Source organism: Centroberyx gerrardi, chromosome 7, assembly GCF_048128805.1.
Source record: "Centroberyx gerrardi isolate f3 chromosome 7, fCenGer3.hap1.cur.20231027, whole genome shotgun sequence".
NCBI lineage: Eukaryota > Metazoa > Chordata > Actinopteri > Beryciformes > Berycidae > Centroberyx > Centroberyx gerrardi.
The window spans coordinates 12086067-12228402 of record NC_136003.1 but is presented as its reverse complement, the minus strand read 5'-3'; the positions used below and the strand labels follow the sequence as shown (position 1 = coordinate 12228402).

The following is a 142336-nucleotide window of genomic DNA, read 5'->3' as shown; positions in this document are numbered from 1 at the left end:
AAGTTTGAGCCCCGAGGAAGAAAAAAAAAAAATCGGAACGTTAACAGTTGGACCAAATGTTGACGGTAAAGATGTCAGACAGGACCAGCGCTGACATTAATCACCTTAAAGGAGATGATGATGCGTACAGTCCGGCCTTTCCAATTGGTCGCGGACTGAAAGGGATTTTACCCAGGAGCTCTCAGCTGTCTGGGGAGAAAGTCACAAATCAAACCAAGCCAGGCTGTTCAAACTGATCAGTACCGTGAAACACTCCGTTTCATCCGTGCACTCCTCCCACACACTCTCTTTGACATGCATGGACACACAGGCACCCACTCACGCACAAGCATACACACACATATACACACACAAAGGCGTGGAAAATCTCTGGTTTGAGCCTCCTGTCCCCTCTCTGCTTGGCAGAAAAAGCCTCAATCACACGATACCGAAATCCCTCACACGCTGCACCAGCTATGGGATCTACATCTTTTCCACTGCATTCTTTCTTTTGTAGGCCTGCAGCTTTATGAAAAGCCAAAAGGTCTTTTTTCTGTCTTTTTAAGCCCCTTTATTTACGAGGGGAGTCATGTGAGCGAAACCAAAAGGGAAGTAAAACAGACTACAAGTTCAAATAAACCAGAGCTGTTTGAAGCCGGAGTGGCTATAAATCACCTATGTCAATGCAAAATATTTTCTCTCAGTGTTGCAACCACACTCCAGTGACATGTAATTGATGTTTCAATCCCAGCGGTCTATTTAAAGGTCCATGCCCTGTCTTTCCTCAGTGTTGAAGGACATGTTGTTAAAATTGTATGATTTCAACCAATGAGGTTTGCATGAGTGTGCGTGTGTGTGTGTGTGTGTGTGTGTGTGTGTGTGTGTGTGTACACGAACACACATCCCTGCAGGTCCAAATGCCTAAATTAGTGAATCAACAGCATGTAAGAGAAATTTTATTTATGTAGCACATTTCCTACACAGCGAAACTCAATGTGCTTCACATAAAAGCAAACCTTAAACAGGAAGGAAAACAGTACAAATTGTACAAATACATATATACATTCACACATTGGAAGAAGGAAGAGAAAAAAATGTGTGTATATATAAAATATGTGTACATTTGCACCAGCTCAGTCTGTGTCAATGCAACACAAACTCTATTCTTGTCTCTAATGTGTTTGTTTACTGTACAAGCCTGTGTTGTTCAGGATGTATGTACTGTATGTGTTGGTGTGTGTGTGTGTGTGTGTGTGTGTGTGTGACCACATGTATGTACATGTGTCTTTGCCTCTATGTGTGAGTGAGGCAGCTGTGATTAGAGGGTGGCACTGTAGTGTTTCCCTTGGGCCAGTTCGCCCTGTTATTTTCCCCTGTCAGCCCGTGCTCACAATGAGGAGGGCGGGTGCGTGACCTCCCTCCCACGCAAAAACCACAGGAGAGGGAGGCGCCCGATTCACACACACACCCCCATGCAAGTGTCCGTGGAGGGGCCGCCGAGTTCGCAGGCCCCCTCAGGCCTCGGCGACCCCCCAGCAGAACTCCACATTTCTCATAAAACGGAGCTTATCAAAGTCCTCCACTCTCTCCTGGCTGGGAAACACAGCTGACATCCCTCCTAGCTGTGACGCGGACAGTTAACATGCTCTCCTCACTGTCCTCCATCTGGACGCATGGAAGTCGTCAACAGCGATGAACCGATGACACCGAAGCGGGGTCGTTTGTGGACTTAGGCTAGCTTCCCATAAACTTTCAAAACTGGAGGAGATGAATGAAAAGCCTGAAGAAAGGCCCATGTTGAAACAAGCAACATGTCCAGTTGAGGGCTTTCTTTGGCAATATCCGTCCTCTCTTCCTCTGACTCCCACCTTTCCATACCCTCTACTCTCCCTCTGTTCCTCTCTTTCTGTCTCCGTCTCTGACTCTCTTCTTCTCCTTCTCTCTCTCTCTCTCTGTTTCCCACCCACATCCAAGCCCCTCTTCCAGAGCCGCCCGAGCACCACAACAACATTCAGAAACCCTGAAAGGAAGGCACCGCCGCAAAACAAACAGCCCGGGGTCCTGTTTAGCCGGGGCACCCTGCGAGGGGTGGGAAACAGTGCCTCTGAAGGGAGAAGAAAAAATTAAAAATAAAATAACCATTGACACACACACACACACTGGATTCCGTTGTGCTGAAAGTTTGAGGTTCGGGATCATTAAGTTTTAGGAGAGTTAAAACAATACTGGATGTGGAGGAGAGACTGCGCTCAATAGCAGCACAATGACTGGCAAACAACTCTGTGGTCCTGCTGTCCGCTGCTGGCGGTCTGATGCTTCCAGCAGAACGTATGGTTCTGACTACCGAGGTTCCCGGGTTTCCAAGTCTTCCTCAGTTCAAGACGCTGTAGCGAGCCTTCTGGTAGGCAGGAACCGGCGACCGCAGAGTCGGGACTGTTGAAATACCAGATTGACTTGGGACGAAACAAAACAATGCATCTGGCAGTGAACGTGGGGGAACTGAATGTGCTGACCAGGACAGTCCTGTTTGTCCTTCAGATGATGGAGTATTTCCCACTGATAGTATTAAAGTAAACCTGCATGCTCATCGTTTTAATATCAGACAGCTTGTTAATTTTAGTGATTTTAATTTTATTCTAATTTATCCAATTAGTCCCATTGAGATCAAGAGACACCTAGCCAAGACAGCAGAAGCACATTTAGTTAAATTCCATTACTGTAGATTATCATTCTCATCTCACAGATAAACTATTGTACTTAACATGGCAGATCAATTAAGAAAAAAAATCCTATTTAGAGTGACATGCTAAAAAGACAGTACAAAAGAGCTGGATCACCATAGTGAGTAACACTTAGACTCTCCCATATAGGGGATTTGCATTGTCCTCAGTGAAGCAGTGTTTATCTCCATGGGAGCCAACCTGCACTTCAAAGATCCAGGTCAGGGTCCCAGGGGTCCCATTTAGCCCAGAGGGACTGGCTCCCCCCCTGCAGAAAGGTGCATTACCATAATGTAGGAGTTTTCACCTTTAGGCATGATAGCATCGCCACAGGACCCTAACCTGTCTTAACTGCACCATGATCCTAATTGAGGTCGCATACTTACAGTACAGAGGAGGATTCTTTACATGTGCTTGACTGGTTGTGTAATGATGTTCTAGCCTTCTGTTCAGTAAGATAGACAGTATATATATATGATGATCTCGCAATATATAGAGAGTTTAATTCCAATTAGATATACAACATTTGGAAAAAATGACACCTACTCTTGAAATGATTGCTGTCATGAAAGTAGAGCATTATAGGTTACTATTAAAGTTATGAGTCATCTTAAGAGCTTTGCTTACAAACTGCTTTTGTTTATGAGGCCAGAATCATGTGTGTTTTTGAAATATTGATGTTAGGGTAGCACATAGCAGAAATTAGTATTTGCATTATTTCGTGATTTCTCTTTTATTTTTGTTTCTAAAATGCTAGATATGGATTTTTGGAAAAGATTTGCTACCTTGTTGCCAATGTTCCCTCTAGTTTGCGTCTTCATTCTTCAGTGTCATAGAAGAGTCTGCAGGTTTTCATTTCAACCAAACAATGCAGAAGCTGATTGCACTGATTAGTTCCTCCTCTCTGGTTGAAAGTGTGCTTATCAGTGAAATCAGCTGCTGTAGTGTTTGGTGAAATGAAAACCTGCAGACTCTTCCATGACACAAGACTGGACAGCAATGGCTTAGAGGAAGCAGCGGTACGAAGGTAGCAAAATGTTTCCAAAAAACATATTTACCATTTTTGAAGTAAACCCTTCATAAGTTAAAAAAAAAACAAAGACTAAATGAGGTGAAACTCTGTTAGTTCAGTAGGTCGGAGCCTGTTCGCCCTCATTCTTTCTCTCTCTTTCTCTCTCTCTCTCTCTCTCTCACACACACACACAGACACACACACACACACACACGCACACATATATACCACATAGGCACAAGCAGGCGCTCACATATGCACATAAAGAGAAAGAAAAGAAACAAAGGGAGAATTACATGCAACCATCAGACAAAACCACAGAGCATCCTGTATACCAATGCCACGCTTTCTGTCCTCTGTCAGCCAGATGTGTGGCAGACTGCTGTGTGATTGATTCTGAGTCTGTCATCTGGGTCAAACCTCACATCAAGCTGCTCTTACCGCAGTTTCTCAAGCTGCAAACTATCTTAGAATAAAAATGTTATTAGACAGCTCAAAACAGCCTAATTAAACTATTCTAACATCATACAAGTCTTTGCTGATTTGTTATTGTGTATGATGCTACTTTCAAATACCTCCCAGTATTTTTTACCCTGTGTTTTATGAACCAGATTCGGGTACCCGTTGTTCTTCCGACACTCGCCAGGACCCAGGAAGCCAGACTGCTGCAGCTCTGCCTGTCTGATCTCACTTATCAGTTATCAGTCAGGCTCCGGTCAGCTCCGCTTCCCTGACCCAGGCACATGGGCTGAGATTATAACGCTGCCACGAGGAGGGATGTCTTATGTCATGACGCACACTGCCTCCTACATGCATCAGGTCTGAATGTGGTTTGTTGGGATGCTGGAGGTATCTAACAGGAGACACAGGGCTTGTTAACTTAGCAGAGATGATGGGAATCCAGGCAAAAGAGCGAGGGGAAAGTGTTTCTTCACTCCAGCCTAGAGAGCACAGACCTCTATGATTACTCAATGTTGAGATGTTATTCATACTGTGCTTTTCTCAAAGGTTGCATGCCCTTTGAACCAAAGCGATGTTCTGCTGCTCGTTTCCAACGTGCAGATACATCATTGTTTTCCCCGCAGACAGACAGAGGCCCCGCTAATCTCCGAGGCTTTGACTGAGCAGCGCCATTAATCAAGCGCAGTTTATTTAAGAATGTAATCCTTGTATTTACCAAGCTGAGAGTGCGAGGCAGTTTAAACTGTCATGTTATACACCCTGTGGTTAACTATGACATAAGACAGAAAGTGATAGCGAGGAGGGAGAGGACCTGTTCCCAAGAAGAGAACAAACCTTGTTTGGGGTTTTCTAACTAATCTTATCAGGAATCGCACGGTCTGTTTAGTATCCCCTGTAGGTAAAGCAGATAACAATATTATCTAAGGGATTATTATCTTGGGGATTAATGCCCTGCATGTTCATGCCTGTCGGTTATATCCTAATGTGTGTGTGCATGTGAATGTGTAATTGTGTTCACACACATGTAGTACATGTGCTGTATATATGACGTGTTTGTCAAATTTTCGATGACTCCTGTCAAAACCTCATCATTTTTTTTAATAAGAGTGTACCATACATTAAAAAAAAGAAAACTAATAGTTGCAGTCTGTTCTTGGGAGTTGCTCTTATAATGCCACTAGAATTTTGAATATGAAGAGTGTGTTGTTTGGGACAATAAAAGCCATCTTTGAAGGCATATTTTGCTGGCATGCCACTCTGTAAAATACTCTTATGTGTATGTTTCCACATTTGCACACCATCCACGTCATGTGAAAACTTTGTATCTCCAAAATGTCAACTTCTCTGGAATGAAGTAAAACGGCTTGACCACCATGCGTTTTAAATGCAATGGGTTTTCAGCGGTTTCATCATTATGAGGTTTTCATGACAACAGTGATATGTGGCATTTCTCAGCATTTCTCCAGCAGCTGCCAGTCAATCAGCTGCCATCCAGAACAGTGACCTAGTTGTGACAGTGACCGAAGCCTCTTGGGGTGCTGCTGACACACTGCTGCCTGTGGTGAGCTCTGGGTGTCAGGGCTAGCTGGGTGGAGATGGCTGTGGTCGCTTGTCACTACAGCTGCAGGGCATGGTGTGTCTGTCTGGGCGTGTGGGTGTTGCATGTCTTTACCTATGACGATCACATGTCGTCACGAGGATAAAACGATGGGGAAATCCTCCAACATGAGGACACCTTGCCAGTCCTCATTTATTCGACGGGCTAGTTTAGAATTAGGACTTTAAGGTTAAATTAGAATTAGATTAGGTTTAGATTTGGTTAAGGGTTAAAGTTAGGATTAGGTGTTAGGAAATAATGAAGGTTCTCAAAAGTATAGTAATACAAACGTGTGTGCGTGCATGCGTATGTGTGTGTGTAATAATGACGGAGGTGGGGGGGGGAGTTGTTGAGTCCTTCCTTTAAGACTCAACCATCAGGAATGTGAGTGAATGCCGGCACCTAAACCACAGCAATAAAAATCATGCAACAAAACACATGTACCGGTAATCAGGTTGATAAGCAAACCCACATGTTTACACATGCTATGATGGGAAAAACTCAAACTCTTGTTCCTATCAGATTATGTTACAGAGAGTTTGACATAATTTGAAGTTACCTAATGCGTTTTTAATCTGTGTCTCCAGACAAGGTTCATATGTCAATAAAAATTAAGTTTGATGATTGATGGTGGGGTTTTTTTTTTTGTGGACAATAGTGGCTGGTCAATAACAGCAGTGATGAGGGATTCCTCAGGGCTCAGTCTCTGGAGGTGAACAAGGACATGCGTTTTTTTTTTATTTTCTCCAGTAACAGCTGTAGCATAGCAGCCCGACAGACTGACTGCTCACTGCTGATGAGAAAAAGAGAGAGAGAAAGACAGAGAGAACGAGAGACAGTATATACAGAGTGAAAGAAAAAGTAGCGGTCTCTGGTCCCGTCTCCACAGTGCTGAAGAGTATTTTCCCCAGACCTGGCCCTGCGCCTATCCAAACACCCCCGTCCATGCCTTCCCCTGACCCCGCAACCCTTCCTCTGCCCCCCCAGACGTCACACAAGGCCACAGCTGCATCCCAAAGGCAAGGAAAAGGAGTGTGTAAAGGGCAGAGGTGGAGGGGGGAGGGTGACGAGGGCACGTATTCCCCTTTTAGACACTTGGAAGGACCTTCAAGTCCACTTGTAACAGGCCAAGAAAAGACTTTTTCAAGAGCTGCCTCCGAGTGAAATGTTTCTGCCGCTCACCCTACGGCCTTTTTTCTTCGGGGAGGGAGGAGGGGGAACATGAGGGTTGGATCGAGTTTATATCTACAGCTGGGAGGTCGGCTTTCCTCTGGGACAATGTGAGGATATGAGTGTTTGATGACAAGATACGATAAGGGACTCTGTGTGTGTGTGTGTGTGTGTGTGTGTGTGGAGGTGGGGGGTAATGGGTGCAAGGCAACAGACTTTTTTTAACTCCCTTTTTCTGTTCTTTTCCACAGCCTTTCTATTTTACTTGAGTTGCAAAAGTGTGACAAAGATGACTAGCATTCTTCTGCCTCCTATCAGAACAGCCATATCTATGCAGTGGTCACTTAGTAGCGTTATGGTGTGTGTGTGTGTGTGTGTGTGTGTGTGTGTGTGTGTGTGTGTGTGCCTGTATCGTCTGGTGTATGCCAGGGAAAGACAAAGGAGACTAGAGCCATGTTCACATCCTATTATTTTACACTACCTCTGCCGCTATGAATAAAACCATAGACAGATAGTCATGTAATAATGCTTCTATTATCTATTGTAATCATGTTTAACTGTTTGTTGTATTTATGTCTGGTGTTTGTCATGTGATACCTTGTGCTGATGCCAAGGATCAACTTGGAAGTAATTCTCTCTCATGCCATTTTTACTTTGTGCTTAACCAAATAATCAATCAATCAATATGATCGCAAATAATCAAGAAAGTTTTACAGTGTGAATCTTTACAGACACACAAAGTAAATGCATCATCTGATAGGCTAACAAGCAAGTAAACAACCAAAGATCATTTTAGACATAAAGGGAAGCTTGTCAGCCCTTTGCAGGTAGAGAACTAGGCTGATTAAGAGATATGGGCATTACCATCAACAGTGGGAGATAACATGACACAGTGACCACCAGATTAGTCGTGATGACCCAAAAGACTAGTACACATCATCCACCCAAGGCCAGCCAGGCTGTGCTGCAGCAGGCCATACGGTACCTCAGTGGTTTAAAACATAGGTGTATCACAGTCAGGTATACTTCCAGATGGATATAACACTGGAACAGGGGGTGAGATGTAAGGACAAGGTGGGGGGAAAGAATGAAAATGCCAAAAGATGGTCAGCTGATCTCTGAAGATCTCTGAAGCCATCGTCCCGCTGGTTAGTAAGCCACAGTGATTGGTGCGCAGATCAATGGAGTGATCGATGGTGATGGTGAAACCTTTTTGGGTTGACGGACCTGCATGTCATGTAAACCTAAGGGGCTGGACTTGGCCTCCTGCATGTCACCATCCATCAAATGCTTGCTGAAAGAGAGAAGAGAGCGAGAGAGAGGGTGATCATTTAGTCCTTACTATCAATTATAGATTCACACATTCTGCAAAGAACACAATTTAGCAAATGCTTTTTTTTTTTTTTTTTGTAATTGAGCTCCTAGAGCTACAAAGTTTCCAAATCGAACTGTTTGATCAAGTCCACCTAAACAAGGTCACCTGTTTATTTGCATTGTTAATACATGATAGCATTAAATTTTGTATCACTTATTCAAAACAAGACATCTGAGGCCGTGCCATAGGTGAACAGGCAGTGATTTTGAGAAAATGCCAGCATTACATCTATTTTCAGAGCTGCATCTTCTTCAGAATCTACCATATAGTCTGTAGATCCTTGGCAAGGGCAATATTAGGGCTTACTGGGTATAACAGGGAAACTCTGCCACACTCAGTTATTGTACTAAACGTTTTTTTCTTTCAGGTAGAAATTACACTGGCCCTCATCAAATATCACAGGAAGCTGATATTTACAACAGCTATTTTATTGATCTACTTGTTTTATTATTATTGAGGTTTTTACAAAATTTTACAACATACAGTACTAGTAAAAATCTAATCTCCAACCTATCAGGAGTTCAGTGGCACTACACTGTTCTAGTGAGTGTGTTTATAGCACCCAACCAGTTTGCATGCTCAATACGCAGTAACATCCATTTAGAATGATTTATATGGTTCCTATATTTTATTCAAAATAATACCTCAATAGGAGCCATGTAATGATTGGGTATTAACATTGCTGATGATCTAATTCAATGAATTTGATAAAGATTCCCAAAACAGGAGAACTACAGTATTTTGAAGGTTTTAGTAGATGGGTTGTCTGGTCAGAGACTGTCATTAGGTCCTACTGACTGCATGGTTGTAATCGCATCTCAGGCTATATACTGTCAGATACTCTTTTTTGGGGGTGGGAAGGACAAGTGGTGACACAACTACAGGACATACAGCTGAAAGAGAAGTAATGAATGATTTAGTCTTCTGTCAAGGTCACATTTTTTGTTTCTCTCTCACATTCAGAATAATTTCCCTGTTCCTGCTGATAAGCATGTTGTGACTATTAGGACCAAGCCTGTCAGGCTATTTGAAATGTGACTTTGTAAATTGTAGGTCTCCGTGCTGGACAGCATCATAAACATGACGAATAACCAGTCAAACCCAGTTTCCCAGTCGCACATGTCTTGTGTTGTTTCACCATAAACTGAAAATAAACTTGCATACCGATTGTTTATGAGTGTTTTAAGGACTTTCCTTGCTCCTGGGCCGACCTCGGGCCGCAGATTTACAAACTGTTTACACTGACTGGCTATGTGGCTTCTTCACGTATACTCAAACTCTATGGGTCACAGTATTGAATAGTTCTCACGGCCTGGAAATTCTGTGCGTTGCTACCACAGCCTTAATACAATATGTCAATTCCCCCAGAGATCTCAACAGATGCTGCGCTGTGTATCTACCTGCTCGATTTCCTGCACAATCAGAGGAAATGCTCATCAGTGATCAGTGGGGCCATGTGTTTCCTGACACCAGTTTCACTGATGAGCAAACACACATCCTTCTGTGGGTATTTTATCTGCTCCCAGAGCCACATCAAGGCTTCGGCCTGTCCTTCCCCAAACAATAGGCTCAGGAATCCCGCTCTCTGTTCCACAATAAATCAGGTAGTAATTTAGATAGCTGTATCTCACTGTCTAGACACACACGGCAAGTCAATGGTATCACTTGTTGAAACAATGCAGTGTTAATTGCTATTGGAGTGTCTCAGAGTACAACAACAAACATTTGGCAGACTGGGGAATTTTAACATTGTTCAGGGAGATTTGGAGGTTAAAACTCTGATTGGCAGTGTTTGCTCTCCTAGACGCATGAGATCTGAAAAATGCTTTGTAGAATGTAAACTATTTACGTGTTGTAGCTAAAAGAACATGAGTATACCATGAGTAAGAACGAGAGAGAGAGAGAGAGAGAGAGAGAGAATGAGAGAGAGAAACCACCATACAACTGTGAGTGCGTCCATCCTGGTTAAGGGGATTTTAGGGGTCGATGTGACTATCAGCAGTGAAATCTACAGGGCCAAGAGACTCAGAGACTCCCAGCACACCCACTCCATTCCAGCGCTTCACAGACGGGACTAAATTGGTAAATAATGACTTCCTCTGAAAAATGCATTGCAAGTAGTATGACCATTTCCTTTCATTTTCTTGCTTATCTCTCGCCCGGCCTTGTAAGAATCCCTCTGAACAAATGTCTTAAATCTATCTAAAAATCCCCCAGTTGAGCAGTTTTTTTTGGTAATAATTGGTTGCACACTTTGGACTTCCTAACCAGCAGAGATGTGAAGCAGAGGAGAAGGAAGCAGGAAAAGGAGGAGTGGGTGGAGAAGGTTAAAATTGGGGCCCTCGGTGAAGGCTGGTTATATTTTGGCTGTGTGCTGCAGGGTGGGTAATTCTAGGGTCCACCGCTTTGCTGTCATCTTTTGCAAAGTGAGAACCTAAATGTGGTTAACCAGCCTTTATCGTCTGCTCCTGCCCTTGACACAATGGAATCAACAGGTCACGAGAGGAAAAAGAGAAAAAAGTCATGTCTTTATGTTAAGAAATTGTTAATTTGAGTCTGATCTGTGTATAATACACTCCTCAAAAGCATCAATGAAAATGGGGAAAGGACATCTAAATGGTTGTGCTGGATGAGTGATATTGAAAGCATTCACGTCAGCACCAACAGCTGCGAACAACGCTAATTTGAAGCGTACTCTTCATGTGCAAGAATAGAAAAACCACATAAGCTGAGAGGATGCGCTTACAAGAATAGCATTTGCATGCGGGGTGAAAACAATGTGAGCTACTAGTTAGCACTTACAGTAACAGCCGCTCAAATGAAATGTTAGTATCCCTGACATTAGTTTCATGCTGCTCTTGTCTACAAAGTGTATCCTCAAAAAGTAAACAACACACTCAGGTGCTCATTATTCATCCGCGTGCTAAAAATAGTTGTCACTCTTGGAGTACGGCCAAATTTCCCCCTGTGATGCAACGTGTTGTCCAGATGTTGGTAGTCCTTCAAAAACAGTACAAACAGTTTGTGAAGTCATGGGAAAAAAACAGACACACCCACCTCAGAGGAGAGCAAAGTGATGGCAGAGTGATGCTATTAATGTCTCCGTCCCCACAGGAGTGGGGCAGGCAGGGCCAGGAAAGTCTCACTTCAGCCTCCACACTGGAATTCTCCCACACAATGAAAACATACCAGAGTGCAGCAATGAAAAAGGCAAAAAAAACATGGGAATATGCAGGGATGTAGTGGAGAGAAAACCCAGCTAAATTCACTTTACCCACCTTTTTATTATTCATGGCATTTCTCTGCTTTATTAGAAAACCCTGACAAAGGTTATTGCAGCCGAAACCTGTTGGTTTTAATATTAAAGCTTTGTCAAAATAGCTGGATTCTTTTCATTCTTTTGGTTCTTTTTGATTCATGCACCTTGGTGGAGCTGCAAGGTTTTTTTTTACCCTTTGTGCGTGTCTGCTTTATCAGGCAGTTCACAGTGAAGAGAGACAGGAGAGATGGGAGAGGGAGGGAGATGACATGTGACAAAGAACCCAGGACGCCTCTATCCACTGTTTATTGGTGGAATACAGTTTACCTGCCTTTTTAAGCTAACATAAATCTTCATGAGGTAAATTCAGTATATAACATAGGAATTAGTATTAGACTAATGCAAGATATCGAGGGCTTGGAGCCAAAGGGGCGTAAGTGTGTTATAGTAGATTTTACAGGAGAGCCAAAACAAATTTTGATCAAACTTGGATCAGCTGCCGTTACCACATACTAAGCACAATATTTTAACTTTTTGCGTTATCAGATTGAGCATTACTATAAAAACAATACAGCTACAGTTTAAGTTGAATTATATTTGTTAACTTTTTTTAAAATGGCAAAAGAGTGAAATACACCTTTTTGGCACAAACATTGTCCCAATACAGCCATGCAGAATATGGGCGTATGTAAGTAAACAATTGTAAAACACATTCATTTTAATACAAATCTAGCAATTACACTTCAATCAATACTGAAATATAAAACAAGATCAGAATGAATATCTTTATCTTAAATCTATCTATCTATATCTATTTATTTCTCACTGAGACCTTTCAATTGATATATAATACTCATATTCGCCCAAAATCGCACTTGCCCTCGATATATGGGGATATGGCCTCTTAAGGAAAAAAGTACAAATTCATGCTGTTACCCACTTTTTCGCTTATTACTATATCACTAATAATAAGTGGTTATAACTTGTTATAATATGTGGTTACTGTATAAATGAGAGGACATTTATGGAGATCTCTATCTAGTTTCTCCTGGGCATTGATATAATCCAGCACCTGCTAAAGCTAAGTGGCCATGCCTTGAATAGGCTTTTTATGACAACCTGAAATACCCTGGAGGAGGGTTCAGTCCTCTCAACCTGTTTCTGTCTGTAATGACAGAGGTCTTTCTGGACTTGGACCCCTCTGCCTTGTGTCAGTCCTTACAACTGTCAAATGAAAACAGTAGAAAGACAGTAATAAAAGTAGTAAAATGTAGATTTCAATATTTAATTCATTTTCATAATGGACAGAACATTGTTGGCCCTCTGGTCCTCATCAGTGTCTGTGAATGATGATCCACTTCTGTCCTAAATAGGAAATCTGTAATGTAGATTACAAGTCAATCAATTTACATTACGTTGTGTCACACATACATTAGATACATCACAACTATATTTTTCCTTGTTTGGGTGAAATCCCATAATTTTACTAGACCTAAAATCTAATACATTCTATTTCAGATATAATTAGATTACACACAACACCCGATCAGCCATGTAGAGGCAGTTTCAGAGACAAAACAGCTCAATTAAGAACAGGCAGCACATTTGCTGGCATCTGTGGGAAACGACCTTTCATGTGAAGAAGCCCAAACATTATGGGTAAAAAGGAAACACATCAAATGGGAGGAATAACAGGAAATTTTGACCTGATAACAGTGAGTGTTTGTTAACCCCAAAACATTAAGATTCACAGGCCAGAAGAGATATGCATCCTTACACTCTGGTCATATTATGTGCTGATTTTGGCTAATCTCACACAGCAATACAGGGAGCCGGTGGGAAAGGTATTTGTTTTACAGAGGAATTTCCATACACTTTAAACATCGACTTACAGTTCATAGGGTTCATCTGAAAGAAGTGGCACACACTGATTAGTTAACAAACAGAGGTATTAAAGGGAGAATGTCAAGGCTATTACCATGAGCAAATGGTGAGTAGAGATCTGAATACAAAGACTGCAGATCAATGTGTTGTTGAAGAAGTCCATGTAGGCTTTACAGAAATGAAAACGCTCCATTTGACCTTCCCTGCATAGAAATCATCAGACATATTTTCCTGTTTCACAAGAAAACATGTTTCCATATGTATACATATTTGACGATTTGTTTAGAAATACACCAGAATGTAAACTGCATTATCTGAAAGTGTTACTTTCTATTTCCTTTCCAGATAAAAGGTTGCAAACAGAGGGCATTCACACATTTTTAAGCACAAGTGAGAACACAAGCGCGGGCTGCAGAGTGCATTAAATGTGTCTTGTTTCTTGTATCATGTGCAAAGTCAAACACCTGCTCCACCCAGAAACCCTCAGGCTCTATCACACCAATGTGGTTGAGTCATTATTGAGCCCCTGGCCTCCACAATCTGCAACAAGTGCTCATACGCATTGATTCTTACACTTTTTGGTGACACATTATTTAAGCACATTACAGTAGTGTAAGAGCACATACTGTATATATGAGTGGCCCTGGTGGGAACTTAACTGGGAAGACAAGAACAGAATAGAATGAGTCGATCTGTGTGCATGGACAGGCAACACATGGTGGTGCAACAGCAACAACAAGCAGGGCTTCACAGGCTTTATTTCAAATGGAATGGGGAAGTGATACAGAGTGTATTAATCAAGAAATCTGCAATGTAATTAATTTCCTAATTTCTCTTGTAGGTCATGCTATTCTTTAATCTTCATCATCTCACCAAAGCTGACAGAGGGCACCTTAACCTTACCACATGCAGCGAGAGGATACAAGGCGAAGGAGATCTGTGGTTTGTGGGAAACCAGAGCTCTACCATAGTAAGCAGGGTCATCTTCAGCCACGGCCCGGCCTGCACACAGCTCAGCCAGCCGGCCACATAAAGCCACGGGCTGCTGCTTAGTGTAAATATTTCACCCTTCATCGAAATACTCTCCCTTTTTTACTGCCACAAAGACCAGCTGGGAGTCTGCAAAAACAAATCCCGTCTTTGTCTTCTGTCAGTGGCCTGGTGTGCATCGCACTGCATCAGCCCTTTCATTTCACAGGTGTGCCCGCCATTAGCCATTTAAGTCCAATATTGTCACTGTGCCATTGTCTGTGCTCACTGCACCGGCAATGACACCAGTTTGTGACTCAGTGTGGCAATTAATGGAGTCTGTCTGGGACTGAATTGTATGTGTATGCATGCGAGTCTGCGTGCGTGTGTGTGTGTGTGTGTGTGTGTGTGTGTGTGGTGGGGGGTCATTAAAGTTCCAAAGAGTGAGTCAGAGACTTTGTCCTTCTTCCCTCTCTTTGTTGTCCCTCTCTCGCTGTCTCAGCTATTGAATGTGAGGAGCACACCAATCATGTCTGACTACAAAGGAATGAATAATAAAGGAAAAAATGATTAGTGAACTGACTAAGAATTAATAGTTGTCTAAAAAAGAGGCAATAGAGAGGGAGAAATAACATATTGACAATAAACATGCTGCAATACAAAAAATACAAAAAGCAATATTTACTGATTTTTGTATTTTCTCAGAACTGGGGTGTTACTGTGTTAGTTTCATTGTCAGTGAGGGTTTCAAAAGACTGGGAAAAGGTGAGAAAAGTCTGAAATGTGACAAGGAATCAAAAATGTTTTCATAGCGACAACCTTTGTGTTGTGTGCTTCTCTGTTGTCTGTGTTTCCTTCCAGTTACTGCCATACACAGAGAGGCTAAGTGCAGAGCCACAAATAACAAAACCCGGCCACCCTCACACTCTCTGCCACAGTTTCCTGAGGAAATGCCCTGGTCACAGCGTGCACCCCTGCCCCCCACCATTTCTAAACATTTTCTCAGGTTTGACACCAGAGGGTTGATTGCTTCTTTGTAGCATCCTTCTCCAAACGGGTTCATGGGTTTGTATAGTTGGTTTTGCTCCAGGAGAGACTTTAAATGTTCCTACTGGTGCATCCAGCTGCCACAGCTCCCTACACTCATCACATATCCATGTCCTGCCTAGAGCAGCAAGTAAGGATAACTCTAACCTCAAATAGTCACTTTCTTTATCTATCCTAACTCAAAACAGAAAAAAAAGTAATGTTTTTCCTTCTGTTGTGTGATCCTTCCCCCATTTGAGGTGATCTGTAGTCAGCTAGCAATCCAACAACATGAAGGAGTCGCCAGAAATATAGACAGAAAATGTATGCCATCCCAACCACTAAATTAAGCTGAATTTTTTGCTACCTCGCCAGCAAACATTTATCAGCTGAAAAAATGCAAGAATGAGCATATAAGTAATATTTACAAAAAAACTATATAAACAGAAGTCAGAGACAGTCGTCCTCAACCTGGCCTTCCTTCAGCATAGTGAGAAAGACTGACCCTCCTTGGCGGAGTGTGTCAAACATTCTCTTATTTATCCCAATTTACTCATTCACACACATATCAACATGAAACATCTAATCAACATGCATATCATACACTTTCACTGACTCCATTCACAAGCCGTAGTGTACAATATTAATTACCAAGCTGCTCATTTGTTACCATATAATATACACTTTATATTACAGGGAACTAGAGAGATGAAGTCTGATGTAATATTGTAGGCTGTAAGTTAGCATCTCCGCCATTTGGTGAAAATATGAATGGGATTTGCAAGAAAGGTTAAAAATAGGTTAAAAATAATCAAAATGAACAAAGGTGATGCTGGTGGATGTCTTTTAACCTCTGGAACAAAACATACTATATCTCATGGATATCTGTTCAAAACAGCCCTTACTTGTGGCATTTTTCAAAAAGCCCATTCATATTTTCCATAAGGATTTTGGACTACACATAAAACAGCAGATATGCTTATCTATGGCATACAAAATGGCGCAAAATGGCAACTTCTGCTTACAGCCTCTATCTAATAGTTTCTAGCAACATGGGGTGTAGTTAAGTGGGTCAGATATTTACAGAGCTGGATAGAGAAGAAGAGTTCACTGGAGAACCAAGTCTAAGTGGGACAAACATCTTTGGGAGAACCATGACCAACAATGACCTTTTATGTATTTTTCATTGCTTTTGTTCACAGACAATTTTCAGAGATCCTTTCTCTAAGAAGTCCACTGACACGAAACCACCCATTGTCCTCCTTGATAAGTGTACAATGAAGAAAATAATTCACATATAGCTTTTCCTACCATACAATAAAGAGATAAACCACCTGAAGAACATTATGAGCAACTCTGAATGTTCTCCAGGAGAAGCTGCATGCTCTCCAGCCACTCCTCTTTCTCCTGCCGACCAGAAACTCCAATCCTAACAACACGCACATGTCAGCAGGGATACTGAGGTGGTTTGGAAGCGGGGGCATCTCATTAAAACCGCTGGTATCTAAACAGAACGAACCCCAGCTCCCCGTCCTTCATCCGCGGCTCAATCATCTCCTTCGCAAGCTTTCCAATAAAACCTTGTATTTAAACAAACCCATCCCAACTAATCTTTAAACATCATTCAAGTTGAACACCGCGATGATCTGTTTATAGTGATTACGGGCGGCGTATGTCTAGAGCTGCTGAGGGAATCATGCATAAACATGTGACTCACTACAGAGAGGGGGAGAGGACAGTGGGAAAGGGGATTGGGGATAATTGGCTTGAATTGATACAAGACCGGAATAGCAGAATGGTTTCCAAAAGAGATCAGACCAAAGAACACGGAATCTCAGCGGGCAATCATGATAATAGTAACAGCAACCATGTGTTCAAATAAATAACTGTCTCCAACAATGACACAGCTCTCTACTCAATTTAGACAGCTCATCAAAAATAAACAGTGTAGCGGGATGCGACCGTACAGAGAGACTTCATTTCCACGGAATATCAACAAAGAGCGTAAGACAATATGATTGCTCGGAGCTGTAACCCTTCGTGTTAAAGCGGCCAGATGAGGTAGGATTTGGAGAGTTTCTGTTCTCTGGGAACACTTTGGTTTCAGCCCTTCCTGGGCCGAGGTAGGTAGCTGTAAGGTTTCTCATGCGAGGCTACAGTTACCCAGCCCGAGGGCCAGACATTAGGCTCGGAAAGAATATACTCCTTGTTAAGTTTTACAGTGGAATACCTCACATAACTTCACAGCCCCACTATAACACAGCTAGCACTCAGTCAGCGGGGCGTTGGTTGTCCCCCTGGCCGCCATGTGTCGGGCTCCGTCACCATTAAAACGACCCCAAGTGACAAAACGTGCTATCATTGACAGCAACTGGGGCCGCACAACTGTTTCACATCTTTGATGCAGGTCTTCTTCCAACACGTATACACTTGACATGATCCATGATGGAAGACAGACAGACCGCTCAGATCCCCACAACATGACAGTCTGAGGAAGTAAGTGGACCTGGTTAGTGTAGAAGAGGAACAAGTCTAACTGCTGTGGGGGGGGGGCATGGGGAGCCAAGAGTCAAGAGTACAGATGTAGGCCTGTTACTGCAGCTAATTCACACTGGAGTATGAATCAAGCGTACAGACTCCAGACAAGTATAATAATTCAGCTTTCACATTGTGACACATGGTGAAGTGAGTGGGCATGTGTGTGTTTTTGGACGTATGTACGTGTGTGTGTGCGTGTGTGTGCAATTGTGCACACCCACGCATGCTTATGTGTATATGTGTATGTGTGAGAGCGTGCCAGACTGAGCCGGCTGTAATAGGTTCCAGAGGGTGGACATGTGTCAGCCAATAAAAACACAAGAACCTACAAAATGTTGGGCAGTTCACTTCCTGTAGCAATGGGTTTATCAACGCTGCGAGTGCCAGAGACAGATGACCTGTTGGCTGTATGCTCCAGGTTATTGTATAATAATAATAGTTTCACACCTACTTTCTTGCTCCAGACACAGGAAAAGACATAGGAAGGGGAGAGTTGTTCAACAAAGTGCAGCAGATAAAACCATCCAGAATCCAGAATTAGAGATAAATGAACTGATACTTCACACGCTTCAAAGTGAAGTGTCGAAGCACATAGAAACTTTACACTGTAAATCCAACCAAGTGCTTCCCAAAGGGCCAATGTTCCCTTTCTTTCCTTTTTTTTTTTTCAAAGAGACATTCATGAAACCAGAGAGGGAATAACAATACTTTTGGTTTCAGTTAAGTACAGGATCAGTAAAACATGCCCAGCCTGGCCTCTGTGATGGTCTGGGTGAGCCAAACAGCCTGCTGGTTTCCCCTGCAACGGGCCCACACCACACTCACAGAGCTCGCTCATAATTAAGGGTTTCTGCTCCGCTTTTTTGGGAACCGCTATGGAACAATATACAGATTATATTTATTCCAAAATATACTTCACATATAGGAGGGGAATGGGCAAGGGGAGGAAGTCAGACTTACAGTGACATCTGGGTTTTTGCTGTTTCCTGCGTTAATTCATACTAGTATAGTTGTTTGTTGTCATTATTTTACAGCGCTTCACGGGAGATCATGTTCATGTTCAGCAAATTAAAATTATTTGCTGAGTTTGATTCATTACTCTGATGGTTTGGCAAGAGGATTGTCATACAGCGATATCTATTTTGTTTATCTGCCTGCAATGTATCAGACTGGATGTGGAACGAGGCTCCTTGTAATCCCATCATACATTATAAATGATTATTTGAATAGCTTTCACCACAGCCTCAGGCAAGTGGCGCCAAGTAAACTAACATATACTGCAATGGAAAAGCCAAATATACTCCAGCATCCTGGCTGGCAATCTTGTTTATTTACTTGACGTGGAGCGCCTAGGAATCCCATCATGCATTATAAAATGGCCACAAGAATAGGTTTCACCACAGTATCAGGCAAACGGAGCCAAGTATAATAGTCCTGTATAATATAAATCAACAAACTAATGTAAGCAACAATCCTTTTCTCTGATAGAGTAGTCTGAGCCAGTAGCCAGTAGCTGCTCCATTGATTCTCACTCCCAGCCAAGCGGTGAAGATTGAGGATGCTGGATTCTTTCTTAGGATTCATTTAATCCTCATAAACACACCAAATGATATAATATAGACAGAGGAAAAGAAAGAAAATATGAATTATCTAAAGATGTTGTTAGGTTTGAACTAGGCTTGAAAAGAGCAGTATTAACAGTGTCAGTCAAAGTCAAAATGTATGTGTGCTTGGCAGAAAGAGAGTGAGAGAGTGAGGAAAAGTGTGAGCAGTCAGTCCAGGACAGGCCCAACACGGCCTCGCTTTTCATTCTATCAGCCTCCTCGCATTTCTCTCCATGTAGCCTTCCTGATAGGAAGTCAGCCTCTCCAGTCTGCTTAACAGGCAATCATGTCTAATTTAGAGTCCTATTTTCATTGGAGGTAAAACGTTTATACAGTGCTGGTGAATAGAGATGTGTGTGGTGATTGGCCAGTGGGAGTGGATGTTGAAAGGTGCAGCTATTGAATACAGACAATGGAGTGCTGTAAGAGGGTATTTTTAACCGTCACGCTAAGTACCCTGAAATCGCTTTTACATCACCTGCTATACCAGTGATAGCCTCGATTTATAGGCCTTCTGTTGTGTTGCTGTGGCTAATACCTGTTTCATTTCCTGCATACATATTAGACCGGCAATTGTGTTACTAATCTGCCCCTACCTGTCGGCTGCATGGCTTCCTCGAGATACAGCCATGTAGAATTTAATTCATGACCGCGATTCACTAACACACAGGTGGAAGCAGTCGTAACTCTCTCCTGGGAAAAGCACCAAGTGAAAACATACCAAGCTAATGATGGTTCTAATTAACACCAGAACTCACTACAGGGAAGTAAGGAACAAGCTCAGTATGATAATCCCTTGTTTGATCTGAACTTGTATCTGGGGAAATCTGAAACCCAGACAGGGACGAGCGAGTATCAGTTCCTAAGAAGGATGTTACATTTTCCCACCGTCGTCATCATGAAAAGGAGCCGTTTATCATTTCATTCTGGATTCCCCCCGCCCCCGTACAACGCTCCTTTCCCCCCGCGTGGAAGCGAACGCAGCTTTTCCAAGAATCTGACCCCCGACAGAGAGTGTTGGTGGGCCGCTGGTGTTTCTGTAATTGAAAAAGTTTGAATAAATCTCACGCAAGGCCTTTGCTAATTCTCATGACTCACCCCCACCGACCCGTCACACATCCCCCACACCCACCCTCTTCCCCCCTTCTCCAATGTGGGAACGCTCTTTTGCTCTTTCTTCCACCCTGTCCTCCAAGATGAACTCATCCCAAACCGCTGCCCTACGAACAAAACAACCTTTCATAAAACTCCCCGTTCAGATCTCACCCAGAACTCAACAGCTAATCTGGAAAAAAATACATATGTATTATAGCATGAGCAAACCAGTGACTACTGCATAGGGGCAAATGAATTGTAAATGAGAGTCTGTCTGTGTGGATGGACACCTTGCATCTCCCAAATGTCAGTTTTTCAGCACGAAGCAAAAAAGAAACTTGTTTTCAGATTGACCGCTCTGCATTTTTTAGTTAATCCAGTGGCTTTTGAAAGGGATTTTTAAGCCCAGGGAGTTGTAGAATTTTCTCAACCCACAGAGGAGCATGTAATCCTTCAATTAAAGTCAAAAACATGAAAATCACCAAAATTGGAGTTATGAGGTTTTCACACGACAACAGCGATATGAAAGCGAAGATGAAGGGCAGATATTAGACGTGTTTCAGGCCGACCTCACACAGAAACACTATTAGGAAAGAATGCCTCTCTATCGGGCCTGACCTCGTCCGCCTCGAGGGCTTATCAAAGAATGTAGGACGGGGAGAGGGTGAAGGGTGCAGGGTTAAATGTTAAAACGTGAGAATGTGGAGAGCGAGGGAGGAAAATGCCTGAAGAATGATCTGCAACATGAAATGAAACAATGTCTCCATGGTGTGTAGAAGAAAAGGAGCCATAACAGACGTCACCGACACACTGCTATCTGTCATTAGTGCTGTTCTGAAGTTTGGTTTATAGTTGTAGATGATTTATTTGCACATATATGTGATAAAATGCTGAAAGAAGAGCAAAAAATTACAAATTTGTGAATTTGAGAGAAAAAAAAACCTTTCCAGTGGCTTACAAAAACATCTCACTTCAAAAGACACAAAGACAAGTCAGTATGACCTGCAAATGAACGTGATTAAAGCAGCTACATGACAACACAACTCAAACAGGAGAATCAAGGTTTTTGCTCTAATGAGGTAGAACACTTGGAGTCAACAATGCTGACTGAGCCATCTTTCTTTAATAGTAAATATAGACTTGATTTCCTCTCTTCACAGGCCAAGAAAATGGTGGTCAACCGAAAACGCAATTATACACAGATTGTGGGCTTCAGCTTGAGTGACGGCATTATGATTTTGATAAACACAGCTGTAAGCGTGCTAAGGCCAAGTCATGAATAAGCAGAAAAGAGCTAAACAAGCCTTTATCTGCTGTGTGTAAAAATGCATGTCACTGGCTGGAGCCGGAGCCGCAGCAGAATGACTTGCCAGCTTGAGAGTGAGAATTTGTGGAGGTTGAGATAGGAAATGAGGATGTTTGTGTTTACATATAGACAAACTGAAATTCACATATGCAGAGTTTATGTATAATCCAAATTGTCCCGAATGGCAGCCTCTTCCTGTGTTTATTTGTACCAGAAAATCCCCACTGACTTCAGCAACTTCAACCAACAAAGCTTTTTCCGCCTCCTGTCCCCTAAAAAAAAAACACAAAAAAAAAAAGAATCAAAAAAAGAAAAATCGACTAGGGAAAAGATTAAAAAACAACTTTGTTTGAGTCAGTGAAATACATGAATGCATTCTACTCCAATTTCCATTTTACTGTGCAAAGACTTTCTATAAAGACTGTCTGGCTTAAACACAAAGGGAAAACTTCAAGAGTGTTTTTCCTTGTAAAAACATGAGGTCTGGATCACAGCGCAACAACACTGTTTGACAGTCAGCTCTGGTGAAAGAATTTACGCATTCCAAAGAGCCGCTACATAAAGCACAGTCTATGCAAATGTCACTTCGTACAACAATTGGTGGCCATTTTTACAGATTTGCATGATAGAGGAAAAAGCATAAGAATGAGAAGCAGAAGAAATGGTTAAGAAGACAGTGCTGGCAGTGTTTGGGTACATGTGTGTGTGAGTGTGTGTATGAGTGTGCTGGGGTGGGGGGGTTTATAGGGGCAGATGCAATCTGATCTAAATTCTAATGCTTTGATTGGGGGACATTAAGTCCTAACAGTGGTTAAGAAAAGAAGAGACATCACGGGGCAAACAGCAGCCAGAGTGCAGCTGGAGACATCTGGGAGGAGAGTCAGGTACTGGACAGAACGGCAGTAATGGAAAGGAAATAAATCCAAGATTTACATATGTTCTTCCTATTTCCTCTTATTAGGAACTTATACTGAGGTCACTGGCCAGCACAGCTGCAGCTGAAACAGTGTGGCAGAAAAGCTGGACTTTGACAAAAGTAGACTATTTCTAGGATTCCCGTAAAACTCTGGCAGGCAACTTGTTGGTCACTACAGTAGTGGACACTGCAGTCCAGATTTAAGTTTCTGTTTCTGTTTCTTTCTCCTCTGTTATGGGTTTCCACTGTAGCTTCGCTCTGATCAGTGACACACCCCTCTCTCGCTCTATCTCTCTCTCTCTATCACACACACACACACACACACACATAGGAGGAGTAGAAAATGCATGACCTCAGTTTACCCTTCAACATCAACAAGACACCTAACTCAACACTTTCCACATGAGAACAGACTTCTGAGACTTGTAAATGATTACTCTTCAGATCTGATGTAAGGCGTTGGTTAACACCTCCTACATTCTTTATAATCGTAGAGAATTATATATATATATATATATATATCTGAGCCATCTGAGCCTGTGGTCTGGGCATACTGTAAGCCAAATCATTTCATATATATATATATATATACATGAAATGATTTGGCTTACAGTATGCCCAGACCACAGGCTCAGATGCTGGGTTCAAAAGAGTGTTTTCTCAAGAAAACACTAACAACCTTCTGTGTAAAACAGTAAGTGTGAATGCATTTCATTGTCTTCCTGAGAAGTCATTAACAAGAGAGGCTGTGTGTTTTTAACTGTTAGCAAGAGGTGAGAATGTCAATTTGAGGTGCGATTTTGCATCAAAAGGACTAACACTGATACCCTAGAGCAGAGAAATGCAACAGGTTTTGCAATATGATGCAAGGCATTTACATGAAATGTTACAAGAGTGTGAATTGAACCTAAATTTAATCAGGTTAAATATTTTCAACAGCAACAAAATAGGGGGAAAAGATATGTGACCTGCCACCAAAAACAACACGTCAGTCAGTCAGTTTAGGAGCGTTTACCCAAACATCTCATCAGTCACTGACAAAGAGCAGCCAGACAGGCAACATGTAGCGAGTAAAGGAAGCAACACTGTCGTCCACACAAACAGCGGTAAATCCAAAGCAGGCTATCACGATGAGGGCAGTCCCAACTGACTTCCTTTCTGCAAGTGCATTAACGTCAGAGGGATAAATCACCCCGAGGCGGGACAGGAGTGCCGGACAGAACGTACTGACTGCAGAAAGCCCCCAGGTAGTGAGACGAGCGGGCGGGACAGGATGGTCACTCAGTGCTAAAGTCTCCGTGTGGCCCGGGGGAACAAGTGGTGACTGAGCAGATCCCTACTGTGGGAACAAAAACAGACCGAGTAGGGAGTCCTGCTGTCACGTCTTTGTGTGCTAACTAATCAGAGGCAGCACACTGAGGCCTCGTCACGGTGTCACTGTGGGGGGTTAACTGCCACTTGGCTGACAGGGGCTGGTGAGGAGGATCGCAACCTGACAGTCACTGGGTGGGCCTCCGGGGCGAGGGGGACAACTGAGACAGGCAGGACTAGATGAGTCAGGGACTTAGTTATAGACTCCTCTAGAAGCAGGCAGCCCTTAATGGGGTCGAAGAGAGAAACATTGGGATCCCAGAAAAGCAGGTGTGGTGAGGAGAACCGTGCCAGCTCAACAGTTGAAGTTAAATTAAGAACAATTCTGTTGATGTAGGGAGAGAGAGAAGAACTATTTATAGTCTAACATTTGGGCCTACAGGCCACAGAGGCTGGGACAACTGGGGGAAAGCAGTCTCTGGAATACAATGACGTGGCTGCATTATGATTCGTAAACAGCATTTGGAAAATTTTCCATTAGTAGCCTACCCCCGGTGTGGAAATGAGTAACTTGCAGATTATGTCCCATAAGTGTTCCACGTCATCCTGGACGGCGCAGTCCCTCCATGTGTCAATTCCGACCAGTGACTTCATCAGTGTTTCTCAAGGATATCCCTCTCCTCTCTAGGCACAATGAGGCAGCTTCCTGTTTAGAGAAGGTCCAGTCCAGTCCACCACACACCTGCCTTCGGCTTGCATAATTTCCCCGTTTTCTGTGGCCAAACGTCATATCAGTGCTTTTTGATAATCCTCATCTTCAAATACCTAGAGGGTTGTTGTGACAATGGGACAATGATCACTGAATAGTGAAATGGGTTGAGAGCGGATATTCCTATTGTAGCAATGAGGAAAACTGAATAAAAGGGAAATGCAGTCATGTGATTTCTTGGAATATTATGCAGCTGGACCCAAACCCTTGTTTTTCCAACACTTTCTTTTTTGTCTTGCCCTAACCCACAACTCTGGGACCAGGCAAAACTATTAAAAATGAATTGTAAAATGACAAAATTGCTACAATCTGGAGATAAATTTAACAGTTGAAGACACTAGTTGAACTAGAAATGCTAACTTTCTCATCTCATGGTGGCAGGTAAAGATATCATGAGATTGAGAGTAAATTAATAGTAATTAACAGTAACTGGTAACAGTTATGCTGTGACCTGGAGTGCATAGTTCAGGTCGAGGAACCATATGGGGTTAAAATGTCTGTGATATAGCTAGCTTGGTGACAGACCCATATTAATCATATTCAAGACCGTGCTTTGGTATTGGCTCACTGGTTGGGCAGCTGTCGATCATGGGTTCAAGTCTAGACTAGAGATCACCACCGGAGAAGGCTCTAGTCCCTGCTAGCATAAATAAAACTTGTAGATACCAATTTCCCAAAATAATGATTTTCCTATTTTCCCACCATAAATTAAGTTGTTTTTGTTGTTTTATTTTCAAGACTTGAAAATATTTCTGTTTTTCAAATTAATTTTATGAGTGTGATTTTATTTTATTTTTTACTAGCAGTTAGACCATGGGGAGAGACAGAGAGAGAGAGAGAGAGAGAGAGAGAGAGAGAGAGAGAGAGAGACAAACAGAGGGAGAGAGTGAGAGAGAGAGAGATTGTAATATTAATGTGTTTATTTTACTATAAATACTATAAATGCTCTTACTAAATAAGACTTTGTTTTATTTAGTAATGTATTCACTATTTTGTTGTTAGATGAATTGGATCTTTTTAATTTATTGTTCTTAGACGCTTTGGCAATATTGTTCTTATGACATTCATGCAAATAAAACATGTTGACTTGAATTGAATTGACTTGGGGGGAGAGAGAGAGAGAGAGAGAGAGAGAGAGAGAGAGAGAGAGAGAGAGAGAGAGAGAGAGAGAGAGAGAGAGTTTCTCAGGCAAACTGACAAACCTGAAGAGCAACTCGCGGTAATGATCTACTCCTGTAATTACACATCAAAAACATATCAAATACAAAAGCGCTGAGAAAAAAAAAAAAAGGCACTAGGCAACATCCTCTTAAGTGCACCACGCAGTCCTACCTGAGCGTTAACTGATAAAGCCAATCTAATTTATAATAACTTTTCCTCTCTGTAATAATCACAAACAGAAACACGGAATCTGTCATCGAGAATGCCAAGCCGCCTGAGGGCAAATCAAAAGACTCGAGAGGTCAGGGAGGGAGGGAGGAAAAATCGTTGAAGGGCAAACATTAAGACCAACCCACTTCATGTTCAGTCCTGCCCCAGTCTATTCCCACATCACACTCAAATGTCACTTTGGTGATCGACAGAGCGTGTGTCCGTTTCTGGCCGTGGGATAGCTGCTGCTGCTGCTTCTTCAAACTTTCACGGGATATTTCCAAGTTTTTACAGGTGCGTGTGCTGGTCCCTTTCGAAAAAAAACAAACCACTATATTATTCCTATAACATTCCTATAGGGGCTTATAGTGCGTCTGTGGTGCTCAGTAGTGCGTTTATACTGTACTTTATGGTGTGTTTTTTTGTTGTTTTTTTTTAAACTCCTATAGTATGTCTGTGATATCGCTATAGGTAGGCCTACTAATAGTTTTGTTGTGATATTTATATAGTAGCCTATACTTCTAAAATACATGATCTAATTACTATAGTTCTTTTTCGTAAATGGTTATTTAATATTTCTCTGCGCATTTCTCAAAACGTTTTGTGCACTAACATTAATTGTCCATTGACTGAAACTTGAAAAGTATGAAATGTAGGCTAATTAATCAGTAAGCTTACAGTGTAGAAACAACAAAATAGATTCATCAAATGCCTTACCTTGGCTGAATGTGGAGGAATTGTGGAGAAATGTGCGTTCAAAAGCATAAATGAACAGCAAAGATATAGGGTGTGTATAAATGCTACAAGACCTCTAGGTCATTTCTATTGTGTTTCTATTCGTGTCTCATCCAGAAATTGGCCTACACTGACAGACAGTGATTAAAGGAAACTTGCATTTAAAAGCAGTAGCCTAAGTCATTAACTTTGATCATGACTTCAATGTTGTTTTCATGGGGTTTTTTTTCTGCCATCAGAGGCCCAAGCAAAGTTTTCAGAATCTTTGATCTATTCATCATCACTTTGGTGGCAAATGATCATTTCCACATTGGAGGCTATTTCCCCCTCACTGTGTCATAGTACAGAATTTATTCTCATATGTTGATGAGCTGTCACTGTCTATTTACACATTTTGAGAGGGTTTCTAAAAATTAATTTATTCTCTGTTGCCCGATTTTAATAATTATTGTTCTTATTTTGTATCTACTGTAGCCAAATACTAACTTTCCTTTCTCCTTGTTATGCAGGCTGGCTCTCATAGCCTCCTAGTGGACAGTCCAGGCATTGAAAAACAGTGATTTCTCAAACCAGAGATTCTCAAACCATCAACGAAACAGGATCTCACCAGCTTTCATCTGAGGACAGAAGACAAGAAATCCTACACAAAAGAATAAAAGGAAAAGAAACTCATTGTTTTTCCCACGGAATATACTTCACCACTTCTGCCTTTTGTCTCTGATTCCAAAGAAGGCAGAAATAATGCACTACCTAAGGACTATATGACAGCCTATCAGTGGACCTAATTTCACAAACACATCAGAGAAGGTGAAGAGAAGACAGCATCCAGCTCTTACAAATAACAAAAATGGCAACAAAGGCTTCCCATGCTGCCTATGCTGCCGTGGCTCCATCTGTGGTCCCCATCATCCCCTCCGCAGGCTACCTGCAAAGGATGTTTCGTGAATACCAGAGCAACGCAGTCATCATGGAGCACTACAACTTCACAGGCAAACTGCAGGAGAACAGGTACAGGGACGGACTCAAACCAGAGGCCATCGCCTTCCTGCTGGTCTGCCTGCTCATTGTGCTAGAGAACGCTGTGGTGTTACTGGCTATCTGGAAGAATAAGAAATTCCATCTGCCCATGTACTATTTATTGGGCAACTTGACTCTCTCTGACCTGCTTGCAGGTTTCACCTACATGGTGAATATTGTAACGTCTGGGGCCAACACACTCAAGATGACCCCAGTGCTGTGGTTCCTGAGGGAAGGGGGCGTGTTCATCATGCTGGCCGCCTCTGTCATCAGCTTGCTGGCCATTGCCATCGAGCGTCACGTTACCATGGTGAGGATGAAGCCGTACCAGGGGGCCAAGCAAGGACGGATGTTTGCTCTGATTGGAGCTAGCTGGGTGCTGTCTGTGCTCCTGGGGGTCCTGCCTGTCCTGGGTTGGAACTGTATGGGACAGCTGGAGCAGTGCTCCACCGTCCTCCCGCTCTACGCCAAGAGTTACATCCTCTTCTGCATTACCGTCTTCAGTGCCATCCTACTGTCCATCGTAGTGCTCTATGTTCGCATCTTCCGTATTGTCAAGTCCAACACCCAGCGCCTCGGTTCAGGTCCACAGCGCAAAGGCCCTAGCCGCAAGTCCCAGAAGTACATGGCCCTGCTGAAGACGGTCACCATAGTGCTGGGAGTCTTCATTGCATGTTGGCTGCCCCTCTTCATCCTCCTGCTGCTGGACTTCTGCTGTCCAGCCAAAAGCTGCCAAGTGCTCTTCAAGGCAGACTATTTCTTGGGCATCGCCATGTTCAACTCCCTTCTCAACCCTATCATCTACACCCTGACCAGCAAGGACATGAGGAGGGCCATCCTCAGACTGCTCTGCCAATACTGCCTCCTGACTAAAGATGGACAAGTGAAGAAGATCGGGATGCCCTTCCTGGAGTGCAGCACTAGTAAGGCTGACGCAGCCTCTCACAGACTGGAGGGCCTAGAGACTACAGTTTCCTCCGGAAACTTCACACCCTCTACTATCAAAGCCATCTACCCCAGGATGTCGAAGACATGACTCGGTTGCTCAGTTTAACTCAGTAATGAGAGCAAGTATTCGGACTAAGAGTCGGAGCACCGATGCTCCCAGGTTGCTTCTCTCTAGAGTTGTGTGGCATAATCATGCACTGTAGCTGAGAAAACTACGCCAGGAATGTCCCACTGATGTTGTGCTGCACTCTGCCACGATTTTGGCATTATCCTCATGAAACATGTAAGCTTGGAGTATCTAACAGTCAGATATCCAAATCAGGAAGAAACCTTTTTCTGCCCATCCCTAGCTGTTTGAAATTTTCCATACCTATTTTCAATAAAATGGTAATCATAAAAAAAGGAAATTTCCATACTTTATTAGTAGTATAGAAGTTGTTTACTGTTCATACTGTGAAAAATTTGTCTTTCATGGACAATCAAAAAATGTGCAACATGGCTCAACCAGGCTTGATGTAAAGTCGTTATCAGAGGACTTCCCTTCTGGAAAACCGCCATTTTATTTCATCAGTGTTGGCTTTTGTACACAGAAACATATCACAAAACTTTCACATAAATGCAGCCATTATGCTGTACATTTGATAGACTGTGGCCAAAGACCAAACACGAGACTCATCCTTATCTCCTCTCCTTCTGTAGCACATAATAACATGTTGTTACAAACATGGAGCATCCACACCCAAAACCTCCTGCCAAAACCATGTAATTTCTGTCATCTGAACTTTGGGCAGCAGGAATTGGGTAGAAGTCCCCTCGACCAAGATCAGAGGCTCAGTGGCCTGGAGACGCACAGAAGACGTCATATGGAGGCTTGTGCTGGTTGGTTTGCACAGCTTTGGAGGTCCCTTCAACATATGTAGCAACAGATGATGAATGATTGAGAGCAATAAAGCTGACAGCTGAGGCTTGTTGACGCCTTCCTGGTTTACTGGACTAGAATATGGCAATCATATGTCGACAATTCGCTGTAGCTTGTGGACAAAAACAAGAGCCTTCAGAAAGTTCAGCTCTTGTGCCATGAAGTGATGTTTATGTATTTTTCCTGTGAACGGTGGCAGATGTAATCTTGTCGCACACAATAGAAATCTGTCAAAACCCGGACTGCAGAATGTGTGGGTTTCAATGTACTGCAGAACAATTTCATTATGATAACAGTTGAAAAAAAGGACACGTCGTTTGTTATCATATTGTACATAAATGTAAAGAAAAATGTTCTATTTGTCATATTGCTCCATAGTATACTATGTAAATAAAATGACTATAGTCTCTCTGAGCTTATCAGAGCTGCATTTTGTATAATAAAAACTTAAGTTATGATGCCAGTGTTACATGTGCATTCAAAGAATGAATAAACATATGTGAAAAATATTGACATTAATGTTTTGTATGATATTCTGTATTTGTGGGAATGAAACATCACCTCAGTAGTAGTTTTCTTTCTCAGTATAGTTTTTAACCATTAATATCTGAAAGAACTACTGTTCCAAATCTCTCACTGGAAGCCGTCCCTCCCATTCATTGCTGTTAAATAAAATCTGACCTCATTGCTATTACACACACAAATTATGACAGACTACAGGAAAGTACGAGACAAAGAAATAAAAAACAATATTTTCTTTTAAGAATTTGTTTCATTCCAAAATGAAACAAAAATGTGACTCCTATTATAAATGATTGCTGACATTAAAAAAAAAATAAACTACAGATTATTACTGACATTATGAGCTACCAGGCACCCTTTGCTAACAAAATACGAACCTTTTATAGGATAATCTGTCTTTATTTAATGTAATATCAAGTAGCCTAACTTATTTTCCCAAAATCGATACACAGCATTTTAGCCTGATATTGTAGATATAAATGCCATGCATGCGTATTTGATATTGTATGCTATTCAAACATGAGTCTTCTCAACAAGACAGACTGATGAAAGGGGAAACAAAGACTAACAGCTCAACCTTTGCTTAACTCAAAACTCTACCTCCATGCAAACCACTTGCTAACCACTTGATATGGCATGTGCCTGTGGCCAAGAAAGACAGATGAAACTGCAGAAATGAGCAACAATCTAGTTAATGCCCTGCTTACCGTAAGGAAACCACATTATCATGAGTGGTTCTGCAAGCGATGATACATGCGAATATGAAACCTTCCAGCACCCCGTGTTATCCTGCCCACTCGTAACCACACGCGCTGCACTGGCAGATCATCATGAAGACTACTTTCCAAAGAAGGACGTTTCAGTTCTCATACACGGGTTTGTCAGGCCCATGGCTGTGGGTAAATATCATTAAGCTAAGAGATACTTAAGTCACGCAATGCAGAAATGCTTCAATGACACTATACTACTATGATATGAGTCAGTACTTCTTTTTCATCATTGAGATATTTGGCTGCAATTTTATGCTTATTCATCACTATAATGTCCATCATTTCCCTTTAGTGTATTTTGGCAAAACAGTGAGATGAGTTCAATGAATTGTCAAAGTGCTTATGGTACATTTTCAGGTATGAATTGCCTATGGCAGTGATGCATCAGCACAAAATGGCTTCTGAATATCTTAACGATGGAAATCAATGGCAAGAAACAGTCTGAAGCGTTCATTGTCACCACTCTTGAGAGCCAAGCGTGTGTTGACTAAACTATAGCTCACTCCATAAACAACTCTTTCTGCATTGTCTCATCTCAGGGTTTGTGCATATCCAAGGAACCGATGTATTCATTTGCATTTCCAAACCTGCCACGGCGTATAACTGGCTTTGCAGCGACATCTAGTGGCGGACATCTCACACTGCCTAGCCTATCACAAATAAAGCATCTACAAAGTGAAATACTTCTGATGAATCCACGCAGCTGGAATACATGAATATTACCAAAACAACCACCAGACACAATGCTGTGAGATATTTAATTACTTTTTATAAAAACAATAAAAACACTGTATAGAACAACCCTAACCCAACACAAAAAATTTACATGACAAACAAAACATGTACACCACAAACACGTTCTCGACATCTATCTCCACATCCGGCACCATCCTTCATCTACCACTCGGTGCTGACAAAGCCCCACAGCTGGTCGCTGACATCAGTCCGAGATCGCACAGCGGTGTCGATGTTGATGGGAGTGGCTAGATCTGCACCATAGTGCACTGCAAGAGGAAAACCAGAGACAAACCAAACATTAACACCTTGTGGCAACATATAAACACTTCAGCTGTCACAAAAAAATACCCGTTATGATAGTGACAAAATACTGATTAAAGGCCAGTACCTCCTTTCAAAATGTGTGGCTCTGTGTCATGTTCCCACTTGATTTTGGTTACTTTGTAGTACAGCTGAGCAACGTATCTGTTAGGGAAGAAAAACAACTAATCAGGAAATACACCACAAGTGTATTTACCACCCAGACCATACAAAATGCAGCACCACCCATCTGAGAGCAGTGTTCATGATTTGTTCCACATATTGTAATGCACAATCATTTCTCACTGCAATAAAATGAGTCTAGTCCAAAGAAAAGCAATGGGTATTCAATATTATTATAATATTTTTTGGCATGTATTGTTAAACAGCTGTACATTCAGAAAGGGAAAATTAGCTACAAGGTAAAACAAAAAAAAGTCATTTTTCACTTCATTTTGTCTTTAAAGACAAACAACAACACCAGCTAGCTGGTTCCTGGGACAAAATGATGGAGAAAGTAATCCTAACTGAACATCTGTGTGACTCACATTGCTGAAGGGATGACCTCTGTGGTGTCTTCATCCACCTCCTGCTGCAGGGTCTGAAGCTCATGTTCAGTGTTTCTCAGACTCTCAAACTCCCTCTGCAGGAACCTGGAGGAGGGTTAAGGCTGCCAACAAAGATTTCTACCCTCTTGGTAGTGGTGGTGGTTTTCATTGGTACATAATTGACAAAGAGCAATACAGAAATTCTCTCACAACATTTTTTAGTGCCATGGTGGAAGACCTTCTGTCTCCTGGTGTGGGGTAAATGTTTAATCCACCAGGGAGGAATATGGGTTATGGGTTACAGTGAAGGGAGAAATAGAAGACGTTTTCTGTTTTGTTAGTTTATATGCTCCCAATCACATAACTGAGCAATTAGAGGTTTTCAGGCAGTGTATTGTCATTTGAGGGGCTGAAACTGCACAGTTCAAGTTCACTTATTTACATAGCCCTTCATCACAAGTATGTCTCAAAGGAGAAAGAGCCTACCTAGATCTAAATGATCAACAATCAACCATAGAACAGAATGATGTAACATAAACAAGGAAGCAAAACAAAGCACAACACACACAAATATAGCAAGCCTACCTATCCTACATATCCTAACCTACCCAGCACCACCAGCCTTAGACTCTCGATGCATGCAAAGAAAACCTTATTAGGAAACAATGGAAGAAACCTTGGGTGAACGTGCAATAGGTGCACAGTACACTTCACTTCAGACAGGACAAATGAGGAGCCTCACCCTGTCCTCTACCTGCCTGTCTAGGTTGCTCACATGGTCAGATTTAATAGATGCATGAAGGGTTAAGCATCCGGCTGTTCGGCACTACACCTGGGTTAGGATGTCAGGTGAAAGGGTTTGTGCAGCAAGGCCAGAAAGGATTAATTTTTTCGTTCATCTACTATACCATGTTGGTTTTACTTTATTTATGCTTCTCTCCTTACAAGGTCAATAATAATAATTAATATTAAGTTCTTATACGAAATGGTATTTGGTGAAAATTTGAATGTTTTTGTGAGTACTGGAAGATCAGAAACACAAACGCGCATGCACACATTCACGCACACACACACACCAGGGAGGCTGTGTGTGAAATGTCCTTTATTCCTCTGTTCAATCTACTCAAACAATGATGGGCTTGATGTTTTTTCTCAGTTGTGAGTATATATCAGAGAAGGGTTATTATTGACAATTCGATAAGCGAGCTCAGTATCTTTGTTCAGGAACTAAGGCAGACACAGGTGTCGGCACAGAAAGTTCATGCACTGTGTCATAGGCGCAATAAATCATGGTTGTTGTAGTTCACTAGTACGCTTTCAGTGCTTGACAGCATCTTTCCTTTTTCTATACTACATAAAGGAGAAAGGCCAAGTATGAACATCAGCTTACCACCCAAAATTAATCTAAAACAAAAATTGAACTGCACAGCTGTTGAGTGGGCCACCCAAATATAAATCATCATATGGGACACCCTGCATGCACAGAATATGTATAAAAGATACTGTAATTCAGAGTCAGTGATCTGGCTCCTGGCTGTGTACTGCCTCAGCTGCTCCTCCAGGTTCTCCAGCTCCCTCTCCCCTTGGTTCTTCTGCTCCTCCATGTCCAGCAAGCTCTGGCCCACACTTTCCTCCGTCTGAGCCACATCTGTGGAGGAAGGAGAGAGAGAGATGACAAGGGGGTAAGAGACCAGGAGAACCTTAATGCAAAAGATTATAGTGACCAGGTGTGGGTCCACATGTCCAATTCAGAATCACTGTTATTCACCAAGTGCAAATGGAGCATAGGAAATGTGCTGGTGCTGACACTTTACAACCACACAGGTTTGACACACTAGGTGCAATAAATAACATGACCTCATACATAGTGCAGACGTGACGCACTGTATAACACCAATTCACAACAAAGCCAAAGAAAAGTCCAATGTAGCAGCAACGGCATAGTTGGTAAAAGCTCTGAGGGGCGTAGTGAGTGTCTGGTAGTGTGATAGTCAGTGTATAGGATCACAATTCAGAGTAGGTTGAACTTAATAGGATCAATTTGAGAATGCTAAATCATGTTCACTACTCGGACGTAGTATTTTTTATAAAGCATTGAGGGTAGGGACAGGGACATATAATAACAAAAGGAAAGAAAACAATAGACAAATACTGAATCACTTACCTTGTAAAATCTGTGTCACAATCTTCTTGGTTTCTACATGTCGATCAAAAAAGGCCTGCTGCTCATCTCTCACGAGCTTCAGCTGATTCTCAACTTTGCTGCTGTTGATGAAGTGGACCAGCGCCTCCATCGTCTCCTCCAGGTCTTGAAAATTAGGAGCTTGAGACATTGTGGTGACACTGGCAGCTACAGAAGCACACAATATGGCAAATTAAGATCAAGATACTGTATTTTTATCCATGTAGTTACTGAGTGGTCATTGCTATGCCTCACATATTGACAACAATGAACAGCCACAAAGTCAGCGAAGTCCCTCTCTCGCAGTTTAATACAATGGTTTTACCCATTCTTCTGGTTTTACCCATTCTGACATATGCTGCTGCTGTCTGGGGTTACAGAAGCTACTCTTGTGTTAATGCTGTCTTTAACCGAGCATGCAGATTTTATTTAGGAGTTGGTAAATACACCCCAACTGCTGCCATACAGGGTGATATGGGTTGGAAAACTCTATGGCAACGCCAGTGGTCATGTATTTTTAAGAATTGGCAGAGGCTTTGTAGCATGCCTGATAGTCGACTCTGTAAACGTGTGTTTCTGTGGGCTTCCCAATTGACTAAGGTAAAAAATTATATGTACACTGTGAGAACTTTTTTTAGCTCCTTGCATATGTCCCACCTTGCCCGCACAGATAGAGTCTATTCAAGAAATGACTTAAAGAATTTTGACATTGCAGTGTCAGAGAGTGATGAACAGAAATGGTTTCAGTTAATAAATAAACCTGAGGGTAACAAACTGCGCACTTATTGCCTATTTAAAAGTGCTTTTGATACAGAGCCATACGCACAAAGTATCTTATCAAGGCAGCACAGAAGCGCCTTTGCTAAATTCAGATGTGGAGTTGCACCTTTAGCTATAGAAACTGGTAGGTACACAAACACCCAGCCGATAGACGGTTCTGTCCCCTGTGTAATAATGCTTCTACTGAATCAGAAGCCCATGTACTCTTACACTGTGAGCTCTATACAGACATTCGTTCTGAATTATTTTTTCAACTTTCAAACCAAAATTTTAATGAGTACGATGATTTAAATAAATTGTGTAGTTTTAGCTGGTAAATATTGTATCAACTAATGTGCCTAAGCTTGCCACCTCATTCTCAACAGAAGACGTTCATTCATGAGTGTCTAAATTTTATAGTATTAAGATTGTTTTATATCCTTTGTTTGTGTAATATGACCTTTAGTTTTCTCTCGTGTGTGTGTGTATGTATGTATATGTGTATCAATGTATCTGTACGAATGTATGTACTTATGTGTGTGTATATTTGTGTGTATGTATGTGTATATATATATATATATACATATATATGTATGTATATATATATATATATATATATATATATATATATATATATATATATATATGTATGTATGTATGTATGTATGTATGTATATATATATATATATATATATATATATATATATTCTAGTATCTTTTTTTTATGTGTATTGTTTTTAGCCTGTGTCTCGTAACTCTTGATGAGTGGTCCTCAACTTTCTTTCTTTTTTTGGGTTACTGTGTTTGTTGCTTTGTTTGACTTGTTTGTTGAGGAGTGACACATTAATAAAATTATATCTATCTACAATAGCATTCAAACAATATCATTCAATTTGACAATCAAAGCAAGTTAGGCAACACGTTGTTATAGCCAGTGAACTAATGTTAACACTGAACCAGCTCAGTTATCCACATAAAACTACCGCTGTGCTTCGTTATCCTGTTTATAAACACGCAGTGACACGGCTAGCGTTAGCTTCGTGGCTAGCTACACTAAGTTATAACATAAATCCTGAAAACCTTCACAGAACTCAAGTTATATGCAATGTATCCAGCATCCAGTGGCGACTGTTTATGGAAGAATAAACCTAAATGTCATTCAAAATCAGGCAAAATACAACATACCAGAGGACTAAATCGACGAACTATTCTTTTCCGTGATTCAAAATTTGACCCAGAGCGCGCCTCAACGTCACATCCGGTGACGTTCATCATTCAAAAACACCACCTGCGCCAAGGAGGTTATGTTTTCGGTGCCGTTTGTTAGTTTGTCTGTTACCAGGATTACGGAAAAACTACTGGCCCGATTTTCATGAAACTTCGTGTAAGGGTGTAGCATGGGCCAAGAAAGAACCCATTAAATTTTGGAGCGGATCCGGATCCGACTCACGAACAAGCAATAATAGCACGAACCTTGGCGGAGCTCTGCGCTCTCTGAGTGCCCTTCTAGTTTCGATTGTGAAATTTAAAAAAAACCCTATGGTTTAAAATATGATAATTAGTGGGCCAACTGAAAACGATAATCCACAAGATTTCCTCGATTATTCTTTAATTATTAACTTTTTCTCCAAACCTTTGGACTATAGCTGGAATAAAAAAATGTTAATGTTCAAATTTGAAATGTGGAGGTACATAAGGGGACATGCAGATGTATTACACTTTAATATGCTCTATACTTTATAAGATATTAAAATTGTATTCTATTTTGATCGTAGAAATTAATGGCACAGTGAGAATAGATATCTGGAGGTCCAACAGATCAACTCCAATAAATTCAACTCATTTTGAAGCAAGCCATTCCAACTGCTTTCAGTGAGCCCACACAACTCCCTCAGGAGATGTACTTTCCTGGTTTATTTCTTGGCTTATACCATGCCTCTCTGGCAAGGAAAGATGGCACTGAACATGCTTTCAGATGTGGGTTAAACATCAATTAAGTGAGAGTACTTTGTGTTAACAGAAAAGACCTGAGGAAATGAGTCCAGGGCACCATGTTCCTAAAGTATGAAGCAATATTAGCCTATCACTGACAGTAAATTTAGTCAAGAATAGAACGTCTAAAAATACACAGAAAACAATATCTCAGGTGTCCACACAGCGTCACTATTCCTCAACTGTTCTGTTTTGTGGACTGGCAACAAAATGAAAACCAGTTAGGTTCATTTGAAACATGAAATCAAATTACAACCAAACTAAAAAATGTTTATTGTTGTGGATAATTTGTGAAATTCAAGTGTATGCAAGAAGAATGCAGCAATACAACGATTTTAAAAGTTTTCACAGGAGACCGGGTATTTGAAAGAGAATTTTCGATTTTCAGCATTATTGAACACTGGTGAAATAGGTTGATTCATATTTTCAACAAATAGGCTTAATACCCAGTGGACCCCATAATCTGTGGCCTATAGAGGAGAAATTAATGTTATATCAATCACTAAATGAGTGTGAGCATATGAACAATTGTAGGCACCCATTCAGAATTTATGGATGTAGCTATGCCACTGTCCAAAAATGTTTGTTTCTTAATTTCTGTTAAAATCTCTGTGGTTTCAAAGAGCCAACGCTGGATCATACAACAGTGGAAAAGTGAAACATTGAAAGTGAAAAGTTATTTTCAAGGTCTATATGCACAGAAAGTAATGAGCGGCTCAGTGCCACTGTCCATCACTCCTTGTTCTTCTGCTTTTCTTTCTTCTCCTGCACTTTTCGTTTCTGTCTGCCAAGCTGTCTGAAGTACAGTCTCTTGGGGTTCAGTCCGTAGGCCTTAAGTCTCTGTCTGCTGAACTCCCGGCCACCCATTTTCACCCTGACGGGTCCTGATATGAGGCGTCCGCCTGGCTGCTTGTGTTTCTTCTTGGGCCATTTTGGCCTTTCAGTCCTGCTCTTGACCTCCTCAGCTTTATCTGCCGTCTCCTCAGCAGCAATAACCGTTTGAGTTTCCTCTTCCAGTTTCATCTTCTTTTTCTTGGGTATCAGGAACGCTTCCTCTTCTTCTGCACTGCCCCCTGCCTCTCTAAGCTCTTGGGCTGGTGTTTCTTCTGTGGAGTCCATACTGGAGGCCGCCTCACCCTCTTCTGCTCCTCTGCCTTGGTTCTCAGCATCCTTCAGACGATCTCTTCTCTTCTTCCCCACCTTGTTCTTGGCCTCCGCCGCCTCTTTGTCCTCCCTGTAGTACAAAATTCATTGAATAATTAACCATAGTGTTGCTACAGTAATGTAGGATTTAATAAGAGGGGTATGTCTGATCAGTATGTGCCTTGGCCAATACTCACTCAGAATATACAGAGCTTAGAACTTCTCTCTTCTTGTTTTCATTCTGTGCCTTGATTTTATAGTTCTTCAAATCACTCATCTCTTCCTTGTCAGACCTGAGAGAACAAGAGAGAATGATGAAAGTGTAATCACTTACCGCAGACAACAGAACAGGTATATATCTATATAATTACAGAGTAACTATTTTTACATGAGGGACAGAATCAGTACCTGAACATGCAGGTCTTCTTCAGAGAGCACCATCGGTTCAGTTCCTTCTCATCAGCATTTAGAATCTTAGGAGAGAAATAATGTCTACCATTAGATCAAACCACATAAAACATGTCTTTCTGCAACAGTTTCAGCACGTTCTTGAACATCCAGGTGGGATTTAACATCTGTTCTGAATATTTAACCAAAATGATCAACAATTAATCACTATGTATACTGAACACAGCACAGCCAATTAATCAATGCATTTTGCATTTGCTGCTGCTTTATCTCATCGCTCCCTGTCTGCTCAGAGAGAAGATTAATTTGAGATCATTCACTGGTCAGAGCCGTCCCCGGAGGGCAGCAATACCAGCTCAGACACATCAAGGCTCATCAGTGCAGGACTTGGGAATTGCAGCATTTTAACCAACAATCAACTAGGCCTAAAATGTCCAGTCTTCTAATTCGTTTTAGCCATTTACTGAAGTATGCTGGACTTGGACATCAAGTCAGCGGATGTGCCACGCTACGCACACCAGCATTCCCACCTCATCAGTGGTCAGGCCGAAGTCGTTGGCCAGGACCTGCCTGTAGCGGAACCTGCAAGGGAGGTCGTCGATGACGTCCTCAAAGTCCAGCTTGTAGTACTCATCCAAGTACTGCTCAAAGCTTTTCTCCTCTGAAATGCAAACAACCTTCAGTTATATAAATGCATAATCAATGTCAAATCATGTTTCTCCCAAATCTGTCACCTTCAACACAAATTATGCTGAATACATAATATAGTTACATCTCACTAACCTACTATACAAGTTCAATATTCTGACCTTACAGTCATTCAAACAGCAAATGGGAAGTGCTCTTGGGAATGGGAAAAGCTCTCCTATAGCTCTGACAAACTTGAATGAATGACGAGAGGTTTATAGACACTTACGAGGATCAAACACAGGCTTGTTCTGGGTGATGACCTCAGCAAAGTGAGACTTCTTTCTCTTCTTTCCCATTTGTGGGATATCTTCCTTCTTCATCTTCTTCCTCTCCTTTTTCTTCTTCTTCTTGGAGGCAGTCTGCTGGCTGGGGTCATAGTCTGCATCCATCTATTTCAATAGAATGAAATCTGGTAACCAACTTTCTCTTTACCCCCACCAACATAACAAAGGAGGTTGTCCAGCCTGTTATAGCAACATATAGGTGACCACCTCTGAATAAACCAGGATGAAATTATGTTTTTTGTAAAAGTGAGTCGACTCACAATGAAGTTTGCGTCATCACAGTTGGGCTCCTGGCCCTCATACTCCTCTCCATCATATTCTTCTTCCTCACCACCATACTCCTCCTCTCCTCCCTCTCCTGTCCATTTGTCCCAGTTCCAATGCTCTGTTAAACACACAAGAAGCCAGAAGTCACATCTTGTTAGAGTGCATGATACACTGACATGATGATTAATATAATTGAGCGTAGTGCTAGTTACATGCTTGTCAGCCATGAGCAAATTGGCAAATAAAAAAACTAAGCATTTTCTAAAATGAGTGTCATGGACATAGACAACACCTCTAATCTTTTACTGAGACAGCAAAGGGTTTGGAGTACAAATATGTTAAATGTCATTAGTTTACAGTTTTGCAAAAATAACCAGGTGAAACTATGTTTGACCATTGACCATACCTACAGTATCTATTGAAGAAACTGAAAACAAAGACAACATCATTACCATAATCAAGTGCTTGCTTCATCAGATAATCAACCAAATGTTCTACAATCAATAGGATATATAAAATCCAAAACGATTGGCCCATCTCAACTACAACTACTGCGAGGAATGAGAACACAAGCATCTAATCCAATCCAAGTTTCTCTACGTAACACTACCCATGATTCCTTGCAAACATCAAGTATATGGAATTAAGGACTCTTTATTTTTCAGGAATTCATGCAAATAAAATGGCAACATTGTACAATTACATTGTTTTACTTATACATTACCATCTTAACACACCATGAAACTGATTCATCTAGAGAAAGAGAGGTATATAAAGCTTGCACAGCCTTTACTAAATTGAACTATGGGTTTCTATGTCACTGATTAGTATACAACTGATTGAGTATATAATTGTCAAGTAGTCAATCAGTGCCATCTGCAGGCCAGTAGGGATTACCACCATAGGATCAAACATGGGAGTAATAAACAGGGCGATCAGATGGCCTCTAAATATTACAGATGTGCAGTTCAACACTGACTCAATCAAAATCTATAGTCAAAATCTATAGTCACTGACCAGATATGTAACATGCAGATAAACAGGAGCTTACCCTCAAGTTCATCATCGTCGTCAAACTGAGGCTTCTCTCCTTCATCTCCTCCATAGTAATCATCTCCAAAGAATTTCTGCAAATAGGAAAATGACAACAAAAATGCTGAAAAACCAAAACCCACTCATCTTGTGGCTGTATCTCATTATTTGGATCTGTGTGTGTGTGTGTGTGTGTGTGTGTGTGTGTGTGTGTGTGTGTGTGTATATATATATATAAACCAATGCACCTGCATGAGCTGCTCATGTTGCTGCGGGTCAAAATCTCCCTCCAGGTCAGCCTGACTGAAGGCGAGCTGCTCGTTGCCAGTCAGCTCCTGAAGCCTCTTTAGCTTCTCCATGATCTCATTCCGCTTCAGGTTCTTCAGCTGCTTCAGTTGCTCTTGCTTCTGCTCTTTCTCCTGAAATGGTTAGCAGAAAGTGAGCAGAGGAAGAAGAGAGAGAAGAGATAGGGTTATGTTAGCTAAGGCATATGAATATCTGACACTGAAAAGTTGAGGTAGAGTGGTAAAAGTGGGGGGGTTTAAGGGCATCGCTAGATGAAAACAGATTTTCAAGGGACACACAGACCTTTTGCTTCCTCTCCTTCACTTCCTCCCTTTTTCGTTTTCTCCGTTCATCTTTTGAGCGGACAGAGGTGGCAATGTTGCGGGGATAGGTCTTGATCTGCTGAGCATCCGGCTCTTCAAAGCGGAAGTTGTAGCTTCTCTCAAAGTCCTCCTGGCGCTCCAAGAAAGATTCGCCTTCCTCTTCCGAATCCTCCACATCATCCTGGACCACTTCGTCATAGGTGGGGATCCTTGAAACATCGGCGGTCAGGAACAATTAGTGTACAGTCAAGCTGCATATCTCTATATGGCTGCATATGAATGGTCTACATTACTATCACTTCACAGCTCTCACTGACAGACAATATAAAAACTGGTCAAAATCCAGACAGGTAGGCAACTTACCGGTCGTCATCGTCATCGTCTTCCTCCAGGTAGCCCTTGTTAAGGACGAAGTCCCTAAGGAAACGCTCCTTCTCGTCCAACTGTGGGTCATTCCAGTAGTCCCTCAGGTACTTCTGCCTCAACACAAACATGTCCCATTAGTAGGATGTCATTGGGTAAAAAAAAAGGCCCCATTTTCAGACCCTTTTTTTACACTCTCCCCAATCTCTTCTTTCTTTCTCACCCAATAACACACTCACCATGTCCTGCACCTCCTCCGGACCCTCTAGCTCCGCCTGGCCTTTCAGCCACTCCACATAATCCTCCTCTTCTTTATCCTATAGACAGATGTAGATTACACAGTGACAAGTGTGTCTGTAGTAAAGCAACTGCTTTTACACAATCTCCATTTGAAGATGATGAGCCATTTGTTAAAAGCTTTAATGTAGTCCATTGACTCTGACCTTCTCTTCTTGTGTTTTGGTCCTCCTGGTCAGCAGCCGGGACTCTCCCTCTGCCTCGCTGCCTTCCTCATCACTGTCCTGGACGAACTTACGGAAGCTGGAGAAAGGTTTTGTAAGTGGCAAATAAACTGCAAATAATATTCAGGGGTCCCCCACCCACTTGATACAGCAAATTCAAGGACTTTTCAGTGACTTTCAATGTCTTGTTTGGACTCCAAATGGTCATGTTTTGGGGCAATACATGACACTGGTCAGAATTAGACTCATAACAGCCTCATAGTGTTCATGTTAAACCTCGGAAGTGGTGATCCAGATAGCCGAGGCATACTGATGAATTTGGTAGCTATATTTGAATAAAGAACGTACTTTTCAAAAACATATTAAAGGTTAAAAAACGTATTTTATTTGTCTCACATCCACAAACTTTCAAGGCCTGTGGGAGCCTTGAATATTGTATACCACCCTAGATTGTTTGGGCCTTACCTTGCTTTCAGATCCCTCTGCTCCTGAATGTAACTAGGAGATGCAGCTCTCTTTAAAAGAAAACAATGACGATTAATAAAATGGCTGTCATTATATAGCATCTACAAATTCCTAAAGAAATGACATTATTTTGTAACACAACATACCTCTCTTCTCCTGGCAGCCTCTTCATCATCACTGTCCTCGTCATCATCTTCATATTTACTGTTAATAAGAAATCATCAGACAACTTGCTGTGGTGCGGTCAAATATTGTAAAAGCTCGCACGAGAGCAGCTCACTCACCCTTCCCTCTCCAAGATGACTTTACGCTCATAGTCCTTCAGATACATGGGCTTAACTGCTCTCTTTGAGGTGGAGGGCTTGGCGTCACTGGTGGACGCATCTGGATGCAACCGATTGAGATGATTTATTTACAGAAACAGGTGTACGTCAAAGAAATAAGTTGTCGAAAGCAACGATGGTTATGCTTGACCATACCTTCTTCAGAGTAGAACTTGGCATCTGTCTGATAAATTTTAGGGTCTTTCTTCTTTAGCAGTGACAGTGTTCTGTAGAAGTCTCTTTCCAGTTTAGGGTCGAGTTCCTAAGGGAAAATGAAGATGACAGTCAGACAACTACAAGCGTAACTGTACATCATTGGTACAGTTATTGGCTGATGTACCGTTGGGTGAAGTTAACTAGAGATTGTGGAAAGTGAAAAAGCCTTTGATGCTCACCACTTCACTGTCGTCAGAGCTGGAGTCAGACGACCCAGATTCACTCTCATTAGCTTGGTCTCCATATCGGTCCTTCACTGTACAGTAACACAGGACACAGCATTGTTAATTCCCTGTTGTTTGTGCAACGAGGAAACTCTCCAAATTATACTCACAAATGAGACAGCGACGTGCAAAACACGTGCCGTTTACCTCCTATGAAGCAGCTAACTTAACGTGCTCTACAGATCCACACACCGGGTCGCTAGCCCGTTAGTTTAGCTAGCTACGTTAGCTTGCAAACACACTTACGCCTTTGTAACTCTTCTTTTTGTCGGTATTTGTCATATTTCTCCGCAAACTTGGAGTTGATTTTCAATTCCGATTTGCCTGACATGGCTTCATTAAAACAGCTCGCTTTAATTAAACTGAAAACTACACACAAACCAAGAGAAGTTCTTGTTGCTACCTCAGCATGTGAAAAGCTGAACCACGTGGTTTCCGGTGCTCAGTTCAAAGGTTACGCCATTTCTCCTTTTGGGGGCGCACTTATACTATTTTTCTGGAAGGAAAAAAAAAAAAAAAGAAAAAGAAAAAAATTCTCTCCATCCTTTTGACCCATTCATTGTTTTAGAAATAATAATTACATTATTATTTCGGTCTATTTTGTCAATAATAGGCAGTTTTTTGAGGCAATGTTGGTGAGCTCATTGCTTATAGCAGAAATATGAAAATGCAGAAAATTATGTAAAAGTGATAGCTGAAAATATATCTACATGTAGGTGTTCAAGTCCTCCACACTGTAAACATTCAGTTCTTATTATGCATGAGGCTGTTTATTTCTAAGCCCATGCCTATACATGTTGAACTTTATTTACCTCAAATGCCAACATCAGCCTAATATTGACACACAAAGCTCTCTATCAGTAGTTGCCAGTCAGTCTCCTATAGGATATGTAAATACCATATCCCACCTAAAGCAAACAATACTGCTGATGAGAAAGAGGCTGCTGAATCACTAACAGAGCCAGCTTTGCCTTCCCCAGATAGAGGATGTGTACTTGGTATTGGAAGACCTGAGGGGGTGAGGCTGTGACACATGACATGTCAAAATGTCAACTTACCTACAATCAAGTAGACTGTCTTTTATCTTCTACACTCTCAGGCCATCACAATTTTCAATTCTAATTCATTCACAAAGGTACTGGAGAGGTTTAAGAAAAAAATACATCTTCAACGGCTCCAGCAATGAGGATACATTTCTCCATTGTGTTATTCTGCTGGTTGCTGGTTATAAGAATATGGAGATTGGCACCTGGCTTCACACAAATGGGACGATAACATAATGGAAAAGTGTGTGTTCGTCACTGTAACCCTCCAGGTCTTTTTTAAAATGCTCCCATCATACTAGGCATTCCTTTCCCTTCCCTTCCCTCCCTGCTGAAGGACCTTTGAGCTCATCTCGCCTGTCTGTCATTTACTCTCTTTGTTCCTGGGACTTGCCATGGCGCTGCCTTAGTGCTCTCTTATCCACTCACACACGTGCCTTTCACAGGCACACACGTATGCACACACATATGCACACACACACACACACACACACACACACACACACACACACACACACACACACATTTTGAAGTGGTGATGTGCTTGTTCTGTCTTGTTTTTGGTGTGTATCTATGTCTTTTGTTGTGCTGTAAAGTGATTGTGATTGTGATTAACCTGTTCCGTTGAAAGAGCATCAGAAATTAATTAGGCTTGACTGTCATGACTCAGCCATGACTTATGGCAGTATGAATATAAGACAAAGAGATCAGGATTGTCTTCTGGATCAGAATAAGACAACTCATGCATAGCCATCTAACCAGATAAATAAAAGGCTTTGGCCTCAGTCAGGGACTTCTGTTTGGTAAGGCAGATGCTTGGCAAGCCATGCCTCACACTAAATATTTATCATCCACAGATGGCTCTGGGTGTATGGCATATGGAAAAGCAAATGTAAGGTGCAAAACATCAGTGCAAGTCCAAACATGATCCATCCAGCCCATCCCATGTCCCTCGTCTGCCCCCTAAATGAAACTGTTGTGGGAAATGTAAATAAGAAGGCCAAGCCTAGAGTGGTCAAAGACCAGTCCAGTTTCTTCTGCTCTCATGTTTATGACAAATGAGGATATGGGAGATTATGATATTGCCATTATAATACGAGATAGCCTGCAAAGTAACACATGTGGCATGCAAATATATATTTGATTTAAACTGTTGCTGGATTTATGGTTCTTAAAGGGCCTATATTACTTACTTTTCATGAATTTGTTTTCAAATGAAGAACTATGCCTCAGGATAGGAATAATGTGTTTTGTAATGTTTTTCAAATAACCAGTTTAAATAGGGTATTTCTTGAATGAATTCAGAGAGTAACTTCAGACAATATTTCGGACCCTACTTTGCAGACAGTTCCAATTGAAATCACGCAAACCTGCAGAGTGGAGGCTTTCCAGAGGGTGTGTCAATTCAAATGCTTCAAACCCCACTGATTGGAATTGGATTTAAACAGTTGTTTCAGCAGAAGTGTCAAACAAAACTACATCCCAGTTGTGATAACAGGAGATAATCTGAAACTGTGAATCTGAAAAAATGAATGGGTTTTTGAGAATGTAAGAACTGTAAAGTTAGACTGTTATAACTAATTTTGACCATATAAGTTTGACTGTATCCTCCTCAAACAACCCTGATCTAATAGCCTTACTAATGGAAACACACGAGTCAAACTGCTGGCTGGTGTGTGGTGTGTGTGCTTCCCACAGTGGGCCGGTCTCTCTCCACATCTCCAACAAAACATCATCACTCTGGGCAAAGGTCAATGATGGACCATGGACCCAACTGGTAGTCTTTGTTTATGCAGGCTCAGGTGTAACGCCGCTCACAGCAGGGCCTTATCTTTGCCCTATGGAGGAGCATATATCTTAAACAACAGGTGAAATTTATGGGAACTTGCTCAGAAATGCTCAGAAATGGGGAAAATGCCTCAGAACTTACATTTTTGCATGATTGTACAAAATGGGATTCCCTGTTCTGTGTGTATGCTGTGTGCCATGTTGTTACTATAGCCTGTTATTCAAAATCAAAACGAAAACTTGAAACGAAATACCATATTAACTATACATTTCTGAAAAAACAATTTCAGTCAACAAACAAGTGAAAAGAAAACAATATTTCACTCAAAACTGTGCTGCAGTCAGAAAGGTGTACAGTATATTTACCAGACTGGATGTTCTGACTTTCTACCAGACTGATAACACGTGTTCAATTCATCCCTGGAAGTAACTGGAATGGCCCAGCTGTGCGTGACCCTTTGTTGATATATCAATGATTAATGATGTCACAGGATTCAGATCAAAGCTTTCTTTGAAAATCAGGGCTTTTCTGCTGCCTCATGCCAAAAACAAAAACTATAGCATGATAAAGTCGTCCTTTATTAACTAGCATATATTTATCTTTTCTGCTGAGGGAGATCTGAAAGTCAGCCTGAGAGGCATTGTGACGATCTGTCTGCTTATCTGCATGTTTACCTACACATGTGTATCTATAGATGTGTGTCACTGTATCTTTTCCTATGTTATCAACTTACACTTCCGCCCGCAGCCTTGAACTTTGCCTGCAGTCAGAGACCCTCAACATGATGTTGGGGGGTTTGACTGCAGATCCACAGGGTCAGAGAGCTGTTTTTTCTCCCTCTCTCCTCTGATAGCTGACGTGGCGCGCTCTCACAGCTGCCAGGAAACGTGAGTTTGGACCACATCTGATTAAACCTCACGTTGAAGATGGATACCCTTTCAAAGATGTTTTTTTTTCCAGTTGTTTTTACAGTATCGCATAGATCTGAAGAGCGAGGAAAAATGCAATCCTACTGTATGACATCATCAAACTGTATTGCTTGGGATGGTTGAGAAAAAAATGTTATGTTTTTATGGTATGGGCACACAAATGTCCATGAAGGTTTCTTTCAATAATCTCACACAAGGGAATTCAGTGATGTCACAGAATTTAATTTTCCTAAATCTTAAGAGATAATAACTCAAACCTCATCAAACTAAATTACTCAGAAAAAGAAGAAATCCAAGTTCCTGAGCAATTACTGAGTTAAAGTGTGTGAGAAAGATGTTAGTGTGTACAACGACATCATATTTAACCATTTTTATATTATATTTGAGATTATGCTATGTAGAGGCATTAGTTTACGTAGAAAAACACATAAACTTCTCACAAACATGTCTGTCAATCTGTGACTACAATCATAACTTTTCTCTCTACTATCAGCTTGTACATATACAAAAAAAGTTCAATAACCTCTCAAAACCTTAGAGTTGTTGGTTTATAAAGAGCATGTCACCTCACAAGTCACTATGAATGAGATTACATGACGCACACAGTGTTGTTATTCCTCCTCGTTGTGATGTCACCGTGTTTGGGAATTTCTAAGAAGCTGTTCTGCTTCTGAAGTGCAAAACTAAAAAACACATGTGCACATCTATCTGATGAGCCATGTTGAATGAGGCTTTACTGTGTCTGCTGTGTTGTTATTGCCTCCAGTTGGGACGTCGCCATGTTTGGGGCTTTCTAAGAACTGGCTCTTGTTCTCCATAGAAAAACTACAAAAACACGAGGCTCCAGGAGAAAAAAAACCTCATCACGTTTTCCCCTCAGCAGCAGAGCCATGCCTGCATACCGAACCTATTAAACAGCAGGATACGCTGCTGTCCATTATTTACAGCCTGTCATCTGCCACATACCTTAACCACCGTTTCAATCGCCTCATCTAGCACTTATGATCCTGCCATATAGAGGGAAGACTGACTCACCCAGTGAGACATATGGCTGCCAAATGTATGAAAATAAAACACCCTGAATAGTAAAGAAGTGACTTCACAATTCTGAAAAGTATCAAAATAAAGCAGGATCATTTTTCATGTAGTATGGTTTCACTTGAGGTGACTATGTGCCAGAAATGAGTTATGCTAAGTTGAAATTAATACCAAAGTTCAGTTCAAATGAAATGGTTTACACATTTCTTACAATGCACATCTACATACAGTATCTCCTCTCATTTGTTACACTGTATATTGCATTCATTCATTCTCTTTACTCTGCTGATTCCTACTCAGGTCTGGAGCCTGTCCCAGCACACATCACACCTGACTCGCATGTTTTTGGAATGTGGGAGGAAACACACGTGAACAGGAGGAAAACACGCAACCTCCAGGGTCGGGAATTGAGCCTGGGACCTTATTGCTATGAGGCAACAGTGTTTAACACTGAGCCACCCTGCTGCATGCATATATTGATATTTTTATAACATTTCATATTTTTGATATATTCTCATACACATTTTTCTACTCAACATCTTCTAGTGTTGAATTTGTCAGTTGAGCATGTTTTCTGCTCCATTGCTGTTTATTTTCTATTTGTCTTTGCTGTATCCTGTTACTATTTGCTGCTGCAATGGCCCAATTCCCCCACGGGGATCACTAAAGTTTCAGTGTATCTTAAATTAATACTCATGAAGGGAAAAACAGAGGATGTGGGGAAAGAGCTCACTGAGATTTTCATGGCTCTCAGAACAGAGCAAGGGGTAAAAACTACTGCAAATTTGCATATTTCCAAATCTTTTCTTTTTCTTTACAATTTTACAAGCAAGCCTATCTCCCAAGCTTTTGTCCAGGAGTAAATACACTTAGAATTGCATTCAAAAGAACTTTAGAATCCACTCCCAAAATTTAAAGATGTTGATTGATGTTAGCAAATAATAGTCATTAATTGCATGAAACTAAATTCAGGCACATGAAGCTGCAAAAACTGAACGCTGAGCGGTGATTCTAGAATAAATAAAAGCATTTATTTATGTACAACAAATGTTTCAAAGTATACAACAAACTCTACACAATAACATCAAGGCCCCCAAAAAAGTAAAGAACAAATATTTACATTTATGAACATCGTATTTACATACACTTAATATGCACTGTTAGTTGACAAATGTAAAATGAAAATTATTTCCTCCTTCTGTACAGCTTCACTAGCACTAATGAATCAGGGTTTCTCCGCCTGAAAGCCTTAAAACAGCCGTTAACACACATCACAACAATATGTAATAAGGCTCAACCTCGCTCACCTGCATGTAACACTGTCACCTCCCTTTAACACTTCATTGAAAACAGACAGACACACTGATTTCACACAAATCCTTGGAGTTCAATAGCACCAACATGAACAGGCATACAAAACACATTGTTAAAAGGCACACACGTGTCATCGATATAAAATCAGACCCAACAGCCACTGAGAACTGTCTAAAAATCTGCTTTGAAAACCTCAAAAAGGGCACATAGCTCTCTTCAGTCAGGAATGCGGCAAAGAGGCAAGTTAAGTTTCTAGTCCTTAGGGAAGACATAAATATACACTTCTCTATGTGCTGCTGCATGGTACAGAGCATTGGCTGGACATTGGCTCCATTGGTCACATGACTTCACCTTATACTCTTCTGTCTGGAGGAATGTTTCAATTATATACAGTTCTCCAGAGTGGGGCACAGGAGGGGAAAACTGAGGGACGGTTTTGAACTCTACACTCCAATCGAGAAATGAGCTGAAAACACCTCCTGATAAACTGAGACAGAGTACATGGCTGCTGAAGGACATTGTGACCGATTAGCCAGTGCCATTTGGTGATATGTCAAGTCTAAAGGCTATCTCAGAGCAGCCACAGTATAACCAAGGCACATACACAACGTTGGGGTGTTTTCTGTGTGGTTAGCGTCTAGAGCTGCTGTAGGTCCCTTTGGATGACACCTTTACTCCATGACTGAGGCAATGGCTGGTGTGGAAAGCCCCTCCATCCTTACGCTCAGGATGATGAGGTGGATGAAGATACTGAGGTCACAGTGGTTAAATTGGCACATGCAGAATTCTAATTAGTATGTAGCAATTACATTCACCTATTCTCAACTTTAAACAAACGGCTCTACTGTTAGTGTTCATCTTGGGACAAAACCTCAGGTTAACATTTCCTTGTTTCCACAGAACAAAAAGACAATCTGGAAATAGTGCAAGATATGATCACTTCCCATCAACAACTTGCCACTTTCTATCGGAGGACAAAAATAAACAACAACGATATTTACAATACTGAATTCTACGAGTGAGAGAGAGCTAATAAGTTTAGTGTTAAATGAGCGTAGCTGAATTGATGTATGAAAAATGAAACGTGATGTGGCTTTAACGCTAAGACAGTCCCCAATTTGTAAGGCATCACAAAAAGTCTCTGAGAAAAATAGACAATATTGAGGAATCCCCAGTTTGATGATTTGGTGCGGGGATGACGGACGCTCAGCTGGACACGGATGGAAAACAAATGTGCAGTGAAGACGTAAAACCCTCTTCTTCTCACCCTGGTTTTCCCTTGTACAGCGCTTATCTGTCTGTGAGGATATAGTGGTTCGAGCTTGTATGATACTGTTGCTGGCTTCTTCTTCCTTATCTCTGTGCTGTGTGAGGTAAAAAAAAAACACGACTTCCAAGGAAACTTATTGTCAAGGCTCTTCTTACTTCTCTGCCCGTCTCTTTTTTTCAGTTTTCTGTGAAGGCTGGGTTGTCTGCCTCCTCGTCCAAGCTCACAATTTGTCTCTGATAGGACAAATAGCAAAAAAGGAAGAAGTTAGATCATTGATAATCAGCTTACTTCATGGGTGAAACTTGCTGTTGCCTGTAGGTGCTGATAACAACAAAGGGTTTTCTATTCAAACAAGCTAATCCCAAGTCATTTTTGAAGAGGACTCTTTTTTTTTTCTCTGCAGGACAGATAAGAGTAGGAAGAATTAGATTAGGCTAGAATAGGAAGATGCTTAGAGTAGATTTGTGGGTATAGAATCAATAATAAGAGACAGGCTAGAGGACTTGCAGTGTTCTTCATCGTAAAGGTTTTTGCTGACATCAGAGTCAGAAAAACAGAAAGTGAGGAAGATGGAATAACCCTGTGTCATGGCAAATGCTAGGATGAAACAGTACTAGGATGGCTGGCTGGCAAAAACTGGCACTTTTATATAAATATTGGTAGATCTACATGATCTCAGAAGAAATGAACCAATTAAAGTCCTTAGACTCACCGGTGGGTAGGAGTAGCCGTCGGGGCTGTGGCTCCTGCAAATATGCACTTGGTCCTCTGTGGTTTTCTGGTAGACGGGGTTGTCGAAGTGAATGGTGTTGGTGTTCTTCAGCCTGTAGTTCCTCCATAGCAGCATGGCGCCAAAGGCCACAATACATACAATCACTGCATGAGGTGGAGACAGGGAGAGAGACAGAGGAAAGAAAAAGAGAGACAAAGGAATACAGAGAGAGAGGAATCAGCCTTGATAGTCAGCACTGTTACTATTTCAACAAAGATGTAGTTTCTCCATAGATGCTGATTTTGTATCTGCTGCCAATGGAACTCACCCAGAGGTAAGACGATATACAGAGCTGTGGGGGTGGTGGGGGCTGTCTTGGGTATAGCAGCAGCAAATTCATGACGGACGTCTGGAAGAAAGGCAAAGACAAGAATATGTATCAGTAACTAACTTGCAAGGGTGCAATACATCTATGTCGGTCCCAAAGGTGCAGTTTTGAGAGTAACGACACTGAAGTCTACCCTTACCTTGAGAAGTGACTGGAGCCTCTCTGGTGGTCTGGGTCGCCTTCGTGGTCTGGGGGACATCGGGCTTCTGCGGCTGGGGCGAGGCGGTCCTCGGTACAGGTGTGGTGGTCCTAACCAGAGGCTTGGTGGTGCGCGGCGCCGGCCTGGCCGCGGTGCTGGTGATTACGACGGGCGCAGCGGTGGTGACGACCTGGGGCTTGACTGTGGTCCTGGCTGGTGCTGGTGGAGGAGGAGGAGGAGGGTTGGTAGCAGGAGCTTGAGGCTGAACGGGAGCTGCAGGCGTCGGCACAGCTGTTTGCACAGGAAAAGAAGAGGAAGAAGTCAGAAAAAGTTTGTGTGCACGTATACTACACATTTCTTCTTTATTTTTACTATTTTCCACATTTTAGAATAATAGTAAAGACATCAAAACTATGAAATAACACAAATGGAGTTATGCAGTGACCAAAAAAAGTGTTAAACAAAAGATTCTTTAAAGTAGCCGCCCTTTGCCTTGATGGGAAGGCAAAGGCTTTGGAAAGAAATTCATACATAGGCATCAACTTCACTATTTATATTTCTCTAAAAATCAAATCTCAAGCATTTAAGCATAAGCCTTTCAACCAAAATGGCTTTAAGAGAATGAAAAACATAATACATTCAATCAGGTGTGTCCAAACCTTTGACTGGTAGTGAATTGTTATTTTGTCCTTCAAATTCTAGTACATTTGAAGCCTCTCTATTCAATAATATACATACCTGGCACACATCTCCTCATGTCCCTGGCCAGCATCATGTTATCAGGGCAGGCGCAGGTGAATTTGGGGGGATGTCTGCCCACTTGGGGAGCTGCCAGGCACAAGAATTCACAGCCGCCATTGGCCACCTTGCACCAGTCCCTGCCTGCAATACGGGGGTGGGTGAAGGTTAGTACTGGGGTTCGATCGATACAGATTTTATTCTTGGCAGGGTGGAAAAGACTCTGAAACAGCATTTTGCTCTTTACGGCAGGATGAGCCACACCACCTATCCAATGGTAGTGGAAACTACATTACTGCGTTTAAGTGAAGAAATAATTTATTATGAATCATTATTAAACAATTGTCTGAGACCCTGCTTACCTGCAGGCTGTTTGAGGTTGTGGTAGAGAACAATGTCCTCTGGAGATGACAGGTGCTCCGCCACGGGTCTGATGTCACTGCCTGTCACCCTGTTGGCACTCAGGATGGCGTTGTTGCTGACATCTGTCCAGAACACTCTTTCCTAGAAGCACATAACACAACATGGTTTCACATCGAATCGAATAGAAAAGATGTATTTTATAGGATTGATATAGGATTTTATAGGATATTTTCAGAGCGGTATTATTGGTATATTACTGTTTGCAACTACACTGAAGAGTTTATGCCGTGTTGCATGTGGTAAGGACTGGGTTTATGTGTAACAGAGTTTATCAGGCAGTAAATATCTACCTCAAACACAGCGAGTCCCAGTGGGTGAGCCAGCTTGTGTTCGTCAATGATGAGAGTGCGTCGACCGCCGCCCTGCACGTCGATACTGGAGAGGGTGTGCAACTTGGAGTCCACCCAGTATATCCGCTGGTTCAACAGGTCTGGGGAGGGGGAGGGGAGGGAGGGGGGGGGGGGGGGGGGGGTCAAGGAAAGGGGAAACAACAGGTCAGACCAGAGTGACCACTCACACAAATGGGATAAATGAGTGCAGAGTAACTTGAAGACACAGAAACATGAATGGCAGAGCTTACCGAGTGTGATTCCATTAGGCCACACGATATCGTCAGTGACCAGAGCGCTGCGGTCTCCTCCATTGAGTCCTGCCTTCTCAATCTTGGCTGGAGTGCCCCAGTCAGTCCAGTAAATGAAGCTGTTAAGGAAAAGACAATATGAAGATGTTATGAATATATGATGTGTGTTCTGACAAATGCTGTGAAAGCAACTAGAACACATTTTGGGAAAAACGTAAATTAAAATAGTGAAATCAGTGAATTCCTATGGATCGTACACACAAAAAGACAACAACAAGGTTTTAGGCATTATATTTATCAGTAACAGCAGCGTTGGGCTCACTTGCTGTGGGGGTCGACCACAATAGCGCGGGGTTTAGCCAAGTCTTGGTGGAAGAGAGTTTTGCGGCGGCTGCCGTCAGCAGTCACCACGGAGATAGTGCTGCGGATGCTGTCGGTCCAGTACAGGTTGCCGTGGATCCAGTCGAAGGCAATTCCCTCTGGAGCGTCAGTGTCACTATCAATCACTACATTGTGTTGGGTGGAGTCTGCAGCCGCGTCCATGGGGGCTCTGGATTGACAGGGAAGGGTTGAACAAAAAAGACAGAAGGGGGCATCAAGTAGGAGCAAAGGAAATTAAAGAGTATAATTACATCCCCAAAAATGGATCAATAAATTCTTTCTGTCCATTCTGGCCAGTGAAACCTTGCTCACCTGTAGATCTTCTTTTGGGAGATGTCCGACCAGTAGATCTCCTTGGTGGCCATGTTCATGTCTAGAGCCACGACGTTCTTCAGATGGGGGATCACACGCGTGTACTCACTTCTGTCCAAAGTCATCTTTCTGACCTCATGGCGGTTGGTGAAGAAAAGGTAGGCGATAGTACCTACAGAATCAGAGCAGGACACTTTATTCTTTATCCACATAACCTTCTAAAGCAGAACAGAAAACGTAACATTCAGCAAGGCTATTTGAATAATTTGAGTATCTAACCGTTACATACTGTAACGGAAAATACACCAAGGTGCTGATATTTACCGATGGCTTTGCAGGCTTTGGTTGCTGGGTCAACTTGGTAGCCCTCCTCACACTCGCATTTGTAACCGCCCATCTGGTTGACGCAGATCTGGCTGCAGGTGTCGGGGTTAGCGCACTCATCAATATCTGAGGGAAATTCACAGAGGAGAGAAAAAACACGGTGTCTCTGTTTTAGGCACATGAAATACAGATACACGGTAAATAGGTGACGCAGGGGACAGGGTGATGTAACAAAACAGGAACAATGTTGAGTCATTCGTTACATTGGCGATCACCCCATCTACCCCATTCTGACTAAGGGTACAGTCAGTGCCATGGAGGGCTTTGCGCCAGAGTAAATAGATTACTGGGCATTATTTTCTTAACCTGACTGAAGTTCATGTTAGCATGGACATTGGATTTGGCATAACATATCACTTATTTAAAGAGTGCCCACATTGGGTACCTGACTTGTGATTACAAGTGGATGTTTGACTATTTCCTACTTAGCCTAACTACTGTATATAGATGATGTATGCATGTATGTTTGGGATGTTGTACCTTCACAGCGTTTTTTGTCAACAAGGTAGTATCCAGCAGGACACAGGCACTCGTAACCGATCTTCAGGTCATTGCAGATATGCGAGCAGCCGCCGTTGTTGTACATGCACTCATTGGAGCCTGCAGCAGGAGAAGAAGAAGAAAAGGCTTACCACATCCATCTTTTTTCAGAGGACATAACTAGCATTCTAAAGCTGCAGACACCCTCATTAAATGTGTGAAACCACCAATTAGCTGAACAGAAATGAACAGAACTCACCACATTCTCTAAGAGGCTCATCTGACCAGTCCCTGCAATCACGCTGCTTGTCACACACCTTCTCCATGCTAATGCACTCCCCAGTGCGGCACTTAAACCTGGTCGGGCCCTCGCAGTGGGTCGCTGTGCATGAGACAGACGTGAACCAGCATATTAGTGAGTATGAGATTGTAAAAGTTCTTCAAACAGCTAAGAAAGGTAAAGCTTATGGCTACGATGGGTTACCAGTTGATGTGCTGAAAAATGGTAATGCACTGAATATCCTGCATAAGCTTTTTAATCATTGTTTTCTACACGTGTGTGATCCCAGAGATGTGGAAACACGGAATCATCAATCCCATCCCTAAAGCTGGGGGAAAAGATAAAAGAATCCCTCTGAACTATCGGGGCATTACTTTGACCTCTGCTCATAAGCGCCTTTGCTAAATTCAGATGTGGAGTTGCACCTTTAGCTATAGAAACTGGTAGGTACACAAACACCCCAGCCGATAGATGGTTCTGTACCCTGTGTAATAATGCTTCTATTGAATCAGAAGCCCATGTACTCTTTGTACAATTTCACTAATTATCATCCCTGAGATTATAACACAATGAAGCACATCTGGCAACAAGTATCCTTGTGTTCTCCTGGTGAAAACACTGGGAGTTTGAGTGAGTTAGGGAGGGAACAGAAATTGGGAAATGCAGTTTCAAGTTTTGGGAAGTATATTTTTAATGTATTTTCATATTTTGGACATTCTAATAGAAAGTGGATCTGGATCATCAGTTTTATTTTGTACACAGACTATAGATGTTATGGTGGATTCAGTGGTGGCAGGTCCTTTATTGAGCAGGGAAGAGGAGGAGGGAGAGCTCCGTACCGTTGACGCAGCCTATTTCGTCACTCATGTCCCTGCAGTCGTACTGTTGGTTGCACTGGCGGCTGCCGTGGATGCAGGTGCCGTCGCCGCACTCAAACTCATCAGGGCGACAGGTGGGGTGAGCTGGAGAGAGGCAACAGGCACAAACATGGCATGAGTCCCACTGACAGTGAGCTGAAGCCGGCCTGTAGGTGACAACATAAAAGTAAGCAGATAATAATACATTTTTAGTAGACGACCACTTACTGCAGTCAGCCTCGTCCGACCGGTCGTGGCAGTCGGCTCCTCCATCACACTTCCAGCTGCTGTGGATGCACTCTCCGCTGCCGCAGTGGAACTCCAGGGAGGAGCAGGGGTGAGCGGTGGCGCCGGCGGGTTTCTTGGTGCCGCAGTTCTGGGGCCACTCATCGGAGCCGTCCGCACAGTCGGCGTCCCCGTCGCAGGCCCACAGGGACGGCACGCACACGGTGTTGTTGCACCGGAAGGAGGAGGCGCTGCAGGTGGCGGGCGGGCAGGAGGCCTCGTCGCTGCCGTCGTCGCAGTCGGCCTCGTCGTCGCACACGAAGGAGGCCGACACGCACTGGCCGCTCGTGCAGCGGAACTCGCTGTCTGTGCACTGCTTGGGTGCTGAGGAAAGAGGAGACGGGACAGGGCGCTCAGAGCATTGTGGGTTTTATCAGGGGGGGGGGGGGACACAGCAGGGAGGAATGAAGTGAAAGTGAGAAGGGAAAGTTAGACTGGAGGGTTCTGAGAGTGTATGATGGAGGAAATGTTGCCAACTCACCACAGCTCTCCTCATCAGCTCCGTTCTCACAGTCAGCTTTTCCATCACAGCACCAGGTGTTCGGTATACACTGATTCAGGCGGCCACCGCAGCTGAACTCTGTCGGTCTACACGTTTTGGCCGCTGGAGACAAAATATACAGAATTATATTCATCCAGTACTGATTCTTCTGATGCTTTTAACTGCTCCTTATTAAACAAGGGTCTGAAGGCTGAAGTATTGTAGGATCCATCTTCTTGTTTAGTTATATTAGTGATACTCACAGCAGGTGCCGGGAAGTTCATCAGTGCCATCTCCACAGTCATCTGTGCCATCACACACCCATCTGACCGTGATGCATTTCCCATTACCACACTGGAACTGCTTGGTGCCACATGTCGTCAGTGCGTCTATGTCAGAGAGATATAAACACACAGTTGAGCTAAAAGGGCCATTGTTTTAGTTATCATCTATCAAGGGCCATTACAGCAAGGCTCCGCATAAACAAAGAGATGGCTGCGAATGAAAGAAAGTGAAGTCATACAGAATAATCATCCTTTAGGGAAAAAAATGGATCCATAAAGCATGTTTCTGTGTTCGGCACACGTAAAATGCTTCCCCTATTTCGGAGCAGAGGCACGACACTCTGTGACCTGGAATGCCTCATATCAAAAAATCAAATTCCAGAGAAGACCTTGAGGTGCGTGTCGGTTCACTTTGCATCAGTGGTGTCACTCTAAGTGGAGGAGGGGCTATGTAGCAGCCAATGGCAGAGATGGTGATAACGTGCTGCCAGAGGAGCAGGGGGATGGGAGGTAAACACTGTGGTGCGACCCTCTGATGGGTGGGTTACCTCTCCTTTTGCACCCACACATGTACGGACAAACACATAGTTGCATGTCCCTACCTGTTTAAATAGGGCAGATGAATGGTTAACATACAGCTATGCAAAGAGAGATGCTTCTCTATGCAAGAATAGTCTAGCCTACATTTAGCACTAACAGGGGGAAGTCGCTGATTTGGCAAGTTTCTAATCACAGCAATAGAAATCTCATTTGCCAGTGTTTATGGTTCCTGTCAGCAAACATAAAGCTCATCTGAACTGAAGAAAGACATTCTACACCTCTCAGACGGCCGTCCTCCCAGCCCCCATCTCTAATGGACCCAGAGAAGTCACTGAACTGGAAGGACCAATTAAGATACTGTACATCAGAGGGAGCAGTGTATGGAGAGGTACCAGAGGCCCTTGGGAATTCCTCCTCCTGGCCCTCGGGCCTCGAAGCGCCGGACGGCCACCTGTTTGTGGCAGGGGTCAGAGGGAGGAGCTTACAGTCACACCACCAGTAGTTGATTGGGTCTTGCATGTTAGTGACCTGCTACCTGGTGATAACAGCAGGCACGTTGTTCTTTTTACAGCAGATCTATAATTAAAAATTCATAAGTGTTTGCATTTCTCACAAGGAAAGGCCTTATGAAAATGGATGGGAAATGGATAAATCATACATAATGTATCCCGACGCTGTTTGCAGGAGTTTCAATTTTATGACAGCTCTTGGGCCAAGTGAAACACCTGGTGGTTTATGTTTCATCAATAATAGCTATCTTGTAAATCACATTGTAATAATGTCATAAGCAGAGGTTTACTTTCTTCAATTTTATGTCATCTTCTGAAGTGTGGGAAATGGTTATAGCAATTTATATGACTCAATTGCAAATAGGCTTTTATCAGTGTTGCTCCAAAGTAAGCCAATTATACGGAACATTAAGACAATCATGTCTTTATGGCTGCCTGTGGTCCCTGTTCATTAGTACAGGGCACTCTTGCCATAAAGATAGTCATCAGCACCTTAATCTTGTCTAACCTGGTGTTATCAATAGGATTCCCTTGTGGGCCAACAAAACAAACCATGAGAGGGAGAAAACAACCTGAATGACAAAAGCCAAACTTCACATTCAATTCTTGGGCTTTATAGGTCTGAAACCTGACAGAAAGTCTGATTTACCACTTTCCCTTTCCCTGAAAGAGAGAAGAGAATCACTTCAAACAAAAATACACATCATCACATTGTGAAAATGGCCACTTTTCACTTTTTAAATCTGTTCTTGTTTCCTGAAACAGACGACACAGATGACCAGCAGATGACACGTTACTCAGTGGAAGAAGTTCACATATTTACTTAACGGGCTTAAAGTTCAGTCCTTGAAAGAAAAAGTGGACTGGAGGATGACAGTGTTATTGATTGACTGCAAATGCTGGGAAAAAACACAAATGTGACATTGGTGTTTATCTGTCCTGTCTCTGATGTCTGGTGTGTTTAATCGATTTGCTATCAGGTACACAGACAGTGAGAGGAAGCTGTTGGCTGTTGTCTTATACTTTCTGATAAAACATTTAGCGTCCCTGCTCCTATTAGGTGTCCTGGGATTAACGGGATGCCTACATGGGATTTAAGGTAGTCATGTTTACCCAGAGAGTGTCACTTTGTAACTTGGTAAAAGAGATTCATGTCATGATGGATGTATAATTAGGGGTTTTATTTATATTTTCATATTGTCTCCTCTGCCTAAGGGGGATACAGAAAAGCTGTCTGGCTGGCTCAGTGTGGGTGGGTGTCCACCATGTGACAGCACACTGCATGTTTCAGGACTGGGACGCTCTCCTCAAAACACAACACACAGCTCTGTTGTGAAAATGAAGGAGGATGGACGCCGGCCAGTCCCAACACGTCCCACCACACACGTTTCCCCAACACACTGGGACCAGCGCTGACAACTCTCATCTCTGAGAGGATGGATGTTTGAACCGATACTGAGGAATGTTGCCCCAAGACAAATATATGAAAGTCTTTGTTTGTATGGGAAGATGAGTGTGAGGGATTCCATGCATTTCCACAATATAGGGCTCTTCAGATGGCTCCTAAAAAAACGTGAGGGGAAATAGCCTTGCTTCTGCAAACTGGCTGGATATTGCATCATGTGGGAATCATGCAGTGGCAGTTAATAGGAGTGGTTATTGTGAGTCAGAATGTGCGCACCTGCAACACAGCCAAGCAATCACATTCATCCAAATGTTCCCATTCTGAAATTCTTTACAATGATGAGGTTGTAGCCTAAATGGCGCCCATTCCCACACTATACATTACAATATAAATAGCCTCAGCAACCGGCTTTTCAGAAACCCCGCTTGACATCTCGGTGCACGGTATTCACGTTCCTGAAACCTCATTGGCTGCTGAGCCGCCGGCGACTTGAGTGGCGACAAATGAAAAGCGGCTTCATTCTCACAAATGCCGGTACGAATAGAATATATATAAATGTAACTAACAGCCTTTCTAAAAATGCGCGGAAGAATGAAAACTGCAACCAGGGCAAAAATATGACGCTTTAAATATTAAATCTTAAATTCTGACAAAATATGATTTTCATTTGAGCGGAAAGCGACCTATTCAGGACACACAGGGAGAAAGAGAGGGAGAGAAAAAAGGAGGAAAAAAAATTTGACCTACATTCTGGGAATAATTGCCCCCTCCCCCATCACCTTGCATCCGGTGCTGTCAGAGGAGTGGGCAATTTAAACCCACGGACTGCATGATTGGCCAAAATCATATTTATAATGTATAAAACGCACAATATTTAAAAAAACAACATTAGGCTAGAACAAAACATTATTTTTCTGTACTTAACACAGATGCCACTTCAAAATAACGAATGATTCATTATTAATTAATAATAAAAATGCTCATGAAATGCAGGAAATTTGAACTTACTTGTCTGAACAAGGGAACAGAAGAGAAACAGCAGTGACGCGTAGCACGGCCGTCCCATAGCTTTCAGCCGCATTGAGGAAGGCATCTACACTTGATAAGAGACTCCTGTCTGATTAGAGTTATAACCTGTCAGTAATGTTACTGTTGTTTGACACTCCACAGCTAAACGCCTTGCTTACTGCACTAGTGGCTCCAGGGTTTGTGGCTTCCTTGTGGCTCTGGTGTGTGAGATGCTCCAGTTGGAGGACTGAGGGATAAGGATGCTCCTCACACTGTAATGTTTGGCAACAACATCAGACCAATTTCAATGTGGTCCAGGAGTGGGAGGGGACAGGAGGGGCCCGGGGAGGGGAGGGCGGGATTTGGAGTGGTGTGATTTCTGAGACACACAGCTTCACAATTGGGAGGCGGAGCTTCTGGGGATGAATTTTACTATGAGTTTAACCCTTTCAGAGAGAGAAAGAGAGAGTGAGTGAGACACACACACACACACACACACATACACACACACACACACACACACACAGCCAAAGGGTGAGTCTGTAGGCTACATACCAGTAGTCAGTGTTTGGCTGTAAGCCTACTCTGGCAGGTGCTAAATCTTTAAGTAAATCACTCAGTTGGACCCAGTTTAAAAAAAAAATATGTATATATATATATATATATATATATATATACATCTGGTCAACACAAAGCATAAAACTAGTCCATTTCCCATAATGCTATTTTGACAGCAGCAACTGCTAAACATTTTTTTACAGAGAAAAGAGATAAATGTGTTAAATGATTGTAATCTTTCACAAAGTTACATGCAATTTTCATTTCACTTTTAACAACTAGAACACAACACACACAAAAAAACAAACTAACTTACAACTGGCCAATAAGTGGCCAATAAGTAAAACATTCAGATAAAATACTAATAAATAGGCCATAAAACCACTAGCAAGGCTATAATCTTCACAATCCTTGTCGGATCATTTCCTGAGCTGAGAGGGTTTTCCAACTCTCTGCCATAAAGATTTATGATCTGCACGTGATTTTGAAGTTCAAAGAGTCAAAGCTCAAACTCTTCCAGAGCCATAATATAGTTTACAATAAGATACCCATCAGAGGAAGTGCAGAGATAAAGTGCATCTAGAGAGATAAAAGTGAAACGCAGCAGCCTTGAACCCGGCAGAGAAAGCACCATATACTGTAAGAAGAGATATTTCCTAATAGAAAAACTGTTGGACAATCCAGTTTAGTAGTAGTAGTAAGCATTTAGATAACATTATAACCTGGCCCTTTATTTACCAAGCCCATGTTATCATGCCTGTCATTTCATATTATTCCAACACTGTAAATTGACTTCAGCTGAGACTTCAAAGAAACATATAAAACACATACAGAGATAAAAATCAAAGCCACACAAATATGTTTTCCTCACGCCTCCTCACAGTCACACCGACCACGTGAGGAAACTCTCGCAGTAAAAACAAGCGTTGGAGCTGTGCCAATTTTCATGGGTCTGGGTCAGTGTTAGTATCTCTGTCAACCAGTAACTCACTACAGCCGCCACTATCCTGCTGAGAGAGGAGAGTCAAGCCAAGGGACTGCGGTCGCCCCTGAACCTTCGTATCAGGGCCGCAGATCTGCATCACAGTAGCTGCAAATGGAAATGAAGGGAGGAGGCCAAGGCCGATACTGCTGCCAACAGCAAATTATGTGGGAGAGCAAGCGTGGCGTCCACTGCAACACAGAGCAGCAAGATGGAAATAATAAAAATATGGCGAGCAAATTTAACTCCCAATGAAGGAGGCATTAACTGTTTCAGTGTATTCTTTGCCCTCAGGTATACTGATGTTACATTGATCAGCACAGTGTTCAGTTGTACAGTGTGAGGGAAACAGTGTGAGCACAGGACATGTATCAAACTGACAAGGCCTGGAGGAGGTCGATATTTTAGAGACAAAAAGATTACAATGAAACAAGTGAACCAAGAAATAAAGTTCCATCAAATTCCGTCTTCAAAATTCCGCAGGTAAACATATTTGACAGTTTATTCCACATTTAATATGAACTGACACTCGTACATTTTCAGGCCTCTGGCGAAAGTGGGTCCTTTGGGTGACCTGCTCCTGAGAGGCCCGCGAGACATGAAAGGCTCCTAAACTGCGCCGGAGTTAACCTCCGATCGCCTAATGAGATGATCGCTCATTACTCTGCACCCAGCTCCCCCCACAGCCGGGCCCCGTTAGAGAGGTCACACTGCAGAGAGAGGAATTCCTGCAACATCTACTAATAGATACAGCATTAATAAAGCCTGAGGCAGAAAGAAAGCAGCCGACGTGGACGCAGGTTAAAGTGAGCACCTCCCTCTCTCTTCTATTCACCCCCCCCCCCCGCCCCCGACCCCCCCAGTGCACTCCACCCCCCCAGTGCACTCCACCCCCCCAGTGCACTCCACCCCTAAACTGATGGACTTCCCTCCCTCCACCATTGTTGTGCCTCTACCCCCTCATCCAAGCCTATGTAAACATCCAGCACACAATTTCTGGTTCTTCCAGTATGCTTGCACCCCGCGCCCTTTTTACATTCATTCTCTCTGCTGACATGCACTCAAAACAAATAGTATGTTGGCTGAAATAGAGTCTCTTTCTCTTTCTGTCTTTCTCCGAAGGTCAAATCAGGTTCTCCCAGCTGCAGTAAAGCACGTTTTTTGGCTCCTCGCTCCTCAACCCGAGACAGACCAGGCAGGGGAAAGTTACTGTGTGATATAGGCTCCTGATGCACTGTAGCAGCGTGAATCTGAGGAGAGAGAACGATCTCTGGCTTGATGTCTACACTGGATGTTTCAGACATCAGTTTGTGTGTGTGTACACAGTTATTCATCATCCACTGAAAATGATGCCTGGCAGCACTGCGATACCCTTCTGGATAGCCCGGCTGTAAATGTGGATCTTGACAAAAAACTCTGATAGGGAGGACAGCACAGTAAATGACAAATTGCATGTCACAACTTGCGTTTTGCCTCATAACAGAAAGAGGATATGACTGATATGACTGTTGAAAGAATGTAGGGGATGGGATGATAACAGCCGGATAAAAGTGGCTGGATTGTTGAAACACTGAATTTTATCTCGACTAATGAGAAAGCCTCCTCTCCTCTTTGGACTCGACCCTTTTGTCAAGAACAGGCCAGATTTATACCAGACTTACAGCTTCAAAGGGGAGATTCAGTAGAAGAGGCTCAATAGCATCAACATTCCTGCTCCCTCATTGGATCAGGCATCCCATAACACACAAGGTTCTAGTTTCATCTTCCAGGTGAGCCGTTCCTCTTAACTGATAAAATAGAACCAACGTACAAATAAATCTTAACAAAAGGAGAGAATATTGGGGCGAAAAAAACTGCCAAGGAATCTTGAAATCATGATACATACAACCACAACTGTAAAAACACACACACACATGAACCAGAGAGGTCTGCAGGGAGGATAGTTTGATCATGCTGGGGTAGCCGTTCCGTCAAAACTTGCTCACTTGAAGCATGAGAATGGCCTACACAGCAGATTCATACAGATATAACCCAGAGTGTTTGTACAGGTGTCATGGCATGTGCCCCTAGATGCTAGCGAAATCATGTGAGGGAGAGGAGGAAGCAGGCGTGTCGGGGTCAACGGCTGACCTCTGAGGAAGAGCGACGTGTTGGAAGAGCAAAGATCAGAGGCTTGGAGGCCCGGTGAGAATATCACAACCAGCGAGGGAATTTCGCTTGAGTCTACGCCAAAAGAAACACAACAGAGGCTAGCTACAGAAGTGAATGAAAAATGACTGGGGTTTAAAGTGAGGAAGTTATGGATGTGTTGCACCTATAGTTATGTAGCCTGCACTTACAGGGTAGAAGACAAAAACAAAAAGGCTCAAAACAAACCTCTGTGCACACAGTATGCAGCCAGTCATGGTCAGTAGGCCATCTAGTGTACATAACTGATAAGCACAATTACCATTGACCTAGTTTGTGTATACTGTATTTTGGACAGTCACATCAGTGCAGGATAGAAGCAAAAACAGTCGAGTCACAACAGGTTAATTATGAGATGCCTTTATTGTAGTTTTTGGAATCCAGTGACACCGACACGAGAAATGGTCCTAACCCTCCCTCCCCCCTTTCTCCTCACACAGCCTGAGAGGGAGGCGCCCCCGGACGGGACGTACCGTGATCCCGCTTGTAGTCTTAAATTAAACACAGAGATAAGAGCGAACGACACATCCAGGTGCATTTCCACAGACACGCACGACATGCATTCAAAAAGGGGCTTCGGGGAAAGACAGTGACTCTGGTTCACACGTAAGCTTTTGTCTCAAAGAAAGAGAAAAAGACGACAAAATGAATGAATACCACTTAAAAAAAGAAAAAAAAAAAGAACAGTCAGTTAGCTCTCCTTATGGTCCACGATCAGTCTGCAATTCAGGCCCTGTCAATTTTCACTTGTAGTAGAAAACAAAAAAAGGCAAAAAAAGACACACAGTTCAACAATTCATTTTGGGAAAGCCGGCTTAAATATGGAAATGGATGGTTTTCGGCTTTCATATTTTACTTTTTTTTTTATTTTATTGGTTTTTAATTAATGATTTACTTTAATGAGAATACAATTGTCTCACTAAAAATCAGCTGATCTAGGTTAAACTAGGCCTTCTCCACTGTCTCCCCGCTGTGTGTGTATCTAAGTAAAATATATAAATTCCAGTCGAGGGGCTCAGTGGGCCATCGGTCCCATCAGGAGGGGTTCGCTTCAGTCCTCCTCGCTGCCGCTGGCCGAACGCTCCTGAGACAAAACACACAGAGGAAACACAGAGTTAACCTCCGCTATCCAACATTAGTGCAAAAAGGCTGTACAAAGTGCTGAAGGGTCCACAATTCTATTGAAAATAATACGTTTGCATTTCATATTGGCAAATAAACACGCAATTTGTACCACTATGATTTGTTTTTTGTAATTGTTTACAATGTTAGTTGTTTTGTTTTGTGTTTGTTGACGCGTGTGGGGTTGGAATTTTCCTGTAGTGCCAACATTTTCTACTGCTTCAGGCTGTGGGCTTGGTTGTTTTCTGATCAAAAACTGCTCCCAATTTTCTTGCCCAGAATGCACTGAAAAGAATCCCCTGGTCAGAGACTCCCATGAATCACCTACAGGGGCCCCACAGGGGACAGTATACGTATTCACATGTGAATACTGACCACAGATGGTACTCCTAATTATTGAGAGCATTTTTGTTCTGATCCTGGACCACTTGTATGTGATACAAAATAAAATCCAAAGGTATACGACCATCATGTGTATTTGAATACTCAAGTGTTAGCATGGTGGAAGAGACACAACAATGGAAAAAAAATAAATAAATAACCGACTGATTGGTGTTTGGAGAGCCGCTTCAATCCAAAAGGCACATACTGTAACTGACGTGGTCGAAACAAGCGGGAGAAGCATAAGTACGTAAATGGATGTCTTTGGTTACTGTTACTCTGTGCTTTGTGTCTTCAACATCGCTGTCAGTTTATTGGTATCGCACATGAATTACATCCTAAAATAGATATGAACAGTCATCCAAAAAAAAAAAAAAAAAAGGAGTAGCAACTCAGAATTGAGCAAGAAGGTCTGCAGTGTGAACTTAGCCCAAGACTCAGATGCAACTTAATGGATGTTTTTGTCTTTTGTGTGTGTGTGTGTGACTTCTCTCACCTCTTCCTGTTCCTCTTCACTGTCATCGTCGCTCACCACAGGTTTGGCCCGGGCGCCGCGGCCCCTCCGTCGTTGTCCTTTTCCTCCTCGCTCCCCCTTTTCTTTCCGGCTCAGCTTAATCTTCACCTTCACTGAACGAGCTGAGAAGGATTGAAGATCAGGAACAGATTCATGTTTACAGCGCCTCCGCTGGGGACAGCCACTTCCAAAAGATTATGTGAAAGTTTAGGTCAAAAGTACACTGTGTGTGTGTGTTTCTGATACTCACATTCAGACTCAGAGCCTTCGTCCACCTCCTCCTCTTCTTCCTCACTTTCCTCACCCTCGCTGTCGTCCTCCTTCTCGATCTTCTGCCTCACACTGGTGAAGACTGACTGAAGGACGATGGAGTCCTCATAGATCTGAGAGGATCACACAGAGCAATGAGATACAGTGCAGTGCAATTCCACTATTATTTAATTTACCAGAAGTTATCACAATCAGAGAATAGGCCAAATTAGTTCGGGACTCTTTCCTCATATGCAGTATGAACAATATTTCTTGCATTTTGGTAACAGTAGTAATAATAACAAAAAAAAAAAAAAAACACATCTCAATTGGGGTTCTTAAGACTAAATCATACCTACTTGGCTCTTTCTGCTCTGCATCTAATCTTGCTCTTGTCTATAAAGAAAAATGTCTTTTGTTTGCTTCTTACCTTTGTACCCAATACAAGGCTCTCTTACTTTGACCCTTGCACTCCTTATCACTGACTTCTTGTAATGCTGAATTTAGGCTTATTCCACTGTTGTTTTTATCACAAGTGAGTATGAATATCTAATACTTACTACAGCAATAACATTAAGCAAACCGTGCTCTATGACCCATGAGTTCGGCCAGAGGCAGACACTCACCAGAGACCCCTCCAGGTTGAAGGTCTGGGCATTTTGACACAGCAGCATCACGTCCTTCTCCAGGTCGTTCAGGCTGCGGTACTTATGGCTACGGATCCTTTCCTGGAAGGGGGGACAGCAGACGGCAGCGGTCAGGCAAGTGGATAATCAGGCAAAAAACACTTGAAATGAGAGAAGTTACTTAATGAGGAGCAAAAACATGTGGCTTTCGATCGTTACCTTGATCTTCCTGAAGTCTACGGGTTTGCGGATGAGCTCGTAGTACTCTGGCAGCTCCTTGCGCGACGGCAGCTGGATGAAAACCTCACTCAGCTGCCGCCCATTACTGCTGTGAAACGGGGGAAGAGGGAAGCTAGGGTCTTAGTACACATCATCACTGTCAGTCCATGTCAAATCTGAGATTACTACTTAATAAATCAATGATCAATCAATGACACACTACATCATTCTTTGGTACAGTATTTAATTTTCACCATATCTTTTGAGTTTTTACTTCAGATTGTAGACACAATCATTTCATTCTCACCCATCCTTGTACTTGATGACGGCGTCGACGATCTTCTTCATCTTCTTGGTGAGGGAAGGAGGGTTGGGAGAGAGCTTCTCGGCAGGCGGACGGCCGCGTTTCTTTGCCTTCTTCACCTCCTCGTCCTTCTCCCGCCCGCGGCCGCCACTGGAGCTGGGCGTGGCCGGGCCTGCGTCGTGGTCGCGGTCTCTCTTGCGCTTCCTGGTCGTCTTTTTGTGACGCACCTCCTCCTCAATGTCCTCCAGATTGCCCTCTTCTATGGCCTGCGGTGGGGAGTAATTATCATTGAGCCAAATGCTACGCGCTCAAAGCCGACAATAGCTAACGATTAACTCTCAGCCAAGTCACACGCTATATTTTTTACATACTAAACATTGTAACATCTCACCTTCAGCCACTGTTTCTCAGTGAGTGAGTCGCTGTAGTCCACCTCCTTACGCTGGCGGGAGCCTCTGCCAAACATCTTCTCCTCCTCCTCTTCGCAGGTCAGCCTCTCCACCTCGGCGTCGTCCTTCAAGATCCAGGCGGGCATATCGTCCTCCTCCATCAGACGGGGTTTCCTCTTAGGGTTGCGGGCCTCCTCGCGGCGCCGGTCCAGATCCATGCGCTGGAGTAGGAGGAGGGGAGGAGAGAAGGAGACGTGGTATTAGTGGAGTCAAATTAACAAATGAGTCAAATATGCGTTTACCTGATAAAGGGTAGAGAATGGGGACTGACCATGAACTGTTCAAACTCCTCTTCGCTTCTGGCAATCATCTGGTTGACCGTCTCATCATCGGGCACCTCGTCTTCCTCCTGTAGACAAGTGAGACAGAGCGAGTGAGAAGACGCTGACGGCAGATTTATGTGGCACCTCAGAGCAAAGTCTCTGAACTAATATACTTGAGTCTTTAATTTGTCTAAAAAAAATTACTAATGAAGTGCATGTTAGCATTTATCTGATGTAGGTATTGGAAAAATATATATATTATTAGGCCTGTATGACTTGACTGACTTTGCGTATTCAACTGTATTGAGTTATAAGTGGAACTAGGTTTAAATACGAGTGAAGATAAAGTAAAAAAAATAGAAAAGAAGGTCTATTTTTACAGGAAAAATTAACAGCACAAAAGAAGAAAAAAGGTCAAGAATAGATTTTATACTAGTGGAGAGAATAAAGCACCATTGTTAACTATAAGAAAATGTATGTGAAGGAGAAATATCAACTAAGTGAAAACTGGAAATGGATGATGAAAGCACGTAAATCTGGAGAAAGGGAGAAAAGAGGGAAAGAGACAAGAGGAGGAGGAGAAAAAGAGAGAATGAATAGGTGGAGCAGCGCACAGGCAAGTGGGTGGGCAATGTGGGAAGGGGTTGAGATTACACCCACCCACGCCCCCCTAGTGCGGCAGCCCCCCCGAGCCCCGACCTCGTCCTGTTCCTCGTGCTCCAGAATGGCCTGCAAGAAGGCCCGCCGCTCACAGCCGGAAGACTTCTGGTCGAACATGCCGGCCTGGATGACCTTCTGGTCCACATTCAGTTTGTACTTGGCTGCAGCCAGGATCTTTTCCTCCACGCTGTTGACTGTGCAGAGGCGCAGTACGCGCACCTCGTTCTGCTGACCAATACGGTGGGCTCTGTCCTGGGCCTGCAGGTCCTGTGGGAGGATGTGCAGATGTGTGAATGGTTAGTTTAGGTGGTCTGATTGTGGGATGACTGTGTGGGATAAGAGTTGAACAGGCAAACATAGCAAAACAACGAGATCTCACTGCGCCACATACACACGTGCCAACTTATCTGTTGACTTTTTTAGATGTAAGAGAACACACACTATTTATTCAGGCATAGGAAACAAATACAGAAGACTGTGATAAGCCACGCATAAACTACCAGCATTTGACAGGTTTTACTTACTGTTTAGGCTTTTGTAATACGAATGGTCTAACGCTGTCAGGGGAACAATAACCCAAGAATAATGCTGCGTTCATGTCATATCGGAAGAACGGGATGATATCTTGTTGCTACAACTTGTAAGCTTTCACACATTTAACCAGTTGGAACACCGACGTCCAAAACTATTTTTATTTATGAATTTAAAATCAACCATAAACAAACCGCAGTACATATTGCTCACTTTTTGTAAATAGAGTCGACTGTATTTGTGTGAATAAAACTGATAATTGGATTGCTGACATGAGTGCATTCGCTGCCATTATTGCCACCTGCCTTGACACACTTCCAGGTCCAAGTCAGAGATATCAGAGCCTACAAAAGATTTCCACATATCCTACTATCCTATTTACCACTGGGAGGCTGACAGTGTAGTGAGCAGTGTTTCCCAGTTGGCAGCTCGCATTTATAGTACATCTAGCATAACTTTTTGAAATTTCTATACCAAAATGTATATTTAGATTTCTGAGAAAGTACCTGATGTGGGTTCCAGTCGCTGTCGAAGATGATGACTGTGTCAGCAGACTGCAGGTTGAGGCCCAGGCCTCCTGCCCTGGTACTGAGCAGGAACACAAAGTACTCAGAGGCTGGGTCGTTGAACGTCTTCAGCAGCATGCCACGGTCCTCAGCCTTGGTGGTTCCTGTAGGGAAAAAGATCAGCGTGTAAAGTAAATCCCAAAAGTTATGTGTCGTCAGGTGACAGTACATTACCGTAGATTAAAGTTCATTGAAATGTACAGCAGGGTGGCATAGTGAGTTAAGAGGCCATCCATTTATCATTTTATTCTAAAGTATTCTCACAATAATAGTTACCTATATAGCTGAAAACAGACAGTAGCCACCAGCACAGTTCAGCTCAGTAAAACCATAGCTGCACAATTCACAAAATTCAATGTTTAGCTCTAAGATAAGGAGAGAAAGAGGTGTCTCACCATCCAGACGCAGGTACTTGAAGTTGCGGTAGGCAAAGTAGTCCTCCATGATGGTCATGAGTGTCGTCATTTGACAGAAGAGCAGCACTTTGTGGTTGGTGGCCCGCAGCTTGGGCAGGATACGGTCCAGCAGCTCAAACTTCCCAGAGGAGCGGAACAGGTCAGGGCTGGACAGGGGGAGGACAGCATGAGGAAGGAGAGCGAGCATCACAACACATGAAACACACTTCTGTGCATGCACATGCGCACACAGACACACACATGAACAAACCCTGTAACACACAAAATACCAAGGTCCACGTACCCAGACACTATTCCGCCAGAATAACCAAGATGCTCAGAGAAGGACTCCTGTAAAAAAAAAAAAAAAAGATAAACACAAAATAAAAACAAAATCAAAAAAATATTATTTTGTTCTGAATTCTAATGCAGTGTACGTGGATGCAATATTCACTGACAGCTTCATTAAGGTGGATCTCGTGTTACGTACCTCAATGTGCTGGAACATGTAGGGGTGGTTGCAGATCTTCCTCAGTTGCATAATAGTGTTCATCAGGGTCTTCGTGCCACCTTTACCCTGGAAGACAAAAAAATATATAGAAATTAAAAAAACACCAATTACTTATTTTTTATTTTATTAAATAACTTCATTAATTCAAGTATCATTTACATATTGATAAAATAAGGCAGCTTCATCTAAGAGATTTAAAGACCCATATCCCTCTCACCTTCTTGTCTTTCTCTGACCCATCAGTGAGCAGGACACCCTTGGCCTGCATGTGTCTGTACAGGACCCTCTGTAAGGCTGACATGTCGCACTTAATCACATACTCCACCTAGAAGCCAACAATAGGGGGAAAGTTCAGGAAAACCACCAAACGACATCTAGTATTAAGTACTTGGCTGCTGAATGGGTATTAGTGTACCAGATTCTGAAACAAAAGCACCTTTCTATATGTTTGAAAACTCTTTACCAAGCAGATTCACAGAACAGAATAGTCAAGGATTAGATTGACTGTCACTACTGAAGTAGTGAGTTAATCAAATGTAAATGAAGCCCGACCTTCTCAGGCAGCTGGGCCTCGACTTCCTTCTTGAGTCGGCGCAGCAGGAAGGGTCGCAGCACCTTGTGCAGACGACGAATGATCAGGATGGTCTCTTCTTCATTCAGGTCGACCTTGAAGGAAGAGGAGAAGGTTGGGTGAGAGAGGCACGTGAAAAATTTTAATGATTTACAGCAGCAGATTGTTCTGCTGAGTTCTAGTACAAAACACTATACTCATTTTAGGGGAAAACAATATAGGAGAAGGTTATCATTCGATAGCCCATGTTTCTAAAGATCTAAGGTGTGTACATCCCTTTAAGAAGTACCATCATTTGTTTTCATTTAGTAAGAGTGGAGCTTTCATTTGGAACTGCTCTCTGCTCTGGCCAGGACAAAGTGTACAGACCAGTGCGACCTCACCTACACACCCGTCCGGGCCAAAGCTCACCTTCTCTCCAGTCATGGCGAAGGGGGCGTTGAACCACTGTTCGAAGGTGCTGCAGCTCTTGAAGATGGTGGGCAGGAGGAAGTTGAGCAGTGCCCAGAGCTCAGGCAGCTTGTTCTGCAGCGGCGTGCCGGTCAGCAGCACCCGCCGCGGGGCCAGGTAGTGCGTGTTCAGGACCTGAGTCAGCTTACAGTGGTGGTTCTTCATACGATGGCCCTCGTCCACAATCATGTACTTCCAGCGAAGCTTTGGGAGGAAATACAGTGCAGCGGAGGATTAGAGTGGGAGCTGACATTGACATTACTACTATTCAAAAAACTGTGATTGGACTGAGTGATCAGTGAACAAACATTTGGATTTGATTTAAAGCGTGAACTTGGGAGGTTGAGGATGGTTCCTTACCTTAGCTAGCACTTGCTTGTCCTTGATGATGTACTCATACGTGGTGAGAAGCACGTTGAACTTGCCGCTGCGCAGGATGGGGATGAATGCACGGCGAGCAGCTGGGGAACCCTGAAAATTACAAGAATCCCTTTTCATTCTCACATCAATAGCAGAACTATATACAGTAAATCAGCCACAGCTTTGAATCTGTAATTGACCTCAACTTGGAAACACTCCATAATATCAAAAATAGAAAATTAAGCGCTTCATTCTTGAACTGATAGACTATATTGTATATCCAAGAAGGATGCTTTACAAAGAGCCACTGACCTTGTAGGAGACCTTGACGACAGACGGCGCCCACTTATCAAACTCGTAGACCCAGTTAGATAGAGTTCTGAAAACAAAAGACAGAAATTTGGTTCAGAATATTTTCTTGCTCTCTGCTGCCTCCCAGTGGCCTCAATACAAGGGTATGATTCAGAGATTTTGATGGTACAATTATAGTCTGAGGAGTTTCACGATTATTATGTGGTAATTTATTTTTACAACACTAAGGATGGGGAAAATCAAATGATTTTATAATTATATAATCAACCACATTTGTTTTGGTCCTGCAAAGAAAACATGAACTATATATTGACTATATAAGGACTAATAACACAATCCATAGTGCTTTCTATATAAGCATTGTTGTTTAAGTTTGTGTTTTCACTGATAAGTCTGATAAGAAGTGCCTATACTCACGAGAGTGGCACAATGATGAGGAAGGGCCCATTGATGCGTTTGTTCTCCATGAGGTAAGTGATGAGGGCGATGGTCTGGATTGTTTTTCCTAGACCCATCTCATCAGCCAGGATGCCATTGAGGTTGTTGTTGTACAGCGACACCAGCCACTCCAGACCTTTAATCTGAACAGAAGGGGCAGGAGTTAGTGTCGGTCTACTCGGCTCATTGAATCCTCTGAGTTTCACTAGGAATCAGAGCAAGATACTCAAAGTTCATGAAAGTCTCGCCCCCTCATAAACACCATGTTTACCTTTACATTATATGAAGTTATTGTACTCTACGTAGCCTGTCTTGGGTGTGTACCTGGTATTGTTTGAGCTGCCCGTTGACCAGCAGTGAGGACTGTTTGTCCACCTTCTCAGTGACAGCGTGAGCCACAGCGTAGTACGACTGCAGGCCTCTGGCGAAGGCTGCGTTACCGTACTCATCGTCTACATCCTGCTTGGCGTGTCTGGTGGAAGGAGGGGAGAAAACACAGTGAGGCCCGGACTTGGGTGGACGATTTTTGGAAAAACAGCAGCAAATGAAAACGTGACTAAGAGGCAAAGAGAAAACCTAAAGTAACCAAACAATGTCTTGAAGGTATATGTATGATGTAATACTGACAGTTATTACAGTTATTATAGTCATGTTGGACCTTTGTTGACTAAGAAATACATTACTGGGGTTAGAATTTTATACCCGCTTTAAAAACGTATTTCATTACAAAAGCCATTTATTTGTGTCTTTAATAGTAATCTGACTTTCACTTTGTCTCCATTAACTTCATGAGGGAAAGGCATATTTCTAAGAAACTAGTAACACCAAGATCCCAAAGGTTGAGTCTTACTCGATGATGTGCCGGACATCCACTTCAGATACGTCTTCGCTGTCAGGGTCAGGAATCTTCTTCTTCTCCTCTGACGGGGCTGAAGAGGGCTGGTGCTGCTCTTCCTCATCCTCCTGACAGGAAACCGAATGGAGGTCAGAACAATACTCTAAAAAATCACAAGTGAACATTTTGCTTTGATGTCAATACAGAGTCGATGTCGGTGTTGTGTACCTCGTCCTCATCATCATCAGACCCACTGTCTTCACTGTCTGAACGTGGGGCTACTTCATACCTACAGAATAGACAAAATGTTTTGAACAAGGTTAGAACTTTTACACTAACATAATGGCTATATGTTCTGACGAAGATCATGCATTTTTCTGTAAAACATGGCTATGATGTGCATTCATACCATGAGATGCTTTCTAAATCCTTTTATCCACTTTTCTAGAACATTTCCTTCACACCAGATTCCAGCATTGCCATCAGAGTGAGAATAACTGTATTACTCTAATCTCCAGTGTGACAGCATCAAGCTGAGTTGACAATAACAATCTAATTATCTCTGATTCAGGCAGAAATGAAAAGTTACCCAGGGTTCATTTCAAGCCAGGTCTCCAGCTGACCGGCCTTGGGTGCTTCAACCCCGGTCAGGATCTTTCCACTGTCCACATGGATGACCTTCACCGGCAGGTCGCTCATCTGACTAGTCTCATCCAACGGCTGGGAGAGGGGAGAGGAGAAGAGAGGGGAAAGTAGTAGTAGGGTAGTGTGGAGTAAAGAGAGAGAGAAAATAAAGAAGGTTAAGTAAGTAAATCAACACATTGCTGCACTGCAAGACTATAAATTGTGCAATCTCATTCAAGCAGAAGTGATCCTTGAAAATGTTTTTTTTTAATCCTCCAAACTCACCTCTCCATCGGGTCCCAGTCCAGCAGCACCACCCTCTGGAACCTCTGGCTTCTGAGCGGAACATTCGAAAGACCGAAAATACATGTATGAAAAACACGATCAGCTCTTAGGAAGAGACACATTATCATTATCCATCATAAACCTCATTCACCTTCTTTTTCTTCTTCTTCTTCTTCTCCTTGAGAGCTTGAGCGGCTTTGTGGGCTCGCACCAGCTCGGTGAGGTTGGCCACATACTCGTCCGTCTGCTGGAGCAGGTAGGCAAGACGCTTGTCTTTCTTTTGGTCGATGAGTTTACGGTAACCCTCTTCATCTTCAGCCTGGGAGAAGAAACACAGTTAAACAGCTGTTACACGTGTTGTGTGGGGGACAAATAAACATTCATCCATTGAAAAAGCAATCCAAAAAGAAAGCAAATAACACATTAGCAAGGTACATACTCCTAGATTGTCATTATACCACATTACATTTCTCTACATGTGTTTATGCGTATGATAGGGACACTCACCATTAGCCTCCGCATTCTTTCCTTCTCAATGCGCTCGTTCTCCTTCTTCTGCTCGCGCTCAGTGTTGGCATGATAGGTGGCCACGGCTTTGGTAGCCTTCTGGATCTTCCCTGTGATGGAGCGGTGGTACTCCTTGAAGTCCTTGGCATGCTGCAGGATGCTGTTGAGGTATTCCTATTGACACAAGGACAAAAAGCAAACCACTGTCATTAGGCTCTATGAATAAAGTTGAATGAATTTAAGCTATTTTTTTCAGGATTACTTTAAATAACTAAGTTTAAATAAAGATGAGTTTAAATAAAATAGGTAAATTAGAATGACAGGTTCAACGGGACACGGCTTTGATTTAATACAATCTATCAGGGAAATGATACAGAATAGACAAATTCTTCGTTCTACTATGAACTCCCTTATTCTACTTTCCCACTATGTACCTGGTGCTTCTGTCGACGTTTGCGCTCCTGTTCGATCTTCTGCTGTTTCTCCAGCTTCTCGGTGATGCGGGCCTCCCGTAGCGACTGGCGCTTGCTGCGCTTGTAGGCCTTAGCGTTAAGTGCTGTTTCCAAAGCCGTGTCACGACGCATACACACCACCACCTCCTGACGCAGCTGTAGGCACAGGAAAGTAAACAGATTCGATTTGTGTTCCACTGGAAAATTATCAGCATACGTAAAAAAAGAAAAACCTGTCAGATGATGGTGGCGGTGGAGGTAGGGTTGGAGACTGGTTAAATAACCAGTGGAGAGGGTTCTCTAATTACACTGCATTTCCTGTAGGTAACTGTAGATAACTGCTTGCCTACCTGTCTCTGGAAGTTCAGCAGCCTCAGGGCCTTAAGCTCGATGTTGGCCTTGGTGCGCAGGTCTCCAGCTAAGGAGCCAGGCAGGTTCTCCAGCTCCTGGATACGGTGAGCAATACGAGCCTGTAGCCTGAGGAATACAAAACAATACAATGACTGACAATCCAAATCAACATTATTTCTCCCCTTGAGGCTAATTATCCATGAATAGAAGAGAAAATAGGACACTGTTGAAGTTTGTTTATTTATATAGCCCTTTATCACATGCATGTCTCAAATGACTTAACTGGCATAAAATAGAGCAAACTATTTAAGCAATAAGCCACAGAAGGATATGCTTTAGTGATTTTAGAACAGCCAAGAGGTGTGTTAGGCATAATGCAAAGCCTCTTAGCATGCGTGTTCAATAAATCTTTTATTTTAAATAAATTATAACTAATTTTTAAAAAATAATATCCTTCAGTCAAGGAATATAGTTCTAGTACCAATATGAGTGTTAAATTTAGCGAACAGCAATATGGTCAAAGGTGTGTGTTAGTCAGGTATTTTACATTTTATTTTATTGAACGTGACTCAACCAATCAGAACCGAGGGCCAGAACGGTCTGTTTTACAATTTAACCAGAAATATATGTTGTACAATCTAATACAGTATCCCATCCTGTCTATCCTTTCTCACCGGTACTCTCTCTCCTGGAGGATTTCCACTGGGTCCAGCCCGCGGGGTTTCTGGATGGGGGTTATGCGATTCTGCTTCTGGTGCAGCATCATGGGCGGGGGCTGGGCAGGCTGTCCTGGAGACTGGGTCTGAGGGGGCATGACTGGGGAGGCAGCGGGAGGCACAGAGGGAGGAGCGGGAGAGGGTCTGCCGGTGGGCTGAGGCGGAATCAGCTTCTGAGGAGCGCTGGACGGGGCGGCAGCATTCACCATTGGTCCTTGAAGAGATCCATCAGAAAAGATCAGTTCTGCTGTGTGCGCACATAAAAACACACGATGCTGAGCTTGCTGCCCAGTCTATACTTACCTTCGGGCCATGATTTCGGGGGTCCGTTGGTTGGCTGGCCTTGCATACCTGGGGGAACACCTGCAGGTCCAGGAGGAGGCATATTGGGACCGACCATGCCTGAAAATACAAATGGCATACATATAAATTTAAGAACAATACCATTTTTCAGGTGATTTCAAAATGGTGAGACAGCTGAAAGAACAGATTCACATTTAGCCACCAGGGGTCTCTGTTCAGCCATCAGATATTATGGTTTCTTTGTTTGAAAACTATTGTGCATATATTTAAATATCACATTACAAAAAGGCACATTACAAAACTCCATTGTAAATACAAGCTTTGTGAGTGCTGTCCTCAACTCACCGTGTGGTCTATTGTAGTTGGCCTGTGCTGGTCCCGGCCCGGCCCCAGGTCCAGCTCCAGGCCCAGTGGAAGGCGGCATGCTCGGTATCGGCTGTTGCTGCATCCCTGGCATGGGCCTCTTGCCCTGCACAGCCATCTGCAGGTGCTCTGGTAAGGGCTGACTGCGGGCCAGCATCTTGTAGGCCATGATCTGGGCCCTGAGCTGGTGCAGCTGGTTCTGGTTGAAGGGAGTGGGTCCGCCCGCGCCGCCCGGTCCTCCTGCCGCACCGCCGGGCCCGCCTGGACCCTGGGGAACGCTGCGGTTCTGTTGGGCCATGCCCTGCCCAGGGTCCCCGCTGCCCTCCATGGGGCCAGCCACGGGGCCGGCGGGACCTCCGGGAATCATGGGGCCAGAGGGCGGGCCATTGGCTGGGACAGGGCTAGGGGCGTGTTCTGAGCCTCCCAATGGAGAGGGGTAACCTGGGGAAAACAGAAAAGACACACAGGTTAAGCCAACAGATGATTTGGGAATTGCGCTTTAGAAGTTAAATTCTTAATATTATGAAGGAAGAAACTTTCAAGCCAACATTCCAAGTATTGGCACAGATAATAAAAAAGCACTGGCAGAGATGAAATACACAAAAGAGAAGAAGGGGACAGAACCAGCCAGATTTAGCAATAATGATAATGAAAACACCAGCTATGAGTTTAGTAGCTTAGTTTTTAATCTCTTGAAGGAAAATGTAGGCTAAAATTCCAAACAGTGGTATGAAGATGAAAACAGAACAAAATGCACTTCACTCACTCCCTCCAGTTAATACAAGACCTTAGTAGCCTGAAAAACCACACCATTTCCGTATCATGCACAAAAACACATAACACTTGTGTGTACTGTCAGTCACCTGTAATTACAGGATTAAAGAGCCAAGAGAAAACTGTTCTCTTCTATTACTTCAATGCTCCCTCTAAATGCCTCCCTTTGCATCCTCTGCTCCTTAATGACTGTGTGGTTTTGTAGCTGCAGCTGCATCTGTTGTTGTCTGAAAGGGGAAACCCCCCTCTCTTGCCCCGCCCCCTGCTGTCTGCTCATGCTGCCAAGTGATCAAACCGGCAGTAACGCAAGAAGAGAAACTGGCTGGATGGGTTCACACACACATTGTACTTGTTGCTCGTGTGTGCATGAGTGAGTTATCTGTTCTTCCTGAATGGAGCTTTTCAGGGACAAAAAAATATTTAAGTTGAAAATGTATGCTGATACAAATCTACTAACTTACTGCAGGCCCTTTTAAACATTTTGTTAAATATTTTATTCATCCAATGTGTGTTGACTGAGCACACCAGCTCTTCTTCAGCAATGCCCCGCTACATACTCAGACAGTTCAGACAGTACACAGTGCAACAAGTCTGCTCACCAGCACAGACACTCATTAGCTGCACTACAACTGCTGGGAGCTAAATACCGTGGCTAATAATAATCATACAACATCTTGTCCGTTAAATCTTTTCTCAGCAACTTACAACATGGGCTACCTAAAACAATGTTGTGTGGTGTGTTACCTTGGGAATGCTGGTCCATGGGGCTTGGAGGGGGTCCCATCCCACTGTGTCCCCCTGGTCTCATGGCCATGCCCTTCATCTGGGCATAGCGGGGGTCATCAGGCATTCCCTTCTCATGCATGCCTTCCATGGGCTATGAAAGAGAACACAGAATAATCATACATGGGAAATAAATGAATCAAGTCTGTGAGAACAGAACATTAATTTTTACATTTGACTCAAAAGATACATATTCTATTTTTGAAAAAATCTAAATCTTATAAGTTATACTTTGTAATATATTATTGTAAAAGATAATATTAGATAAACGTTATCAATAGCCATTACTAACCCATAAGCTGGCAAACATAAGCTAGGATATGATTACTGGAAAATTTGGTCAAATTCAATTTGTTAATGTTTACTTACAAAACACATTTTTAGATCAAAAGATGAATATGTGCTAGGGCTGGGCGATAAATCTATTTTATCAATTAATTCAAATTTATGGTTTAGGACGATGTGTAAAAATGAAAATCGAGATTCACTTTAACCTGGGTAAATACGGCACGGATCGCTCTCTGTCAATCAAGCCCCACCGCTTCCCTGAGCTTCCGCAGTTGATTACAACCCACCGAGATTTCCCCTCAGACACAAACACAGTATCAAGACGGCAGCACGCGCTTCTACAAGTGAGGAGCTCGTTTGGAAGTGGTTCGGTTTTGCAACGTCCGACGTCGAGCGAAGCACTGTCCGTTGTAAAGTTTGTCTAAAGTCTGTGGCAACTAAAGGTAGCAGCGCGACACATTTATTCCAGCATCTCCGATAGAGGCAGCAGCCGACTGGGAGAAGTGTGTGGCACTGCGAGATGCACGAGCTAGCGGCAGCCCCCAAACGCCTGCTAAAAAGCAGATAACATTAGCGGCATCCCATATGACAAGATGGGGCCCCGGTGGAAAGACACTACAGATGCGCTGGCGTTTCATATATTTTTCATACACTTCATTTGTTTTTAAGAAAAAAAAACCTGATTAAAATCGTAAATCGGGTGTAGGTGTAAAAAAAATGAGATTTTATTTTTAGGCCATATCGCCCAGCCCTAATATGTGCCAGTATTGTTTTAATTCTGTGTATTTTGGGGTTAACGTTGAAAATATGTTGCAAAATGGCAGTTGCTGCTAACGGAGTGAACCAATTTTAGGTATCTAACGTACCACAGTGCATTGCATTATGCCTAACCCCACTGGTTTTAATGTTTGTGGTGGTGGCACGTTGGGCAGGGAACACATTGTCACAGTGAAAAGTACTAGTTTGAAAATGTCAAGCAACAGAAAGCACCAGTTTGAACATGTATATGTGATAGGCTGACACAATTAAGTCTTTGAATAGGCAATACAGCAAACTGTTTTTGTACTTTGTGCATCTGGTGCATGTTGTCCTGAGGATATCCTGAGGGTCCCTGAGGTGGGTGGGGATGTCCAGATCCAGGAGGTCCCGGACTGGGCCCCATCATGCTGTGGGCAGAACCCGGAGAGGGACCGGGGCTCGGGCCCATCATGGCTCCTGGAGATGGTCCGGGGCCTGGGGAGGGGCCCGGCCGCGGGGTCCCTCCCATCGGGGGGTCCGGGGTGGACATCTCTCAGCCGAGACGGGGAATGTGTGACAGCAGCAAGTATCCCTCTGTGGAGAGATAACCGGAGGTATTAAAACACACTGACTGAAATCAATCTGTGGTCAGAACAGGTAATATCTTTGTGTAATCAACAACTTAACCATTCGTCAATCACTTAGACAGTTACAATCAAAATATTTAACAATAACCTATGCATCCGATATAGGTTTTAATTATTTAACAACATAACTGATTCTGGGGAAACAATTAGCGAAACCTGTGTAAAATGAAAACTATAAGCACTTTCTTTTCTCTCTCTAATATGAAATATGTCCAACTCTAAATCCCTGTTTCCAACATGACAGATGATCAGTTGCTGACTGGAACAAGATTCTTCTCAATCAGCTTTGATACTAGTAAACCAGGCAGCTGCTTAATTACACCATTAGACGATCTGACTTTGAAGCTTCACGTCAAGTCAAGCAACATCGAGTTGTTACCACATCTACAAACATGTAAACTTATCATAAGCACAGTGGGTCTCCAAGAGGTCATCAAAAACTTCCATTTCTGGGTCAAAACCTTTGAAGACATGGCTCAACAAAACAACATGACACATTCCCACCTGGATACACGGGTGGTTACTTTAATTGTTGATGGACCTGAGCAGACACGTGTACAGCAAACACTTTCTACCCTTCCGTCATTAGTCCAATTTATAGTATGTTTATATACACAAACAGTTAGGTTAGCTATCGTTAGCTTACCATCTAGCTAAGCTAACGTTAGCCAGGCCTAGCCGGGTGTTGTAGTCAGCTCGCAAACGTTAACTGACTAACTTGCTTCTCATTATGTAACCTAAGCTTACTGACATCCATTGGATAGCTTAGCCATAAAATTACATCGAATGGATAATAAAACTTCAAAGAACACAAGCCCGAGTGAGATTAGCCAGCTAAGAAAGCCTGCGATGTTACCACAACATTAGCTAGCTGGTGACGGTGGTTAGCTTGCTAGTTAAGTTAGCCTAGCCGGCCATGCTCTCCTGGGCCAATTCGGTGCGAAAAATGTGTTGTTTTGCGAGAGTTTGGGCCAGATGCGGCGACATGTGAAAGGTTAGAGCATCCCTCTCGCTGTAGTTGATTGATCCAACGCGCCTCCCGTACCCTTGGCTCAGTCTCCGCTCTAAACACATTTCCAAAAACAATTTTCATTCATTGCGCTCTGTCGCGCCACGGCAGCGACACTGTAATGTCGGTCTTCACTCTCGTCTTTTCTCTACCAAAACCGCCCAACAAAAGCACATACATTATATATAATTTACGTAAAACACTGACAAACTGCCACGATTCAATAATAAAATAACGATTGACTTACACAAGTAGAGAAAGGTATAAAACCTCGCCGGTTGCAATGTCTCTCGGTTTTCCTTCTAGCCAGAAACAAAGACCGACCTACCCAGATGGTTTTTTTCCTTCCACCCCCCTCTCTCGGCAGATTGTATCGCAGGGACCGGCCTGTGCTAGTCTCTAGCGCCCCCCTCCACCGTCTCACACACTTCCCGCATGCCCAGTGATGGCTGCGTTGCAGAGAGGAATGCAAGCGCAATAAGCCGGCGTGGGGGATGGGAGTGCGAGTTAAAAGCACACAATATTGTAGGAGGGGAACAAGAATAAGCATTATTCATGTAATCTGCCAAGTGCAACAAATTCAATTTAGATAGTCCATAAAATGCTGAAGGAGGGACGAAGGAGAGGGTTAATAGCCTACAGCTTTCGGCATACAGGCTATCTCAATATTGGTTTACCTTTAACAGTGCTGAAAATAGGCCAGCCTGTATTTATGCTTCGACTTGAAAAAGCACTAAACATTAAACACTGAAGCGTTCCACTCTACGGAAACCTGAGACTATTTGCATTATCAGTACAGCATATGATGATTTTGATGGACCATAGTACATTGTGAAATTGTGAAGTTCTTGTTTACCCCCTAGTCCCCTTTAATGTGTGTTACTGTATAGGATTTTTATCATTCATCATGGCTATGTATATATATTTTTTGTATTTATTTATTTTTGCACAACTATGTAGGTCATACATTTTCTTTTCTTGATTTGCATGATTTATATATATTTTTTTTGTGTGCAGTAACGTAATTATTGAAACAAGGTACGCGCGCACACACGCACACACACACACACACACACACACACACACACACACACACACTAGACTAATACTGGCCAACAGCACACACCAGAAATCTCCAAAACAGTCTTCATCCATCAGCAGTATTGGAAGCATCTATTGTGTAGCCCAATTGTAAATCTCTGCCTATAGGTGCATGACAACCGGCTCTTCACTGCTGCGTGTTGGTGGCCATTTGACATCTGACTGATCCAGCTTAAGGGAGGTGAGGTCTGTCTGTGTCTTTAAGCCCCGGAGCGTACTCTGGCTGAGCTCTCAATATGCCTGGAGACAGGAACCCTCCAGACAACAGAGTCTGGTCAGGGTGGACTGCTGCAAGGAGATGACCTTCCACTGGCTGGCCACCCAACTTTGGAGGTACCGTGTGACGGGTCTGCTGTTGACCTTTGGGGTTACCTCTCTGCTCATACTCCTAGGAACTCATTCACTGCAGCATTCAAGGTGAGGAACAGAATGAGTCTTCCTGTAGGATCCGGTCTTATTGTTTGCAGTGTATTATGTACAATTGTACTATAGCAGTTTGATGGCTACAAATGACCGTTATTATTCTGACAAAGACAAAATGCACAATTACCCAGATTACATTGTGTTGAGGTGATTTGCGTTGAAATTATTTTTCTTTCTTTTCAAAGCCATTATGTTTGGCACAAAGGCTGGAGTAAAGCGCCAGTGGGGGAAAGAGAGGGACTGTCTGATGATGCCAACCAAAGGCCAAATAACAACCCATCCCAAGAGCATAGAGGAAGAAGTGACAGCCAGCCATCCAGTGCACAGGCTCAAAAGGATGCCTATGGTTATAACATGCAGAGGACAAGGATCAGTACTCCACCTGTTGCTTTCCTCAAAACACACAAGACAGGAAGCAGCACGGTCCAGAATCTGCTGTTCCGCATGGGAGAAAGGGGCGGCGCCACGTTTGCATTCCCTTATTACACCTACCAGTTCAGCTACCCAGATAAGTATGCCAACATGATTATGCTTTGCAAGTCTGACCAGAATCTCTAGAATGGTGTTCTTAGACTAAAACTGCTAAACCAACAAACCATTAAGTAATTAAAACAACAAAAATGAATACTGGGCCTGTGGCACATTGGTTGCCTATATGTTGAATATGAAAAACCTTAGTTCTACCTGCACATGTGCAATATAGTGCTTTATAAATATGGTATTTTGTCTTTCCTCTGGTTCCAGATTCAGGGCAGAGTTTGTGGATGAGTTACCTGATGGCTCCTCTCAGTTCGACATACTTTGTAGCCACATGCGCCTAGACTTGGGGCAGCTGAAACAGGTGATGCCCCCAAACACCATCTACATCACCATCCTCCGCGAACCTCTAAGGACGTTTGAGTCCATTTTCTCCTATTACACTTCCGCCATTCCTGCTTTCACCTTCGCCAAAAAGGCAGCTGAGGCAGCAGAGCACAAGTCACCACTGTCGATCTTCCTGGAGTCCCCCGAGTCGTTTTGGGACCCTAAAGAGCCTGGGGATGGCCTGGGAAAGAACCCGATGAGCTTTGACCTAGGTCTCGACGGCCGGCAGTGGAACTCCTCCTGGCCGGCTGAATTAACCCTGCTGGAGGAGACCTTCCAGCTGGTGATGATCGCAGAGCACTTTGACGAGTCCCTGGTCCTCCTGGGGGCCCTGCTGAAGCTAGAGCCTGAGGAACTGGCCTACGTCCGCCTCAACGCTCGCTCCACTCAGGATGTCACTCCGCTGGATGACAAAACCAAGGCCAGGATGCGGGCCTGGAACAGCCTGGACGTTCTGCTCTATGACTTCTTCCTGCAGTTGTTCTGGGAGAAGGCGGAGCAGTACGGCCTGGAGAGGCTGAACGCGGAGGTGGCTCGGCTGCGGGCCTCCACACAGAGGGTCAGACGGAGCTGCGTGGCCAGGGAAGGGGTTCCTCCTGGGGAACTGGAGGACCTGGTACGGCCCTGGCAGACCGATACGGTTACCATCCTGGGTTATCAGGTGCAGGGGAACCTGACACAGCAGGAGCAGGGATTCTGTGTGCGAGTGGTGCTGCCTGAACTTCAGTACCATGCCCATCTGTATTTCCAGCAGTATGGTCGGGACATGAGGGCTGTGCCTACAGAGTAATATGTGTAAGCTCAGAATACAGCAGTTACATCCTAGAAAGGATACTTTTTTTCTTGCCAAGTGTTTAATTTTTCAATAAACAAATCAACAAAGCAGACAGTTGCATTGATTTAAAGACTTTTCATGTGCGTTAAAGATTTGCAAGTGAGTCGTTCATTTCAAATTCATAAAATATTTATTCAGATAAACCAACAACAAAAACAATCCAGCTCAAACAATCAGAGTATTCTGCCTGATCTTTGTGTCCTTTTCCTGCTGCAGCATACTCACACGGACTACACTTACAAGCCACTTCTCCAAGAAAGTCCAGTTATATTCATTCAATGTTTATCATGTGCGAGTCACATGGTCACAGGAATCCAATTTTCTAATCCACTCAAACACTGCACATCCTGTCACATGACGTCAAACATTCAGAGCCCTATTCTCTCATAGTACAGCGCTTGCCTGACTGGTTGTCTGTAACATACATTTATTTAGTCATTTCCAACAGGATGAGCAACTACAGCATGACTTCCCAAAAGGGATTTTATGACCAAACACAAACTGGGTGTGATGAGATTCCCTGGTAATGCTCTTTCAGAGTGACACAGTTATAGAACGACAAACAATGGAACAGATACAAATGATAAACTAAAAAGTACACTATAAACAAATTAAAATTTAAACCCTCCATCAGCTGAATTGCATTCATTGAAACACATACTTCTAAAATAATAAATAAAAAATAAAAATGAGCGCATAACAGCAATAAAAATATGAGAGTAGTGTCATTGGCCTAATGATATTTGGGCCACTTTATTTAGACCTTTAAGGGTCCCTTGAGGTTATTGCTTGTGGAGGTTGAGGATATTGTTTGCTCTTGTAATTTCCAGTAGTTGCCACATAGTTCAGTTATCTAATTTATGTGATCAGTGATCACTTTATGCCCCTCAAGGCATATTTTGTCTCCTTTTGTTCATAACAGAACAAACTCGTCCATGCTGTTGCTAGTGTTAGAGCTTTTCCGCTTGTCCTTCCTCAGGATGTGGGTGATGTTGTTTGAGGGTGTACTGCTTCCCTCCTCCTCCTGACCGTGTCCTTCTGCGAATATGAACATGGGGTACTTCTCTGCAGATGTGAAGAGAGCCTAGGGAGACAGAGGATGACCAATGAATCAACCAATCCAGGGAGAATTCCCCCCCCCCCCCCCATTATTTATTTACAATTAGTTTACAACCACATGGCTAAAACAACAAAGCAAAATCACACAAAGTAAGACACATGAATCTTGTTGTATTATGGATTGCCTCCAAAAAGCTACACAGTAGCATCCTAGCATGCCAAAGCTTTCATGAATAGAAACCCACATAACCCACACACATACCGCATTAACAGCTGAGCACAGTGATTCGAAGTCCTTCTGGCCTTTGGCATAGAAGCCTATGGTGCAGCTGGGGTCCATGCGGGTGAAAGCCATTTTCCTGGGATATTTACAGTGAAATGACTGCAAGTGGTGTGAAGAGAAGAATTTAAAAAGTCATTAAATTCAGGGGAAATAATTTAGATTCCATTTCTTTAAATTCTTGAATGTGGTCGACTCTACATTCATACACACGTTATGAGAATATCTGGTTCCCACATTGCATAGCTTACATGACCGATCGCAGCTGTCATAGGAGGAAACAAAACAGAACAAAAAGAGGAAGACGACAGCACTTCCTCATACCTCCAAGGGAAAGTTTTCCTGTGTGATGTCCACTGTGGACTGACAGTAGTGAGGGTCCAAGTACAGCAGATGGTCGTCTATAGCACAGCAGGCCAGAGAAAGGACAAGTGAAAGGACTGGCAACAAACAACTGAGCAGAATAATAATGAGGCCACCAGTGCAATATCCTGTACAAACCTTGAAACCCGATGAAGAACAAAGAGTGCTTCGGTTTTCCCCCAATAATTCCAATGCAGCATTGTAACGTCAAGAGTTTCTGTGGAAAAGACTGAGGAATGGGTTGTTGTTCTCTAGAGCACGGGTTCTCAAATCTCACAGATCCTCATCTGATAAGATTTTGTCCCAGAGAAACTCATACAAGAAGATTGTTGTTGTTGGTGATTTAGTATTGAATTGTCTACTGTCTACTGAACTGTCTACACTGTATGTGGGGAGATAATAATGGTTGACAGTGAACCTATAGTTAGAATAGCCATTTTAATACATTATATATTGAGGATAGTTTCTAGTGAATGAGTGAATGTGTTTTGAGAACCACTGTTCTAAAAACACAGTTTCCTCATAAATTGCTTGGTTACATGGATTGCATGTAAGAATTAATGCATGTTATATGAGTAATACAAAATGTTGTTTGTGTATGAGATGAAGTTACTTTGACACAAGCGATATATGTGGGATTGAGTTCTTGTCCTCCAAGTCGCACAGGGACCAGGATGATGACAGACTTCCAGGACTGACTGGTTCCCGTGGCGAGAGGAGGCCGCTCACACAATCTCTTCACATCCTCTATGTAGACTGCACACAGAAAATAAAGGGACAGAGGAACTCACGTCACTGAAAAAAATGAGGTGCCCAGACATGGCCAAGTGGTTAAATGAATAGTTCATTCCCAAAATGAAATTTTGGTCATTATTTACTCACCCCATTTCAATCAAAACTCCACTTAACTACTGAAGTTAACAGGGACATTTTTTACAGCTCCAAAAACAAAGAAAAACATAAAAAGAAAGACAGCATAAATGTCCATCAAATTTCTCCAAACAGCACTGTGAGTCAAATGTGCAATACTTACCTCATTATCTCCCTTATTTTCCTCACTCATGAGCTGCTTGGAGAAAACTGATAGATATTTGTTCGTTTTTTTTTTAGATATAAAAAGGATGGCCCCCATAACCTCAATAGTTTGGGAGAAGGCTGAGATGGAACTATGGGGGCTAACTCACTCTGTGTTTGATGGTCCTACGAACGTCAATGGAGTTTTGACTGACATGGGGGTGAGTAGATAATGATTGAATTTTCATTTTGGGGTGAACTATTCCTTTAAAGCCACATGTGTACCCTGCTGGTCTGGAATCAAATCCTGATGGACCTTTCTCTCCTGTGTCTCCCTCTCTTCATTCCCCAATGTCTAAATAAAGAATGAAAATACTAAAAGGTGATCAGACTGCCCACTCTCCTTAATAATATGTAGATATGACTGAATGAGCATATAAAATCGGTACACTACTTTGTTTATACAGGTGGCAGGGGAAATGTCTGTTTCTGAACACAGCTGCATTTGGTATGCCCTCCAGAATAGAGAAAATGCACTGAAAAAATAAAAGATACTCACTGGTGCAATCTTGTGCAACATACACGGCCAGATTGGGAACCTCCACTGATGCCGCCACAGCTTTACTGAAACAAAAAGACATCTCACATCACTAAAGGAGGAGGTTTTATCCTGATAGTAGATGGTTTGGATGATCGGTCCAGTATTTCATCACCACAGGTCTCACCGGAGGATATGTGCCACAATGGAGGGGCCGTACCAGTCCCCAGCCTTCTTCCCGGAGCTTTTCCCCAGCGCCACCAGCTGGTGTACCCCAAAAGGGGCTGTGGGGTGGTCTCCGAACCATGACACCACCCTTCTGTGTGTGGACTCCATGCGTCGGTCCAGGAGGGAACCGAGGCTCAGTTTTCGACCCCTTTTTTTAGGCCCTTGCACAAAATTCCATCCACTGTCTGCGTTTGATGCTGGACGAGTCTCTGGGAGATCCATGTCATCTTTGACCACATGGTGGCTCGAAGACCAAGTCCAGCCTGGAAATTACAGCATGATAAAGTCATATAAAATGTAACAATTAAATGAAGCTCTGGCAAAGCTAGTTTATGTGACTTGCGATGACTGTGATGTTTAGAAATGACAGTTGCAAATGTAGCATAATATACCTGAATTTTGCATTACAGTGGGATTATGAAAGACTTTTTCATCAGCGTCTATAAGACTGTATGCATTTATACTCTTTAGCCTTAAACCAGATATGTGATATTGTGGTGTGCCTGTGTGTTGTCACCTGGTGGCAGCAGGTGTTGGAGCAGGCCATGTGCCAGCAGCATCTGCCCAGTGCGTAGGACACAACCCCAACCGCTGTCGGTGGTCAGAGAGCTGCCTCCCAGCTGAGGGAAACCCCGTCTGTACGTCAGCCACAAGAGAGATGCGAAGGAGCGACGGAAACGCTCCCTCTCCGCTGACACAAACACATAAAACAGACCAGCAACAGAGCCTGACTTTTAATTTCCTGCTCATTTTAGATTCACATGACCAAGCTGACGTCAGAAACTATGGCGGGCATGTTGCTCAAGTCAAGTATTAGAAAATTGCAGCACTGCAGAGACGGCAGGCCTCACCTTGATGACTCAGCAGGTAGGAGTGTCCAAGCATAGTCAGAGGAGAGCTCTTGCTGAAGTGGGATTTCTGCTTCAAGGACCAGCCTGATATGGTGAAGGAAGGGAAAACAGCTTCATTTTCACAAAACAAACAGAACTGCTCTTGAGATAAAACAACACAGTAACAGTATAAGCCAGTTACAATGTCGGATAGGTAAACGGACCATATTTGACGCTGTTCCATGCCGAGACCAACTTGGATTTGAGTTTGCCTCTGTCCTCTGCCTCCTGGTCGTCCCTGCTCTCTTCCAGGCCCTGGGGTCCAGCAGAGTCAGTGGAGAGGTAGAGCCAGTCGTCCATATGGTCATCCTCAGAGGACTGGCAGGAGGAGCTGGGATTCATAACAACTGGGGCTGACCAACACTGAGTGTGGAGAAATGCTCCTTATCGCCATAGCAACCTATGCAGATGTAATAGGAACATGAACAACATGACCAATTTATTCTACATGACACTATGTGCCTGGTGGATAATGCAGTGAAGTAAATCATATTATTTCGTCTTGGAACATGATTTTGTTTACCAACATCTGTTCCTGAAAAGGACAGGTCCTGTGTAGAGTTAATTTTAACCATGGCAAAGTCAATAATTGTCCATGTTGGTGTGGAAAGAGGAAAACCATGTGACAATACCCTGTGACTGAAGGAATTTCAGATGTCAATTTAGCTAGCGGCGGCACAAGAAGAGGCCGAGTCCAGTTCCTATTCATTAGGTCTGCTTCCTGTATGTCACCTTGAGGACATGATGGTGACAACGAGCAGCACTACAGCTACTACTTACTGCTTCTCAGTTCTGTGTTACAATTTTCAGGGTCATTCATTCACAAAGACAGTAAGCAGTATGCAGTTACATTATCTGAGTGTCCAGTAGTTTAATGCTTTCAAAATAGCTAGGTAAAACCAACTAAATAAGTTGTTCATTCCTTCTCCATCTCACAAAAATAACAATTCAAAACGACAACAAATAATATTTTTATAAATTGAATATAACGTAACGTCTACTGTAGCAATATCAATATGACAAGAAGAGAATACAAATGTCTATTGTCATTACAAGCGGTTGAATAAGCAGCACGGGCACGTTTTCAGCTCTACTGCGTTTCTAGCTATGTGAGCAAGTTCTCATGGTAAATCCATCCACTCTTAGCTAATCTCAGTATGAATTAAGTTATGAATGCATAATATTCTTCTTTTACCTTTATTCAGACATTGCCATTGTGTATCCTTTAATTAGAGCAAGGCACTTAAGAGTTTCCGCGGAGATGCCTGTCTGTGTCGGTTGGTGTAAAACAACTCGGACTCGGTCTTCGAAGACTAGCAATGAATTTGAGCGAATTGACATTTCACTTCCTGTTTATATTCTTGAAAACGTATTAACGCTACTGTGATTGGTCAACAGAGGACCAATCATAGTTTAGCTTACAATTGTCTCCTGATAAGGGCCTCTGGTGCCTCTGAAGACGCTGGTCCTTGGTCACTTTTCATAATCTTGGGGGAAGATACTGCTGAAACCACACTTACAGTCCTTTCGACAATGCTTAAGTCTGTAATCAATCAAGTCTTGTTTCCACTATTAGAAAAATGACAAAGGAAACGATGTATTTCTCTGCATTTTATTACATTTCTGCACTATAGGCTTTTTTTTGCATTAGTTTTTCACAACGGTGGCTAGGGGATATGTTGCAATGTAATGGACAACAACAAATAGAGATGGTTGTTGTGGTATAAAAGTCATACACTTGGACAAAGATGGACATAACAGCAATATTGCAAGTCTCAGTCTTATGGAATGACAGGGTTGAAACTGCACAAAATGGGACAGCCACACAGATTTGGTAGATTTCTCATTATAGATGTAAAATTCAGAAATTTCAAAAACAACTAATTTCAGTAGCAAAGCAGAAATTCACTAACTGATGACATACAAAAACATTTGAATAAATAAAAAAAGTGTAATAAATAGATAAATAAAAAAAAGAATAAATAGTAAATAAACATATTTGACACAAAATAAAGTGCAATTTTCTCACATCATCGCACACACAAAAACACAGGCGTTTAACATCTAAACACGGGGTTCTTCTCTGTTAAAACCAACACAGCATCATGGATAAAGTGAGCATGGATCTAATGTCATTTAAGCTAAGACTGTCTAGGAATTTAAAACTCATCTGATATTGAATTTGAATAGGTTCGTGAAAAAATGATACATCACCATTATAATGTAGGAAATGTAAAGATCCGCAGGCAGAAGGTAGGCTATCTGACTTCTCATAAATGTACCGAATCAGTGACTTAACACAGCTGACCATTCATTTCCACCTCAGGAGCTCTCTTCTGGTGTCATGTGCTACTGTCCACAAGGTGGCAGTCTAAGACAAGTCTGAGCCTGGTGTCCCAAAACCATCAAGATCATTTTAGCACATAGGAACACAAATACAATCTCACCACTAAGATGCTCTTAAGAAACCTAATCCTGGGTGTGTGTATCGCTTACTACTGTATCACTGACAAGGGCACTCAGTTCTACTGTAACTGGGCACTGTAGGATTGCATATTATTATAAATATCACTGTAAACAACACATTGTCCCTAAATGAAAACACTGGCACTTTCCTTCACACGTTACATTATACAATACTAATTTTGCATACATAGAAGGGAGCGAGAGAAAGAGCATTTCTAGCCTACTGTTCTATAGTGCTAGTCTCATTATGGTTCTTTGCACACTTCATCACCTGACCAGACTTACATGAACGCATACAAAGCTTCCTCTACATCTCAACACACTAATGTACTCACTTCATAGACTATACAATTGCACATTTCACAAAGGTCAATGAAGACTACTTTAAAAACAAAATCTGTTTGCTTGGCTTATTGCAACCCTTTCCCATCTCTACTACTATCTTCTTGTCTTGAGCACAATGTAAACTTAGTTAAGTGGGGACACCAAAAGGGGCATCAAAAGCACATTGCATAGTGTCCCTGTGCAAGTTCCTCTAGTCCACCTCAAATCCACTGGAATTCAGCCCTTAAACAGATCAGAAACAAACCAATTGATTTATCCTCTAATTCTCTCTTGGTCACTGCAAGCATTTTGGTATCTTGATCCTGTTTGCAATATGTTACAACGGACTGTTACATCTAACCTTCACTACATGACAACTCTCACTGTGCCTGAACCCTTTGAGTAAGTGAATTTTAAGGAAATATGTGCTGTAGTTTGACTATTTCAACTGAACTAAAAGATGGCACTGGAGTTGATCTGAATGGTGACTGACTTGATTGAGTAATGCCCATTCATAACAGAATCCTGCCTGTTCACGTGCAGTAACAGTATGCTTTTTGTGGTCTGTTGAAAAGTTGTTCACAGTGTTCACTACCATAAGGTCTGGTTTATATTTTTTTTTATCTTCTCTTTAAATATTCTCTTTCATTTTCCATGTACAATGTCGAACATGCATTAAGACATACGCTTTTTGACTATATACAACACATTGTGATGAATGGTACATACATAGGCCTACAGTATGAAACCATGTACACACAATAGCTGATGCACCTTCGTTCACATCTCTTTTGTCTACATGTCAATCTATTTGGTGTTTTTTTTAGGCATTTATGTTTCCCCTTCATTCAAGGGTGGAAAGTATCAATTCCCGATATGTGTCATTATGATGCTACAGTATTCCTTCAAATGTAAAAGGCATTGTATAGGAGAGTCTGACCCTTTCCTATACTCCCAGATCATGAATGATGCTTGGAGCTCCGTGTGTTGGCCTTATCAGATGGGCCAGTGCCGGTGGTCCCCACGGACGCCGTCTGGGCCCCCCGTCGACCACCTCCGGATGAAGCCTCGGGTTTCCCTGCTGCGCTTCCTCGCCTCTCCTCGCTTGCCTTGGGGGTGTCTTTTCCCTTGGCCCCCTCCTGGGATCCCACCTTCATGGGCCCTAGCACAGTTTTGGCCACACTGGTGAGCTGGGTGACGAAGCTGGCCTTGTCCCCCGGCGACACGGGCCGTGACTTGCTTGAGCAGGGTGAGGCTGCGTTGGAGGAGGGGGACATGGGGTTCTCCTCCAGGACCTCCAGGCGGGCCCTCTCCTCCTTGGCCCCGCGGTAGCTGCTCGATGGGCCTGATACCTTCTCTGCTTTGGATCTGGCGGCAGCTGGTGCAGCGGCTGTGGATATTGTTGGAGCTTGGGTCGGGATTGGAGGTGCAGGACCTTTGACCTTGGTGGTCTCAGTTGCTTTATCACTAATGCCTCCTCTCACATGGCTCTCTCCTGTCTCTGTACCTTTGCTCAGCTTGGACTGCTCTGAAGCCACTACCTTCTGCAAGGCACCTTTGTCTGCACCTGCGATGCCTTTCCCTTTCTCCTCAGTCTTCTCCTGAGCTTTAGCTGCAGGGCCACTGTCTGTCTGTGTGCTCTGTTGCTTGCTGACCTGTGGTTGCAGGACCTTTGATGTGGCCGGAGTTGAGATCTTCTCGCTGGGTTTACTCTTAGCCCCTGCTGCCTCTGAGCTTGGAGTGCTTGCAATTGGCAGTTTATCCCCAGAGCTTAGTTTGGTCTCTGTAGCGGGTGGGGCCAATGCTGGACTAGACTTGGTCTCCACTGCAGCTGCGCCTGCTTTGCTCTTTGGAACCTCAGCAGAGGTTAATGTCTTCCCCGCGTCAACAGCACTGGTTTTGGACTCGGTTTTAGGAGCTATGCTTTCAGTTTTGGGCCCATGGAGCTCAGATGCCGTGGCATGGGTATCTTTCTCTCTGCCTGTGAGCAGTGTGTCACGGCTAAGCGGCGACTCCTGCCTCCCCAGCCTCCTCACAGGCTTCAGGCCTCCCATCTCCCCTACCGTGGGCGGAGAGGGGGAGGAGGACGATGAAGGAGAGGGGGGAGCGGGTCCGTTCTCTCCCTCCATCTCCAGCAGACTTTGCAGGCTATGCTCACAGTGGAAGGACTCTCTCCTGTAGTCCCCGTGCGTCACCTCCAGGCTGTGCTTACGCATCGACACCCCGCCTGTGAGGGGGGAAGGCGAGGATGATGACGAAGAGGAGGAAGGCAGGATGGGCGCTCCTAGCTTCTCGGCCGACTGCACTCGCTGCAGCAGGGGGGATCTGGGTGGCTCGGCGCTCTTGGGGCGCGGGCGGGCAACGGGCGGCGAGGAGTGGAGCTTGGCGGGGAACGTCTGGGTGGTGTTGGAGCTCCCTACCGTGTGGCCAGAGAGAGGCGGAGGAGAGGAGGTGGTAGGGGAGGGGGTGTGGGCCAGGGGGGACAAGGGGATGTTGCCGGCAGACTTGCAGCGGGCGGAGCGGTACTGGCGGTGAAGTTTGGGCGAGAGGCCGTGCAGGGAGCTGGGCCTCATGTGCTGGGAGGCTGCCGGGGAGTTGGGAGTGCTGGAGGCCGGGGAGCTGCTCTGTGACGAGGTGCCTGAGGAGGAGAGAGGAAACAAACATCTAACTTCTCATTCACAGTATTTCAACTTTGTATTTCTGTGCATGTATTCTACATGTCCATATGTAGGCCTCTCATACTAACCCAGGTAGGGGGATTCGGGAGTGGAGCGGTAACTCTGAGTAGGGGAGCGGGCAGACAGGCTGTGGGTAGGGGAGCCTGGGAGACTGTCTCCAGATGACAGAGAGCGGTTCAAAGAGGAGAGGCTCCGGCTGGTGTGGAGCAGGTTGGACTGCTTGGTGATCTTCCTGAACAAGGAGCTGCGTTTCTTACTGAAAGACAAACAATGATATTTCATGATGATGAGGAGGATGAAGGATGGCACAGTAAGGGTAAGTGGAAGGAGATTGAAAGCACATTCAGTATTGAAAATAGGTAAAAACAGATATGTATTCTTGTTTTGAGATGCATAATTTTGTGCAGTAACCCACTCTTGTCCCTCCTTGGCCCCTGTCCTCTTGTTGCGCCGTGCCATCTTGGATTTGTAGCTGGACTTGCGGGCAGGACCCACTTTTATAGAGGTGTTTTCAAAGGGAGTAGTGGTAACTGTCACCTTGTTTCCACTCTGGAGATAAAAAACAATATATTATTCATATTATCTTATTAGCAAATTTGATCTCAACCATCCTATTATGAAAGTCTTTAATGAAATTCAATGCAAACATTAAAAGAGACAAACAGACAGACAGACAGACAGACAGACCTTCAGGATGAGCTCCACCACCTCAGTGTGGACCAGACCATGCACCGACTCCCCGTTCACATGAGTAATGAGGTCACCAGCACTGAGTCCAGCTTCCTGGGCGGGGCCTCCATCCTCCACATGCTGCGATTACAACAAATTACTGTCACTCAAACAGATTTAGCCACTTAGGTAGAAAAGCTGTTTATCTGTATGTTAGAGCTCTGATGGAGGATTGATCTGTCTAGAAACTGGCATAAACCAATGATTACTTAACCAATGAGCCTTCCAAGGACAAAATCACTATAATAACAAGCAAATGTCTGGCAGATAAGCACCACCCCACTTTTCCTCATCTTCCTCAATAGAGCCATCAAGAACTACTCATGACATATTAAGCTCTGCTCTCTCACCCAGACCATGTGGTGTACGCTGTAGACGTCACTGTCTCCCATGTAGACCCTGATGGCTCGGAGGGTGAAGCCGTACTTCTTCCCGGAGCGGTGGATGGTGATGGGGGAGCGCAGCACGCTGACCGTGGGCGAGTAGTCCCTGCTGGGAGAGGAGTCCCGGGACGAGGGGTTGGACGAGATGGAGCGAGGAGACATGGGGCTGGCCAGAGGGGAGGTGCCATGCTGCTCCACTGTGGACAGAGGGACAGAGATGAGGTTTAAGGTTCCAGTCACTGAGCCTGGAAAGCCTGGGCAGCTCTACCGCTGCGCTAAGTGTCTGACAGCAGGGTGGAGGGTCACAATTGTTCCTGAAGCCATTAAGCTAATCAATGACCTTCTCCTCCCATCATCCCTCAGACCTAGAATGGCACATGACTCATATTTTAACCTTGTAACATTTAACTGCCACAGCTCTTGTGGACTTTATTGTGGCAGTATTATGTGCCGTTCTTAATTTTTGTGCCTAGAATCTAATTGCCCCTCCGGGATAAATAAAGTTTATTGAATTGAATTTAAATTACAGGAATCAAATCAGGAAACAATTATTACCGTTTCTTGTTATTGCAGTGTAACACAGCGAATTCAATTTGAGAAATGCCGAACAGCGTCTTTACCAGCAGGAATGATGACAGACAGAGCGGTGGCAGAGGCGGATTTAATAACTTTAGTTCCTGGTCGTGAGTTGCGTTTCTCCCCCTCGGCGGAGAGCTGCTGGTGGCGGACCCTCCGCAGCACCAGGTCAGTGGTGGCACCCCGGGGCCCCTGTGGATCTGGAACACCCAGAACAGCAGCACTGCCTGGCAGCAGCGCTGACGCATCAGCGGGTCTCAAGAGCTTGTCTGTGGCGTGACAGAGACATGAAATTGAACGGTAAATAGATACTTGACATTTCTTGTCTTTTATCATGAAAAATGGGGAAATTATTCTGCACACTGCAAATAAAAGGCTAGGACAAAAACGTTTTTTAGTTTTTTAGTAATTTATTGCGTAAGTGCCCAACTTAAAAGGTGCAAGTGCACTGATGAAAGCATGTAGCTGAAACGTTTGCTCCTTAGTTCTTTTGTACATATAGTTCTTTTTTTCACTTGCACCTTTAAGTTGGGTTGCAATATGTAATAAATGCAATAAATGAGTTTTTCTGAACTAAAAAAACTTTTTTGTCCTAGCCTTTTATTTGCAGTCTGCAGAATTATTTTCCCACTTTTCTAGTTTACAATATTTTGATTCTTGCACCTGCATTACAATTGACCTTCATCTAAGCCAACATCTTTACTTTTTTCTTTGTCTGTTGTATCATCAAAGCATAATTCCCATCATTCAATAATGTCATATGTGCTGCCTCATCCGCTCTTACCTCCGGCAGTGAGCCCGTTGCCCTCTTTAGGGATGGTCCTCAGATCCCCCTGGCTGGAGGTGGTGCCCATGGCTCCCTCCAGCGAAGCCCCCCTGGTCTTCACCTGCGGCTGCCTGGTGGGGACGGGCAGCTCGGAGTCGACCTCCAGCGGCGAGGCAAAGCGGTGCGTGTCCATGAGGGCAGAGAAGCGCCTGCGGGCTCCGGAGGGAGGGCTGGAATCGCTCTCAGTGAAGGAGGACTCAGAGCAGGACAAGCGCTTCCTGGAGAGCAAAGCAGAGGTAAAGATTAGAACCACACCCATCCATTAGCCACATCAATCAGTGTAGCTGTCCTTTAACACATCAGACTCTTTCTTTCATTTGACATTACAGCTTTTTAAAGTGTTACTTCATCATGAGTGCAAACTGAATAAACCCCGGCCGAACTCACATCTCAGGTGATCCAGTCCTCCAGCTCTTGTCCCTGAGGGTGAGGCTGCCCAGGCTTTCTCTCTTGGCCACCCGCTCCTCCCTGGGGACCTTGTGCTCCCGTCGAGTCACAGTGGGAGGTTTATGCTCCAGCTGGGACAGATGCTCCATACTGCTGTACACCTGCAGGGCCACACAAGGAGATACATTACATTTTAAATTCAAATATATTTCAGGTTTCATACAAAGAGTATGAAAGGCAGAATAGTGGTAGGGTAAGTGTGTGTGTGTGTGTGTGTGTGTGTTTTCATGTGTTGGTATCAGACCTATTTCTTTCTAATAATATAGCATTTGTTTATAGTTTCAGTGCATGGAGTACCAGGTGGGTGAGTTTACCATGTCAGTAAAATTCAAATACTGTCAGGTAGGTTGTACATAACAAAAATACTATACAAATAATCAAATAGTTTTGTCAAAATTTTTGGGCACTGATTGTATTGTCCTATGTCATCTGCCACTTAAGACAAATCATAAAGTATATTTCAACCAATACTCTTGTGTTTGACAGTGGTTGTCCAGTACTAAACAGGTTCTGCCTGACAAGAGATGAACAAAATTGTAATATACTGTTTTACTTCTTGGTAAAAAAAAAAAAAAAAGCCCCCAAAAAACAGTATCCTGGCATTCAGAGACCTCTAAAATTTACATTATACGCAAAAAAAAACAGTGAAGAGGCATGTGCTATAGAAATAAAGTTCTTCTTCTACTTCTTCTTCTTCTGATATTATTATTACTGTCAAGACTGACCTTGCTGAAGCGAGGGGAGCAGGATGAGAAGCGACGGATCTCCACAGGCTCATCGTCGTTGGTATCGTCCTCATCGTACGAGTGGATATGATGGTATCGCTCAGAGCGAGCTGGGGAGGAGAGGGGACAAGATACCACAGCTTTAACATGGGGAAGGACAGGGACAGCAGATCAGCAGCGTTATCTCTCTCCCTGTTCTCCTTTCTCCTATTTCTCTCTCTGATCTCACTCCTCACACATAGTTACTGACACTGGCCCAAACTCTGTGAGAAAAGAGCAACGAGAGGTTAAACCATCTTCAAAGCTGCAAACTCAGATTCCCCTGTACATGCTGAATCTACACATTCAAGTCTAAAAATGCAACATAACACCAATCCGGCCTCTCCAGTGGGAGATGATGATGATTCAGGAGACCCAGAGCTGGAGAAGTTCCCCAAACGTTTTGATGAATACGAATTTCTTAAGCTCATAGGGAACTGGAGAATGATTTTTTGCCGATGGGTCCAGCATTCCTGACAGCGTCCTTTGCAGACTTACTATCAAAATAACTGGTGTCTTCCTCTGACTCTAAGTGAGGGATGAACTCTGCCTTCTGTCTCAGCAGGCTGTTCCAGTCCACCTCTGTGAAGAATGAGTGCTGCTTCACTTCAAAAGCACCGCCTAGAGGGCCGAGGGGGAGAGAGAGAGCGAGAGAGAGAGAGAAGGAGGGAGGGAGGGGGAGACAGAGACAGAAAGAGAGGGGGAATCAGGGAGAAAGCAGCAGGATGCAGACAATAATTATGTAAATCTCGATCTTGTTGTTAATTATTTTGCTATAAACAAACATTTTCTTAGTGTGCTTCAGTCGTAATATTCCACAGGGGGAGTGCGAGCATTGCTAGTGTTTTCCATATCCCTGAAGCACACACACACATGTAACTCTCAAATACATATGTGTGTCACCAAAGCCTCAGAGGGCAACTAACTGACCTGTGCCCAGTCGGACCAGTGGGTTTGTCTGCAGGAGAGTGGAGATCAGGTGCTGGGCGTCAACAGGCAGAGCCTCGTCCCCCTCTGGCCACACTATGTCATCTACACAGCAGAGAGAGGAACGGGATATTAGGACACATACATCTTTGGTGAAGAAGTGAGGAAGGGATGTTAAAGTGAAAGAGTGATCGGGTCTGCAGAGAGAAAGTGGAAGACACAAAGAAAAGAAGGATGGGTGAAATCAAGAGAATGATACACAGAGACAGGAGATGAAGAGGTGAAATGCATTGAGTTACATTATGGCTTATACAGTAGCAGGGGTGGGAAAAGTGCCAAAATATCCTATTCAAGTAGAAGTACAGTTACTTTGCTGAAATTTTACTTAAGTAGAGGTAAAATTACTTATGTAAAAATCTACTTCAGTAAAAGTTAAAAGTAGCTCATTTAAAATGTACGAGAGTAAAAGTTACCTAGTTACTTTTCACAAAAGAGAACATTGTGATGCGATCTTTTCTATGCAATTCTAAAAGACAGAGTTCAAACTAGATTTGTTTAATTGGAAAAAAAAAAAAAGACAAAATAAAGTAAAACCAGATTACTCTTTTGTTCACGGCTGACTGACAGTTCACTGTGAATGGCTCCACATTTGGCCAATTTACAGCTAGCCGACCATCTGTACTGTTTAATGGACTTGATTTAAAATGTAGCAAAGTACAATACTTCAGTCAAAACACACTTAACACCCATCCACCTCTGACCCTTGACTCCTCACCTGTAATGACCTGTCCGAACAGCTCCTCTGGAGTGTCTCCGAAGAACGGCACACAGCCCACCAGGAACTCGTACAGGATGATGCCCATGGCCCACCAGTCCACCGGCTTCCCGTAACCTTGACGCAGAATCACCTCCGGGGCGATGTACTCCGGAGTACCGCACACCTGGAGGAAACACAGCCGCGCTTCAGCTCATCAGCTTTCTGAGAAGACACTATCCTAATTTGTTTAGTTGTTCATTAGGGCGGATGCTTGCCCCGGGACCTCCAGCTGAAGAGCGGTGTCTCGAACCGCTAGGCAAACCTGCCCCGATTACAGCTTGGTGCATTTTCCTTAACATAACTAATATCCTCTGACATATAACATCATCGTTGAAGTTTTTATCTTCAGGCAATTCTACTCTGATGGTTGTTATATTTCTAAAATAATGATATGACCTGACTACAGATTTTGCTCTAAATGTTATTCTGAACCAGGTAGGAAAATATTAAAGCGGTATAGTTTCTAATTGGGAGACTTTTCACACAGCGAGTAGCACATTTGAGGAGATCACTGCCAGGATGCCGGGACAAGAAGATGAAAGCAGCGGTCTTGGGTTTGATGTGCAGATGGGAAATGCATCGAATGCTAACAGATTTTTGGCCGTGATCATACCTGCCCAAGAAATAATGAGGCTTAGTTTCAAAGCATGAGCACCGAAAGGCTGGAGAAAACAAACCCCGCCCGACAGAGAAATGATTAGAATAACTGAGGAAATACTGGCTTATTGTTCTGTCAGCTGGTAATTGTTTCATTTTTTCATGCGTTGAATATGCCTGGCACACAATGGCAGAGAATTTGTTTGCATAGAAATGAAGACATCAAAGGGCATTTCATATTTCAACTTTGCTTGGATCACGGTGAAAAAAAGTCTATTGCTGTAATACTGCCAAAAAGACACATCAATAAACAGTGTTGATATTGCATATTTGATGATTTTAATCTTGCCATGCGCTTTTAATCAAGTCTTAAAGGAAGGATATTTTCTGTTATACTAACAAAACACATCTTACAGACACATTTCTGCGATAAATTATCTATGATGGCAAAATTAAAATCTGGCTCCAGTTCCTTGTTGGAGTTACTTCACGTGGATTTGGCACTGTGGAGCCAAATATATAATGGAACTTTTGGCGTTTGTCTGTTGTCCTCATACCTGTTTATCCAGAAACTCCCGGGTATCCTTCTCTATGTGTCCTTCGTATAAGTTGGTGGTCAGACTCATCAGGCCCATCTTAGACAGGCCGAAGTCTGTCAGCTTGATGTGTCCCATAGAGGTAATCAGGAGGCTGGGGACAGAGATACCAATGTTAAAGTTTCTACAAGCTTTATTGTATGCTTTTGCAATAAAAAAAGAGTTTTCTCTGGCTTCATAATAGACAACACAGAGCAACACAACATAAAAACAAACAATATTCTAACAGCATAAAGAAAATGCAATAAGATTTGAGTCATACAGAGTCATACAGTGCCAGTTGGGATTCTTGCATATAGTTTATATACAGTACAGTTGCATTTGTGCTCTTGGTTCCATTTGACATTATACTTCACAGACAAAAAATGCATTTAAAGCAGCATAATGTGTGGCAATGTTTTGCCAAATTCCCAGTTTGCAGTTTCATGAAAGCTCACTCCATCTTACTTGTCAGGCTTGAGGTCACGGTGGACAATGCCATAGTTGTGTATGTACTCCAGTGCCAGGACGGTCTCCGCAAAGTACATGCGAGCCATTTCCACGGGCAGAGCCCCGATGTTCTTCAGCAGGGTGGCACAGTCTCCCCCTGCCAACAGAATTAGCCATTTGATTAGTCTTGCTGCTGACATTAACAATTACCATAAATGTCCCGTGGTATCTCTTGCCCGAGACTATTTCATTTTCCATTTAGGCTAATGAACAACATATACAATAGAACTGTAGGCTTGGATGCAGTAGTCAGCAATAGTAGTCAACGTATTAAATTCTGTAGACTCAGACAATATTGTTGTCTGAGTCATCCTGCATAGTGTAGTCAAGGGTATATGGAGGAATCCTATACATAGTATGAATATCTCTTTCAGTGGGTATTCAGAGTATACTCATGTATCCACCTAATTAACATTATAATATAAAGGAGTGGAATCACTGTATAGATACACTCAAATCATCTGTTTACAAGTGGGGTACAGCTTGCAATGCTGTAGCAATGCTATCAGTCTCTCTTCATGGCTGTTAATATTATAGTGTTACTAATTCTTCCCATTTTACAGGCCGTTGACAGCAGAAAGAGCTCAAATATCTCCTCAAAAGTCACACACAGACAGTCTCACCTTCTACGTACTCCATGACCATGCAGAGGTGCCGGCGGGTTTCAAAGGAGCAGAACATGGAGACGACGAAGGGATTCTCTGCGAAGGTGAGGATGTCTCTCTCCACAAAGGCCTGCTGGATCTGGTTCCTCAGGATCAGGTTCTGCTTGTTGATCTTCTTCATGGCGAAGCGCTGACGTGTCTCCAGATGACGGACCAGGTACACAGCACTGGTACACAGGCAGACAGACAAACCCACACACATATGCACACATCATTGTTATCGTCTGACCTCTGTGTGCATTGCACTGCCTGACTTCAAGATGTGAAAATGGCTCCTTTGCAGGTCATAACATCCTTATTAGCTGAGTATAAGTGGCCTGTATGCCCTCCACTCACCCATACGCTCCATTACTGATCAGCTTGATGGTCTGGAAGTCGGCCTCCTCTGGTGGTTTCATCGCTCTGATCTTACCCTATGGAGCAAACATCACAAAGCCATGATTAAATATGATCCAATGTGACACAACCCCCATCACCAGGCCGATACAGCTGCCTAAAACAAGCTGGTTCTGCACGTTGCTATTATTTAGTTATTAATACTGTCTGTCAACATGAGTCAGAGTCACCACTCTGGTTCTGTTGGCACTCTCTCTCTGCTGATACAGTTAAACTGGGAGGGGCTGCTGAGATTCAAACGATCTTGACAGATAACGGTAAAGTTGCTGCAGTTCTGTTCTGCTCCCCTCTCTCTTCTTTCCTCTCTACTTAGCTAAATTTTGGCAGTTGGCAACAAGCCTAATAGTAGAGCGATGGCTTAGAGATTTCAAAGAGAGGGATATCCTGTGTTTTTTTTTTCTACTGCACACACTAATCAACATAAATGGGCTCAATTAGTTGGATGAATGCATGTGTGCCAAGCCATTAGTGGATGAAGCAGTCATTTTCAGAAAGGGCAACAAGGACCTTGGCAGTCCCAGCCTCACACTGTCACTTTGCTAAGGGAGCAAAAAGGTGGATGGATGTGATATGGGGATGGAAGCCAGAGGTGGAATGAGAGAGTGGAGAAAGAAAATGAGGCCAGGACTGAGGCTTTTCTTGGATCTCACCTCTGTTGAGTCATCAGTTTCAGGTGTGAGCGGTCCCTCACTGTCGTAACTATCCAGGTTTACCATCTCTGCAGACAAACATATATCAATTTGAATTAGCTGTCAAATAATTTCGTTTCGAACAACATTCTGTATGCTCTATTAACTCTCCATCTTCTGTCTTTCTCACCTTCAATAGGGTCCCTGGTCAGTCCCAGCTGGCTGATGATGTAACGGGGGATGTCCGTCTTCATCAGATGTCCCTCCTTCGCGTGGTCCTCCGCTGCCTCCAGCAGATGGTAGAACTCCTCGGGGTTAAACTCCTGAAAAGAGATGGGGACAGCATTAAAACCTATTAAAGCTGCACTAGGCAAGATTTTTATTTTATTTAAAAATGCAAAATACAAAACTGTCTAAGCAGCAGCACATTTGCAGCACCCATTTTGTGCAACAGATGAGAATTCTACCACTGAACCAATGTTATCAAGAGGAACTCTAGTAAGTCTGGCAAAAATGGCTGCTGGTCCAAACTGGTATTGACAGTGCCCAAAAGTGATCGTTTTAACGTGAATTGGAGCAATATGCATAAAGTCAGGGTGGAATTACATCGATGAATCAATTCTCCATGTCAGCGTCTCAGCTGTCAATCATAATCAAACATTATGATTGCATCTATGTGGTATGACTCATCCAGAGGGACACAACATTGCTGCTCTTGTTATGAAACAGAGTCACCCTGGGTTACACACACACACACACACACACACACACACACACACACACACACACACACACACACACAGACTCCCTCCAACTTTAAATGACAGCATGGTCACGGTCTGTCTGAGTCAGACTGGAAGGCCGCCCAGCAGCGGGGGGCCGCTGCCTGGTATTAGTCGTACTGTGGCGAGGCAAATGGAATTTTAATCTAAATGCAAATGCATTCGCCAGCCAGACAGACTGGACCGGGTCTTGTACTGTAGCACTTAGTGTTTGCTTAGTTTTTTTGCTCTGTGGTGAAGGATGGGATTCAATAAGGTCTGTGAACACAGCAACACAGTTATCAATTTTGACAATGACTGCTTTGTTTTTTTTATTTTGGAGTGAGGCTCCGGGTGAAGAGTGAAGAGAGTGTGTTTTACCGTACCAGACACTCCAGAAGCCTGGCAGGTCGGGAGATGATGATGAGAAGCTTCTTCACCAGCTCCGTGACGAAGGCTACCTCCGAGCTCTCTGAACGCTCGTAAGCCTGAGAGAGAGGGGGAGAGAGAGAGAGAGAGAGAGAGAGAGAGAGAGAGAGAGATAAAAGTATTCTCGTAAAATATATAAAGCATTTACAATACCTGTCTGGCACAGTCAAATCCCTAACACAAAATGAATACCACACACAGCACTGCAGAAATTCTGTCGAGAGAGAGAGAGTGAGAGAGAGAGAGAGAGAGAGGCAAGATGACAAATGAAAGTAAGATTTACTGCTCAAAAAAACTGTGAGATGTGAGAACATTTGTATCGCAGCAGGAACAACGAATCCAATCAAAGTGAAACCAGAATAATCAGAGTGATCTAATCAAGCCGCCGGTTGCTGATGAAGTTCCTTGATACCTGCTATCTGCTCCGACAAATCACAAGCACAATTAGCCTCCAGTTACCGCCGTCATTTCATTCTTATCTTTTGCCTCACACTGTTGAATGAAATGAGATGATTTGAACTGAATCTACCTATCAGTGGCCTACCGCAGCACCACCCATACCCTCTGAGGGTGAATATACCACGGCTCAGTAACGGTGACAATGTGATTTATGTCATCTTGCCCCACCGGTGTGGTAGAAGGGCTCATGGGAAACGTCTCCAGTCACACCATTTCAAACATACTGTCTCATTATGTTGCCTCAGTTCAGTATTATTTACTTGTTTCTGTGTCTTCTCTTGGTTGTGAATCATACTGTAGAATCTGTCTTAGAAATGTGCTGCACAAATAAAATGATTACTGCTATTGTTCATCTACACTACCAGTCAAAGGTTTGGACACACCTGATTGATTGTACTATGTTTTTCATTCTCCTAAAACCATTTTGATCTGTAGGCTTAAATGCTTGAACTGTGTTTCTTAGACAAATATAAATAGTGAAGTTGATTCCTATGTATGAATTTCTTTCCAAAGCCTTTGCCTTTCCATCAAGGCAAAGGGCGGCTACTTTAAAGAATCTAAAATATAAGATCGTTTTGATTTGTTTAACACTTTTTTGGTCACTGCTTAATTCCATTTGTGTTATTTCATAGTTTTGATGTCTTTACTATTATTCTACAATGTGGAAAATAGTAAAAATAAAGAAAAATGTGTGTATCCAAACCTTTGACTGGTATATATTGACTATATGTTACTATATCTTAGTTTTTATTTGTCTTGATTGTGAAGCCCTTTACAAATTTTGTTTCAATGAAGTTATTAGTTGTTACTCAGGCTACTCTGAGCTCTTCATTGCTCCTATTGTTCGGTGTATTTTCTAACTCACGTCATTGAGCAGCTTCTCCAGATTCTCCTGCAGCTCGAAGAAGTAGACGGTGGTGATGAGGCCCTCGCAGGCTTTGGCCAGGCAGTCTCTGGACAGCTCAGCTATCTGGTGATGGATGAAGCTGAGGACCCCGTCGGCCAGGGGCAGAACGTTTTCAGGAGTGTAGGCCTGGATGAACTCGGCCAGCCTGCCCTCCATCTGTGCCTTGGCCTGGTGGAGAATGAAGGGGGGGGGGCATGAGAGGACAAGGGGGTAGGTGAGGACAGAGAGAAAAAAGATACGAAGAGAAGAATGGAGAGAATGGAAGAGAAAACGACAGAGATAAGGTTTACAAAAAGATTCAATTTCCTTCCAAGACCCTGAGCTGTGTGAGGGAAAGTTCAAAAAGCAATTTCAGTCGCGAGGCAGACAGTGTGGCTCTGCTGATTTACATTGACTTCTGTCCAATGTGATTTTTTTTCTTATTTGACTTGTGTCAGAATGAGCCCAGAGTCCAGCTTTCACCTCAGCTGAACTCCAGACTACAATGGCCGACTTCCTAAAGCTCGATTTTTATCGCTGTGGAAGCTTTCAACCCGTTTCCTTTTTGATGCCAGCCTCAGCCAGCCGACTCTTCTCCCTACTTGCTCATGAAAGAGAGTGAAAGGGGGGTAAAATGAGGCAAAAGGAGAAATCTCTTTTTATTTAACTGTTCCTAGCTGTGGCAGTGAATAAATTTAATATTCTCCATGACGGGGTAAACCTCTCGGGGCTTGGCGGGGTCGCGTAATCTTGTTTACGACGGTTTAGGAGCCTCCATCTACCTCTTTTTTTCCCTTCCATAGTCTGTGGATGCACGCTATCAAAACGTCATACACACAAATCTCTGAACACCCTCCGTCAATAAAAGTTAATTTCAGTCCTCTGATATTTGAGTTGTGACTTTATGGGATTAGATGGGCTTTCTGTGGATGGAAAGATTGGTTTGATGCTCCGTCACCTTGAGGATTTGCGAACTGTTTCGTATTTTTTTATGGAAATGCATGTTTATCATGACGCAGCTTTAATGGCTTCAGTGATTAAGATACTAATCTCTGTGTGTGCTAATGAACAGATTGTGTGTGTGTGTTTGTCTGTGTGTGTGTGTGTGTGTGTGTGTGTGTCTTACCTTGGGGAAGCGCTCCTTGTACACATGGTTCATCATGACTATCTCATTGTCGTAGGAGGAGGAGGAGCGTCCTGGGCTGGAGGGGAAGAGGGAAAAAATGGAATTCAGTCAGAAATATAGGCTTTTCTACTCAAAACTTGAGCTGTTGGAATGATATCTTGGTTTCAAAGACAGTAGAAATATGTCTGAAACACCTCTGTGCTTATAATTTGCTTTGCACTTAAAATGAAACATTAAAAACATAAGCGAAAAAGTCACTGCTTTATGATCAAGGAAATTAAAATGTAGAAAATGAAATGTAGAGCATCGTTAAAACGAGAAAAACGCAACATAAAAGCAATAAAAAAAAAGATCAGCCATAGGCAACCCCTATAAAAGAGCATAGTGCTTTCGGGCAGCCGAAGCGCCGTTTAATCTCACGGGTGCTGCCGCTGACCTGAGACTGCGGGAGCGTGGGCGCATGTGGGGAGAACAGCGGCCCCCGTCGTCGTCCGTGATGCTCTCGGTGCTGCCAAAGTGCTTGGATAAGAAGTGCAGCTCATCCATGGTGGGCTGGAAGGGCAGCTGGTGCAGCCGCTCCTGGGACGAGCTGGAGGACTGGTGGAGGGAGCGATAGAGGAGGAGGGAGGGCAAAAGCGATGGGTGGAGGAGGAAGAGGAAGCAGAGAGAGGATTAGGAGAAGGGGGTGAGGAGGGGGGGACGGAGGGAGATGTTGGCAGATGAGGAGAAAAGAAGTTGAGAGTGGGTGGAATAGGAGTTGGAAAGATCAAAAGGGGAAAAAAAGGGCCAGAAAATTCATTAAAACAAATTGACAAAACACATTCTCTCTCTTCTACGCAGCAAATGAAGTCATGTCCCGCTGCTTCTGTCAACCTCATCCATCTGCCTCTGCCTCTAAGTGTGGGAAAACAGGTGAAGTGACTGAGTGACCAAGTGATTATTATAAAGTGGAGTTATTTCAGCGTCTTGCACCCTACAGTGCCTCGTGGACTTAGAAGACATTGTCATTTAATTCCGAGTAATTCTATTTCACTACTGACAAACCGAGAACTGAGATGGTAATGAAGCGGTCCAATAAGCCTCAGGGTCAGAGCCGTGAATCTGTCTCACAGACACGCCGCATCTCACAGCCTCATTTGCCTGAGTCAAAGCGATGGGACCTGGACCTCCTCCACTTACTTCGCTAACCGCAAGATCAATCACCGATCAATCACAGGTGACAGACAAATTGAAACCAGTCAGACTTAAAAGGGCGGATGGAAGGAGGGCGGAGACTCGCCATCTGTCTTGTCTGTTTCATGTCGGTCAAGGTTGTGTGCTTGATTGTATTGATGTAATTCTTCCTATCTATTTCTATATTCGCTGTCTTAGTAGTGAGTGTGGCATCACTTCATTTTAAAGTCTTAAAGTGGTAATCCGCAAGATTCTTGTTTTTTTTTTGTTTTTTTTATATTGGTAACATCTTTAGTGCTAAGATCACATGGCAATCAAACAGTGTGGGCAGTAATGTGACGTCTTTTTCCGTGGATTTTCTGTCGTTTGAGTTTCTGTAGGTGGCTCTCTTCTCTATTCTTTGTCTGTTCAGTCATGGTGGCTGTCGCTGCTCATGCTAACTACCCAGTTCTCCTATGTATTCCAAAAAACTGCTGTTGCTGCTGCCATAGACGCATCACCTCTTGTGCACCAGAGGATTTTTCCCTAGAAAGACCTACCTGCTGTGTTTAGAACAGCAAATTCAGCAAATGTCAAAGCTTTCATGAACTGGGTATAGGTTGAATCACTGCTGTGTTATATCAAACGGCAATAGAGAGTAGCAAAACAGAAATGTATATATATGAAAATGTCACAGATTATTACTTGAAATGGTTTTGTCTCCATTATAGGGAAGCAGTCAAGACCAGACATGGAGAGGGGAGTCTGGAGCTCAGTGTGATTCATAACACGTCCAAATGTCTCAGCTCTAATTCAGATAAAATATCTTTTGGTTTCTAATGATGGTATCGGGCTTAATATAGCCTGTGGTAAATGACTGCGGAACAGAGTGTGCTCTCTCTCACGCCAGCCTCTCCTCTCTACGCCACTTTTCCAGTGTCCCTCTCATCCCACCAGCCTGGCACTTATCAAGTACCCCCCCCCCTCCATCCCTCCATCCAGAGCCAGATGGAGAGCAGGAACCAGGCCTGTGATGTTGTTGTTACGCAACAATAAGACACGCACTGAAAAACCTGAGGGAGAGGAATACAAGACAGACAGCATGCTGCGTACTGTAAGACAGAATCACACAAGAACGACAAAGCTAGAGAATGAAAGTGACAAAAAGGAAAAAGCAAGAAGAGTGGAGGGAAGTCCTGGCATGGTGAGCATTGGTTTAAAAGATGCTAAAACTGTCTCTAGAGATTAGATCTGTGCTGATTGCAGTTGTATAGGTGGTGGGAAGGTAGTAAAAGTGTGTACCGTGGAGCTGGGAGTGTTAGTGCCATATCCAGATGAGGGCAGAGAGGCCAGCGACCATCGACGCCCGTCCGCTCTGCAGAAGAAGAAAAATGACGTTACATCACTTCAAAGCCCAAAGCAATGCATACATTTTGCCATAAAACCCACAACATATTTAGAAACTTGTCTGTAGATCATCAACTGTATCTGATATGAATCACTATAACCCTCCCATGATGAATTTTGTTGTGAAATAGTGACTGTGAATGTAAGACAAACCACTAACACAGCCTATTCCCACATACAACCTGGATCCATCTCAATTTCGGTGGCACTGATATATTTTTATTGAGCAGGCCAATGACTTACAACACAACGAGGTTAGTCCCAGGAGCCGTCCCCAGTGAGGAGCTCGTTCATTGTGTCTCTGCGTGCCGCGCACAGTGACAGACAGGCAGACGGATTTGATAAATGAGGACAGAGGATTTACAGGAAGGAGTACAAGGCTCCGGTCCCAACACTGTGTCTGACTAAGGAGAGGTGACATGGATGGAGGTAAACAACAGCCTAATTGGGCCTCTTCACATACAGCGCTGCCTATAGAACACATATGGGTGAGGAGAGTCAAGTCTCGCCCTCATTACTGCAACCATACCATGGGGCCTGACCATTATATCAGATGCTCATACTATCAGTCACTTTGGCTTTTCTTACATATGTGTCAGTGATGGTCCACTGTTCATAAGATTTTTGTCTCTTGTTATTTTCAGTGACACAATTTCTGGTTATTTTTCACAATGACTTGTGGTTATTTTTAAGATTTTAACATTTTCTGTGAACAAGGGTTTGTGTGTGTTTTACCATTCTGGTTGAGATTTTAGTCAAATGAGGGCTTATAATGATGACTTATCTTGAGTAACAATACAACAAACATAAGTATATATGTATATAGATTTATGGGATATATTGGAGATAAGATTGTAGACTGTAGTGTACACCCTACAGTTCTAAACCACATTACATTACATTAAGATATTCATGAATGCATGCACATGGACCTTCTTGAGTATGCAACATAAAACAGCATTCTCAAATGAACCCAATGTACAAACGCACACAAACAGACACACACACATACAGACATCCACATCTACACGTGAACATGCAGACGTGCACACATATCTGCCCACCCGTCCACAGGCACAAACACACACTAAAACCCTCCTGCCTCTAGACTAGCAGCGTGAATAAACACAGAGGCGCTGTGAATGTAATGGCTTGGCCCCGTCACAGATGAGTCAGCCTGCTACACTGCAAGAACCTGTGAGCGGCGCGAGAGGCTCCCTGCTCCCCAGGAGGTGCTAGACCGGGCGCAGCAACAGATCCACACCTCTCGTTCTCTGATGTTCACTTGCTGTCTCTCCCTCCCTCCCTCCCTCTCTCTCTCTCTCTCTCTCTCTCTCTCTCACGCTGACTTGACTTCTCTCTGTCTCGCTTTCCGTCCCTCTCACGCACATCTCTCTTGGTGCACATACACACAGGCAAACTAACAGAAGCACAAACAAAAAGTGGACACGTGTAAGCGCACTCAAATTCACAGTGCCACAGAGCAGTGACCTTCTGGAGGAGGCAAATGAGAAGTGTGCCGGGTTGCTGGGAGAGAAGTTTCGTGGGCTGTCCAGAGGGCTGCTTCCTGTAGGCACAACAAGACAGGCACAGAGGGTGAGAGGCAGGACAGACAGACAGAGAGAGAGAGAGAGAGAGAGGGGACCCTGAGAAGAAGAGATGGGAAGGCAGGATGGCATGTGCAAGCTGTTCTTTTTTACGACCAAAGCAAAACCAGGGACAGAGTAAACCTTCCCATCACTCTTTCCCCTTGTAAAGTCACTGTACAATCTACATAGCCTCTTCCTCTAGCAGGCTCTACGGATTTGGGGATAGGAGGGTGGGTGGCACCCTACTTAGTCAAGACCACCTTAGTCGAATCCAAGTCAATTTCAAGACCAGGTCCAGTCGAGGTCTGAGTCAAGACTAGGTCCAAAGTCAAGACCGAGATCAAGGTCAAGACACTAAAAATAGGCAATAAACAGTGTACATGTCTTTCCAAATGTAAAAATATTACTCTATCAGCAGGAGCTCTGTAATTTACCCCAAATTAATTATTTCATCACAATTCATTGACGTTTGAAGACTATTACATACTATTCACAGGTGTAATTTCAATTTAAATTGTTTGTAGTGCTGGGAAGAAAATAAACACAAAAAAAACGTGGACCAGCAAGACATATATTTGGCATTTTTAGGTAGGTGGGAAAAAGTCAAGTGAACATCCAATAATGTCTGAGATCAAGATAAGTACGAGTCAAAATAGGCATGAGACTGAGACAAATCCAAAACAGCAGAAAAATGGTCTCAAGGCCGGACTCAAGTACTGCAGCTCTGCTTGTGACTAGAAATTAAATACATCCACCTGTTTTAAGGTGTGTTTTGGAGAATATGTGATTGAAACCACCATTTAAAACACCCACCACCATCAAACCAAGCTCATAGCAGAGGGGTGAGATGTTACATACCGAGGTGTCCGGGGAGGGGCAGAGGGGAGTGAGGGCGAGGCAGAGTGGGAGAGGTGGTGGTCAGGATCAGACTTTTCCTGTTGCTGGTGCGACAGCTAGAGAGAGAGAGAGAGAGAGAGAGAGAGAGAGAGAGAGAGGGAGAGGGAGGGAGGGAGAGAGTTAAAACAGCAATGTAAATGATGGGTCTATAGAGGGGATATTGCAACTGCTATGTCTTTGATTTAATGCAGCGCAGTTGTGTGTGTGTGTGTGTATCTATGTGTGTGTGTGTGTGCGTGCTTGCTTCTATACATACAGCCGTGCGCTTGCATGTACACATTAGAATGGAGGCACAGGAGAGGCAGACACGTGCAAACGCAGGACTCACTGCAGGAGCACCACAGCAATAAAGAGAATTCAATTTCCTCCGCCATCCATCGCTGTCTGTCTCCTCTCAGCCAAGATAAGAGTGAGCGGAGAGAGGGAGGGTGGCACAAGATGAGAGCGTAAAAGAGCGAGATAGTTGGAGGTAGAGCGAGGGGAAAAGACAGGTAATAAGCAAGGAAGAGAGAGAAAGAAAAAAGTAGAGAATCTAAAAAAAAAAGGGGCAGCAGCCTATTCCCAGAAAAATATAGCGGAAGGACCAAGCTTTTCTCCACAGCTCCGTGACCTCAATTAATCACGGTAGGGTCCCTTAATAGCAGTCATTACCACACTGAGTCACTTCAAATCCGCCTGTGGACTCCCCACACACTCACACACTTAAAATGACTGTATCTGATTCACACACCATTAGGTAATAAGTGAGCTAGTTTTACCTCTTTAATAGAGATCTCCGTATTTTGTTCGAAAACTCGCTGCCACACTACGGCAACGCAATTTCATTCAGAGGGCTTTTTTTTTTAAATGGAACACGTCACTAAGCGCTTTGCTTTCCACAGCAGCGAGGGGCATAAACGAATGCAAATGAAAACAAGAGAGAACACACGATGACAGGTGGGCCCACTCGCTCCTTCTATGCCGGCTTGTCCTTGCTGTCAAAGGAAGAGAATGGTGAGTTTCCCGCTCTGCCCTTCCCACCCCTGTCACATGGGTCTGCATGTGAGCAGGACACACACACACACACACACACACACACACACACACACACACCCCTTCATTGACACTTGCAGACTGGAGACGTGAGCTGACTGAGATGGGATCAACACAGCAAGCAGTAAAATAGACGGGGAGAGATGGAGACAGGCACACTGCCAAAGACACAGGCAGAAGACATCTTTTATAGGTTTTATAGAAACACCCCTGACATTACAGTGTCTTCTGTTAAATTGCTCCATTTAAATTTTTGTCTTGCCCAAGGACACTTTGCCACTTGGACACACACTGACTGTGGAAGGCATCACGCCTGCGACCTTTCTGTTACGGGACAGTCTCTCTAACAAGCTGGCAAGCTTAGAAATGTCAGTTTTTTATGTGTTCTTTGTGTAGGCTTTTCAAACAGGGTCTCCAGGGTAAAGACGGCCAGAGACAGAAACAGACTGAGAGCTCCCATCCCACCGGCAGACAGTGACAGAGTGACGGAGCATTGCCAACAGCCAATCACACGCAGCCTTGCCTCTCCTGCCCATCTGGAGCTAATACCACTGATTGAGCTCATGACTCTGCATTAAGCTATTTAATAATGTTCCCAGTCATGGTCAAGGAACATGTAATTCAGTTATACCTTCCCGTCTAAAATATTAGAATAGGTCACGAGGCAGGCTTGCTGCCTCGTGAATAGGTCACGAGGCAGCAAGCTCTATCTCATCTTTCTGTCTGTTTTCATTATTTAAATTGCACAGGATGTCCTGATCAATCAGATCTATAACTGGCCTTATGGACATTGATCACGTATGCCAATAGCATGGATTTGATGTGCAAATCCGATAACTGCTATTGTGCCATTTCACCCTTTCTAAAACTGGATCAATTATATCTTGACATTGCTCTAACCTCTTCACCAGCACACCTTTTTCTCTATATGGAGTCCATGAGTTACTGTTATTGAACCTGCAGTAATCTTAACACACACTCCGGACCCTTAACCTACCACATACAAATCATCTGAGTGTGTGTGTGTGTGTGTGTGTGTGTGTGTGTGTGTATGTGTCTATGTGTATGCGTGTGTGCTTGTATGTGTGTCTTTGTGTGAAAGGTTCAGCAGTGTTTCAGTGGCTTTCATCACTTTTGTAATTGCTTCTTCAGGGTACAGATGGAGATAGAGATAGATAGATAGATAGATAGATAGATAGATAGATAGATAGATAGAGAGAGAGAGAGAGAGAGATAGAGAGAGAGAGAGTAACAAGAAAGATAGAAAGATAGAGACTGAAAAAGAGACAAACTAAGCATTAAGACAAAGACCAGAGGCTGATATTACACCTCCTATCCTTGGTTAATGCATTCTCAAGGCCACAGGAAATCAATGGAGGCTGGCTGTAAACACACACACACACACACACACACACACACACACACACACAGTACTTGGCCTTGAATTTCCCCATGTACCGTGCGATGAAAACGCTGTCAGTATTCAGTATTCAGTGCTACGTGTAAACATGTAGACACTAACTAGCGTGTATTTACTTTACACATCCAGTAAGTCGACACACAGAACCACTTCACTGCTCAGGCAGGGAGAGAGTCCAAAATTCAGACCAGAGCCTCAGGCCAGTTCTTTGCTTGGTGGTCATTCTAGTTCAGGGGTGAGAGATGGACAAATAAGCGAGAATGGAGAGACAGAGAGAGAGAGAGAGAGAGAGAGAGAGAGAGAGAGAGAGAGAGAGAAGGAGGGAGAGAGAGATGTACCCACTGCAGTCCGCTGCACTCAGTAAATCCTGGCTTGAACTGGCTGACATGCTGCCTGCTGCCGGGGGGCTGGAGGGATGGAGGGAGGGATGGAGGATGAGGTGAAGAGGTGGAGAGAGAAGGGTGGTAGTGAGAATAACCATAACGGGAGGAAATGATAATGATTAGGGGAAAGTGGGTAACTGCAAATTGAGAAAGAGAGAGAAGGGGAAAGAGGGAAAGGGGAAAAAAAACAGCAAAAAGCAAAATGGGAAAAACAAGAGTGGGAGAAACAAAGCTCTCCCTGTGGTGCTCATCACCCACTCACCCGCACACAGGCATAAGGTAAACATGACCCAGTTTTTTCACTGTTTCACACACACACACACACACATACACACACACACACATTCACACTGTACAAACATGACAGCATGCATAAACAGAGCAAATACTGTACACTCGGGTGTGTGAACGTGAGGAGATGACACACAGCGAACGCTACAGCAAAGCCAGACAAACAGGAGCCTTCATCATCCATGTGTTCATGCTCCTCCTTCCACTTAACAGCAGAGGGATGCGGCCCGTTAATATTGATCAAACCCGACCACCTATTCATATAGGAATATGCAAATGCGGCCGTGATAACAACGGCAAATATTTGCGCGGACGATAAATCGGAGGCATGAAGGAATGATTGGAGAGAAACGCGTGAGACAGATAAGAGGGCATGCGAAAGGCAAAGGGATGCGGAGAGCGAGAACGCTTCAAAGAGATGAAAGAGAGAGAGAGAGACAGAGAGGGAGAGAGGCAGAGATGCCGATGAGGAGTCAGGGAAAGACTGGTTTGTTTACTTGCACAGCATGAGGAGAGAGGCGGGCAAAGGAGAGAGAGTGGAAGGAGGGACGACTGGAGAGGGAAATCATAGGGGTGACAGGAGATGGAGAGGATATGTAGGTGGTGGAGATGAAAGGGACAATTCGAGGGAGGGGGGAAGGAGGAGGGGGGATAGGCAGAGGAGGAGGAGGGTGGGAGGGTTACAGAAATATGAAATGTGTGAGTACATTTTGATATTTAGTTACATTTCTCAAATAGAAATATTGTACACTCTTTACCTAGGTTGAAATGATTTATCCTCCAACTTGACATATGTATCCTATTATCTGTTATTATAACCAATGTACTATTGTTATATTCTAAAGAATATTCTATAGAAATTCTATAGATATTCTATTATTATTCTTTACTTACTTGATTTACTTAATCATTTATTTTATTTATTATTAGTAGTACTTTTTTAAATTGTACTACTATATACTATATATATGTATATATATATATATATACATATATATATATATATATATACTGTATATAAGCAGAGGGAAATAGAAGTGAGTAAAGGAGGTGTACAACACTGTAGCGGCAAATACAAAGATGCCTAAACTATGCGCTCCAGAAGGTGAATGATCACCACTATAAACCAAAAAATCACTTTATTTTCTTGCTAAGAATCTGTATTCACGGAACATGCATCAGTCGGATAGTCTTTACTGCAATGTATACACATCTATCGTAAAGTTTTATATCGGCGTAAACAGATCGGTGGACTTTATTTCAGGAATAAAAACCTGAGGAAATTGAGTTTGAGTGTAGAACCCTGGAGGGGAGGGGAGAGGAGAGAGCTTGCAGAGGGAGTTAAGAGACGTGGTCACATGATATCTTGTTGCTACGCAGCGTGCAGCAGGGAGACTCTGATAAAGCCGACTGGGGACCGGAGAGGAGGGAAAGAAATACTGCTCATTACAGAAGTTATTCAAGTTCATTGTCAGGCAGGAGAGAGAGAGAGAGGAGGAGAGAGAGAGAGGGAGGAAGAGACAGAGAGAAGCACAGAAAACAAAAAGCGATGTGGGAGGGTAAGAACAAAGAGTGGGAGTGTGTCGTGTAATTGTGCAACAGCATCAAATGTCAAACAAATCACCTGGTAACTGGTAAAAGAAACCAATGGCAGAGTAAAAGAACATTAAAGTGAAAGAACCTTACATTGCTCTCTTTCCTGGCAATCAAAACTTGAACTGTGGAAACCTAAATGTTACAGGTTTCATCCCTGCAACAGCCAATGTGTCCATCAGCAGCCATGTCTCCTATAAGACACTGAACCTTTATCTGTCAACTCTTTCTAAGTCGTTCTGGATAAGAGCTTCAACCAAATGCCTGAAATGAAAATTTACCTCACTCATTTTCAAGTCAAACCGTCCTCCTCCTACATTCTCTAACCCCGCCCCCCTCCCCCCCTCCTCCTCTTCAATCTTTTCCTCTCCATTTTTCCTCCGACCCTCTCAGGCAGGACCAGTTTATGGACGAGGTTGTCGGCATCAGCACATCAGAGCAGCTCAACCTGGACAGACTTCAATTCCTATATTACCAAAAATTGCACACAACGAAAAATCAGAAGTCACAGTATTCCTTACAATTTTCCTGTGACCATCGAGTGATCACCTATGATGGGAAAAGAAATACAACATGAGCTAGGAAGAGAGAGACAGAAGGTGTTTTTTAAGAGTGGAAGCAGCGGCAATAGAGAGGGAAAATCATTCAGTGGGAAGAGGGCATCATGAGCCACGAGCTCATCTCCAAAACAAACCTTGAAGCAAACAAAAGGAAAAAAAGGAAAAAAAAAAATCAAACACCCAAAAAAAATAAAAGAAAATTGGAATTGGATAACAGAATCTGACAACAGAACATAATACGGTGGAAAGTTGAAGAATGCCTAAAATGACAAGGGACATAAAATGCATTGTAAGCAGATGTTCTAATAATAATAATACATGGGAAAAGCTAAAGACTGCAGTGCAAATACAATGGATGAACCAATGCAGCACTATTGTTACTGGAGTTGAATACTAGTTGAGCCTTCTTATTGCCCCCTGTTCAACTCTCTGTAAGTAAATCTAATGGTGTTGTCCACTGGGTCACATGCAAAGCAACAGTAAAAGGCAAGGACAGATGCTAAAACAGTCATGGCGACAGCCCGAGGCAAAGCGCTGCCCTAACGCAGCTCTATCAGATCTCCACTCGACCGCACCGAGCATTGTGTTAAATGTCAAAATCATCACCTGGCTTAATACACAATGGCCAGGAGAAAAGTCAAACCGACACCATGTGCCCCTCTCTTGCCTCGTCTCTTCCTGGTTCCCTCCCCTCTCCTCGTCCTCCACGACACTTCAAAGCCCCCTCAGCTGGGATGAAAGAGACTATTCTCTTGTTTCCCCCCCGCCCCGTAATACACCAAAGTCTTCTGTCTTAGTCGGGGGGAAAGTACACAGCAGCTGACAGTAGCAATATCTGTCAAACGCCGTCGAGAAGCCCGTGTGTCCTCAAAAGTATTTTCCTGTAAGTGAAGCCCTGAGAGAGAGGGCGAGAAGAGAGGATCAAAGAGAATAAGAGGTCCCATTACTCAAGCAGGGGAGACGGGGCCCTTGCTAAAAGTCAGGAGCTAATGGGAGCTGTAGCACCTAAGCTTCTTCTGCAGTGAGTATTGAACCTCGGCCGCCTCTGGGGAAAGGCTGAAGCACTCAGAAGGAGACGCTCTGCAGTCTGACCCAGCTGCCTTGGCCTCCCACTGACCTCCTTTGCTGTGCACATAATTGGCTAAGTGAAGTGTAATGGCCGTCTGATGTGCTTATTTAGTTACAGTGGAGTGTTTATGTGCAGGGGATGTGGATAAAAGTGTGTCAGAGTGTGTGTGAGTGTGTGTGTGTCCGTGAGCGTGCGCGTGTTATCCTTTTGTCTGCTGTCTGCCCTGAGGCACAGCGCACCTGAGCCGCTGCACCTGAGGGAAACACACACACACACACACACACACACACTAATCTTCAACAATCATTATCATTCCTTCCTCCTTTTATCTCTCACACACACACTCCTTCTCTCCACGTCTTGCATCTATATTCAACTCACTCTCCTCTTTCCTTCGGCATCAAACCAATTAGTGCACACACACACACACACGCACACACACACACACACATACACGCACACACACAGATACAAGCGGTACACATACGCACTCATAAATAAGGAGAAACACATGTGCGGTCATGTACCTGATAATTAAATTAATGGTAAGTCAACCCTGAATTTTTCATGACTTCACCGTGAAGAGCAGGAGGAAACAAAGGGAACGAAGGAAGGGGGGGAAGAAAAAAACAGAGGGCAAGTAATAAGGAGAGAGAGAATGAAAAGAGAAAGAGGCGGTCAGAGCTAGCATGCTTGTCTTCCCTGCTCACGTAACCCTAGTGAGCTGGTCCCTAATGGAAGAGGAGATAGAGATATCACCCCAGGGCCCTGCACTCTTACCCACTCTCTCCCTGCCTCACCTCTCTCACAGCCTCCCTCTGTTTCAACCTCTTTCTCCTCACTTTCTCTCTCATCCTCTCCTCCTCACACGTTCCCTTGTTCTTTCCTCCCTCCAGGTCTCATCGTTGCCCCCTCATCTTGTTCTCTTTTCTCATTTCTCCTGCCATTCCCTTTACTGATTTTATTTCTGCCCCTCCCCCTCAGTCTCGACTGCTATGCCACTTAGAGTTCAGGATGTGACTGAAAGGTAATGCAGCCTCAGTCCAGTGTACAGCAACAGGTAATGAAAAAGATGTGCTTATTGTAGCAGAACACTAACAGATGAAAATACTATAACTGTAATAATCAACTTTTTTCTGGCTATACAACTGACTGGAAAGGGAAATATTTTAAACTCTAAGATGAGAAAAGGAGAAACTGATTTTCTGAGAGCGAACAAATGTGTGTTTTTGAATGGAAAAGGTGTTGATTTTTGTCTGCATTCATTCTCACATGTACACTATGCATGTGTGAGTGTGTTTTGTACGTGTGCATGCAGCCATACATGTTCACATTTACATTTCAGGCATTTAGCTAATGCTCATATCCACTTATAAAGAGTGTGTGTGTGTATGTATGCCTGTGTGTTTGGGCTCAGGTGTGTTGTGGCGGGACACGCCTCTGTAATAGGAGCTCAGCGGAGCCAGTTTAATCCCTGACCAGCAGGAGGGAATGAAGCCACACAGAGAGGCTCAGCAGGACGTCCACTACTGCTGCCGCTGAAGAAGAAACCCCCGGTGCTTGAATGTCAGCTCAAATATTCAGGCTGTCAACATCAATGTGATTGAAGATATCAGTTGTAAGCACAAAGGGAAATAGTAGCGATGGTATTCATTTGATACGAAACGTGATAATGCGATTCTTTATTGATCAAAATGCAGTCGCAGCTACAGAGCAGCGGCCCTGGAGCTGGGAGGGATTCAGTGTTTTGCTCAAGGACACATCAGCAGAGCGGCTGTTTGCCCTCATGGGGGCTTCAACCGGGTCCTCAGGCCGCTGCCTTTCGGCTCTCCTCTGAAGCAACAAACTATCCCCAACTAGATCAACCGATCAGCCGGCTTCATCTCACAGCATTAGTGAATTAAATAGAGCAGCAGAGCAAGAGCTCCATCTGAGCCCTCTGATTCTGTCTGACTCACATTGGGTTTGTCAGAGTAAAATCATTCATTGATTACTTCTGCTTCAGATGGTGAATCAGCCTACCTGGAGCTCTGCTGAAAATGTCACCAAGATGAATCACTGATACCCCCCTCCAGCCCATTACTCATTGTTAAATACATTAAGTAGGTGTTTTCACAGCAGGCTCAGCGAAACCATCGTCAGGGCCAGTGATGTAGAGGTAAATAAAAAAGTAGAGTATTGCTGAGGGGAAATTATGAATCCCGGTCACCAGGTTCTTACATATCTTCTATTTCAAAAATCCATACTTTTTCCAGGCCTAAATTTCTTCACTGGATTTAAAGATTTTGGTGATCAATATGATGCCTGCTGATAGTTACTGGGAAATTTGGCTGTTGACTGGGCCATATCCCTCTATAGCTGAAGGTTATCCTCCACAGTAACAAATAATGCAAGATAGGGAATAAATGTGGGATCTATAACTGCATAAAATGTGTAGTCATTTGTGTATCAAGACATTTTCCCATACTTTTCCAGACTATTTGTGTAATTCCCAAACTTTTCAAGACCTGGAAATGATCAGATTGCTTTTTCATATTTTTCCCGACTTCTCATGATTGCCTAGTAACATGCTGTACTAATAAACAGAAATCTACATTTTCTTGAATTGTCAGATACCTTAAATCAATCAGATGTTACCTTGATGCATGCAAGTATACTATCAATGTATGTCATAAACCTTTATATCAGCTTAAAAAGGTGGGTAAACTCTATGACGAATAGTTATGTTAAAAAATGATGTTAGATTTAACATTACATCCTTGCTCAGGACTTCAAACTGACCCACATATGCCAGTCCGTCAGAATAAATGCAACTGATATACTGTATGTATCAACCTTTGAGAAAAACTACTGACAGCCACTCAATGGGTAGACTCAGCAGAACAGAGCAGAAATCTAAAACCAAGTTAGACATACACATATGTGCACATACACACACACACCTCGTAATGTATACTTATCCATAGCAGTTGCACAGACACAGATAGGGGAAGGAGAGAGACAGAACGAAGCGAGAGCAGAGAGAGAGAGAGAGAAAAGAAGCAGCAGACACAGCAGTCCAACCACACCCCACATCACAGACCGAATCATCAGCACTCTCTGTGCCGTTTGTTGTACCTTTTAGTGCGTCGGAACATGTTGCTCTGGAGGGTATCTAGGCGTAGCTCTGAGCAACAGGAGCAGCAGCTGAGCGGCGAGCGAGCGAGAGCAGTCAGAAAGCAGCAGGTCTCTGGGAAAATGTCATCGCAATGCAACGCATGGCTCCCACAACCTTTAGATCTGCACTGGTGTCTGTGTGTCTGGGCAAATGTGGCAGAGCACCAAAGGAGAGAGGGATGAGGGAAGAGGGAGGGATGGAGGGAGGGAGGGCAGGGTGGGTCTGCCTTTCAGAGAGGAACAGAAAAGGCGGCCGGGAATTATGGGTCATTTTCTCAAGGGCAAGATGCCATTGTATAGAGTGTAGGGAGGGGATATTCTGTCACATATTTCATGAGTGTATGTGTGTTTGTGTTTGTGTGCGTGTTTTACTGCTCTCTATGCACTGAAAGCAACTCTGGTGCGGAGTTAAAAGCTTTTTACTGCAGGCTACAGATACCATGAATGAATGAAGGTGGCTAATTCATCTCAGCAGAGTAGAGGATGACTTGGATGTGTGTTACGTAACGGTAAAACATATGTTGAATGGAATCAAATATCAAAGAAAAGTAGAACTGATGAAGATGTATGCCGCTCTCACACACCCATGCTTGCACGCACACACACACATTCAATGGGTATACTGTGTTTACCCATGAATGGATACAGTGGGTAGATTGAATGTGAAGCCAGCTCCACTGAGCTCATCTATAATGGATGGTGGGCCTATGGAGAGTGATGGGCCGCGATGGGAAGGAGGCCGAGACAGAATGAATCCAAATGGCAGCGCGCCGTCTCACGAGGCGGGATGATGGCAAAAGGGGGAACAGGGGTTGGAAGCTGAAAAACAACAGTGAGATGGATAGGAAAACACGGGCCGTACACAAACAGAGTGGGCCGCTCCCTGGCTTCATTTCATGTTTGATTACCCATGATGACTAGGGATGAGGAGACAGAGTGGAGAAGATGGATAGGGCAGGGAGACGGGAACGGGGACGAGAGAAGGGGGTGTAGGTGGAGGTAGTGGGCTGTGACCGCTTGCGCACACACACACACGCACGCACACACACACACACACACACACACACACACATACAGACCACAACTTACTCAAGAGGGCATATGAATTATAATCAATCTTATTAACATGTTACTGGCCTTAATTAATACTCTCTTCATACTCATCTAAGCACCATGTTGTCTTTCTGCGTAAACATATTTATTTTCCTTTTCCTTATCTGAAATTCCTTTAATGTCATTTGATGTCCTTTGTCATTTTGTTCATTTTTGATGTTCTAATTTTATGGTCACCATTGTGCTCCATGTTATTTTAATACTGGTTTTGCCTTTCTATATTGATTATTTTTGCTCTAAAAGGTTTCATTTCATACCCATGTTTTAACTATTTGTCTAGTGTTGTAGTTTATGTTTTAATTGGACCCCAGGACGATTAGCGTGTCGCCTGTGCGTTGGCTAATGCAGATCATTAATGAGCTAATGAACTAATAACCCTCTTTGTCATATCTGACAAACTACGAGTAAGTGAGAGCGAGAGAGATAGAAAGACAAACAGATAATAAACCAGGAGTGAGAGAAGGGATTAAGAAAAGAGAACTGAAACTGATCTGAAGGGCTGGGGGGGAAGAGCAAGAGAGGAACAGAAACAGATTAACAAAATTAGGAAGAGAAAAGGAGAAATAAAGAGGCGGAGAAACTGAACAACTGAACAATTGAAAAAGAAGGAATGGCTTTCAGCACCATGGACAGCGTCCAGAGCTGCCGGCCGGCCGTAATCGGACTCAGACAGACTCACAGACAAGGTCCCTGCAGTCCGTCTTCTCCTCATTCACACAAGGACAGCACTCCACGCCACAAGCACCGCTGAAGGATCCTCAAGCCGTTCAACAGACCGTTGAAATGCAAATCACGCTCATCGAAGAAGGAGAGCCCATCTGAAGTAAGCTCAGGAGGAGAGGCCTTGTTGATAAATGACCAGACCCACAGCTCCCCTGGCTGTGATTGTTTTTCTGTACGGAGGGCCCAGTTGGCCAGGGAGGAAAGAGGGAGGGAGGGAGGGAGGGAGGGAGACAGGAAGGGAGGAACGGAGGGATGAAGGAAGGCAACACTCACCTGCTGTTCTTGCGGGGCAGTGGCAAATCCTTCTGGAAGAAACACAAAGAAGCAAACGAAAGAAGAGATCAGGCACGGAGACATTTACAAATGAAATTCACATGAGTGATAGAGAAAAACATTGAATTACACTGAATTACACTGATTGGAAGAAGTGAAGGGGGCTTAAGTGTTCCAGCACCGATTACACTGTGTGCAAACATTTTGCACATACATTATGTGTTCATTGTAATGTGTTTGCTTGTAAACCGATGGGTCTGCTGGTTTCTGCCAATGCTCTGAACTGGGCACAACACCTTGTCCCTCTCTCTCTCTCTCTCTCTCTCTCTCTCTCTCTCTCTCTCTCTCTCTCTCTTTCTCTCTCTCTCTCTCTCCCTCTCCTCCACCCTCCCATCCTCCCATCTCCTGAGTCCAGATGGACTGGGAACATTGGGCTGGAACAGCAGCAGACACTCACTGCACTCAATGAAAGCAGTGTGAGCCGTGCCAGATCTCATGCCAGCACAGCCTGGCTCTTTACAAAACCCTGCATGCTGAGATAGAGAGAGGGGAAGGAACAGCGCGTGTAAACAAGGGAGGAGAGAGAGAGAGATAGAGAGAGAGACAGGCAGACAGACAGACAGACAGACAGAAAGAGAGATCATGTTGCTTTTTAAATTTTATGCCTGGAGCCTTATCCTTGAGCCTGAGTATTCTGGCCTTCTGCAGCGAATGTGTATGTCTGTGTGTGTGGGTGTGTGTGTGTGTGTGTGTGTGTGTGTCTGTCTGTCTGTCTGTGTCTGTGTATGATTCTCACAAACAAATTGGCAAGATGAATTCACAGAGAAACGCAGCACTGCATGCATGAAAGAGCATGGCAGAGAAGAGTGAGTAGATGGTCTAACTAATGAAGTCAAGTGGAGGTTAACAGACAGAGACACAGTGAGCCTGAAAGCAGGAAACACTACTGACGGTCACATTCTGGTCAGTGCTGTCTGAGTGTTTCAGGTGTGTGCCGCTACATGGTGGAGATGCAATTAATCCATTAGCTGCTTCACGCCCACTCCTGTCACACACAGGGCAACGCTGTTAAGCTGCTGTTAGCATTGCACTGACAGCCTGGTAACCACAGTCAATGCAATTATTAGGTTAACCTTCAGATAAAGATTTTGTATGTGTGTGTGTGTGTGTGTGTGTGTGTGTGTGGACCTGCTCCTCTCCAATACATTTCCCTTTGAAGCACAGATATGTGTCATACTGTGGCAACCTGACTGCTTTGTATTACAAGGCCAAACCTTCACCACAAACAAGACAAGGTTAAGTCTATGAGTAAGTCCAGTGGTAAAAAATAGAAGAAAGCTAAATAAAGCAACAGAATGGAAACCTCAAAAAGAAAGTCTTAGCCTCCTACTCGGCTAACATTTATCAGGATCATAGGCTAACCACAGATTACAGAGTTGCTGGACTACTGCCCCTCCCATGGGTTCACATGTTAACAGAGACAAATCCCTCTCTACAAGGACGACTGAATATTCAACCTATTGATCCGTCCTCACTTTGTCCTTCATTGATCAGGCTAATTGACCCAGAGCCGTCAGAGCCAGGGAGAAGATGACTTCCAAGTAGAGGAGGTCTAAAGGAGGTCTTATAGGGGCTTCTTAATGATGGGGAGGGTTAATGTTATGAACCATCAGTTAGTAGACCTGACAGCCAATGCCCTTACAGAGCAGCAGTTAAAGGATAAGGCTGGTGTTTTTTAATGCATTGCTTACCGTCAACAGATCCTATGAAAATAACAAAATCAGCAATGATTTTGTTTTACCAACAAGTCTCGTCCATGTAGCCGGTGCCCAATGCAGCCATGTCCCAGCAGCCATAGAACTCCATTGTATTAAAAAAAGGGTTAAAAACACGTCAAAGAGCCATGCCGTTGCTCTGGGCAACATATTTCATCATCGCGATGCACCGGGCCAGCCGACTTTTTCCTCAAACAACTTAATAAGCCGGCTGTAAACACGTTTGCGATCTCAGGAAAGTAGTTCCGTAGCACCGAAAATAGTCCCCGGCGTAATGAAGAACTTGTTCCCATTTGAATTTGATTTGGTAATAACTACAACAGCCTGACTTTTCGTGGTAACAGTTAGCGATTTTTAAAATGTAAACTATGTCTTTGTGAGCTGTATTTCAAGGTTTTTAGCTTACAATTGGAGCCAATGACTTCTGGGTTGACGGCTAAAAACGGTACGTGGGAAGTCAGAAAGTAACAGGAGTAGAGCAAACACATTGTTGATTTTGTTATTTTCATAGGATTTGTTGACGGTAAGCAATGCATTAAAAAACACCAGCCTTATCCTTTAAGTCCAGTAAAAACATCACCACATAAAACGTTTATGTTTCAGACTATGATTTTAACTAGAACTAAAACAAGAGATCATATAACTCCTATTTTAGCCAATTTACACTGGATTCCAGTTCATTTCGGAATTGATTTTAAGATTTTACTGATTACTTTTAAGGCTCAGGCAGGTTCCTATTGACTGTTTGAGGGTCTAGACTGAAAACAAGAGGTGATCAGGCCTTTGCCATCACAGCTCCTAGACTTTGGAACAGCCTGTCTGAGGAGCTCAGGCTGGCCAAATCAGTCTTATCTTTTAAATCACTTCTCAAAACCCATTTTGATAGACTTTCTTTTATGTAACGATCTTCTGTTTTGTTTTGTTTTCTGACCTACTTCTATGATTCTAACCCTTGCACGGCACTTTGTTGTTTATCTGTTCTCTTTTTATCCTTTGTAATGCACTTTGTTTAGAAAGGTGCCCTATAAGTAAAGTATTATTTATTATTATATGCACATTTCTTACATACTCATATTGCTTTACAGGAAATGAGAACATTCTCTTAACATCACCAATGATTCAAAGATATATATAAAGGAATATAAAGGAATGAAATTTGCATGGAGGGCATTCTAAATAAGCTGTAATGTACATCAGGTGTAACATCAGGTATACATGTGGTATGTTTTCAAGTGTTGGGCTGTTTTTTATGTTTATGCTTTTAATGTTTCAAACATATGGAAATGTTCATGCAGCTCAGTGATTTGCATGAAAAGTCCATTTGGAAAATCAATAGAATAAGACAAAACATCCAGATGCATTAGACTTATCAGTGGAACAAAGCAGAATGCACCTCTGTTATATCTGATATCTCTGTCATATCCAGGCCTGTGAACATCTGCTGGCTGTCTGTCTGATGTCCCTCTGCGGGGCTCTTTAATGTTCAGGCATGTCTAGACAATAAATAGAACCAGCGGGCACATCAAACAAAGTGCAGCCATCTACTGGAGCCTGCAAGAGTGAATAAGCAGCGTAAACATGATGCTTCCACCTTCGCTTGCTCTCCTGTCTTCTTTCCCTGGTTTGAGGTTCTCGACTACAGGTGAGAAAAGAGGCTTCAAACACCAGAATTATAACCATGGGTCTTAATTATGTTGTGAAACCACGGGGATGCATGTGCTTTAGATTATATCCCTGTACTATAGCTCAATTATTAGATCAAGTGGTATGGCATTTATTAACCCGGTATAAAATTCCATCAGGTGAATGAAGTCCTGTCTGTCACCCTCACTTACATATTATATTACCAAGAAATCATTGTCTCTTAGTATCTGCCTGGATTTCTTTTCATAATCCTCAATTCCAATGCTTTTTCTGCTTTCATTCATGAAAAGGTCAGAGAGAGAAAACTCATTTCTCAATTCCAGTCTAGACTCCATCAGTGGTCACAGTGCGGGGAGACTGGCACACCAGTTTCTAATTCTGCCTTTGTGACTCATGAACTCCAGGAAGAGAGAAAATTAATTTTCCACTGGTGTCTCTAACCATCATCATTTCCACAAAGTGAGTAAAGTATCGCTCTCAGACACAGGGAAGAATGAGCAGACATTATACCATTAAGGAAATATGACTGTTCATGCTATATCCAGGTCCTGTGTCATATTCTGAAGCATGGTTCCGGTATAATTATCTTCAGCTCTCCTTAACTTAATTCTCCTGCGGTTTAATTAGTGTGTCAGAATGCCAAGCTTGTTGCTTACTGCATGGTTGAATTTCCCATTTCACAACATGTAAAAAGGTTAAAAAAAAAACGTGATGCTGATGTGCAGCTGGGTTTGGAGCTACATGAGTCCCACTAATGAAGTCTGGTGGTGGTGAAGGATGACTGACAACAGATGGCAGATTCCGTCATGAACGTGCCATTCCCCCCGATCACAGATTAGAAAGCAAAACAATTACATGATATATATTTATTCCCTTTCCTGACAGGAGCGGCTGCTCTTTCCACAGGGTTTAGCCGTGTGCTGCTGGGGAGTGTTTTGAGGATTGAGCTTATATGTGTGTCTGATCCTCTTTAGTCCCTGGCTATCACACTGACAGGAGTGCACAGGGGTGTGTGTTTTTGTATGTGTGTGTGTGTGAGAGGGATGTAAAATCCAGCACAGACGTCACAAGTCTATGAATATTCAAACGCTCTCACTGGAGGGTGATTGTGCCATGGTCTTGTAATTGCTGTGGTGGTGTGTAGGAGCGTTTTGCCTAGAGATTACTTGAAGTGCTTCCCTCCTTGTAATTAAAGATGAATGGGGGCTTTTTAGTATCTAACCTGCAGATGGCCTATTTCTGTCAAAGCGTGTTCACTTCGACAACATCACCACTAACCTAGTTCACGTTTGAACTGCTGCATGCATACGTGTGCGTGTGCGTGTGCGTGTGCGTGTGCGTGTGCGTGTGCGTGTGCGTGTGCGTGTGCGTGTGTGTATGTATAGGATACTCCAGGGGCAAGTTTGAGCTCGCCTCCTATTATGAATCACTGTCATCCTTGATGCATCATTTGTGAATTCGCTCAACCTCAGGCAAAAACGTGCAGAGAAGAAAAGCATTTAAATGTAACATAGCTGCTATACGGGTTCATTGGGGTTTCACCCTTCAGCAGGAATGTCAAATGACATTCAAGTTATTTACATAAACCCTTATGTATACTGTATAGTTGTAATGCAAAATAGGTATTTTGTGTTATTGCTTCCTTGGGAATATATACCTTGCCCTCATTATATACTATAAAAGCAATATCCAGGTAGAGGTCAACATAGGTGAACCTGTGGCCCGATGTTAGTTCAGCCATTTTTAATAATTACTTCATGTAACTAATGCCTCGTTCATGTCATATGGGAAGAAGCGTAAGATTGGGATGGCATCTCGTTGCTACAACTTGAAAGCGTTCACGTGTTTAACTTATTGGAACACCCACATCCAAAATAATTTTTATTTAGGAATTTAAAATCAACCATAAAGAAAGTGCAAGTCATTACTCTGTTTTTGTAAGTAGACTTGATGTACTAATGTGAAAATAAACGATAATTTTTAGTTTTATTGTCTTGGACTGCCAACATCAGTGGATTCGTTGCAGTGTTGTGTTGATACACTTCCGCAATTTGCCGTGAAGTGGAATCGGAGCCCTTGAAAAAGTCCCATTTACCCTACTTGTAATTACCACTAGGAGGCTGAAATGAAGGTTTTTTTCACAGTCAGCAGGTCGTATTTACGGTAAATCCAATATGATATGAATGTGGCATAAGTCTCTGACGATGGCATGGGCTGGAAGGACATCTCCAGCCAGTCAACAAGGCATCTGTGAAGTCTATCAGCTAGCTTGCTAACCAGTCAGCCAATCATCCATCCATCATTTCATCCATCCACCCATCCATCTTGCCATCTAACCAGTCAGCCAATCAGCCATACAAACAGCTGGGTGGCAAACATATAGAGGCAGGCAGTAAACAGTAACTGAGCCATGAGAGACCAGCTGACGCTGTCTCCTGCCACACATATCCCTCAACATATGAGAAACGGTTCCTCCATAAACGGCCCCTTGCTGTCATGTCCTTCAAGTCCTCATGTCTGCACTGGAGGACAAATTGCCCTTGTTATAATGAAACGACATTAGCTGGGCCGCATGCCTAAAGCACACCGCTGCACCGTCTGTTTGGCCGGCCGGCTCGCCTTTCTGGCCGGCCAGCCCAATCATTTTGTGGACACCGCAGAGAACAATGGTGAGAGGCAAGTCTAGGGAGAGACAACGGGGATCAATCAAGGGGTGTCACGCTGCCAAGAGACGGCGAGCGGGCCACTCATCATCTACAGCGGTGATTGACTTACCGCTCTGAGTCTGACAGATGGAGAAGGCCAAGGGCTGAGGGGAGGGGAGGAGACATGGGTGTCATGCATACTAGATGGCCTGGCACTCCCTGACTCTGTTTTTGTGCAGCCATACACGTTATTGCTATTATCGCTATTGTCAGGACTTCATGCCTGTGAAAACAAGACAACGGCTGCTCAATGAAACAGCTACTGCTACTCAGATGATATATTGTGGTTGTTGGATATGGATAGATACATCATTCACTACATTATCATGACCTTAAGTGAAAAGTATGTTATTCTTTATCCCTCTGTATGTTGCATTAATACATGTGCAGCTCTGTTAACTACTCATATTAATAAATGTATGTGCCGGCAGCAAGGAAACTGCAGGGCTAGAGTGTCACAGAGTGCAGCAGGCACAAAGATGTTCATTCCATGTTAGTCATGTTGAAGCAATGCATCATGGGTGTGACCCCTGACCCCAACTGCAGGGGAGTGGGGTGTGTCACCATATGGTGCTGAGAGAAAGATGGAGAAAAAGGCGGCTTTAAACACACTAACAGCTGAGTGTGTGTGTGTGTGTGTGTGTGTGTGTGTGTGTGTGTGTTTGTGTGTGGGTGTGTGTGTGTGTGTAACCGTTGGGATGATGAGACCCAGGGGAGGGAGAAGGCGGTTGGATGAGACAAGGAATACCCATCGAGAGCAGATTACACATCAACACACAATTTTAGACACACACACACAGACACACATGCACACACATATATACACACACATACACTTAATGCAAAAACATGGGCATAAACCTCCATAGATAGAGGCTAAATGCACACTTCCCTTGAACTATAACACTTATTTTCTCTCTCTCCCTCACACACACACACACGCACACTATAAATCATTCTGCTGGCCAGCCTATACCTATAAAATGGCAGTGACTTTGTGAGTCTGACTCTATGATGATTAATTCCCTTACAGCCGCTGTCATACATCACAGCAGCAGTGAGCTGAGCGCTGTGGATGATGAGACCTGAAACCATCCGTACACCTCAGCTCTAATCCCCCCTCTATTCCTTTATTCCCTCTCTCTCTCTCTCTCTCTCTCTCTCTCTCACAGTAATAGGGGTCAATTTGCCAGTAAGCGTTTTAAAGGTGAAATTCAGAGCACTCACTGAAAATCCTGCTTTTTCGGGGGCGTAAACCAACATAATGAATACAAACTCTCTTTCAATATCCCCTCCACTCCCACCCATTAACCCAACACACACACACACACACACACACACACCCTATCTCCAGTATAACCAGCCTATAGGAGAGGCACTCCTTAGCTCTGCTCAGTTCACTTGACTGAATCCTGAATCATACACAGAGGAGAGAGGGTGTGTGTGTGTGTGTGTGTGTGTGTGTGTGTGTGTGTATGTATGTGTGTGTGTGTGTGTGTGTGTGTGTGTGTGTGTTGGAGGGGTGTGGGTGGGGGGTATGACCCGTGGTTAAGCAGGCTGCTTCATAATGGATGAACACGTATGGCCTCAGCGGCCACAGTAATGTGCACGAGTCATATCAGTATGCATGAGTGACGATTCATTAGTGTCAACGTTTTGTCTAATAGACTACAGCCTAAATTATTCCATTAGGAAGAAGAACTGTACTAAGCCTATAATGAATTTTAAAAGGATACTATAGAAACATGACAGCAAAGCCTCAAGTCTTTATAAGATTATTATATGACTATTATAGTGATATCATTGTAGATTTAAAAAAGAAATGCCATAAATATCATAAGGGCACTATGGAGTGCCTTAGGCACACTATAAGGCCCTATAGGAATATATTAGAAATGCTTGAGGGATTATTTGTTAGGGGGTTGTATGAACAATGAATCATGTTTGGACTACATCTTACATTATTCCCTTATGAAAAATAATAATCCTGCAATATGCTGTATTTTAGAGGGATACTAGCCTATATCAATATCACAGCCTATAAGTTATACGAATATTATAGGAATATTATAGTGACACCATAGGAGATAAAAAAATACCATAAAGTAGGCCTAGGATAAGATAACTGTAAACTCACTACCACAGGCGCACTGTAAGTCCCTATGGGAATATTTTTGTTAGGGTTGATAGTGAGGCCTACATTGGTGCATTAGCAATAAGTCTCCACTTTGTACCCTAACAACGATTTCTACTGTGGTGATGAAACCATAAATTGAAAATTGAAAATCACAGCCAGGCTCCTGGTTATGAATATGCAATGAACTTGTCACTGCACATGCACAAGTTAGCCTGTGGCTACATGCTATAGGAGATGATGTTTGACTAAATGGCCTATCACTAGAAGCGATAAGAAACATTTTTTATAACTGGGAACAGTTGCACACATGACAGGATGATAATATCCAGCATCAGAACAGGAGTCCAGCCTGCTGTGTGGTCAAACCGCCTCACCTGCAGCCTCCGGCGCCGTATTATCCCCGAGTCATCCATGGCGTAATGAAGCGCAGTGGAGCTCCTGGCGGGGATTTCCCCGACTAAATCAGTCCCTCGACCCTTCACTTATCTGGGTTTTGACCCAGCAGCGCTGCGGCATCCGCCGGCGGTCCGGTTCACACCCGAACTGCACAGCAGCAGCAGCAGCGTCCTGGCGCACTTTGAGCCAGAGAAGCGCGCAGAGAGGCGTCCGGTGTCACGTAGAGGAGCCGCTTGGAAACACACAAATGACAAGCGGTCCCATTCTGTCTGATTTCACAAAAAGCCTCGCGTCGAGTTCCTGGGACTGAAAACGCAACGTCAATGTTTCTCTCAGACTCACTGAAGCCCCGTGTCCTCTGAAAATGTCTCGGTGTTGACAGGCGGCTGCTGTCTCTGCGGTCTGCGCTCCTTATGGGGGCATCCTTGACATTTAGCCAAAGGTTTGTGCGCTTTGATGCTGTCCAGACGAGCGACTGGGCGACCTCCTCCGTAGGCCTGAACGATCAGTGGCAGGCTGCAAACGCAATGTTCATCTAGGATCAGCCGATCCGACTACTCAACCCAAGTTGTTGCGGTGCTGAATAAGAATCTCCAGAGGATCCTGGTTTCTTTCTACATTCGGTTACAAACGGTAATGAGTTCACTGTCGGGGCAAGCGAAGACGAAAACAACCAAGCGAATTTATACACGATCGTACCGCGGTTGAGCTGCAGCGTTGGTCTGAGACGCGCTGGTCTTCATCCTTGAGCTCCTCGGTCGGGTTGACATTGCCTCTGATTCGCCGCTGAGGAGACTGTCCGGTCCGGTAACATCGTCGTGTGTGAGGACGCGCAGGAGAGCACGTCCCTCTCTCTCTCGTCTTCTTTTCCAAAAATTAAGTGCAAAGTTTCTACTCTTACCCGTTTCATTCATTCATTGCTCCTCCACCTTCACTTCCTAGGATACTGGATACTGGACGGGCGACAGCAGCAACGCGATATTTGTAACCCCTTCCTGGGATTCCCTCTCGCCCCTCCTCCTACACGGCTCTCCTCCGATGAATGGTAGGCCTGTCTAACCCGTGTTGAGAAGATACACCCTCCCTCTGTTGCCGTAGGCAGCCTTGAAGATCACATCATTGACTTTTAATATTGCTGTTGTCATGTGGGAAAAACTCGCAACTCCAATTTCGGTGATTTTCATGATTTAACTTCAATTGAGGGAATACAAGCTTCTCTACAGATGGAGACATTTTTTTACTTAAAAGTGCATGGCGGTCCCCATCTTCAGGCTAAAAGCAAAGTTGTTCTCCTGAAATTTTCACATTTTGGAGATACAAGCTTTTCTCCGGACAGCAGGAATGTGTAAAGTCAGTTAAATGAGGCAAATTCAGCACCAGGGACAGCAACACAGGATACACACTCAATTCATAGCCAACTGTAGTGAGACCTTATTGTTGAAGGACAGTCAGGGAAAATTACTTTTAAAAGTAATTAGTTACTTTATTTTGTTACATAGGCTACTTTTAAATGAAACTAATTACGTTACAGAGTTAAAAGTAGGCCTACCTCGTTAGAGTAGTTTTGCACAGACTGCGTTTTATCAATTAGCAGCATGTTGTCTGCATGAGATTTTGACTTTTTCTACTTGAAATTCTATAAAAAACTATTAATGGATTACAATAATTGAAAAACTAAGGCTTTAAGTAACTAGTTACCACAAAACTAATCTGAGTACTCTAACGCGTTAACCGCAGCACTGTTGAAGGATACAAGGTGACTCAAAAAGGTGAGGTGGACAGTGCTTAGTAACATGTAAAACTTTATAAACTGTGCAGTAAAAGGTTATAGTCCAAACTGTATGGCTAAAGCACCCAACACTACAGCCTACTTGTTAAGCAAAAAGTTAAAAGAATGTTGGAATATCATCTTCCCTTATCCTCTATGGACCAGTCTCCCTCCATACAGTAAGAGACGTTAAAGTTCATCATGGATAGATTTATTACTGTTCGTCTTGATGTTTCCCTTGATGCTGAATGAATAATGCTGAAAGCAAAAGAACATGTACACATGCCCATGTGCACAGACACACAGGCAATATGTGCACATACATGCACACACAGAAGCACATGCACACACCCAGACACACACAGACACACCTCAAATTTGTATTTATTCATGTTGAGTGCATGAGGTGAAGAGCCAGCCAGACTGTGTAAAACTATACTGCTGTAATGCTGTAATTCTAATACTAATACTGCAAGTCTCAACATCTGTTGTTTGTTCAATTGCAGGTAGCTGGTGTCATGCCAAAGTCATCAGCATGCAACACTCTCAACTACATGACATAAGTGACCCTATACATACTGTAGGCTTATCATATGAGGAGAATACATTTATCTGCATATCTGTGTCTGTACAGTATCAATATCTAGATCTATGTCAATTACTGTTTATCAACATATACCAATCTATATCTAGAAACTGAAAACTGAATAGATAGATAGATAGATAGATAGATAGATAGATAGATAGATAGACAGACAGACAGACAGACAGACAGACAGACAGACAGACAGACAGATGACATAACAATAATACAGAAGTTGCAAATGTTCCAAATATTTAGATACACTTTCACTCAGTGCTTAAGGCTTCTTCTGGAAAATATGTTTTCTTTTGACCTGAGTTGGCCATCCTTTGCTTTGCTTCTCCCTTCAACATTTTGACTAACAGAAATGGACAAGACTCTCAGACGCAACACAACCTGAGGGCCGAAAGAAAAACAAAACAATCGGCTGTGACCTTTCCACAGCGCGCTTGCTGGGTCACTGTGGACTCTGGACTATGTTTCCACCCATGATATTATTTCTGTGATTGACAGATGGGCGGCCCTTTGGCAAAATGGTTGCGTAATGCCTTGTTGAGGATTAGGACTTTCACACAGGTTTTATGTAACATATGGTCCGCACTGCCCACACAGCCATGACCTCATCAGAGCCGGACACAGCGAGGGATCAGCAGCACAGCCTCCAAACACTTCCGTCCGAAAGAACTGTCCAAAAAGGCTGCAGGAAGGCTGCTGGTTTGTCTACAAGTGACACTTTTCTTTGTAAATAAAAGGCTGAGTGCAAAAGAATAATAGCTTGACAGCCCAAGCGAGCAAGGCCTTTTATTATGATTTGATGTTTATATAACCAGGTAGTCCAAGAAGCAACAGACCAAGCCAAGACAAGCATAAATGTTGCAGACAAACAACAAACAATGCACATAAAATCCCATAAAAAAAGATCACATAAAAGGTAAGCACAAAGTCAAAAATTCTACATTAAGTGCTGACAAGGCAGCAGTCCAGCTGCAGACCAGCAGGATCAGGGGACAAGCTCATATGGATCTTGGCCAAACAGGTCCAGAATAATCTATCCAAAATCCCAAATACACTGGTGGTTTAGATTTGTGCAGCACAATTGTTATTCTCTGTGAATAAAGGCTTGAAAAATGGGTTTTATTTACCAAGAATCTTATAGATCGATAGATAGATAGATAGATAGATAGATAGATAGATAGATAGATAGATAGATAGATCGTTCATGGCTTCATATCATCCACTGAGTCATGCCATATTACATTTAAATAGCTCCACAGAAATACATTTAACAAATCCGTAAACACTGAACTCTGAAAAGCTTTCGACTGCTGTGGCAGAATGTGTTCCGAGACGCACAAATCTCGCAGGGGAAAAAAGCTCCAGTAAGCAGCCTGTGATTTGCTTGATTAAATGGAGCTGTCAAGGCTGTCTGGTTGGCAGTCAGAGAGCCAGCCAGTCTCACTGCTGATGGCAGTGCTTTGTTCTCTAGTCTCTGTGCTGCGTGAGCCCTGCTGCACAGACAAAACGCTCACAGCACTGTCAACCGCCTTTCATACGCACAAAGCCCCGCTGCGCTTCTTCCACTCCAGTCCTCTCTCCACTCAGGGAAAAGTCCTGAGCTCTGCTTGTGCTGCGGTGGAGCCAGTGGACACGCTGCAGGCCGGAGAGCCTATTGATTTCTGGCTGAACTGACCTGAAAGCCAAGCACAGGTGGAAGTCTGGCTGGTAAGGAACACTTCACCGAGTTCCATTATGTCGTTATGACAGTCACTGTACAATGAGCTGATGTCAGTGGCTGCTGAAGACGGAGACACTGCTGCTTTCACATCCTCTTGCATAATGACTCTGTAATCCCTTTGCTGTTTAGAGAATATCAGCTGCTCAGTTTTGTTTGGAATGAGCTGATGATATCCTGTTCCTCTCTGCAAAACTCAATTATAATACATACTAATTACTCCGGTAATTATGCCATTGCCGTCACACACAAAAAGAAACATTCACGTCTGATTTTTCAGGTTCTCACCTTTGAATAAGCTCGCCAGGCAGAGCCGTGTAGAAGATATTATGAGAGAATAGAACCACATGGCTACTGTAAATCTGAAAAAAATCACTTACTTTCCCCCCACTCATTTTCAGCAACAACATCCCTCATAAATGTAAGGATTAGTGGATTCATGTCCCATTACACAACTGAAACGCCCACACACTGAACTCCACACACTTACAACAATGTCCTAAATGGGACATTTAGGACAGAATGTTGGACAGGGACCACACTGTCTCTGTTAAAACATATCGCTGTTGTCATGTGAAAAACTCCTAACTCCAATTTTGGTGGCTTTCATGCTTTAACTTCAGTTTAGGGATTACATGCTCTTCTCTGGCTTGAGGAAATTCCACAACACCTGGGATGATGAATCCAGTTTATCCCATTGGATAAAGTCAAAAGTGTATAGTGGTCAAGCTAAAAACTGTCTGTTTTCCTTAGTCACTGAAAAGTTGACATTTTGGAGATACAAGGTTTTCACTCGACAGCGATGATAGTTTTGCAGGACTGTATAGATTGTGTAGGTTATGAGATTTTCACGCCCCCATGGCCCTGAGGTACGGACCATAATTAACACATATGCCATTGGTGTATGTTTGGATGTGTTGTGAGAGAGGGACAGTGTATGTGTGAGTGTGTGTGTGTGTGTAAAACATTGTTAGCATGGCATGATGCAACAAACGGAAGCTGTGTGTAATCCCATGGCACACAGACACACACACACACACACACACACACACCTACACTCTCACGGAATGAGAGCTGAGGTATGGAGGCGCAGATGGGAGCAAAGGGATGTTTTCCGGATCACGGCCTCTCTCCTCTCATCCAGCCGCAGCGTTACTGAAAAACAACTGTACAGCTGCCAATCCTGAGTGCACTGACTTCTCTGCTGAGCTCCACTGCAAAACAAACAAAAGGCTTTCTAACAGCTCAAAGCCCTTAGGGATGCAATAACATGTAGTATGTATTCTTGTAACAGATTTAATTATGTATTGGATTATGTATTGGATTATCCATACAGGACAATACATTAACATTTCTGGAGCATTATAAAAAAGAAATATGCATGTGCCTCTTCAATAATCAGTTTTACCACATTTTCAACCTTTTCTTACTCTGCCTGCTCAAAAACACAATAACCAATGAACTTGGTATTTCCATATATCTGCTTCTTGCCAAACCTATCATCAGTCAACAGCATAATCATATCTTCAAGCACTATAGTGTCTGTGTAAATGGCATAATAGTGAATAGCACCATAGAGTATACATAAAAGTAAGGATAAACAGTGAAGCTGTGTAATATTGGCTCTGAATAGCAAAATGACAAGAATAGGTCTCTGTGTAAAATAACTGTAAAATAACCTTGACATAAAAAGTGTGTAAGAGAGAAAATATCCAAAGGTTTGTTGAAGGGTCTGTTTTTATCACTTTACAATGTCAAGTACACCAACCACTTTCCTCGAGAACTGAGTCACAAAGAATACACACACACACACACACACACACACACACACACACACACATACACACACACACGTACCCCATCTTCACCACACACAATGCACACACAAGCCTCAAATGTACTTTCATTCTTCTTCTCTTCGCAAGTCTTATGCTTGCATACACGCATACACACTATAACATGCATACATACACACACACACACACACACACACACGCAGGGTGCCTGTGTTGAGAGAGACCCCTAGAGGATCACCATTACCAGGAAACAGACGCAGCTCTGGGCCTTGGGGTGCTTGTTGTGTTGCCAAGGCGTCAGGAGTGTAAAGTCTGAAACAATGGGAGGGGGTGATGAAGAAAAGGAGAAAAAACACAACTGATGTTGGATTTATTCCCCCTCATCCTGTTGTTACCATGGTAAACTCAGTTTCCTCCTCCCTCCTTTATCAACTATTACACCAGCACTCTTGTACATGATCAGTCAGAGTTAGTTATGGTTTTAGTGTCCTCTCTCTAAATGAATAATAATGTGATGCTTTATTGATCCCTGTGGGAAACTACTCTTTTCGCTTCTGTGTGTGTGTGTGTGTGTGTGTGTGTGTGTGTGTGTGTGTGTGTGTGTGTGTGAGTGAGTGCATGTGTGTGGCATGTGGCAATTAATCACCATTGTGCCACCCTGTGGTGACAGCTGACAGTGCAACAGTGACTTCACACAACCACTGCACAGTATTGTACATTGCTCTGTTCGAATGCACAATCGAGATTAAATTCAAGGGTAAAAGTAACTAATTACATTTACTCACTTTACTGTAGTAGCTTTTTTGTGTACTTGTACGTTTTTGATTATTTTTATTTTTTATTTAAGTCAGCCATTTTACTTTTACTTAGTTAGGTTTTTACTGAAGTATTGTCCTTCACTACATTTAAATCACATCCATTACAGATATAAGCATTAGTCACTGGACACTCATAAATTACCATATTGTGGAGCCATTAGTGAACGGCCAGTCAGCAAATAATAGCAGATTAATCTGGCTTTACTTTAATTTGTAATTTTTACAATTAAGTTTGAACTGTCCTCTGGTCCTTTTAGAATTGCATGGGAAAGATCACATCTAACAACGCTCTATTTTCTAAAAAGTAACTCAGTAACTTTTACTCCGAGTACATTTTCAATGAGCTACTTTTACTTTTACTTAAGTAGATTTTTACACCAGTATGCTTACTTCTACTTGAGTAAAATATCAGCAAAGTATCAGTATTTCTAGTTGTAGTAGGACATTCTAGCACTCCTTCCACCACTGGTTAAATTAAATTGTCTTATCTCATATGCTCTATTTTATCTTCAGCTATCATAATACGCCGTCCACTTAGCAGAATGAAATCTTAAATCTTTCGCACTAAACTGTCCAGAGGCATAGTATGGAATTAGAAATCTATTAAATGAGGATGTTTTCTTCCAAGGGGAATCAATTAAGTCAACCTGGCAACTAAGTCCACCTTGTGAATGGAACAACGATGTTCTTAGTGCTAAGAGGATACTGGAGCCATGCTCTGGTCTATTTTTGCACTCATTCAGAAGTACACATCGCTTCCCTCATCAAATAAATTAGCGTGAGCACCGGGAGCGCCACTTGATCTGTAAGACGATCACAGGGTCAGGATCGGGTCAGCATTAAACACAATTAAAGTCAAGCTATCAGACGTCATGGCAACTAGTCTTAAACCACGAGTGTCTCCTGTTTATCTTGTTATTTCTCTCTGGGATGGACTAGGCTAGACTATAGATAGAAGAGAAGAGAAGAGCAATGTGTGATTTTCATCCTTCTTTCTCTTCTCTCTCTATCTCTCTAATATACAATATATCAACAACAAATACTGCATATGAGATTTTCATTACATTCTTTCATTTCTGCATTTCCACCCCTCCTTCCTCTCTGTATGCCCCTTTATCAGTTACACCCACCCACACACACACACACCCACAGACTGACGTGGCCACTGTCAAGGGCTAGACGTTCCCAGCGGGCATTGTGGGTAATCCTGGTGGTCACCGTGTCTGAGCCTGAGTCAGGAGGCCCCTCCCCTGCTGGCAGAGCAATGCACCGGCCCGGCAGGGCGTCCCTAAGCCCTCTCCAGCACCTCATCGCCCACTGCTACTGTTGACGAGCGGACACCATAAGAGGATTGGTCCATTCACTCTGGCCAAAACATACAAGCACACAGACAAGCACATGCACACACACGCAAGTGCACATCGACAACAACACACACAAACACACACGCAACAATCGCAAACCCAGGGACACAGGGTCAAAACAGCTAAACATGGATTGAGCAAAAATGTTCTCTTAGACCAGACTCCTTCCGTTTAGAAAGAGCGCAATAAAATCACTTAGCTCGGTAAATCTGTGCCAATATACTAT

General features: G+C 43.3%; 8 protein-coding genes and 1 non-coding gene across 13 annotated transcripts; 2 read left to right on the top strand and 7 right to left on the bottom strand.

The window, feature by feature from the left end:
- The first annotated feature begins 26534 nt into the window (after window positions 1–26534).
- Window positions 26535–30480, top strand: s1pr5a (sphingosine-1-phosphate receptor 5a). Its single transcript, XM_071918500.2, has 2 exons — window positions 26535–26657; window positions 27608–30480. Exon 2 carries the CDS (start codon window positions 27946–27948, stop codon window positions 29149–29151), a length of 1206 nt encoding a protein of 401 aa, XP_071774601.1. The 5' UTR covers window positions 26535–26657; window positions 27608–27945; the 3' UTR covers window positions 29152–30480.
- Window positions 30481–32028: 1548 nt separating this feature from the next.
- Window positions 32029–37073, bottom strand: spc24 (SPC24 component of NDC80 kinetochore complex). The gene is made up of 6 exons (XM_071918522.2): window positions 36987–37073; window positions 35025–35210; window positions 34364–34508; window positions 32861–32965; window positions 32401–32477; window positions 32029–32278 (listed from the first exon to the last, which is right to left on the bottom strand). Exons 2-6 carry the CDS (start codon window positions 35191–35193, stop codon window positions 32172–32174), a joined length of 603 nt encoding a protein of 200 aa, XP_071774623.1. The 5' UTR covers window positions 35194–35210; window positions 36987–37073; the 3' UTR covers window positions 32029–32171.
- Window positions 37074–37646: 573 nt separating this feature from the next.
- Window positions 37647–44691, bottom strand: kri1 (KRI1 homolog). Its single transcript, XM_071918506.2, has 18 exons — window positions 44524–44691; window positions 44233–44309; window positions 43994–44099; window positions 43799–43898; window positions 43661–43718; window positions 43515–43564; window positions 43032–43128; window positions 42828–42905; window positions 42589–42701; window positions 42206–42434; window positions 41866–42036; window positions 41637–41712; window positions 40579–40703; window positions 40261–40423; window positions 39875–40005; window positions 39345–39409; window positions 39134–39229; window positions 37647–39027 (listed from the first exon to the last, which is right to left on the bottom strand). Exons 1-18 carry the CDS (start codon window positions 44606–44608, stop codon window positions 38526–38528), a joined length of 2322 nt encoding a protein of 773 aa, XP_071774607.2. The 5' UTR covers window positions 44609–44691; the 3' UTR covers window positions 37647–38525.
- On the bottom strand, window positions 39630–39728 carry LOC139926733 (Z30 small nucleolar RNA). Its single transcript, XR_011785322.1, has one exon. It is a non-coding gene; the product is annotated as a Z30 small nucleolar RNA (small nucleolar RNA).
- Window positions 44692–51124: 6433 nt separating the features above from the next.
- ldlra (low density lipoprotein receptor a) lies at window positions 51125–62107 on the bottom strand. The gene is made up of 18 exons (XM_071918525.2): window positions 61847–62107; window positions 58364–58489; window positions 58101–58223; window positions 57563–57943; window positions 57317–57439; window positions 56457–56579; window positions 56198–56317; window positions 55658–55783; window positions 55334–55505; window positions 54963–55190; window positions 54641–54759; window positions 54351–54490; window positions 54000–54141; window positions 53638–53781; window positions 52900–53190; window positions 52701–52781; window positions 52373–52536; window positions 51125–51893 (listed from the first exon to the last, which is right to left on the bottom strand). The coding sequence occupies exons 1-18, from the start codon at window positions 61929–61931 to the stop codon at window positions 51837–51839; spliced, it is 2745 nt and encodes a 914-aa protein (XP_071774626.2). The 5' UTR covers window positions 61932–62107; the 3' UTR covers window positions 51125–51836.
- Window positions 62108–65917: 3810 nt separating this feature from the next.
- smarca4a (SWI/SNF related BAF chromatin remodeling complex subunit ATPase 4a) lies at window positions 65918–83470 on the bottom strand. 5 transcript variants are annotated; one of them, XM_078284617.1, is made up of 34 exons: window positions 83417–83470; window positions 81842–82107; window positions 80449–80581; window positions 78913–79371; window positions 78568–78666; window positions 78223–78478; window positions 77548–77674; window positions 77180–77353; window positions 76746–76919; window positions 76390–76557; window positions 76239–76289; window positions 75919–76049; window positions 75558–75618; window positions 75345–75457; window positions 74819–74966; window positions 74474–74637; window positions 74057–74123; window positions 73745–73855; window positions 73346–73588; window positions 72916–73029; window positions 72581–72688; window positions 72343–72429; window positions 72157–72203; window positions 71853–72019; window positions 71398–71561; window positions 70361–70627; window positions 69709–69786; window positions 69380–69598; window positions 68992–69254; window positions 68685–68790; window positions 68466–68567; window positions 67841–67973; window positions 67573–67712; window positions 65918–66657 (listed from the first exon to the last, which is right to left on the bottom strand). In XM_078284617.1, exons 2-34 carry the CDS (start codon window positions 82061–82063, stop codon window positions 66625–66627), a joined length of 4929 nt encoding a protein of 1642 aa, XP_078140743.1. In that variant the 5' UTR covers window positions 82064–82107; window positions 83417–83470; the 3' UTR covers window positions 65918–66624. The 5 variants fall into 5 exon arrangements, with proteins under 5 accessions (XP_078140743.1, XP_078140745.1, XP_071774556.2 ...); XM_078284619.1 differs by having other exon boundaries at window positions 70400–70627; window positions 83417–83469; XM_071918455.2 differs by having other exon boundaries at window positions 68685–68793; window positions 83417–83468.
- A 1098-nt stretch (window positions 83471–84568) lies between these two features.
- On the top strand, window positions 84569–86347 carry LOC139926690 (galactosylceramide sulfotransferase). The gene is made up of 3 exons (XM_071918484.2): window positions 84569–84687; window positions 85068–85205; window positions 85438–86347. Exons 1-3 carry the CDS (start codon window positions 84569–84571, stop codon window positions 86345–86347), a joined length of 1167 nt encoding a protein of 388 aa, XP_071774585.2.
- A 156-nt stretch (window positions 86348–86503) lies between these two features.
- On the bottom strand, window positions 86504–92089 carry LOC139926700 (cysteine protease atg4da). Its single transcript, XM_071918497.2, has 11 exons — window positions 91960–92089; window positions 90929–91164; window positions 90726–90809; window positions 90392–90565; window positions 89834–90137; window positions 89668–89732; window positions 88708–88850; window positions 88233–88311; window positions 88056–88132; window positions 87714–87833; window positions 86504–87476 (listed from the first exon to the last, which is right to left on the bottom strand). Exons 2-11 carry the CDS (start codon window positions 91104–91106, stop codon window positions 87306–87308), a joined length of 1395 nt encoding a protein of 464 aa, XP_071774598.2. The 5' UTR covers window positions 91107–91164; window positions 91960–92089; the 3' UTR covers window positions 86504–87305.
- A 2424-nt stretch (window positions 92090–94513) lies between these two features.
- Window positions 94514–134111, bottom strand: mast1b (microtubule associated serine/threonine kinase 1b). The gene is made up of 27 exons (XM_071918519.2): window positions 134028–134111; window positions 125393–125424; window positions 113741–113835; window positions 112785–112860; window positions 111189–111261; window positions 109171–109331; window positions 108735–108810; window positions 107588–107797; window positions 106221–106322; window positions 105264–105396; window positions 105095–105162; window positions 104385–104461; window positions 104007–104215; window positions 103342–103480; window positions 102856–102988; window positions 101660–101825; window positions 100888–100989; window positions 100456–100578; window positions 99919–100028; window positions 99134–99294; window positions 98726–98964; window positions 97965–98189; window positions 97312–97541; window positions 96920–97042; window positions 96648–96781; window positions 96301–96488; window positions 94514–96192 (listed from the first exon to the last, which is right to left on the bottom strand). The coding sequence occupies exons 1-27, from the start codon at window positions 134064–134066 to the stop codon at window positions 94514–94516; spliced, it is 5103 nt and encodes a 1700-aa protein (XP_071774620.2). The 5' UTR covers window positions 134067–134111.
- Between the last annotated feature and the right edge of the window lie 8225 nt (window positions 134112–142336).

Excerpts from the sequence above, each read along its gene's own strand:
- s1pr5a (XM_071918500.2), top strand. The coding sequence starts at position 27,946 with ATGGCAACAAAGGCTTCCCATGCTGCCTATGCTGCCGTGGCTCCATCT.
- spc24 (XM_071918522.2), bottom strand. The coding sequence starts at position 35,193 with ATGTCTCAAGCTCCTAATTTTCAAGACCTGGAGGAGACGATGGAGGCG. Across the intron at positions 32,478-32,860 it reads GAGGTCATCCCTTCAGCAAT|ATACGTTGCTCAGCTGTACT; the intron begins GTGAGTCACACA and ends CTTCCCTAACAG. Across the intron at positions 32,279-32,400 it reads GCCACACATTTTGAAAGGAG|TGCACTATGGTGCAGATCTA; the intron begins GTACTGGCCTTT and ends TTCCTCTTGCAG.
- LOC139926700 (XM_071918497.2), bottom strand. The coding sequence starts at position 91,106 with ATGAATCCCAGCTCCTCCTGCCAGTCCTCTGAGGATGACCATATGGAC. Across the intron at positions 88,312-88,707 it reads CATATATCGCTTGTGTCAAA|AAACTCTTGACGTTACAATG; the intron begins GTAACTTCATCT and ends TCTTTTCCACAG. Across the intron at positions 88,133-88,232 it reads GTTCTTCATCGGGTTTCAAG|ACGACCATCTGCTGTACTTG; the intron begins GTTTGTACAGGA and ends GCTGTGCTATAG.
- smarca4a (XM_071918455.2), bottom strand. The coding sequence starts at position 82,063 with ATGTCCACCCCGGACCCCCCGATGGGAGGGACCCCGCGGCCGGGCCCC. Across the intron at positions 74,967-75,344 it reads GATGTCCGGCACATCATCGA|ACACGCCAAGCAGGATGTAG; the intron begins GTAAGACTCAAC and ends TCCTTCCACCAG. Across the intron at positions 71,562-71,852 it reads CAAGTACCTGCGTCTGGATG|GAACCACCAAGGCTGAGGAC; the intron begins GTGAGACACCTC and ends TTTTCCCTACAG.
- ldlra (XM_071918525.2), bottom strand. The coding sequence starts at position 61,931 with ATGCCTTCCTCAATGCGGCTGAAAGCTATGGGACGGCCGTGCTACGCG. Across the intron at positions 56,580-57,316 it reads CGAAATAGGCTGCGTCAACG|CGACCCACTGCGAGGGCCCG; the intron begins GTACGGAGCTCT and ends TCTCATGCACAG. Across the intron at positions 53,191-53,637 it reads CATGAGGAGATGTGTGCCAG|CTGTGCCGACGCCTGCAGCT; the intron begins GTATGTATATTA and ends CTGTGCAAACAG.
- kri1 (XM_071918506.2), bottom strand. The coding sequence starts at position 44,608 with ATGTCAGGCAAATCGGAATTGAAAATCAACTCCAAGTTTGCGGAGAAA. Across the intron at positions 43,899-43,993 it reads CAAGTTCTACTCTGAAGAAG|ATGCGTCCACCAGTGACGCC; the intron begins GTATGGTCAAGC and ends GGTTGCATCCAG. Across the intron at positions 40,424-40,578 it reads GTGATGACGCAAACTTCATT|ATGGATGCAGACTATGACCC; the intron begins GTGAGTCGACTC and ends CTATTGAAATAG.
- LOC139926690 (XM_071918484.2), top strand. The coding sequence starts at position 84,569 with ATGACCTTCCACTGGCTGGCCACCCAACTTTGGAGGTACCGTGTGACG. Across the intron at positions 84,688-85,067 it reads CATTCACTGCAGCATTCAAG|TACTCCACCTGTTGCTTTCC; the intron begins GTGAGGAACAGA and ends GACAAGGATCAG. Across the intron at positions 85,206-85,437 it reads CAGTTCAGCTACCCAGATAA|ATTCAGGGCAGAGTTTGTGG; the intron begins GTATGCCAACAT and ends CTCTGGTTCCAG.
- mast1b (XM_071918519.2), bottom strand. The coding sequence starts at position 134,066 with ATGGATGACTCGGGGATAATACGGCGCCGGAGGCTGCAG. Across the intron at positions 112,861-113,740 it reads GCCCCTCCCCGGACACCTCG|GAAGCAGCCCTCTGGACAGC; the intron begins GTATGTAACATC and ends TTGTGCCTACAG. Across the intron at positions 104,216-104,384 it reads ATCAGTAATGGAGCGTATGG|TGCTGTGTACCTGGTCCGTC; the intron begins GTGAGTGGAGGG and ends CCTGTGTACCAG.